Source organism: Nicotiana tomentosiformis, chromosome 2 (genome assembly GCF_000390325.3).
Source record: "Nicotiana tomentosiformis chromosome 2, ASM39032v3, whole genome shotgun sequence".
Lineage (NCBI taxonomy): Eukaryota > Viridiplantae > Streptophyta > Magnoliopsida > Solanales > Solanaceae > Nicotiana > Nicotiana tomentosiformis.
Window position 1 is genome coordinate 51497923 of NC_090813.1, and position 144179 is coordinate 51642101.

Sequence of the window (144179 nt, forward strand, 5' to 3'; positions counted from 1 at the left end):
TGCCGTGCCATATTGTGAGTGTTAATGCACGAATGGTGATGACGTGCCATATTGTGAGTGTTAATGCACGAAGGGTGATGTCGTGCCATATTGTGAGTCTTAATGCACGAAGGGTGATGTCGTGCCATATTGTGAGTGTTAATGCACGAAGGGTGATGTCGTACCATATTGTGAGTGTTAATGCACGAAGGGTGATGCCGTGCCATGATATGAGAGTTAATGCACGAAGGGTGATGCCGTGTCGTTTCTATTAATTTTATGGTGAGATTGAGAGTAAAAGCCCGAAGGGTGATGCCGTGCATTTTTTCTTACTGTATTCACTATTCCTGTTGATTCATAGTATATTGACTGCTCCGGTGATCATTCTGTTGTAGTCCTTTTCTTGTATTCCCCTCAGTATGTTCCCCTCTCGACATTTTCTGTTTAGTTCTTTATTTCTGTTATGTGTATATACACTGTTAAATTGTACAGGTTGATTTGTAAGTGTCTTTCCTTAGCCTTGTCACTACTTCGTCGAGGTTAGCTCGACACTTACCAGTACATGGGGTCGGTTGTACTGATACTGCACTCTGCACTTTCTGTGCAGATTTTGATACTGGCTCGGGTTGATTGAGATTTTGCTATTGGTCCGCAGTCCGGAGACTCAAGGTAGATCTGTCGGCGTACATAGACCTTGAAGTCCCCGTCTATCTTTTCTGTTCTATTGTTTCTTTCATTCAGACAGTTGTATTTCTTTCAGACTATTACTTCTAGTAAATTTTAGAATGCTCGTGAATTGTGACTCCAGATCCGGGTGGTAGTAATTAATACAGTTTTATAATATTTCGCACTTAATATATTTCATCTTAGTTAATTATTGTTAATTATTGAATGAGAATAAGGAATTGGTTAATGATTCTCTAACGTTGGCTTGCCTAGCAAGTGAAATGTTAGGCGCCATCACGGTCCCGTCGGTGGAAAATTTCGGGTCGTGACAAAAAAAATGTATGAACATAATTTTGATTAAAAACAATATATGGAAGAATCAATGATAATTCATATTTATGGTAAGGGGTAGGCAATATTTTAGACTTTGAAGAGCAATTAGGACGCTCTTTTTCCCTTGAACAATAAAAAGACCTAGAATTGGAAGTATACTCAAATCTTTTGTCCATTTTTATTTTTTGGTACAATGAAAGCAGTACAAGAACAAGCTCAATGAAAAACTACTAGAGTTGATTAAACTTCTAAATATAATTAATTTCATCATTTTGAAACTTCCAAATTTTTATATTATAACGCAAATACATTTTTTAAAATATTTTTATGTTGTTTTTAGAAATTTATTTTCATTAATACGAGGGACACGCGCAACGCGCGTCTGCTAAGACTGGTCAAATAAAATAGAAGCCAGCCCTTCTTAAAATGTGCAACAAGCTGTCACGACCCAAAATCCATAAAGGTCGTGATGACGTCGGACATCGCTGGCAGACAAGCCAACAATAAATACTAAATAAATTCTCATTTTAATATTTTTGAAGTCATAGTTGTTCCCCTCAATTGAATAGCAGAAGATGAAGTTTACAAAATACGTAATAATATCTTTAAAAATTTCCAATACAGTGCAACCCATAATCATCCCAAAACTCGGTGTCACAAGTGCATGAGCATTTACTAGGGAATTAAAAATAAAATACAGCATCTGTCCAGAATACAAATTAGACAGGAAAATATAATATCTCTGAAGGAGACTCTGTTGGCTGCGGATCGTAATACAGAATGCAACTCACCTATGTCCCCACAGTTATTAACCACACCTCTACGCCCACAAGGCCGCTAGACATATATGTACCTGCACAATAAAATGTGCAGTATGAGTACGAAAACAACGTGTACCCAGTAAGTATCAAGCCTAATCTCGAAGAGGTAGAGACGAGATGACTGACTTTGACACTCACTATGGGTCAATAATATTAAATAATCATGAAAATAGAAATATTTATATCAACATGATTCACAGAGTTAACAATAATTTTATTGAATCATCAGAAGTAATTAAATTCCTTTAATTCCAATAAATTTCTAATTAATCAATTAGCCTCATTTACAGGAGTAACAATAATTTCCTTAACAAGCAGAGATAAATAAATTCGTTAAATTCCAATAATTTTCAAATTTCAATTAGCTTCACAAGCTGCAATAAACTGTCAAACTATCTGTCACGACCCCAAATTATCCCTCCGTAAGGTGTCGTGATGACACCTAGTCTTTACGACTAGGTAAGCCTAATATTGCAAAACAAATAATAAAGAAACACAACATTTTAAAGATAAACAACATATTATAAATAGCCAAGAGTAGTACCACTCGGCATATGCAAAATAATTTTCCAAGACCCGAAATATCACTAAGTCACAAGCTTCTATAATCTATGTAGCTCTATACAAAAGTCTGAGGATAATAAAGAAAGTATCTAGGCGAGGGAGTAGAAGGGGACTCTGAAGATCTGCGGACGCAAGCAGAAGTACCTTGAAGTCTCCTAGAATCAGCAGCACATACTAACCCCGAGGCTGATATCTCGCACCTGGATCTGCACACGAAAACATGTGTAGGGAAGGGCATGAGTACACCTCAATGGTACCCAGTAAGTGCCAAGCCTAACATCGGTCGAGTAGTGACGAGATCAGGTCAAGGCCCTACCAGAGTAAATATATTAAATTAAACAGTAAAAGATATCAGTGAAATTTACGGTAACATAGTTAAAGGAATTCTCGAAAATTTAACAGTTAAGGGAGCCCTCGGCTCAAAACAAGGTAAACACAGTGGAAAAATTTCTCGGGATACCGTCCCGTAGTTTCAAATGAATATGCAGTACAGGGGGATCTCCTGGAATACGTCCGTCGTCCCAAAGTAAATATGCAGTACAGGGGGATCTCCCGGAATATGTCCGTAGTCCCAAAATAAATATGCAGTACAGGAGAATATCCCAAAATACGTCCGAAGTCCCAAAGTAAATATGCAGTGCTGGGGGATCTTCCGGAATACGTACGTAGTCCCAAAGTAAATATGCAGTACAGGGGGATCTCCCGAAATACGTCCGTAGTCTCAAAGTAAATATGCAGTGCTGGGGGATCTCCCGGAATACGTCCGTAGTCCCAAAGTAAATATGCAACGCAAAATGAAATGACAAGTATGACATCGAGTTATACGATTTATACTGGACACAGATAAGGCAAATGAGGACTTAGCTAAACATGACGCACAAAATGTCAATTAGGCAGTTAAAACACGTAAACATGCTTTTCTAGTCTAAACTACACAATTAAACATATTAGTACGACTTAATAAGAGAAACAATTTATGATTAAAAAAAAAGTTAAACAGGATTTTTGCAATAATAGCTCGTGTACGTACTCGTCACCTCACATACACGGCGCCCACACACCAAATAATATCAAGATATCCTAGGGGGGAAGTCCCCAACACAAGGTTAGGCAAGTCACTTACCTCGAACTGCTCAAATCACCCCGATAACACGTTCTTGCCACTAGTATCCGACTCCAAATGGCCCGAATCTATTCAAATAAATTGCATAATGTAAATATAACTATGAGTAACTAATTTAGCTAATTAATTCGAAGCTAAAGCGTGAAATTAGGAAAAACGCCCAAAAAGTCACCCCGGGCCCACGTCTCGGAATCGGGTAAAAGTCGCAAAATATGAACACCCATTCACTCACGAGTTTACTCGTACCAAAATTGCTCAAATCCAATACCAAAATCTCGATCAAAGCCCCAAAATTCGGCCTAAGAATCTTTCTCAATTTTTCACCCCAAATCCAAAATTAAATGATAAAATCAACCATAGATTAGTGGAATATAACCATAAAGGAGTTAGGAATCATTACCCAAAAACTTCCTCCGAAAATCTCTCCAAATATTGCCTTCTACCGAGCTCTCAATCAATTTTTGTGCTATGAACTCAACACTCGTTTTTGAACCTTAAATTCTGCCCAGGTGCGTTCTTCTTCGCGAATGCAACATCACGATCGCGAACGCGATGAACAATCTTCTACTGGCCCAAAATTCCTCCTTCGCGAACACGAGAACCTCTTCGCGAACGTGTAGGCTTAATGCCCGAAGCTTCCTCTGCCCCGTTCCTCTACGCGAACGCGAGGACCATATCGCGAACACGTAGGCTTAAGGTCCCACACCTTCGCGAACGTGGGAACAACTTCTCTGCCTTTCCCAGATGCACTACGTGATCGAGAGGCAACTCTCGCGAACGCGATGAAGGATTTTTCTGCAATAAAACACCAGAAATCTGCCACTTCTCTAAGTCCAAAGATGACTCATTGAGCATCCGAAATACACTCGAGGCCCCCGGGACCTCGACCAAACATACCAACCAATCCTAAAACACCATACGAACTTAGTCGAGCTCTCAAATCCCATCAAAAAACACTAAAATCACGAATCACCCTCCAATTCAAACTTAAAGAACTTGAAACTTCAAAATTCTATAACCGATGCCGAAACCTATCAAATCACATCCGATTGACCTCAAATTTTGCGCACAAATCATAATCAACATTATGGACCTACTCCAACTTCCAGAATCAGAAAACGACCCCGATATCAAAAACTCCACTACCGGCCCAAAACTCCAAAAATTCCACTTTCGCCATTTCAAGCCTAAATGAGCTACGAATCTCCAAAACACAATCAGGACACGCTCCTAAACCCAAAGTCATCTAACGGAGCTAATGGAACCGACGGAATTCCATTCCGGAGTCATTTTCACATAGTTCCAACTACGATCCAAATCCTAAGGCTTAAGCTCTCATTTAGGGACTAAGTGTCCCAAAACACTCCGAAACTCAAAACCAATCATCCCGGCAAGTCACAATAGCAGAAAACAATTTGGGGAAAGAAGTTAATAGGGGATCGGGGCTATTACTCTCAAAATGACCGGTCGAGTCGTTACATCCTCCCCATCTTAAAACAATCATTCGTCCTCGAACGAGTATAAAGACATACCTGAAACTGTGAAAAGATGAGGGTACTGGCTGCGCATATCCTGCTCGGTCTCCCAAGTCGCCTCCTCGACCGGCTGACCCCTCCACTGGACCTTTACTGAAGCAATATTCTTTGACCTGAGCTTTCTGACCTGCCTGTCCAAAATGGCTACTGGCTCCTCAACATAAGATAGATCTTTGTCCAACTGGACTGAGCTGAAATCCAATACATGAGTCGGATCACCGTGATACTTCCGGTGCATGGACACGTGGAATACCGGGTGAACTCCTGCTAGGCTGGGAGGCAAGGCAAGCTCATAAGCAACCTCCCCAACTTGCTGCAATATCTCAAAAGGACCAATGAACCTCGGGGCTCAGCTTGCCCTTCTTCCCGAACCTCATGACACCCTCCATAGGCGATACCCGAAGCAAGACCCGCTCACTAACCATAAATGCCAAATCATGAACCTTACGGTCTGCATAACTCTTCTGCCTGGACTGGGCTGTGCGAAGTCTCTCCTGAATAACCTTCACCTTATCTAGGGCATCCTGGACCAAATCTGTACCCAATAATTAGGCCTCGCCCGGCTCAAACCATCCCACTGGGGACCGGCACCGCCTACCATACAAAGCCTCATACGGTGCCATCTGAATGCTGGACTGGTAACTGTTGTTGTAAGCGAACTCTGCAAGTGGCAAGTATCAGTCCCATGACCCTCCAAACTCCATCACACAGGCATGGAGCATATCCTTAAGAATCTGAATCGTGCGCTCTGACTGCCCGTCCGTCTGAGGGTGAAAGGCTGTGCTCAACTCCACCCTAGTACCCAACTCCTACTGTATGGCTCTCCAAAATCGTGATGTGAACTGTGTACCTCTGTCTGGAATGATATATACTGGAATACCATGAAGGTGGACAATCTCTCTGATATAAATCTCAGCCAACCTCTCAGAAGAATAAGTGGTCAACACTGGAATAAAATGAGCTGACTTGGTCAGCCGATCCATGATCACCCAGATAGCATCGAACCTTCTCAAAGTCCGTGGAAGTCCAACTACAAAGTCCATGGTGATCCGCTCCCACTTCCACTCTGAGATCTCTAACCTATGAAGTAATCCACCGGCCTCTGGTGCTCATATTTAACTTGCTGACAATTCAGACACTTAGCCACAAACCCAACTATTTCTTTTTTCATTCTTCTCCACCAATAGTGCTGCCTCAAGTCCTGGTACATCTTCATGGCACCCGGATGAATGGAGTACCGCAAGCTATGGGCCTCCTCAAGAATCAACTCCCGAAGCCCATCTACATTGGGCACACAGATCCGGCCCTGTATCCTCATCACACCGTCATCACCAATAGTCACATCTCTAGAATCACCTCACCGAACCCTGTCCTGAAGAACTAGAAGATGAGGATCATCATACTGGTGCTCCCTGATACGGTCATAAAGAGTAAACCGAGAAACCACACAAGCTAATACCCGTCTAGGCTCTGAAATATCCAATCTCACGAACTGGTTGGCTAAGGCCTGAACATCCAAGGCTAAGGGCCTCTCAGCTGCCGAAAGATATGCCAAACTCCCCAAACTCTCTGCCCGGTGACTCAAGGCGTCGGCCACTATGTTGGCCTTCCCCGGGTGGTACAATATAGTGATATCACAGTCTTTAAGTAGCTCCAACCACCTCCGTTGACGCAAATTAAGTTCCTTCTGCCTGGACAAGTACTGCAAACTCCGGTGGTCAGTGTAAATCTCACAAGGAACACAGTACAAATAATGATGCCAGATCTTCAGGGCATGAACAATAGCTGCTAACTCGAGATCATGAACTGGATAATTCTTCTCAAGCACCTTCAACTTTCTAGACGCGTAGGCAATCACCCTACCGTCCTGCATCAATACTGCCCCAAGGCCAATCCTCGAGGCATCACAATAGACAGTGTAGGACCCTGAACCTGTAGGCAATACTAATTCTGGGGCTGTAGTCAGAGCTGTCTTCATCTTCTAAAAGCTCTGCTCACACTCCTCGGTCTACCTGAACGGAGCACCTTTCTGGGTCAGCCTGGTCATAGGTGCTGCAATAGATGAAAATCCCTCCACAAAGCGATAGTAATACCCCACCAAACCAAGGAAACTACGGATCTCCCTAGCTGATGACGGTCTAGGCCAACTCTGCACTGCCTCCACCTTCTTCGGATCTACCTTGATCCCATCACAAGACATTATGTGGCCCAAGAATGCCACTGAATCAAGACAGAATTAACACTTAGAAAATTTTGCATACAACCTCTTCTCCCTCAAAGTCTGAAGCACGGTCCTCAGGTGTTGCTTATGATCTTCCCGAGATCGGGAATATACCAAGATGTCGTCAATAAACACAATGGCGAAGGAATCAAGATAAGGCCAAAATACACTGTGCATCAAATGCATAAAGGCTGTTGGGGCATTGGTCAGCCCAAATGACATGACAAGAAACTCATAGTGACTATATCTAGTCTTGAAAGCGGACTTCAGGATATCCGGCTCCCGAATCTTCAACTGATAATAGCCAGAATGCAAGTCAATCTTGGAAAACACCCTGTCACCCTGTAACAGATCAAATAAATCATCAATGCAAGGCAAATGATACTTGTTCTTCACTGTAACCTTGTTCAGCTGCCGATAATCAATACACATATGCATAGAACCATCCTTATTCTTCACAAATAAGACCGGAGCACCCCAAGGTGATACACTGGGCCTGATGAAACCCTTATCAAGCAACTCCTGCAACTGCTCCTTCAACTCAAGAGGAGCCATCACAGGAGTAGATACATAAACAGGGGAACTCAAAGAATCACGAGATATCCCCAAATGTGGAGCAAAATAAGAAGACGCATATGAATACGTAGAGCCTGGGTCAAATAATACTGATGCATCCCTATGACAGACAGGGACGATACTTGTGATGATTAAATCTGAAGCAACAGCCTCTGAACGGGCTGGAAGGGCATAGTACCTGGCCTGGCCTCCCCCTCTAGGGCGACCTCGACCTCCCCGATCTCCACCTCGAGCTGGCTGAGGAGGTGGGGAAGCAACTGGTGCTGAAAGAATGGCTAGAGGACCCGGTGGAGCACGTGGAGGCTGATAAGTCTGTGGAGGTGCACCCCTCCTGGCTCTGGGGCAATCTTTAACCATGTGACAAGTGTCACCACACTCAAAACAACCTTTCGGAGGATGCGGTGGCTGAGACTAACTCGGACCTAGCCTGCTGGACTGGCCGGTAATAGCACCTTGAGTAGGAGGCATACTGGATACTGGCGGTGCATAATAGGGCTCCTGAGGTCTAGGAGGAGCTGGAACACTGCTGGCTGCTAGAAGAGCTGAATGTACAAGGCGACTCACAAAACCCCTACCATAGCGTGCTGCTGGTGCACGAGCTCCTGAATAATGACCAGTCTCTCGAGACCTCTTGGCCTCTCTCTCCTCTCTGTCCCGGGCAAACATGCCCTCCACTCTCCTGGCAATGCTCACTGCCTGCTGATAAGTGATGTCCATCTCCAACTCCCTGGCTATACTGGTCCGAATACTGGGGTGGAGTCCCTCAATGAAGTGACAAACCCTCTCTCTGATTGTAGCAACTAGAGCCGGCGCATGGCAAGCTAACTCACTGAAACGGACTGCATACTCCGACAAAGTCATAGCACCCTGACGCAACTGCTCAAACTCTGCGCGCCAAGCATCCCTGAGGCTCTGAGGAACAAACTCACGCAACAACATCTATGAAAACTGAGTTCAAGTGAGTGAGACTGCCTCATCCGGACTACTCAGCTCATAGGCACGCCACCACTGATATGCTGCTCCCCTCAGCTGGAAAGCGGTGATAGAAACCCCACTCGTCTCCACAATGCCCATAGTGCGGAGAATACGATGACACTCCTCAAGAAAACCAGATCATCATCTGAAGCTAGTCCGCTAAAATTAGGTGGGTGGTACTTCTTGTACCTCTCAAGTCTGAGCTGCTCTGCCTCAGAAGCAGCTACCCTGATCTCATGCTGAACCGAAGCCACTGTGGGCATAGGAATATACTTTGGGGCCTGATCAACCTGGACCCTCTGCTCAGGAGTGCGGGCTGCGGGAGTTTGTGCCCCTCCCCCGGCCTGAGATGTAGCGGGAGCTATCGGGAATAGTCCAGCCTGAGCCAGAGTGCTGAACATGCTCAAGAACTGAGCTAAAGTCTCCTGGAGGGCTGGAGTAGCAATAAGGATCTCAGGTGTTGGCCCTCCAGCTGGAGCTGCTGGGGACTCCTCTGACGCAGCTCTCGCAGGTGCTCGGGCTGCACCGCGTGGTCGTCCTCTACCCCGACCTCGGCCTCTGGCGGCTCTGGCAGGGAGCTCGGGTGCCTGATCTTCGGTCCTCCCAGTGTGGGTCCTCACCATCTGTGAGAAATAATAGAATAGAATCTTAGAATTTCTGGTGTCAATAACTCGCACGATAAGGAAATCAAGAAATATGATTGTTCTTAACAGTTACATAGCCTCCCGAAGATAAGTACGGACGTCTCCGCACCGATCCTTGACACTCTAATAAACCGGCTTGTGACTCGCGACTCCTATGAACCTAGTGCTCTGATACCAACTTGTCACAACCCCAAATTATCCCTCTGTAAGGTGTCGTGATGGCACCTAGTCTTTACGACTAGGTAAGCCTAATATTGCAAAAAACAATATAAAGAAACACAACATCTTAAAGATAAACAACATATTATAAATAGCCAAGAGTAGTACCAGAGTATAATCTATATAGTGCTATAATCTATGTAGCTCTATACAAAAGTCTAAGGACAATAAAGAAAGTATCTAGGCGAGGAAGTAGAAGGGGACTCCTAAGATCTGTGGACGCAAACAGAAGTACCTTGAAGTCTCCTAGAATCAGCAGCACGTACTAACCCCGAGGCTGATAGCTCGCACCTGGATCTGCACACGAAAACATGTGCAGGGAAGGGCATGAGTACACCACAATGGTACCCAGTAAGTGCCAAGCCTAACCTCGGTCGAGTAGTGACAAGGTCAGGTCAAGGCCCTACCGGAGTAAATATAATAAATTAAACAGTAAAAGATATAAGTGAAATTTACGGTAACATAGTTAAAGGAATTCTCGAAAATTTAACAGTTAAGGGAGCCCTCGGCTCAAAACAAGGTAAACACAGTGGGAAAATCTCTCGGGATACCGTCCCGTAGTTTCAAATGAATATGTAGCACAGGGGGATCTCCCGGAATACGTCCGTAGTCCCAAAGTAAATATGCAGTACAGGGGGATCTCCCGGAATATGTCCATAGTCCCAAAATAAATATGCAGTACAGGGGGATCTCCCGGAATACGTCCGTAGTCCCAAAGTAAATATGCTGTGCTGGGGGATCTCCCGAAATACGTACGTAGTCCCAAAGTAAATATGCAGTACAGGGGGATCTCCCGGAATACGTCTGTAGTCCCAAAGTAAATATGCAGTGCTGGGAGATCTCCTGAAATACGTCCGTAGTCCCAAAGTAAATATGCAACGCAAGATGAAATGACACGTATGACATCGAGTTATACGGTTTATACTGGACACAGATAAGGCAAATGAGGACTTAGCTAAACATGACGCACAAAATGTCAATTAGGCAGTTAAAACACGTAAACATGCTTTTCTAGTCTAAACTACACAATTAAATATATTAGTACGACTTAATAAGAGAAACAATTTATGATTAAAAAAAAATTTAAACAAGATTTTTGCAATAATAGCCCGTGTATGTACTCGTCACCTCACGTACACGGCGCCCACACACCAAATAATATCAAGATATCCTAAGGGGGAAGTCCCCAACACAAGGTTAGGCAAGTCACTTAATTCGAACTGCTCAAATCACCCCGATAACACGTTCTTGCCACGAGTATCCGACTCCAAATGGCCCGAATCTATTCAAATAAATTGCATAATGTAAATATAACTACGAGTAACTAATTAACTAATTAATTCGAAGCTAAAGCGTGAAATTAGGAAAAACGCCCAAAAGGTCTCCCCGGGCCCACGTCTCGGAATTGAGTAAATATTATAAATTATGAACACCCATTCACTCACGAGTTTACTCGTACCAAAATTGCTCAAATCCAATACCAAAATCTCGATCAAAGCCCCAAAATTTGGCCTAAGAATATTTCTCAAATTTTCACCCCAAATCCGAAATTAAATGATGAAATCAACTATAGATTAGTGGAATATAACCATAAAGGAGTTAGGAATCATTACCCAAAAACTTCCTCCGAAAATCTCTCCAAATTTTGCCTTCTACCGAGCTCTCAATCAAATTTTTGTGTTATGACCTCAACCCTCGTTTTTGAAACTCAAATTCTGCCCAGGTGCGTTCTTCTTCGCGAACGCGACATCACGATCGCGAATGCGATGAACAATCTTCGGCCCAAAATTCCTCCTTCACGAACGTGAGAACCTCTTCGCGAACGCGTAGGCTTAATGCCCGAAGCTTCCTCTGCCCCGTTCCTCTACGCGAACGCGAGGACCATATCGCGAACGCGAAGAACAACTTCGCTGCCTTTCCCAGATGCACTACGCGATCGCGAGGCACCTATCGCGGACGCGATGAAGGATTTTTCTGCAATAAAACACCAGGAATCTGCCACTTCTCTAAGTCCAAAGATGACTCGTTGAGCATCCGAAACACACCCGAGGCCCCCTGGACCTCGACCAAACATACCAACCAATCCTAAAACACCATACGAACTTAGTCGTGTTCTCAAATCCCATCAAACAATGCTAAAATCATGAATCACCCTCCAATTCAAACTTAAAGAACTTGAAACTTCAAAATTCTACAACCGATGCCGAAACATATCAAATCACATCTGATTGACCTCAAATTTTGCGCACAAGTCATAATCAACATTATGGACCTACTCTAATTTCCAGAATTGGAAAACGACCCCGATATCAAAAATTCCACTACCGGCCCAAAACTCCAAAAATTCGACTTTCGCCATTTCAAGCCTAAATGAGCTACGAACCTCCAAAACACAATCCGGACACACTCCTAAACCCAAAATCACTTAATGGAGCTAACAGAACCGACAGAATTCTATTCCGGATTCGTTTTCACATAGTTTTGACTAAGGTCCAAATCCTAATGCTTAACCTCTCATTTAGGGACTAAGTGTTCCAAAACACTCCGAAACTCAAAACCAATCATCCCGGCAAGTCACAATAGCAGAAAAAGATTTGGGGAAAGTAGTTAATAGGGGATCGGGGCTATTACTCTCAAAATAACCGGCCGAGTCGTTACAGTATCGTATAATTATTATTATTATTAGGCACGATTTCTGTCGAGGTCGTACGGCTCGATCCAGAGTATCGTGTACACTACCGAGGGACGTGCGGCAGGATCCATAAATACATCTATCTTGCCGAGGCATTCGGCCCGCTCCACAAGAAAGAGGGAAATTTTCTTATGTACCTCCGGAATGAGAGTATGTTTATTATAAGATAAATTCGAGAGGATGAATAATTTCTTTTAACAATTAATTAATTTAAACAGAAATAAGCATATGAGATTTCCATCGTTTACTATCTCTCACTAACAATTTACGATATATATCATATAATTTAATTAAATAACGGATAGAATTTACACAAGTAATTCATACTTTGAGTCCTAAACTACCCGGACTTTAGCATGAATAGTTGCTACACACGGACTCTCGTCACCTCGTGCGTACGTAGCCTCCACAATTAGCAATAATTATTAATTTAATTACCTATGGTGTAATTTTCCCCTCACAAGATTAGACAAGAGACTTACCTTGCTCCGAAGTTCCATCACCGGCTCCAAATCCTCCCTAACACCTCAAACCGATGTTCGCCGCTCCAAAACTAGTCAAATAAGTTGCAACCCAATCATAATATACTCTAATACTCATAATTAATAAATTTATAACAATTTCTAACTCCACTTGAAAAGTCGATAAAAATCACCCTCGGGCCCACGTGCCGGATTCCGAAAATTTTTGAAGATAAACTTTACCCATGACATCACGAACTCCAATATCATTTATTCCAAATTTCATGTCCAATTTCGTGGTAAAAAATCAAAAATATCAATTTCTAGGTTTTTCTTCAAAACCCTAAATTTCTACTAATTTTAAAGAATTTTCATGCCTAAATTCGTATATAAACCAAGTATTTAACTTGATATAGGTAAGAATCACTTACCTTGACATAAATGATGAAAATGAAGCTCCAAAATCGTTCCTAGGTCGGCTCCCATGGAGGAAATGAGATGAAATGAGCCAAACCCATTTTTTCAAACTTATACACTGCCCAGGCGACCCTTCATCACGTTCGCGAGACCCCCATCGCGTTCGCGATGAACAAAATTCTCAGAAGCCATTTTCAAACTCTTCTCAGACAACCTCTAGTATAATGGTCATAACTTTTTGTACAAAACTACAAATCACAAATGGTTTGACTTTCTCAAAACTAGACATCAAGGGCTATAACTTTCATATGTTGATAACCTCCCAATTCTTATAGATTTTGAGATATAAGCTGCCAAAATCAGCCCTGTGCAACACAAATTTCTTCATCTTCCCAGATAGCCTATAGTTTACTAGCCATAAATTTTTGTACACAAATCCAAATGCTACATAGTTTACCTTTATGAAGACTACATACAAAGGCCTACAACTTTCATTTGTGGATCATCTCCAAATTCCTTATAGATTGCGAGATATGAGCCTCCGAAGTCAGACCTGTGGAACAGAGATTTTCTTCTTCGCGAATGGGAGAATCTCTTCGCGAACGCAAACAACAAAATCCCAGTAGCCAAATCATTCTTCGCGAACGCGAGAGGATCCTCGCGAACGCGAAGAACAACACCAGACACCAACATCAGCTATTGCAAAACAACTCGAAATGATCCGAAACCACCCCGAAACATACTCGAGGCCCCCGGAACCCCGTCCAATCATACCAACCAGTCCTATAACATAACACAAATTTGCTCGAGGCCTCAAATCACATCAAACAACATCGAAATCATGAATCGCACCCCAATTCAAGCTAAATGAACTTTAGAACTTCAAACTTCTACATTCGATGCCGGAACCTATCGAATCACGTCCGATTGATCTCAAATTTTGCACACAAGTCACATTCGACATTACGGACCTACTCCAATTTTCGGAATCGGAATCCGACCCCAATATCAAAAAGTCCACTTCTGGTCAAACTTTTCAAAAACCTTCAACTTTCTAGCTTTAGCCAAATGAGTCCAAAATGACCTACGGACCTCCGAATCCACTTCCGGACGCGCTCCCAATTCCAGAATCATAATACGGAGCTATTCTCATACTCGGAATCCCAAATGGACATCGATAACCTTGAAATGCACTTCAGCCCAAATTTATGAAATTCTTCCAAAATGCTAACTTCCACAATAGGTGCCGAAACACTCCCGGCTTATCTAAAACCCGATACGGACATACGCCCAAGTTTGAAATTATCATACGAACATGTTAGAACCTTCAAATCCCAATTCCGAGATCGTTTACTCAAAAATCTAACTTTAGTCAATTCTTCCAACTTAAAGCTTCCGAAATGAGAATTTTCTTTCCAAATCAACTCTGAACTTCCAAAATTTCAATTCCGACCACGCGTGCAAGTCATAATACCTGAAGTGAAGCTACTCATGGTCTCAAACTGCTGAACGACGTGCTAGGTGTCACGACCCCAAATTCCCTCCGTAAGAGGTCGTGATGGCACCTAGCCTCTAAGACTAGGTAAGCCTATCAATGCGGAATAATCATAAATATCTAAAATAAATAAATTATAATTCAAATAATTACAACTCCCAAAACCCGGTAGAAATAAGTCACAAGCTTCTAAGAATTTATCCTCAATGTCTATATATATATTAAGGCCGAAAGAAAATAAGGAAGCAACACAATAATGATAGAAGGGGACTCTGGAGTCTGCGGACGCTGGCAGATATACCTCGAAGTCTCCGTGCGCAGGTAACTCACTGACGTCTAGGCTGGTAAGATGTACCTGGATCTGCACAAAAAGATGTGCAGAAGCGTAGTATGAGTACACCACAACGGTACCCAGTAAGTGCCGAGCCTAACCTCGGTAGAGTAGTGACGAGGTTAGGTCAGGCCCTACTGGAGAATAAATAATGACATGAAAAAATGTTTAAATAATTTAATAAGATAAAATGACAATGGAAATGAATCAAGTAGTATGTCACATTTAATTACACCAAGTAATGGAAAATGAGTACGGAAATCTTACAAAAATATTCAGGATCAAATAATTCAGGAAAATAATATTTTAAAATCTTTGATACGTTGCTTCAATATCAAATTAGAAATAATATCAAATATTTCATATTAATAATATTTAATTTAAAGAAAATCAACCTTCAAATAATGCACAGAATGAAAGAAACCAAGTTTCAACTAAACAGGTAAAACAATTAACATGAAAAGGTCAAGCTAATTTAAAGTATACAAATTAAATCAATGATAGAAAATATAACAAGATTTAATAATTTTATTAATATGCAACAGTGATTGACACGACCCAATTACACCTATAGGTCGTGATGGCGCCCAACACTACAGCTAGGCAAGCCAACTAATAAGTCAAACGTACATTGGTTAAACTTTTATTCCAAGAAAATAATAAAATACCAACTTCTACCAATGTGTGTGTGCCAAGACTCGGTGTCACAAGTGCATGAGCATCTAGTAGATTATACAAAACTCCAAATACTATCTGAAATGAAATAGACAGGATATAAACATAAGAAAAGACACTGGTAGCTGCAGAACGGCTCAAAAAGGTAGCTCACCACTATGCCTCGGGATGACGTGGGTATGTGATGATAGGTCCTCCACTAGTACCTGTCTCAGATCCTGCACAAAAAGTGTAGCAAGTGTAGTATGAGTACGTAAACAACGTGTACCCAGTAAGTATCAAGCCTAATCTCGAAGTGGTAGAGACGAGATGGCCGACTTTGACACTCACTATGGGTCAATAATAATAACTGAAATAAAACTAGGATATTTAAATCAGCATGATTTACAGAATTTACAATAATTTATTTAATCAGCAGAAATAATCAAATTCCTTCAAATGTAACAATTCTCAATATATTAATTAAATTCCTTCAATTCAAATAATTTCTAATTTATCAATTAAACCTCATTTACAGGAGTAACAATTAATTCCTTAACAAGCAAGAATAATAATTTATTAAATTCCAAGAATTTTTTAATTTATTAATTAGCTTCACAAGTTGAAATAAATTATTAAAGTATCGTATAATTATTATTATTATTAAGCACGATTTCTGCCGAGGACGTACGGCCCGATCCAGAGTGTCGTGTACACTGCCGAGGGACGTGCGGCACGATCCATAGATGCATCTATCCTACCGAGGCGTTCGGCCCGCTCCACAAGAAAGGAGGATATTTTCTTATGTGCCTCCGGAAGGAGAGTATATTTATTATAAGATGAATTTGGGAGGAGAACAATTTCTTTTAACAATTAATTGATTTAAACAAAAATTAAGCATATGAAAATCTCATATTTTTCTACTTTTCATAACAATTCACAATATATGCATCAATTATTTTAATTAATAAAGAATACAATTCACACAAGTAATTCATGCTTTGAGTCTTAAACTACCCGGACTTTAGCATTAATAGTAGCTACGCACGGACTCTCGTCACCTCGTGCGTACGTAGCCCCCGCAATTAGCAACAATTATTCAATTTAATCTCTATGGGGTAATTTCCCCCTCACAAGATTAGACAAGAGACTTACCTCGTCTTGCTCCAATTAATCCACTATAAGGCCTTTTTCACGATTATCCAACTCTGTCTGGCTCGAATCTATCCAAAATAATTCGATACAATCACTAAAAATTATAGGAATCAATTCTATAAGAAAATACTACATTTTTAATAAAAATCCCGAAATTAATTAAAAATTCGTCCGTGGGGCCCACATCTCGGAATTCGGCAAAAGTTATGAAATCCGATAACCCATTCAATTACGAGTCCAACCATACCAGTTTCACTCAAATCCGACTCCGAATCGATACCGAAATCTCAAAAATTCGTTTCTATGAGATTTCTAAAAATTTCCCAAATTTAAATCTCAAAACACTAATTTATGGTGAAAACAATGATATACTTATATATGTAGAAGAAATCCGAATTAGAATAACTTACCCCAATGTTTTTCCCTTGAAAATCTCACAAAAGTCGCCTCTGCTCAAGCTCAAGTTCGTCAAAAATGGCAAATGGGACGAATGTCCTCTGTTTTTATAACTTACAGCTCTGTCCAGTTTGATCAAGGAGCTCGATCATCAGGGGAGCTCGATCTCGGGAGCTCGATCTCGGGAGCTCGATCAAGGAGCTCGATCTCGGGAGCTCGATCAAGGAGCTCGATCTTGGGAGCTCGATCTTGGGAGTTGGTCATGGCCTCGATCAGGCCTCGTGCCTAGGACATGGTCATGGCCTCGATCAAGTTCGATCTTGGGTCTTGATCCTGGCCCTCGAGCCTTGCCTTCAATCATGGCCCTCGAGCCTTGCCCTCGATCGTGGCTTCGATACTGAGTCTCATCCCTGACTTCGACTCAGGCCTCGATCGTGGGCTCGATATCTGGGTTTGATCTGGGGCTCGATCATAGCCCAGAATATACAGCATAAGGGAAAATTGCAGCAGCTTTCTAAGTCCAATTATTTTGATCCGTTAACCATCCGAAACTCACCCGAGGCCCTCGGGACCTCAACCAAATATACCAACAAGTCCAAAAAATCATACGAACTTAAGTCGAACCTCTAAATCACATCAAACAAATGCTAAAACCATGAATCATACCCCAATTCAAGCTTAATGAAACTAAGAGTTTTCAACTTCTACATTCGATGTCGGAACCTATCAAATCAACTCCGATTGACCTCAAATTTTACACACAAGTCATAAATGACATAACGGAGCTATGAAAATTTTTGAACTGGATTCCGACTCCGGTATCAAAAAGTCAACTCATCGGTCAAACTTCCAAACTTAAATTCTTGTTTTTAGCCATTTCAAGCCTAATTTAACTACGGACTTCCAAATAAAATTCCGAACACGCTCCTAAGTACAAAATCACCATACGGAGCTGTTGAAATCATCAAAATTCTATTCCGGGGTCGTTTTCACATAATTAGACATCCGTTCACTATTCAAACTTAAACATTTTAATTATTTTTCAAAATTTCATATCTCGGGCTAGGGACCTCGGAATTTGATTCCGGGCATACGCCCAAGTCCCAAATCACTATACGGACCTACCGGAACTGTCAAAACACTGATCCGAGTCTGTTTGCTCAAAATGTTGACCAAAGTCAACCCAATTGAGTTTTAAAGTTCTAATTCACATTTTAAATCTATTTTTCACATAAAAACTTTCCATGAAATTTTACGGATTGCGCACGCAAGTCGAGGAATGATAAATAGTACTTTTGGAGGTCTTAGAATACATAATTAATTATTAAATTTAAAGATGACATTTTGGGTCATCACAGTGATTTTCATAATTTAAAAACATAATCCTTCACATTTTGTCCGTGTACAAACTCGTCACCTCGTGTACACGACTTTCATCACATTATAATTAATACCAATCCTAGGAAAAATTTCCCCCACACAAGGTTAGACAAGTCACTTACCTCGACTTGTTCCAATTTAACCAAGTAGTATGTTTTTTCCTCGATTTTCCGATTTCGGTCGAATCGTATCAGTCATAATTAATTCAATACAGTCAACAAAAATTATAGAATTAATTCTATAAGAAAATACTATATTTTTCAATAAAAATTCGAAATTTAACTCAAAAATGGCCCGTGGGACCCACATCTCGGAAAACCGGCAATGTTTACGAAATATGAACGCCCATTCAACCACGAGTCTAACCATACCAAAATAACTAAATTCCAATAACGATTCGACCCTCAAATCCTCAAATCTATCCAAGAGGGTTTTCAAATTTTTCCAACTTAAATCGCCAATTAAATGTTAAAAACAATGATGGATTCGGGTAATCTAACCAAGATTGAGTTAAGAACACTTACACCAATATTTTTCCTTGAAACTATATCAAAAATCGCCTTTGTTCGAGCTCCAAGTTGTTAAAAATGGCGAATGGGACGAAGCCCCCCTGTTTTATAACTTACAGATCTGTCTAGGGTGACCTCGATCATAGGGTCCGATCCTGGACCTCGATCATAGGAATCCGATTAAGGGGAGTCCGATCATGGTCCTCGATCATGGACCTCGGTCATGGCCTTTGATCATGGCCCTTGACCCTGGGGCTCGATCACAGCCATCGATCCTGGGCCTTCGATCAGTGGCCTTCGATCACTGGCCTTCGAGCTTGCCTTCGATCATGGCCCTCGAGCCTTGCCTTCGATCATGGATCTCGAGCCTGCCTTCGATCCTCGGCTCAATTTCTGGGCTTGATTTCTGGGCTTGATTTCTGGCCTTCGATTTTTTTGGGCTCGATTGCACAGCAAAAGAAAATTTGCATCAGCTTTTGCAGCAGCTGTTTAAGTACCATTTTTGATCTGTTAACCATCTGAAACTCACCCGAGGCCCTCGGGACCTCAACCAAATATACCACCAAGTACTAAAACATCATACGAACTTATTTGAAATCTCAGATCACATATAACGACGCTAAAACCACGAATTATGCTTCAATTCAAGCTTAATGAAACTTAAAATTTTCAACTTCTACATTCGATATCGAAACCTATCAAATCAAGTCTGATTGACCTCCAATTTTGCACCTAAGTCATAAATGATATAATAGAACTATGAAAATTTTCAGAACTGGATTCCGACCCCGATATCAAAATGTCAACTCCCCGGTCAAACTTCCAAACTTTAAATTCCTGTTTTAGCCATTTCAAGCCTAATTTCACTACGGACTTCCAAATAATATTTTGATCACGCTCCTAAGTACAAAATTACCATACTGAGCTGTTGGAATCATCAAAACTCTATTTCGGGGTCGTTTGTATATAATTAGAAATCTGGTCACTATTTGAACTTAAACTTTTAATTGTTTCATCAAAATTCCGTATCTCGGACTAGGGACCTCAGAATTTGATTCCGGGCATACGCCCGAGTCCCAAATCATGATACGGACCTACCAGAACTCTCAAAATACGGATCCGAGTCTGTTTGCTCAAAATGTTGACCAAAGTCAACTCAATTGAGTTTTAAAGCTCTAATTCACATTTTAATCTATTTTTCACATAAAGACTTTACAGAATATTTTTTACGGACTGCTCACATAAGTCGAAGAATGATAAATAGTACTTTTTGAGGTCTTAAAATACAGAATTAATTATTAAATTTAAAGATGGCATTTTGGGTCATCACACTAAGACTCAAAACTACCGATCAGATCGTTACACTAGCTATATATTCATTAGTTAATTCATTAATTATTTCTGAGCTGGCCGTTATCCATAAGATATCTATATCTATATTATTATAAAAATACGAATAATTTATGTTAAATGTTAGGTGACTAAAATATCCTCGAAACTTTGATAGACTTTTATACCCTTAATATTTTGAATTAAAGGTGGATATAATTGTAATATTCCAAATATATTACCCAAGAATAGAATTTTTTCCAGATTAAAACTTCACATATGACGACATCAAATTCCTACTCTACCAATACCTAGAACTTTAAAAACAACGACAACTCATAAAGTTGGAAATAATTATGAATTTGGATAAACTTACTATACTTGTAATGACCCAGCCAGTCATTTTGACTTTTAGAACTCCGTTGCCTAAAATAAACTTTCCGTATGTGCTTTTAATGATTTATGACTTGTGGGGATGGTTGGTTCGGGATTTGGAAGTGTTTGGGTTGAAATCGGAACACTTGGTTCCTTAAGTTGGCTTTAAAAGGCCAAGTTTGACTTCGGTCAACATTTTGAGAAAATGACCCCGGAATAGAATTTTGACGACTCCAATAGCTCCATATGGTATTTTGGACTTAGGAACGTGTTCAAAATTTTATTTGGAAGTCCGTAGTTAAATTAGGCTTGAAATGGCTAAAATAAGAATTTAAGTTTGAAAGTTTGACCGGGGAGTTGACTTTTTGATATCGGGGTCAGAATCCAGTTCCGAAAATTTTTATAGCTCCGTTATGTCATTTATGACTTGTGTACAAAATTTGAGGTCAATCGGACTTGATTTGATAGGTTTCGATATCGAATGTAGAAGTTGAAAATTTTAAGTTTCATTAAGCTTGAATTTGAGCATAATTCGTGGTTTTAGCGTCGTTTTATGTGATTTGAGGTTTTAATTAAGTTTGTATGATATTTTAGAACTTTTTGGTATATTTGGTTGAGGTCCCGAGGGCCTCTGGTGAGTTTCGAATGGTTAACGGATAAAAGTTGGACTTAAAACAGCTGCTTCAATTTTTCCTTTCTGCTGGAAATTCTGGGCCAAGATCGAGGCCATGATCGAGGTCATGATCGAACCACGATCGAGGCCGAGGATCGAGGCCATGATCGAAGCCACAATCGAGGCCATGATCGAGGCCGAGGATCGAGGCCATGATCGAACCACGATCCAGGCCTAGGATCGAGGTCATGATCGAGGGCTGCCTTGGCAGAATTATAAAAGAGGGCATTCATCCCATTCGTCATTTTTAACAAATTGGACCTTGAGCAGAGGCGATTTTCGATAGATTTTCAAGGAAACGACATTGGGATAAGTAATTCTAACTCGGATTTGGTCAATATACACGAATATATCATTATTTTCACCATTTAATTAGTGTTTTGAGATTTAAATTTGGGAAATTCTTAAAAATGTCAAAGAAATGAATTTTTGAGATTTCGGTATTGATTCGGAGTCGGATTTGAGTGAAACTGGTATGGTTGGACTCGTAATTGAATGGGTTGTCGGATTTCGTAACTTTCGCCAGATTTCGAGACGTGTGCCCCACAGACAAATATTTAATTAATTTCGGGATTTTTTTGAAAATGTAGTATTTTCTTATAGAATTGATTCCTATAATTTAGTAATTGTATCGAATTATTTTTTGTTAGATTCGAGCCAATTGAAATTGGATAATCGAGGAAAAGGCCTACTAGTGGATTAAATTGGAGCAAGACGAGGTAACTCTCTTGTCTAATCTTGTGAGGGGGACATTACCCCATAGGCAATTAAAGCAATAATTGTTGCTAATTGTGGGGGCTACGTACGCACGAGGTGACAAGAGTTCGTGCGTAGCTATTATAAATGCTAAAGTTCGGGTAGTTTAGGACTCAATAGCATGAATTACTTATGTAAATTATATTCTTTGTTTAATTAATATTATTTGAATATATATATATATATATATATATATATATATATACACACACACATATATATATATATATATACACACACATATATATTGTGAATTGTTAGATAAAAATATTAAAGGATGAAAATCTCATATGCTTAATTTTTTGTGTAAATTAATTAATTATTAAAAAAGAATTTGTTCATCCTCCCGAATTTATCTTATAATGAATATACTCTCTTTCCGCAGGTACATAAGAAAATGTCCTCTTTTCTTGTGGAGCGGGCCAAAGGCCTCGACAGGATAGATGCATCTATGGATAGTGCCGCACATCCCTTGGCAGTACACACGACACTCTGGATCGGGTCGTACGACCTAGGGAGAAATCGTGCTTAATAATAATAATTGCACGATACTTTGATAGTTTATTGTAGCTTGTGGAGCTAATTGATAAATTGGAAATCTTTGGAATTTAAAGAATTATTATTCGTGCTTGTTAAGGAATTATTGTTATTCCTGTAAATGAGACTAATTGATAAATTTGGAAATTTATTGGAATTGAAGGAATTTAATTAATATATTGAGAATTGTTGCATTTGAAGGAAATTTAATTATTTCCGGTTAAATAAATTATTGTTATATTCTGTGAATCATGCTGATATAGATATTCTAGTTTTATTTTAGTTATTATTATTGACCCATTGTTATTATTACACGTTGTTTACGTACTCATGCTACACTTGTTGCACTTTTATGCATGATCGGAGACAGATACTAGTGGAGGACCTATCATCGCACATCCTCGTTATCCAGGGACGTAGTGGTGAGTTGCCTTTCTAAGTCGTCCTGCAGCTACCGGTGCCTCTTCTTATATTTTTAATTCTGTCTATTTTCATTTCAGACAGTATTTGGAATTTTGTATAATCTACTAGATGCTCGTACACTTGTGACACCAGGTCTTGGCACACACATTGGTAGAATTTGATGTCTTATTATTTTTCTTGGATTTAAATTTTATCGATATATGTTTAATTTATTAGTTGGCTTGCCTAGCTGTAGTGTTGGGCGCCATCACGACCTATAGGTGAAATTGGATCATGACAACATGGTATCAGAGTACTAGATTCACGTAGGTCTCACAAGTTATGAGCAGACCTAATAGAGTCTTGCGGATCGATACGGAGACGTCTGTACTTATCTTCGAGAGGCTATAGGGTGTTAGGAAATTTCCTTTCTTCATATTCCATCGTGCGATTGATGTAGTTCTAAATATCCTTCTCTTATTCTCTCTCAAATGGTGAGAACATGCTCTAATGAGGTTCTACACCAGGGAAGAGCTACTCCCCCAGTTGCTAGAGGCTGAGGCTGAGGCAGAGGGAGGGCTCCAGCCCGTGGTCGAGGGAGAAGACATCCCAGAACTGTTCCAGTTATGCCGCCAGTGGGTCCAGCAGAGAATCCCATTATTGAGGAGCAGGGTGAGGTGCTTGTGGCAGAGCCAGCTCCGGTGGATTTCACATCTGCACCGGGATTTCAGGATGTCATGGGTCGTATGCTGCGATTCATGGACAATATGACTTAGGCTGGTTTATTTCCGGAAGACCCAGCCACATCCCAAGCGGGAGGGGGAGCACAGACCCCAACCGCGCAGGCTCAGGGACAAGCAACTGATGTATATCAGACCCAGGTTACACTACCTGTGGGTGGAGCCCAGCCAGTGGCAGCAGCTACAGCTGAGCCCAGGCCAACTACAACCGCTAATCCACAGAAACAATTAGACAGATGGACTAGACTACATCTTCCTGTCTTTAGGGATGAGCGACATGAGGATCCCCAGGATTTTATTGATCGGTGCAGGGACAAACTGCATAATATGAGGATATTGGAGTCTCATAGGGTAGATTCTGCTACTTTTCAGCTAGAGGGCAGAGCCCGTAGATGGTGGCAGTCTTATGTTCTTAGCAGACCAGTAGATTCTCCTCCCATAACCTGGGACAGGTTCACCCGTATCTTCCTGGACAGGTATATTCCACCCTCTCAGAGGGAAGAGTTGCAGTTTCAGTTTGAGCAGCTCCACTAGAGTTAGATGTCAGTGACCGATTATGAGGCTAGGTTCTCTGAGTTATCTCGCCATGCACTTATAATACTCTCTACTGAGGCGGAGAGAGTACGGAGGTTTGTAGCTGGTTTACATACTGGTATTCAGGCCATTATGGCTCGAGAGGTTGAGATGGGTACTTCTTATGAGCTAGTCGTGCAGATAGCCCGGAGGATTGAGGGTGTATGTCAGCGTAGCCGAGAGCAGGTTACTAGAGATAAGCGATTTAGGTATTCTAGAGAGTTCAGAGGTGCTCCTTCTGGGGGTAGAGGTCAGTTCGTGAGAGGGCAGTCCAGCAGGCCCCCATATCCAGAACCACCGCCTCCTCGAGGTGCTCCAGTGCGGCCCTATCTCAGTGCTATACCAGAGAGTTCTTATCGCCCACCAGCTATTTAGGGTTCTTCTAGTGCGTATTCATGTCACCAGGGCCAGACTTCTAGTCAGCAACTTATCGCACCGAAAGTTGTTACGAGTGCGGGGATCCCAGTCACATATGGAGATTCTGCGAGGTAGACCTGTGCAGCAGGGTCAGCAGCCTATGATTACCACACCAGTTGCTCCACCAGTAGTCCGACCACCAAGAGGTGGAGGACAGGTGGGTAGGGGTCATCCTAGAGGTGGAGTTCAGCGAGGCGGAGGCCAGCCAGTTGGCGCTCCAGCTCGGTTCTATGCTTTTCCGGCCAGACCAGATGCATAGGCCTCAGATGTTGTGATTACAGGTATTATTTCTATTTGCGGCAAAGATGCCTCGGTATTATTTGATCCAGGATCTACGTATTCATATATGTCATCTCTATTTGCTCCATTCCTGGGTATTTCTCGTGAGTCCTTGTGTACTCATGTTTATGTGTCCACTCCTGTGGGCGATTCTGTTATTGTGAACCGTATAGACCGGTCTTGTATTATTACATTCTGTGATTATGAAACTAGAGCAGATCTCCTATTGCTTGTGATGACCGATTTTAAAATTATTCTGGGCATGGACTGGTTATCTCCATATCATGCTATTCTAGATTGTCATGCCAAGACTATTGCCTTGGCTATTCCAGCATTGCCTAAGCTGGAGTGGAAGGGTTCGTCTGTTAGTTCATTTAATCGAGTTATTTCTTGTATAAAGGCTCAACACATGGTTGAGAAAGGTTGTTTGGCTTATCTAGCCTATGTTCGGGATACTACTGCAGAGACTCCGACTATTGATTCAGTGCCTGTAGTTCGGGAGTTATTTGATGTATTTCCTTTAGATCTTCCAGGTATACCACCTGATCGTGATATTGATTTCTGTATTGACTTGGCTCCAGATACCCAGCCTATATCTATCCCACCGTATCGCATGGTTCCGAAAGAATTGAAAGAATTGAAAGAACAACTTAAGGAGTTACTAGCCAAAAGGTTCATCAGACCGAGTGTATCGCCGTGGGGTGCACCAGTATTATTTGTGAAGAAGAAGGATGGAACAATGCGGATGTGTATTGATTATCGTCAACTGAACAAAGTCACTATTAAGAATAAGTACCCTTTTCCATGTATTGATAATCTATTTAACCAGTTGCAGGGTGCTAGGGTGTTCTCTAAGATCGACTTGAGGTCGGGGTACCATCAGTTGAAGATTCGAGATTCGGATATTTCAGAGACTGCTTTTCGGACTAGATATGGTCATTATGAGTTTCTGGTGATGTCCTTCGGTTTAACTAACGCCCCGACAGCGTTTATGGATTTGATGAAGAGGGTATTCAGGCCATATATTGATTTGTTTGTCATTGTCTTCATTGATGACATCTTGATCTACTCGCGCGGTAAGGAGGAACACGAGCATCATATGAGAGTAGTGCTTCAGATGTTGCGGGAACAAAAGCTATATGCTAAGTTCTCCAAATGTGAATTCTGGCTAGAGTCGGTAGCATTTTTGGGGCATATTGTATCGGATAAAGGTATTAAGTTTGATCCCAAAAAGAGTGAGGCAATTCAGAATTGGCATCGTCCCACTTCGGCGACTGAGATCATGAGTTTTCTGGGTTTAGCAGGTTATTATCATCGGTTCGTGGAAGGTTTTTCATCTATTGCAGCACCTTTGACAAAATTAACCCAGAAGGGTGCTCCGTTCCGATGGTCCGATGATTGTGAGGTGAGCTTTCATAAGCTCAAGACAGCATTGACTACAACACCAGTGTTAGTGTTGCCTTCCGGTTCGGGGATGTATACAGTGTATTATGACACTTCATGCGTTGGCTTGGGTTGTGTACTGATGCAGGAAGGGCGAGTTATTGCATATGCTTCACGCTAGCTGAAGCCCCACGAGAAGAATTTTCCGGTACATGATTTGGTGTTAGCTGCGATTGTTCATGCTCTAAAGATTTGGAGGCATTATCTTTATAGGGTGTCTTGTGAAGTTTACACTGATCATCGCAGCTTGCAGCAATTGTTCAAGCAGAGGACCTAAATCTGAGCCAGCGCAGATGGATTGAGTTACTAAAAGATTATGATATTACTATCTTTTATCATCTGGGCAAAGCAAATGTGGTTGCACATGCCTTGAGTAGAAAGGCGGAGAGTATAGGTAGTTTGGCTTTCATTTCAGCAGAATAGAGGCCATTAGCTTTAGATATTCAGTCCTTGGCCAACAGACTTGTGCGGCTGGATATTTCAGAGCCCAGCCGAGTCCTTGCATCTGTTATAGCTCAGTCCTTATTATTTGAGCAGATCAAGGCTTGCCAGTATGATGATCCACACTTAATGGTTCTTCGAGAGACGGTACTACGGGGTGGTGCCAAGGAAGTTACTATTGGAGCGGATGGTGTTCTGCGACTTCAGGATCATCTATGTGTTCCAAATGTGGATGGAATGAGGAAAACGATCCTAGAGGAAGCACACAGTTCTCGGTATTCTATTCATCTAGGTGTTACGAAGATGTATAGTGACCTGAGGCAACATTATTGGTGGCGACGAATGAAAAAGAACATAGTTGAGTATGTAGCTAGGTGTCTGAATTGCCAGCAAGTTAAATACGAACACCAGAGGCTAGGTGGACTACTTCAGCAGATGACTATACCATAGTGGGAATGGGAACACATCACTAGGGACTTTGTAGTTGGGTTGCCGCGGACCTTGCGGAAGTTTGATGCAGTTTGGGTCATTGTTGACAGGTTGACCAAGTTGGCACACTTTATTCCTATTGTGACAACATATACTTCAGATAGGTTGGCCCAGATATATATATGCAGGAGATAGTTTGGTTGCACGGTGTGCCAATTTCTATAATATCAGATAGAGGCCCTCAGTTTACTTCACATTTCTGGAGAGCAGTACACAGTGAATTGGGGACCCGGGTAGAGCTCAGTACAGCCTTTCATCCGTAGACCGACGGACAGTCAGAGCGGACAATTCAAATTTTGGAGGATATGCTCAGGGCATGTGTGATTGACTTTGGAGGTCAGTAGGATCGTTTCTTGCCTTTGGCCGAGTTTGCTTATAATAACAGTTACCAATCCAGCATCGAGATGGCTCCATTTGAGGCTTTATATGGTCGGCGTTGTCGTTCGCCCATCGGGTAGTTTGAGCCCGGTGAGGCTAAGTTATATGGTACTGATTTGGTGAAGGATGCCTTAGAAAAGGTAAAGTTGATTCAGAAGCGACTTCGTACAGAGCAGTCCAGACATAAGAGTTACACAGATCAGAAAGCGCGTGATTTATCCTTTATGATGGGTGAAAAAGTTCTCTTGAAGGTTTCGCCGATGAAAGGGAATCATGAGATTTGGGAAGAAGGGCAAGTTGTGCCCAAGGTTTATAGGCCCATTTGAGGTGTTGAAACGAGCAGGGGAGGTTGCTTATGAGCTTGCGTTGCCACCCAATCTGTCAGGAGTTCATCCGATTTTCCATGTATCTATGCTCCGGAAGTATCATGCCGACCTGTCACATGTGTTAGACTTCAGCACAGTTCAGCTAGATAATAGCTTGGGTTATGAAGAGGAGCCAGTTGCCATTGTTGATAGACAGGTTCGCCAGTTGAGGTCCAAGAGGATTTCTGCAGTAAAAGTCCAGTGGAGGGGCCAACCAATCGAGGAAGCGACTTGGGAGGCCGAGGAAAACATGCGGAGCAGATATCCACACTTATTCAGCACTCCAGGTACAATTCTAAACTCGTTCGAGGACGAACATTTGTTTAAGAGGTGGAGAATGTAATGACCCAACCGGTCATTTTGACCTTTAGAATCTCATTCCCTAAAATAAAACTTCCCGTATGTACTTTTAATGATTTATGACTTGTGGGGATGGTTGGTTCGGGATTTAGAAATTTTTGGGTTGAAATCGGAACACTTGGTTCCTTAAGTTGGCTTTAAAAGGCCAAGTTTGACTTCGGTCAACATTTTGAGAAAACGACCTCGAAATAGAATTTTGATAATTCCAACAGCTCCGTATGGTGATTTTGGACTTAGGAGCGTGTTCGGAATTTTATTTGGAAGTCCGTAGTTAAATTAGACTTGAAATGGCTAAAATAAGAATTTAAGTTTGAAAGTTTGACCGGGGAGTTGACTTTTTGATATCGGGGTCGGAATCCAGTTCCGAAAATTTTCATGGCTCCGTTATGTCATTTATTACTTGTGTGTAAAATTTGAGGTCAATCGGACTTAATTTGATAGGTTTCGACATCGAATGTAGAAGTTGGAAATTTTAAGTTTCATTAAGCTTGAATTGAAGCATAATTCGTGGTTTTAGCGTCGTTTTATGTGATTTGAGATTTCAATTAAATTCGTATGATGTTTTAGGACTTGTTGGTATATGTGGTTGAGGTCCCGAGGGCCTCGGGTGAGTTTCGGATGGTTAACAGATCAAAAGTTGGACTTAAAACAGCTGCTACATTTTTTTCTTTCTGCTAGAAATTCTAGGCTAAGATCGAGGCCATGAACGAGGCCGAGGATCGAGGCCATGATCGAGGTCATGATCGAACCACGATTGAGGCCGAGGATCGAGGCCATGATCGAGGTCATGATCGAACCACGATTGAGGCCGAGGATCGAGGCCATGATCGAAGCCACGATCGAGGCCGAGGATCGAGGCCCTGATCGAACCACGATCGAGGCCGAGGATCGAGGTCATGATCGAGGGCTGCCCGGGCAGAATTATAAAAGAGGGCATTCGTCCCATTCGCCATTTTTAACAAATTGGAGCTTGAGCAGAGGCGATTTTTGATAGATTTTTAAGGAAACGACATTGGGGTAAGTGATTCTAACTCGGATTTGGTCAATATATACGAATATATCATTGTTTTCACCATTTAATTAGTGTTTTGAGATTTAAATTTGGGAAATTTTTAGAAATCTCAAAGAAACGAATTTTTGAGATTTCGGTATTGATTCGGAGTCGGATTTGAGTGAAACTGGTATGGTTGGACTTGTAATTTAATGGGCTATCGAATTTCATAACTTTCGCCGGATTCCGAGACGTGGGCCCCACAGATGAATTTTTAATTAATTTCAAGATTTTTTTGAAAATGTAGTATTTTCTTGTAGAATTGATTCCTATAATTTTTAGTAATTGTATCGAATTATTTTTAGTTAGATTCGAGCCAATCGAAGTTGGATAATCGAGGAAAAGGCCTACTAGTGGATTAAATTTGAGCAAGACGAGTTAAGTCTCTTGTCTAATCTTGTGAAGGGGACATTACCCCATAGGCAATTAAAGCAATAATTGTTGCTAATTGTGGGGGCTACGTACGCAAGAGGTGACAAGAGTTCGTACGTAGCTATTATAAATGCTAAAATCCGGGTAGTTTAGGACTCAATAGCATGAATTACTTGTGTAAATTATATTCTTTATTTAATTAATATATATATATATATATATATATATATATATATATATATATATATATATATATATATATATATATATATATATATATTGTGAATTGTTAGATAAAAATATTAAAGGATGGAAATCTCATATGCTTAATTTTCTGTGTAAATTAATTAATTGTTAAAAAAGAATTTGTTCATCCTCCCGAATTTATCTTATAATGAATATACTCTCTTTCCGGAGATACATAAGAAAATGTCCTCTTTTCTTGTGGAGCGGGCCGAACGCCTCGATAGGATAAATGCATATATGGATCGTGCCGCACGTCCCTCGGCAGTGTACACGACACTCTGGATCGGGTCGTACGACCTCGGCAGAAATCGTGCTTATTAATAATAATTACACGATACTTTGATAGTTTATTGTAGCTTGTGGGGCTGATTGATAAATTAAAAATCTTTGAAATTTAAAGAATTATTATTCTTGCTTGTTAAAGAATTATTGTTATTCTTGTAAATGAGACTAATTGATAAATTTAGAAATTTATTGGAATTGAAGGAATTTAATTAATATATTAAGAATTGTTGCATTTGAAGGAAATTTAATTATTTCTGTTGGTTAAATAAATTATTGTTATACTATGTGAATCATGTTGATTTAGATATTCTACTTTTATTTTAATTATTATTATTGACCCATAGTGAGTGTCAAAGTCAGTCATCTCGTCTCTACCACTTCGAGATTAGGCTTGATACTTACTGGGTACACGTTGTTTACGTACTCATGTTATACTTGCTGCACTTTTTGTACAGGATCTGAGACAGATACTAGTGGAGGACCTATCATCGCACATCCTCGTTATCCAGGGGCGTAGTGGTGAGCTTCCTTTCTGAGCCGTCCTGCAGCTACCAGTGCCTCTTCTTGTATTTTTAATTCTGTCTATTTTCATTTCAGACAGTATTTAAAATTTTGTATAATCTACTAGATGCTCATACACTTGTGACACCAGGTCTTGGCACACACATTGGTAGAATTTGGTGTTTTATTATTTTTCTTGAATTTAAATTTTATCGATATATGTTTAATTTATTAGTTGGCTTGCCTAGCTGTAGTGTTGAGCGCCATCACGACCTATAGGTGAAAGTGGGTCGTGACATTACTTGTCACGATAAGCCACTTGAATAAAAACTAATATTAAATATTATTGCATTCTTTAACTGACTTATAAATTTATTCGTATCATTTTGTAATTTTAAACTATTTAGTTCCAATTTATTATTTGATTATCAAAACATTATTATGATTTGGTTTGCATTACATATATATAACTTCTATTTTAAGTAACTCATTATCTAACTTTAACAATTACTTATGGTACGTATTTGTAATATTTGATATTTAGGTATACAAAATCAACTAAATTTTATATATTACATTCTTCCTTATTTGGATTACGTAGAAAAATTTAATATTTAAAACTTCAAAAATATTAACATTTTACTGTATATAAAGTTTTACACTTAAATTATATATAAATGGCAAGAAAATGAAAGAATTAAAAATACTAACCAAATAGGACGTAATCACTTGATATTTCGAAGTTTATACCTTTGGACAGATACCAAGAATTCAATCCAAAAAAAAAGACGTACGACGTTCTTGGAAGATGACAGAGTAACTTTTTTTGTGTTTTGATTTAGGTGAAACCCTTTTATATACTAAAATACCTTAAAACATACAAAACTATTTCCCACCCATTTGATTTTCTTACAATTTGACAAAAGAATTTTTATTTAATAAAATATAATTATAATCGAATATTTAAAATTGGGTATGAGCTAATATTAAAAATTTAAATCAATAAAATATAATTTATATCTTTTATTGCTGAAAAAAATAATTAAGTATTTGGAATAGCTAATTAGCAAAAAAACTTAATTTTATTATTTTTCAAATTCATCCTACAAGTAAAACTATCTTCGGGTTGACAAAAATCTTGGCTTAAATAGATATATTTCAATAAAAAAAGACCACCGATGATGAAAGAAATTAAAAAATAAAGGAGAATCAATTATAATATAGTATTAAAAATTAACTTGGTTAAAATTCAAAATAGAAGAAATAAGAATGAAATAATAAATATTCAAAATAAGTTGACATTTATTATTATTTTTATTTTTCATCTATTCCAGTAAATGGACCTCTATAGTTTTTTGTATACTTAATAAGTTATTGGTTGTAAAATACACAATGTTGGTCAGTTTTAGACCTTACATTGTTACTTAATTATTCATGTTTTCCCTAGAAACTATATGACCTAGCCGTTCATTCCAATAGCTCTAAAAGAAAGATACAATTTTTTTAATTAGTGTTAATTTGATGATTGTTTGAAGATTTATAATAAATATATATATAACAATTTCGATCATGTTAGATTTAATATTATATCACAAAAATGACTACCATTTTTGTAAGCTTACCCCAAAGGATATGCCCTTCAAATTAATATAAAATATATGTGCTCAAATATTTTACGTGTAAACCAGTTTCTTCTATAAACTATATGACGGCCCTCTTTATTCCAAAACTCTAAAAAATCTATAATTATTTTTATTGATGGCCTTTTGAAGAATCATAATAAAAATATATAATAAATATCGAAATTTAATTACCAAAAAAATATATATATCAATCATTTTAGATTCAATATTGTCACGACCCAATTTCACCTATAGGTCGTGATGGCGCCCAACACTACAGCTAAGGCAAGCCAACCAGTAATTTAAAATAACCAAGAAAATAATAAGACACCAAATTCTACCAATGTGTGTGGTAAGACCTGGTGTCACAAGTGTATGAGCATCTAGTAGATTATACAAAACCTCAAATATTGTCTGAAATAAAAATAGACAGAATGTAAATATAAGAAGAGACACTAGTAGCTGCAGAACGGCTCAGAAAGGCATCTCACCACTATGCCTCTAGATAACATGGATGTAAGGCGATAGGTCCCCCACTAGTACTTGCCTCAGGTCCTGCACAAAAAGTGCAGCAAGTGTAGTATGAGTACGTAAACAACGTGTACCCAGTAAGTATCAAGCCTAATCTCGAAGTGGTAGAGACGATATGGCCGACTTTGACACTCGCTATGGGTCAATAATAATAATTGAAATAAAACTAGGATATCTAGATCAGCATGATTCACAGAATATAACAATAATTTATTTAACCAGCAGAAATAATTAAATTCCTTCAAATGCAACAATTCTCAATATATTAATTAAATTCCTTCAATTCCAATAAATTTCCAAATTTATCAATTAGTCTCATTTACAAGAATAACAATAATTCCTTAACAAGCAGGAATAATAATTCATTAAATTTCTAAGATTTTCAATTTATCAATTAGCTTTACAAGCTGCAATAAACTATCAAAGTATCGTGTAATTATTATTATTAAGCATTGTCACGCCTCCTTTTTCCCTAGGGATAAGAGGTTTTTCCAATTTAAGTGACATTAATCAAAATGGGATTATTTATTAGATTCAGAGTTGCCACTTGGGATAATTTATAGTGTCCCAAGTCACCGATTTATTTTAAATTTCAAATCGAGAAAATTTGACTCTGATTTATGGTCCGCGAATACAGAAGACTGGGTAAGGAATTCTGTTAATCCGAGAGAAGGTGTGAGACACTCTCGGATTCCGTAGTTTTAGCACAGTCGCTTTAATCATACCTAGCTTAATTAAAGTATTTAATTACTCATTTTAGAACCAATGTACATTTATCTTTTTACCGCTTTTAATTGCTTGATTATTCATGATTATAAAATTATCTTGAAACGAATCATGCGTACGTGTATTCGTTTTGTTTGGTGTGTCAAGAATCATATCACGCGTACGTATACACAATTAATAACACTTTATTATTTTTAAGATTGTTTTGTCAAAATTGCGCGAACGCATACTTTGCCTTTAGTTTGGCAAATCATAACTATCTCACTCGGATGTGTACATAATCACGATAAGTAATTGATTAACACGTGCCTAAAGCATACTATCGATTTGTAAATTGTTTGAGATTGCTGTAAGACCCAAGAACTTACGGAGTTCATCAATGATATATCTAAATTATTGGAAGTGTTCATAGCTTAGTAAAAGTTTTAAAGTTCTTTAAAAAATGCACTAGCTAATCCATGCACATTTTGTAGTCCAAAGTATATACGTTTTTTCAAAATGATCAAAGATGAACTTCTTTACCATTATACCATCTAACTTTCCAACTCGGATGAACATCAGCTACATACTATATATGATTGAGATCTAAAAGGAAAAAAAGTACAATAAATAAGCTAAGCACTCTAGTTGTCAAGAAACCAAAATTAGTACATAATTTTGCCAATAAAGATGATAACAGAAATGAATTGAAAAGCTTCATGGGTCAAGAACAGAATATTTTGCAGGAAAGCAGAACTTCAGTTGACATAAGGGGGTATCAACAATTAATACAGTATAACATTGAGAAGGTACATTAATTTTATCAAAATGAAATCAAATCCATATCTAGACAGAGACCACAAACACAAGCAAATAACAAAGATTTAATCTAAAAGGTTGGACCTTTAGTAACAAAAATCTTTCTTCTATTAACAAGCACCTCAGGTGGAATTACAACAGCTGAATCGACGCCAAATGATCCCCAACGGTGAAAATCCACCTGAACCCGAACAGAAAACGCGGCAGCATTGGAACCTCGCCGACAACTCGAACGAAACTAATGACCAACGAGGAACTAGCGACCTACGAACTTTTTGGAATTGGGTGCCGCTGGTGGTTCCTAAGTAAGGGAGATGGGTTTATTGGGGTGAGAGTGACAGAGGGAGTTCTTTGAGAGGGTGGGGTAACTTTTTTTTTTTTTTGCAAATCAGATTTTTTGGGAAGAAAAACGACTACCCTTTTTTCTGAATGTGTTTTTTCTTTCTTTTTATACATTACTTCATGTGTTTTTAATGGTGAGATGGATAACTGAATGGAAAATTATGGAGTCGTGCACTGTGTGTGCATATGACGTGAGGGAGTGAAGGTAAATTGTGAGAGAGTCAGTTTTTACAAAGTGACGTGATGGAAAGGGAGTTGTTAGGGGATAATGGCTGATAGTTTAACACATATTTTTATTTTAATATTATTTTATTACTTTTTATTTATTTATTTAAAGAAAGGTAAAGTAAAATACATAAATAAAAATGTTAACATGCTTCTTTTAGACAAAGAAAAAATATAAATAAACTAAATTAAATATATATACACTATAATTTGAATGATACTAAGAAAAATATATAAAGTCACTAGCTTACTAGTAAAATTGTAAATTAAAAGAAAACCAAATATATATATTTTTTTATTTTAAATTTTCTTTTTCTCCTTAAAAATAAAAAATAAAATATTTACTATAAGTATATGAACATTTTTTTTTGTAATTTTAATTTTTCTTTCAAAAATAAAACCTATTAAAAGTAAGATAAAAGTTTAAAATATGATCATTAGCCCTAAAAGAAATATTTACGCTAAAATAATATAAAATATGGATGTGGTCAAAAATTAGTTATTCACAGCATGCTCCTCTTTGCTTGGAAACATGAAGAGTTTTCACGCAAAGAAAAATGAACAAGGTGACTAATTTTTGACCTCACTATTATTTGAAAAGGAAAAGAAGATAACAGAAAAAGATGCGATCGGGCATTGGTTTTAGGCAGCCTACATATCCCAGGTTATAAGAGAATCAGGTCACGTGTAGTTCAAGTGGAAGAAGAGTGATGGAGTATGCTTAGATGGAGAATCCACTGAAGTTCCGTCGAGGTTCTGATCCGCGGTTCCTACTATTACGTCAAAATGAAAAGAAAATTACATATTCTTGAAATTTAAGAGTTACAAAATTCATATCTAAATGCCATATGGAATCTTGTCTTGATTCTCGATCTGCTTTCCCATTGACTTTAGACTGAAACTTGATGCTCTCGATGTAACAGACTATGAAATATTCTCACAGGCCTGCTTCTTGATCAGGTGATAAGAAGATGGATCTTGAAATCCTATGTCTCTGCGTGTATTATGTCAAAGCTAGTTCGTCTGGTATTGAGATCAAACGTTCCACTTTCTCTGGCGAGATCTGGAATCTTATTTTTACACATCCAATCCGTGCTTTGCAGAAAAACCTACAAGCCATCACAAAGAAACAAAACGAACAAAAATTTTCTGCCCCAGTTTGCACTAGAAATTTTTTGCGAGTTATTAAAAACACGAAAAACTATCTTTGCTATTGCAGAATGAAGAATTGAAAGAGAAATGTGCTTTTTTTTCTTTTTTTGATAATAAGGGATGTCGTACCCTATGTTAACAAGATGGAAGGCAACTGGGGGATGTAGTACCCTGTGTTGGTAATAAGATGAGGCTCGTGGCACTCTGGGATGCTGCTAGGGAATGGCGTACCCTATGTTGGTAATAAAATGCAACTAGGGGATGTAGTACCCTGCATTGACAATAATATGAGGTTCGTGGCACTCTGAGATGCTACTAGGGAGTGTCGTACCCTATGTTGGCAATAAAATAAGGCTTTTGGCACTCTGAGAGGCTACTAGGGAATGTCGTACCCTATGATAGCAATGAGAAATGCAACCAGGGGATGTAGTACCCTGTGTTGGCAATAACATGAGGCTCGTGGTACTCTAAGATGCTACTAGGGAATGTCGTACTCTATGTTGGCAATAAAATGAGGCTCGTGGCACTCTGAGATGCTACTAGGGAATGTCGTACCCTATGATAGCAATGAGAAATGCAACCAGGGGATGTAGTACCCTGTGTTGGCAATAAGATGAGGCTCGTGGCACTCTGAGATACTACTAGAGAATGTCGTACACTATGTTGGCAATACAATGAGGCTCGTGGCACTCTGAGATGCTACTAGGGAATGTCGTACCCAATGATAACAATGAGAAATGCAATTAGGGGATGCAGTACCCTGTGTTGAAGATAAGGTATTGATTCCCTATAATAAAACTAAGAATAACATGATTACATGTATAATGGAAGAAAACTAAGGATTTGAGAACTTCACTTGGTGGTGTTCGTCTTTTCACGAACTGTTTCCTAAAATTGTTTTGTTCATGTTCTGAACAAACAAAGAATCGTTAGTTTTAAAATGGAGGTCGGTTTGTGGCCTTGATTATTTCGATCTCTTGATCTCGGCTCATCTTCTTCTCAACTGCAACTAATTATTTCCTGAATACCAACTCCATTTCTGACCCCGGAGAACCTTTGGCATTTCCAAACTTTGCCATGACGGTTAGTCGTGTGGGACTTAACCGTTTTCAACTTTATTTTGCCTTTGTGGGCATTTTGGCTTTTGGCTTATTTCAAAGTTTTCCATTTCAAAGCATCGTCCAATCATGGTCAGTCGGGGTCGATTTGATGCCCTTGCCGAGGTTGGGCGCCTTTTGAATATATCAGCTCGCTTCAAACGAGAACCCTATAAATCGGTCTTGCCGTCTTTTCTTGACCTTATTTTTTAAACAAAGTTATACCAAAAGGGATTAAAAGAAATATAAAACAATGGAATAGAGAATGAGTTTAAAACAAAAGGTGTCCCTTTCGGGGAACAGAAAGACAAATTTATCTGGGAGTACATGCGGACTTCAATGAATATGATATGCCTTTTGGACTGGATGCCTGATCTGTATAAATTGTCCGACTCTTAGAAACTCATCAAAACTTTTGACTTGAAACCGAAAAATCTTGCTCAGGACTATGTTGATGTCATGGTTGTGTGGTTCCTCTTTTCGATCAACAATGCCCTTTGCGGGTTTTCATTAGCTGATCTCTCTTATTTCTCTTCTTGTCATCGCCTTATAGTGCCCTTTGCGGGTTTTCACTAATAAGACTCTCTCATTTTTATTTTCTCTACTCATCATCGCCCTACAGTGCCTATAAGGGTTTTCACCAATAGGATTCTCTCATTTTATTTCTCTAATTTGGTTGCATCCCATTGTAGTAATCGTATCCTCCAACTCTTTAACATTCTTGCCAATTGATCGGAAGGACTTGAAAGGATTTGGGTAAAAAGAATTTGGACTGAATTACAATTTTGGAACATTTCAGACGAAATCATCACCGAACTATTGTGACATCTGCCCTAGTTTTCACTTTTGGGGGAAATGTAGATTTTTATTTTGGTGTGACCGAACCCCAGAGTGAGGCTGCCTATATATCCTTTCGGAATCAGGTCGAACTTAGTTCAATTAACATGAATTTGTTTTGGACTTTTTTTTTCTTTTCTTTTTTTTATATATCATTTTTCATTTTTTTAATCACTTTATTTTCTTTTTCTTTCTCATTACATACAAGGTTCCAAAGAGAGTAGCCAAGGAAAAAATATTTGGCTCAAAGGGTTAGCAAAAGGTTAATAGTATTTGGATAGTGAAAATAAAAGATTTCATCATCCCAATCAGAGAGCATTAAAGTTGCGCTGTGTTTGATCGCGTCTGCATTGACAGTTGTATCGGGAAAATTTCCTTCGATGTCTCCCAAATACAGTACTTCCTTTGGAAGCACTCTTGTTACAATGTATGAATCTTCCAATTCGGGGCAAATTTTCCTTTAGCTTCCTCGTGATGCAGAAGAATACTCCTCAGAATGAGTTGCCATACTTTAAATTTCTTGGGCCGCACTTTCTTGTTATAGGCACGAGGCATTCTTTGTTGGTACAACTTCATGTGGCAAACTGTAGCCAATCACTTTTAATCAACCAAAGTCATTTTCTTCAATCGGGTCTTGACCCAAACTTCATCCTCGAACTCGATTTCAACAATGATCCGAAGAGAGGGAATTTCAACTTCTACTGATATCACGACATTAGTGCCATAAACCAATTAAGTAAGGACGATTTTTGTTTGGACTTGGTTTAGGCTTGTTGTCCATTCTCTGTTTATTTTCTTACAAACTTTATCTTCGGCACATTCTACTTCTTGATTCATTATTTCAAGTTCTGAAAACGTTTTAGGATCTGGGCATGAAGTCCGCAAGCATATCATGTTATTAAAATCTGCATTTAACAGAACTAAAAAAAAAAGTAAGAAAAGTGACAAGAGAAAGAAAAGAAACATTCATGGATGATGAAATATTAATTTCATTTATTTGAATATTTGTTTAAAAAAAATAGAAGAGTTTACATTAGAAAGTAATACAATAGAGTAAAATATTCGGATTACACCCTGAAATAACCCAAAATGCAGAAAAGACAGCAAGACATGCTACCGAGACTCCCGTCTGATAGGTAATTTTTCAAGTTTGGCGAACCATTTTAGGTTTTTCTTTTGTCATGGCCATGGCTACAATGGTTTTTAGTGCTGGATCAAATTCCTCATCACCACAAATCATTCTAACGACTGGCCCTTTGTTGTGAGTAGGCAAAAGATTGATCGTCACATTAGGGGCCCCTTCTTCCCTAAGGACTATTGCCTTGACCTTATTGAGGTCCTCCACTGCTCTTTTGAGAGTCCAACAGTGCTTAGTATCATGTCCCACTGCTCGAGAGTGATATTCACATCTAGTATCAGCTCGGTGCGAGGGGGATTTATAGTTTGGCCGGTTCGGGGCCACTGGCTGCATCAGACCTAGCTTGGTTAGCTTTTGGAACAAACTTGAATATGATTCACCAATAAGGGTGAACTGATTCCTTCTGGGAGGCTCTCTTGGCTGAGGATTGCATTGGAAAAATATTTTGTCGGGGACTATATGGAGCTTGGTGGGGACATGCATTTCTGATAAGTGGAGCTCAATTTTGTGGGTAGTTTTGTGACCAGGTGTATGATTGTGCATTCATCACATATAGTGTGCCAGTGCCATGGCATATGCAGTATCATGGTGCGTGTAATAATGTTTGTGGGCTTCTGGGTGGCATATATGATTGGTTGAATGACATGCGTGCCCCCTCGAGCACGAAGCCATCATAGCTCCCTCTTCTCTCATTTCTGTTCAACAAACCCCCTGAACCATTTTGAACGGCCTGTGATGTGGCCTTAAAGGAAGCCTGACTCAAGATTCGGCCCGTTTTCAAACCATTTTCGACCATTTCTTCAATATTTATGGCCTCAACGAACATCTTTCCCATGGTAGACATCATATTTTGAAGTAGTGTGCCTCTTGAGCCTATAGAAAGACTGTAATCATCTCCACTTTATCCATTGGAAGCTTTACCCTGCCGGCCTGCTCCCGCCACCTGATTACATACTCACAGAAACTTTTCGTGGGTTTCCTTTTCAAATTGGACACCGAATTTCTATCAGGAGAAATATCCACGTTGTACTGGAACTGGCAGACAAAGTTTCGAGCTAGGTTATCCCAGACATGCCAATGGGCGATCTCTTGATCCATGTACCACTCGGTAGCAATTCCTGTCAAACTTTCCCAAAATAGGCCATGAGCAATTCTTCTTTGCCTCCCGCTCCCCTCAATTGGTTAGTATACCTCTTCCGATGGGCCACACGATCACTATGCCCAGCATACTTATCAAACTTGGGGGTCTTGTAAGGGTGAGTCGCCAGTTTAAACCACAAACCAACCACCTTTGTTTAACTTTATCTTTTATGACAAACAACAAACGTGTTAGAGTTGGGCATTTTACCTATATTAACCCACATTTTATGTGATGCACCTAATGCCATTTTTATTTCTAAAATGAGCTTCAAAGGCTTCATGCTTTATCCCGACTTATTGCTTTATTTTATCTTGACTTTAACACTCTCTTTTTTTATTCTTTTTTTTTCAATCATTTTCCTAATTTCATTCTTTTACTCTTTAATGGCTTTAAAAGAATTTTGATCGAACCCGTTGGAGGTTGCCTATGTATCATGTTGAACATGAATCAGATCATTACGTAGTTCAGGAAGATCAGGAATAAAGTAAATAAACTAACTCTTTTTTTGTGGGAATTTTCTAAAGAAAGAAAATATTTTTTGGATTTTGTTGTTTGTTTGTTTGAAATTTTGGAATGAAAGACTTCTAAAGAATAAAGAACATACTTTTGGATTTTGAACTTTTATTTTGAATTTATGAAAGAAAAAACTCTAGAGAAAAAAGAAAATATTTTTGAATTTTCTTTTAATTTTCGAAAGAAAACTTCTGAAGAAGAACGAAAATATTGTTGAATTTTGAGAAGAAATTAAAAGAAACTATTTTTGGATTTTCAAAAATTGGGGCCGGACCCGATGAAGGTTGCCTACGTATCTCACATCCGGTGAGAATCAGACTCGCGTAGTTCGTAAATGTTTCAAGATTAGGATGACACTTTTTGAAATATTCAAGCTTATTTTGTAATAATCTTTTGGGGTAAATACTGAGATTTTCGAAAATCGGGTAAATTTTCTCTTTCATATTTTCTTCCTTCTGGTTTTTCCCTCAATATTTTTATATTTTTATTTTTATTTTTAGAAACCGGTCAACATGCACAAACCAAATCAAACATAATGCACAAGTAGCATCAGGATGGTCATGTAATTCTCGGGTACACCCGTCCTAGACGGACCCAACCCATGTGTTGAGTCCCCAAAGTCAAATGCACATGATACAAACAAACGTTCCTACTAGGGATCCGGCATGAGGCTATGTTATTCCAGGTTTAAATCCTAGGGGGAGTATTTTAGACCTGGCTTACCCAAGCGGACAGCTCGAGCCGAGGTGGGGGCAACGTACCGGGAGCACGAAAGTTCACCCGGCCTAGTTACTGACCCAACTTCCTTCTAATTGGTATGACTTCTAACAAAAAATTGGGCCACGCGCACGTGTGCACCATAAATTCAGAAGACTCAGAAGGGAGGCGTAAGAAAACAGTTTAATACAATTCAAATAATATCAAAGCGGTAAATAAGTGACAATTAGCACATTAAGCCCAAAAATACAGTAATAACATCAAATCACTAAAGCCAAGTATAGATCACATTACAAGCTCGAATTTTGAACCTTAAACCAAAAGTTCTGGGTTCTTGGTCCCCAGCAGAGTCGCCAGCACTGTCACGCCTCCTTTTTCCCTGGGGATAAGGAGTTTTTCCAATTTAAGTGACATTAATTAAAATGAGATTATTTATTAGATTCAGAGTCGTCACTTGGGATAATTTCTGGTGTCCCAAGTCACCGGTTTATTTTAAATCCCAAATCGAGGAAATTTGACTCTGTTTTACGGTCCGCAAACACAAAAGACCGGGTAAGAAATTCTGTTAACCCGAGAGAAGGTGTGAGGCACTCTCGGATTCCGTGGTTTTAGCACGGTCGCTTTAATTATAACTGGCTTAATTAAATTTTTTAATTACTCATTTTAGAACCAATGTACATTTACCTTTTAACCGCTTTTAATTGCTTGATTATTCGTGATTATGAAATTATCTTGAAACGAATCACGCGTACGTGTATTCGTTTTGTTTGGTGTGTCAAGAATCATGTCACGCGTACGTATACATAATTAATAACACTTTATTATTTTTAAGATTATTTTGTCAAAGTTGCGCGAACGCATACTTTGCCTTTAGTTTGGTAAATCATAACTATGTCACTCGGACGTGTACATAATCACGATAAGTAATTGATTAACACGTGCCTAAAGCATACTATCGATTTGTAAATTGTTTGAGATTGTTGTAAGACCCAAGAACTTACGGAGTTCATGAATGATATATCTAAATTATTGAAAGTGTTCATAGCTTAGTAAAAGTGTTAAAGTTCTTTAAAAAAATGAACTAGCTAATCCATGCATATTTTGTAGTCCAAAGTATATACGTTTTTTTCAAAATGATCAAAGATGAACTTCTTTACCATTATACCATCTAACTTTCCAACTCGGATGAACATCAGCTACGTACTATATATGATTGAGATCTAAAACGAACAGAAGTACAATAAATAAGCTAAGCACTTTAGTTGTCAAGAAACCAAAATTAGTACATAATTTTGCCAATAAAGATGATAACAGAAATGAATTGAAAAGCTTGATGGGTCAAGAACAGAATATTTTGCAGGAAAGCAGAACTTCAGTTGACATAAGGGGGCATCAACAATTAATACAGTATAACATTGAGAAGGTACATTAATTTTATCAAAATGAAATCAAATCCATATCTAGACAGAGACCACAAACACACGCAAATAACAAAGATTTAAGGTAAAAGGTTGGACCTTTAGTAACAAAAATCTTTCTTCTATTAACAAGCACCTCAGGTGGAATTACAACAGGTGAATCGACGCCAAATGATCCCCAACGGTGAAAATCCGCCTGAACCCGAACAGAAAATGCGGCAGCATTGGAACCTCGCCGACAACTCGAACGGAACTAATGACCAACGAACGGAGCTAGCGACCTACGAACTTTTTGGAATTGGGTGTCGCTGGTGGTTCCTAAGTAAGGGAGAAGAGTTTATTGGGGTGAGAGTGGCAGAGGGGGTTCTTTGAGAGGGTGGGGTAACTTTTTTTGTTTTTTTGCAAATCAGATTTTTTGGGAAGGGAAACGACTACCCTTTTTTTCTGAATGTGTTTTTTCTTTCTTTTTATACATTACTTTATGTGTTTTAAACGGTGAGATGGATAATTGAATGGGAAATTATGGAGTCATGCACTGTGTGTGCATATGACGTGAGGGAGTGGAGGTAAATTATGAGAGAGTCAGTTTTTACAAAGTGACGCGATGGAAAGGGAGTTGTTACGGGATAATGGTTGATAGTTTAACACATATTTTTATTTTAATATTATTTTATTACTTTTTATTTATTTATTTAAAGAAAGATAAAGTAAAATACATAAATAAAAATGTTAACCCGCTTCTTTTAGACAAAGAAAAAATAAAAATAAACTAAATTAAATATATATATATATATACACACTATAATTTGAATGATACTAAGAAAAATATATAAAGTCACTAGCTTACTAGTAAAATTATAAATTAAAAGGAAACCAAATATATATTTTTTTTATTGTAAATTTTCTTTTTCTCCTTAAAAATAAAAAATAAAATATTTACTATAAGTATATGAACATTTTTTTTTGTAATTTTAATTTTTCTTTCAAAAATAAAACCTATTAAAAATAAGATAAAAGTTTAAAATATGATCATTAGCCCTAAAAGAAATATTTACGCTAAAATAGTATAAAATATGAATGTGGTCAAAAATTAGTTGTTCACAAGTATGATTTCTGTCGAGATCGTACGGCCCGATCCAGAATTTCGTGTACACTGCCGAGGGACGTGCGGCACGATCCATAGATGCATCTATCCTGCCAAGGCGTTCGGCCCGCTCCATAAGAAAGGAGGACATTTTTTTATGTACCTCCGGAAGGAGAGTATATTTATTATAAGATAAATTCGGGAGAAAGAACAATTTCTCTTAATAATTAATTAATTTAAACAGAAAATCAAGCATATGAGATTTTTATCCTTTAATATTTTTATCTAACAATTCACAATATATATATATATACACACACACACACACACACACAAAAGTAATTCATGCTTTGAGTGCTAAACTACCCGAACTTTAGCATTAATAGTAGCTACGCACGGACTCTCGTCAACTCGTGCGTACGTAGCCCCCCACAATTAGCAATAATTATTTAATTTAATCACCTATGGGGTAATTTCCCCCTCACAAGATTAGACAAGAGACTTACCTCAATTTGCTCTAATTTAATCCAGTAGAAGGCCCTTTCCTCGATTATCCAACTTTGATTAGCTCGAATCTAACCAAAAATAATTTGATACAATCACTAAAATTTATAGGAATCAATTCTATAAGAAAATACTACATTTTCAATAAAAATCCCGAAATTAATTAAAACTTCGTCAGTGGGGCCCACATCTCGGAATCCGGTGAAAGTTACAAAATCCGATAACTCATTCAATTACAAGTCCAACCATACCAGCTTCACTCAAATCCGACTCTGAATCGATACCGAAATCTCAAAACTTGAGATTTCTAAAAAATTTCCCAAATTTCAATCTCAAAACACTAATTAAATGGTGAACACAATGATATATTTGTGTATATTGACCAAATCCGAGTTAGAATCACTTACCCCCAATGTTTTTTCTTGAAAATATATCAAAATCGCCTCTCCTCAAGCTCCAATTCGGCAAAAATGGCAAATGGGGCGAAGCCCCCCCCGTTTTTATAACTTACAGATCTGTCCAGGTTGACCTCGATCATGGAGTCCGATCCTGGACCTCGATCATGGAGTCCGATCATGGAGTCCGATCATGGGAGTCCGATCATGGGAGTCTAATCATAGAGTTTGATCATGGACCTCGATCATGGGCCTCGATCTTGGGATCGATCACAGCCCAGAATTTCCAGCAAAAGAGAAAAAATTGCAGCTGCTGTTTTAAATCTAACTTTTGATCCGTTAACCATTCGAAACTCACCCGAGGCCCTCGGGACCTCAACCAAATATACCAACAAGTCCTAAAACATCATACGAACTTATTTGAAACCTAAAATCACATCCAACGACGCTAAAATCATGAATTATGCTCCAATTCAAGCTTAATGAAATTTAAAATTTCCAACTTCTACATTCGATGTCGAAACCTATCAAATCAACTCCGATTGACCTCAAATTTTGCACACAAGTCATAAATGATATAACGGATCTATAAAAATTTTCAAAACTGTATTCCGACTCCGGTATCAAAAAGTCAACTCCCCGGTCAAACTTCCAAACTTAAATTCTCGTTTTAGCCATTTCAAACCTAATTTCACTACGGACTTCCAAACACGCTCCTAAGTCCAAAATCACCATACGGAGTTGTTGGAATCATCAAAATTTTATTCCGGGGTGGTTTGCACATAATTCGATATCAGGTCACTATTTGAACTCAAACTTTTAATTTTTTATGAAAATTCCATATCTCAGGCTAGGGACCTCGGAATTTGATTCCGGGCATATGCCCAAGTCCCAAATTATGATACGGACCTACCGGAACTGTCAAAATACTGATCCGAGTCTGTTTGCTCAAAATGTTGACCAAAGTCAACTCAATTAAGTTTTAAAGCTCTAATTCACATTTTAATCCAGTTTTTCACATAAAAACTTTCTGATAAATTTTACGGACTACGCACGCAAGTCGAGTAATGATAAATAGTACTTTTTGAGGTCTTAGAATACAGAATTAATTACTAAATTTAAAGATGACATTTTGGGTCATCACATTCTCTATCTCTAAAACAAAGGTTCGTCCTCGAACGGGTTTAGAATTATACCTGAAGTGTTGAATAAGTGTGGATATCTGCACTGCATGTTTTCCTTGGCCTCCCAAGTTGCTTGCTCGGCTGGTTGGCCCCTCCACTGGACTTTAACTGTAGAAATCCTCTTGGACCTCCCCTGGCGAACCTATTTATCAACAATGGCAACTGACACCTCTTCATAACCCAAGCTATTATCTAGCTGAACTGCTCTGAAGTCTAACACATGTGATAGGTCGGCATGATACTTCCGGAGTATAGATACATGAAAAACCGAATGAACTCCCGATAGGCTGGGAGGCAGTGCAAGCTCATAAGCAACCTCCCCAACTCGTCTCAACACCTCAAATGGGACTATAAACCTTGGGCTCAATTTTCCCTTTTTCCCAAATCTCATGATTCCCTTCATCGGCAAAACCTTCAAAAGAACTTTTTCACCTACCATAAATGATAAATCACGTGCTTTCTGATCCGCGTAACTCTTCTGTCTGGACTGCGCTGTACGGAGTCTCTCCTGAATCAACTTATCTTTTCCAAGGCATCCTTCACCAAATCAGTACCATATAACTTAGCCTCACCGGGCTCAAACCACCCGATGAGCGAATGACATCGCCGACCATATAAAGCCTCAAATTGAGCCATCTCGATGCTGGATTGGTAACTGTTATTATAAGCAAACTCGGCCAAAGGCAAGAAACCATCCCACTAACCTCCAGAGTCAATCACACATGCCCTGAGCATATCCTCCAAAATCTGAATTATCCGCTCTGACTGCCCGTCGGTCTGCGGATGAAAGGCAGTGCTGAGTTGAACCCGGGTCCCCAATTCACTCTGTACTTCTCTCCAGAAATGTGAAGTAAACTGAGGGCCTCTATCTGATATTATAGAAATTGGCACACCGTGCAACCGAACTATCTCATGAATATATATCTGGGCCAACCTCTCTGAAGTATACGTAGTCACAACAGGAATAAAGTATGCTAACATGGTCAACCTATCAACAATGACCCAAACTGTATCAAACTTCTGCAAGGTCCGCGGCAACCCAACTACAAAGTCCATAGTGATGAGTTCCCATTTCCACTCTGGTATAGTCATCTGCTGAAGTAGGCCACCTGGCCTCTAGTGCTCATATTTAACTTGCTGACAATTTAGACACCTAGCCACATACTCAATTATGTACTTTTTCATTCGTCTCCACCAATAATGTTGCCTCAAATCACGATACATCTTCGTAGCACCTGGATGAATAGAATACCGAGAACTGTGTTCTTCCTCTAGGATCTTTTTCCTCAGTCCATCCACTTTGGGAACACATAGATGATTCTGGAGTTGCAGAACATCATCCGCTCCAATAGTAACTTCCTTGGCACCACCCCGTAGTATCGTTTCTCGAAGAACCATTAAGTGTGGATCATCATACTGGTGAGCCTTGATCTGCTCAAATAGTGAATACTGAGCTACAACATATGCAAGAACTCGGCTGGGCTCTGAAATATCCAGCCGCACAAGTTTGTTGGCCAAGGACTGAATATCTAAAGCCAATGGCCTCTCCTCTGCTGAAATGAAAGCTAAACTACCCATACTCTCCGCCTTTCTACTCAAGGCGTATGTAACCACATTTGCTTTGCCATGATGATACATGATAGTAATATCATAATCTTTTAGTAACTCAAGCCATCTGCGTTGTCTCAGATTTAGGTCCCTCTGCTTGAACAAATGCTGCAAACTGCGATGATCAATGTAAACTTCACAAGACACCCCATAAAGATAATGCCTCCAAATCTTAAGAGCATGAACAATCGAAGCTAACTCCAAATCATGTACTGGACAATTCTTCTGTGGGAATTCAGCTGACGTGAAGCATATACAATAACTTGCCCTTCCTGTATCAGTACACAACCCAAGACAATACGTGAAGCGTCACAATACACTTTATACATCCCCGAACTGGAAGGCAACACTAACACTGGTGTTGTAGTCAATGCTGTCTTGAGCTTCTGAAAGCTCACCTCACAATCATCGAACTATCAGAACGGAGCACCCTTCTGGTTTAATTTGGTCAAAGGTGCTGCAATAGATGAAAAACCTTCCACGAACCGACGATAATAACCTTCTAAACCCAGAAAACTCCTGATCTCAGTCGTCGAAGTGGGACGATGCCAATTCTGAACTACCTCAATCTTTTTGGGATCAACCTTAATACCTTCGTCCGATACAATATGCCCCAAAAATGCTATAGACTCTAGCCAGAATTCACATTTGGAGAACTCAGCATATAGCTTTTGTTCCCGCAACGTCTGAAGCACTACTCTCATATGTTGCTCATGCTCCTCCTTACTCAAGATGTCATCAATGAAGACAATGACAAATGAATCAATATATGGCCTGAATACCATGTTCATCAAATCCATAAACGATGTCGGGTCGTTAGTTAAACCGAAGGACATCACCAGAAACTCATAATGACCATATCTAGTCCGAAAAGCAGTCTTCGAAACATCTGAATCCTGAATCTTCAACTGATGGTACCTCGACCTCAAGTCAAACTTAGAGAATACCCTAGCACCCTGCAACTGGTCAAATAGATCATCAATACGCGGCAACGGGTACTTGTTCTTAATAGTGACTTTATTTAGTTGACGATAATCAATACACATCCGCATTGTTCCATCCTTCTTCTTCACAAATAATACCGGTGCACCCCAAGGTGATACACTCGGTCTGACGAACCCTTTGGTTAGTAACTCCTCAAGCTGTTCTTTCAATTTTTTCAATTCTTTTAGAGCCATGCGATACGGTGGGATAGATATAGGCTGGGTATCTGGAGCCAAGTCAATACAAAAATCAATATCACGATCAGGTGGCATACCTGGAAGATCTGAAGGAAATACATCTGAGAACTCCCGAACTACAGGCACTGAATCAATAGTCGGAGTCTCTGTAGTAGTATCCCGAACATAGGCTAGATAAGCCAAACAACCCTTCTCAACCATGTGTTGAGCCTTTATAAAAGAAATAACTCGATTAAATGAACTAACAGACGAACCCTTCCACTCCAGATTAGGCAATGCTGGAATAGCCAAGGTAACAGTCTTGGCATGACAATCTAGAATAACATGATATGGAGATAACCAGTACATGCCCAGAATAATTTCAAAATCGGTCATCTCAAGCAATAAGAGATCTGATCTAGTTTCATAACCACAGAATGTAATAATACATGGCCGGTAGATCCGGTTCACAATAATAGAATCGCCCACAATAGTGGACACGTAAACATGAGTACTCAAGGACTCACGAGAAATACCCAGGAATGGAGAAAATAGAGATGACACATATGAATACGTGGATCCTGGATCAAATAATACTGAGGCATCTTTGCCACAAACAGAAATAATACATGTAATCACATCATCTGAGGCCTCTGCATCTGGTCTAGCCGGAAAAGCATAGAATCGAGCTGGAGCGCCAATTGGTTGGCCTCCGCCTGGCTGACCTCCACCTCTAAGATGGCCCCTACCTACCTGTCCTCCACCTCTTGGTGGTCGGACAACTGGTGGAGAAACTGGTCCAGTAATCATAGGTTGCTAACCCTGTTGCACTAGCTTACCCCGAAGCCTGGGGCAAAATCTCCGTATGTGACTGGGATCCCCGCACTCATAACAACTCTTCGGTACGATGGGCTACTAACTAAAAGTCTGGCCCTGGGGAACTGAATACCCACTAGGAGGACCCTGAATAGCTGGTGAGCGATAAGAGCTTTCTGGTATAGCACTGAGATAGGGTCGCACTGGAGCACCTCGAGGAGGCGGTGGTGCTGGATACGGGGGCCTGCTGGACTACCCTCTCATGAACTAACCTTTGCCCCCAGACGGAGCACCTCTGACGTGCACCCTCAATCCTGCGGGCTATCTCTACGACTAGCTCATAAAAAGTTCCCATCTCAACCTCTCAAGCCATAGTGGCCTGAATGTCGGTATGTAAACCCGCAACAAACCTCCGCACTCTCTCTGCCTCAGTAGGGAGTATCATAAGTGCATGGCGAGATAACTCAGAAAACCTCGCCTCATAATCGGTCACTGACATCTGACCTTGCTGGAGCTGCTCAAACTGAAACCTCAACTCTTCCCTCTGAGAGGGTGGAATATACCTGTCCAGGAAGATACGAGTGAACTTGTCCCAAGTTATGGGAGGAGAATCTGCTGGTCTGCCAAGAACATAAGACTGCCACCATCTACGGGCTCTGCCCTCTAGCTGAAAAGTAGCAAAGTCTACCCCATGAGACTCCAATATTCTCATGTTATACAATCTATCCTTGCACCGATCAATGAAATCCTGGGGATCCTCATGTCTCTCATCCCCAAAGACAGGAAGATATAGTCTAGTCCATCTGTCCAAAAGTTTATGAGGATCAGCGGCTGCAACTGGCCTGGGCTCAAGTGTAGTTGCCGCCACTGGCAGGGCTCCACCCACGGGTAGTGCACCCTAGGTTTGATATACAATAGCTGCCTGTCCATGAGCCTGTGCGGTAGGGGTCCGTGCCACCCCGCCCGCCTGAGATGTGGCTGGGTCTGCCGGAAATAAACCAGCCCGAGTCATATTGTCCATGAATCGCAACATACGACCCATGACATCATGAAATCCCAGTGCAGATGTGAAATCCACCGGAGCTGGCTCTGCCACAAGCACCTCACCCTATTCCTCAACAATGGGGTTCTCTGCTGGACCCACTGGCGTCATAACTGGAACAGTCCTGAGACGTCCTCGCCCTCTAACACGGGTTGGAGCCCTCCCTCGGCCTCTAGCAACTGGGGGAATAGCTCTTCCCTGGTCTGAAACCTCATTAGAGCGTGTTTTCACCATCTGTGAGAGAATAAGAGAAAGATATTTAGTACTACATTAATTGCACGATGGAATATGAAAAAAAACGTAGTTTCCTAACACCCTATAGCCTCTCGAAGATAAGTATAGACGTCTCTATACCGATTCCCGCGACTCTATTAGGTCTGCTCATAACTTGTGAGACCTATGTGAACCTAGTGCTCTGATACCATGTTGTCACGACCCAATTTCACCTATAGGTCGTGATGGCGCCCAACACTACAGCTAGGCAAGCCAACCAGTAATTTAAAATAACCAAGAAAATAATAAGACACCAAATTCTACCAATGTGTGTGCCAAGACCTGGTGTCACAAATGTATGAGCATCTAGTAGATTATACAAAAACTCAAATATTGTCAAAAATAAAAATAGACAGAATATAAATATAAGAAGAGACATTGGTAGCTGCAGAACGGTTCAGAAAGGCAGCTCACCACTATGCCTCTGGATAATGTGGGTGTAAGGCGATAGGTCCCCCACTAGTACTTGCCTCAGGTACTGCACAAAAAGTGCAGTAAGTGTAGTATGAGTACGTAAACAACGTGTACCCAGTTAGTATCAAGCCTAATCTCGAAGTGGTAGAGACGAGATGGTCGACTTTGACACTCACTATGGGTCAATAATAATAATTGAAATAAAACTAGAATATCTAGATCAGCATGATTCACAGAATATAACAATAATTTATTTAACCAGCAGAAATAATTAAATTCCTTCAAATGTAACAATTCTCAATATATTAATTAAATTCCTTCAATTCCAATAAATTTCCAAATTTATCAATTAGTCTCATTTACAGGAATAACAATAATTCCTTAACAAGCAGGAATAATAATTCATTAAATTCCAAAGATTTTCAATTTATCAATTAGCTTCACAAGCTAAAATAAACTATCAAAGTATCGTGTAATTATTATTATTAAGTACGATTTCTGCCGAGGTCGTACGGCCCGATCCAGAGTGTCGTGTATACTGCCGAGGAACGTGCGGCACGATCCATAGATGTATCTATCCTTCCGAGTCATTCGGCCCGCTCCACAAGAAAGGAAGACATTTTCTTATGCACCTCCGGAAGGAGAGTATATTTATTATAAGATAAATTCAGGAGGAAGAACAATTTCTCTTAATAATTAATTAATTTAAATAGAAAATCAAGCATATGAGATTTTCATTTTTATCTAACAATTCACAATATATATATATATATATATATATATATAATATTAATTAAACAAAGAATATAATTTACACAAGTAATTCATGCTTTGAGTGCTAAACTACCCGGACTTTAGCATTAATAGTAGCTACGCACGAACTCTCGTCACCTCGTACGTACGTAGCCCCCCACAATTAGCAATAATTATTTAATTTAATCATCTATGGGGTAATTTCCCCCTCACAAGATTAGACAAGAGACTTACCTCAATTTGCTCCAATTTAATCCACTAGAAGGCCCTTTCCTCGATTATCCAACTTTGATTGGCTCAAATTTAACCAAAAATAATTCGATACAATCACTAAAATTTATAGGAATCAATTCTATAAGAAAATATTACATTTTCAATAAAAATCCCGAAATTAATTAAAAATTCGTCCGTGGGGCTCACATCTCGGAATCCAGCGAAAGTTACGAAATCCGATAACCCATTTAATTACGAGTCCAACCATACCAGTTTCACTCAAATACGACTCTGAATCGATACCGAAATCTCAAAATTTCGTTTCTATGAGATTTCTAAAAATTTTCCAAATTTCAATCTCAAAACACTAATTAAATGGTGAAAATAATGATATATTTGTATATAATGACCAAATCCGAGTTAGAATCACTTATCCCAATATTTTTCCTTGAAAGTATATCAAAATCGCCTCTCCTCAAGCTCCAATTCGTCAAAAATGGCAAATGGGGCGAAGCCCCCCTGTTTTTATAACTTACAAATTTGTCTAGGCTGACCTCGATCATGGAGTCCGATCCTGGACCTCGATCATGGAGTCTGATCATGGAGTCCGATCATGGGAGTCTGATCATAAGAGTCCGATCATAGAGTCCGATCATGGACCTCGATCATGGGCCTCGATCTTGGGTTCGATCTTGGGCTCGATCACAGCCCAGAATTTCTAGCAGAAGAGAAAAAATTGCACCAGCTGTTTTAAGTCCAATTTTTGATCCGTTAACCATCCGAAACTCATCCGAGGCCCTCGGGACCTCAACCAAATATACCAATAAGTCTTAAAACATCATACGAACTTATTCGAAACCTCAAATCACATCAAACGGCAGTAAAATCACGAATTATGCTCCAATTCAAGCTTAATGAAACTTAAAATTTTTAACTTCTACATTCGATGTCGAAACCTATCAAATCAACTCCGATTGACCTCAAATTTTGCATACAAGTCATAAATGACATAACGGAGTTATGAAAATTTTTGAAACTGTATTCCAACTCCGGTATCAAAAAGTCAACTCACCGATCAAACTTCCAAACTTAAATTCTTGTTTTAGCCATTTCAAGCCTAATTTCACTACGGACTTTCAAATAAAATTTTGGTCACGCTCATAAGTCCAAAATCACCATACAGAGCTATTGCAATCATTAAAATTCTATTCCGGGGTTGTTTGCACATAATTCGACATCCGGTCACTATTTGAACTTAACCTTTTAATTTTTCATCAAAATTTTATATCTCGGGTTAGGGACCACGGAATTTGATTGCGGGCATACACCCAAGTCCCAAATCACGATACGGACCTACCGGAACTATCAAAATACTAGTCCAAGTCCGTTTGCTCAAAATATTGACCAAAGTTAACTCAATTGAGTTTTAAAGCTCTAATTCACATTTTAATCCACTTTTTCACATAAAAACTTTTCGAAATATTTTGCGGATTGCGCACGCAAGTCGAGTAATGATAAATAGTGCTTTTCGAGGTCTTAGAACACATAATTAATTATTAAATTTAAAGATGATATTTTGGGTCATCACAAATATCATGTTACAGGAATTACTATAATTTTCGTAAGATTTGTTTCCAAAGATATGCCCTTCAAATTAAGAAGAAATACGTGTTCTCCAATGGAAATGTGTATCGATCATTTTACCTTTTAAAAATAAATTTTAGAATTATTATAAAATTAATTATTTTCAAATATAATGACAAATGAAGTTAATCAATATTAGAATTATTTAAATACGAATTCCACTTGAATAATGATATATCGAAACTAAATATACTCTTTCAAATATAATTCTGAGTCATTCTCCATACTAGCTTACTTTAGTATTCTTTTTGAATGTCTTTTCTCATTTTCAGGACACTTTGATTTTGTGTTCATCTAAAATTCATGGATTATTAGTTGTTTGCTATATGTATGAAGTTCTATCCATTATTTATGTTTTCAATGATTATGTGTACTACTGAAACTAAAAAGGAAGCATGCTAACTTTATTTATTAAAAAAGTGGTATAAATTTTAAGTTGAATTATTAACTGATGATTGAGGATTTCTATGAGATATTTTTTTCTTAATTGAGTTAGTTATACGTACAATGTCAATATTAATGACTATCATCAGGAACTTATACTTTTATTTCATAACTCAAATACTCATTGAGAGAGGATACACGCGCGCGTACCTTGAACGATTTTTTAATTATATTGAACGTATAGTTCTTATTGGATAAAAATTATAATTATAATTAAATATTTAAAACTTGGGATGAGCTATTATTAAGATTTGAATCAACATAAAAAATTACTTTAACGTTAAGAACAATCCTAATTAACCAAAAAAAGTCTTTGATTTAACTAATTTGCGAAAAATTCAAGTCATTCTTTTCAAAATTTATAATAAAATAGATTATAATATAGTAGTAAGAGTCAAACTGTTAAAAATGCAAACGTTAAAAATAATAAGAATGAAACATTAGAAGGCAAAATATATTCTAAGTTAGTTGCCATTAATTAATTTTCTTTCTGGTATTCGTTCAAATAAATGACAACTCTTTATATTTTTCTTTGTACAAAATTACTTATTTTAAAATATTAACTTAATGTAGACATTTTTAAAACTTAGCATTTGATAACTTGATTTACATATTCTTCATATACACATATTATACTGATTGACGCTAACCACATGTGCAACGTACGTATACTAAAGTTAGTAACTATAAAAACATACTAGCAGAATAATGCATTCCCTGAATTTCCATGTATACTACGTATTGATTAAGTAAGTCGAGTATACGGTTGCGTCTTTACATTCTAAAGATGATTTTTTTTGTCGTCGAATCCTTTCTTTCTACTTTTTTGACTCTGGACCATTCCTACTCTCTAAGATTGGGTCGTGTTGCACGGCATAAAATGGATATTTGAAAATCGAATGTACCGTATCGCACCGAATCGATTTTTAAGTTTTTATTAATAAAATCGTAGATTTTTATATAAATCTATAACCGTACCAATAATTAGAATAGGTTTTTTATTTTATGAAAATAAACCGAAAAAATATCGAACTGTACCAAATAAATTTACATGTGAAAAATATATATGTTAAGTTTAAAAATAATAATTAAATTTTTCCTTGGGCCTAGGAATTATGAAAAATGTTACAAGCCAACAAGTAATTAAAATCAAAATCCTAATTCTCAAACCTAACATGCTAGTCTTAATGGAACGAAATTATTTCTAACATATTCACTAGCAAGACACAAAGTATTCTAGCGGTTATGAGTAGCCATCTATAATGTATTGAATATGTTTCCTTTCGTATAATTTAGATTTTTCTTTTTGAATATTTAATTTTCTATAGACTTTATTCATGAGTCCCAACTTAGTTAATATTTTTCTACTCGTGTGATTTATCTTTTCTTTGTCTTTGCTTAGTTTCTTTTACATTGCTATAGATTAGTTGATGGATCTATACTCTGGACATCTTTCATGTTTTCTTAATTCATCACCATTTAAACAGTAAAATTGTCTAGAGCGTTTTGCTAAGTTCTATAAAAATATATATGTTATGACATTCTACTTTTACTAATGATTTTTACATGATATTTTTAAAAATACCGAAAATCAACCGAACCGTACCGTTACCGGAGAGAAACCGACATGATTGGGACGGTTTCGAAAAGTCTAATTTTGGTTATGCATAATAGAATAATCGAAAAATTGATATGGTACAAATTTTATAAAATAACCGGCCGAACCGAACCATTACACCCTTATCTCGCACATGGCCGTAATGTGATACTTACTATCCTTCTCCTCTACTCTTTTGGGCGTCCTCTTTCCGACCCACTGCGCACCGACACATACTACTACTGCTACATTGTGCTTTTCTTTTAATCACCATTCTTTATAACAAATTAGAATTATTATTTTTGCAAACCTTTTGCTAAAAGAAAATCAAGCATGGTAAGTGATAAGCATAGTATTATTATAATATTCTTACCACGAAGAGTTTATTTTTATATTGACATATGCTTTCTTTTTGAGAGTGTGCTATTTGACCCATATGTTCATATCTAAGAATATGAATAAAGTTGCATACACATTATCCTACTCAGATCCCACTATGTATGATTACAAGTCGGATTTTTTTGCTGTTGTATTCATATCTAAGGACCTACCTAGAATGTTGCAATTCTTTGATATCTTTTCATGTTACGGATTTAATAGAACTATTGAGTCAACCGCATACATTTCTTGAACATTTATCTCACATGAGAAAATACTTACCGAATAGCTCCTGATGCTTTGTTAACTCTAACATAGAAAGTAAAAAACTCCTACATTCTGTAAGAGTAGGACGAAAAAATTAAAAGCCAATCATACTAAAATTATTTGTTTGATGTCGTTCTCTTTCAGTCAAAACCTCAAACGATATACTTCTACATTTTCCAAAGAAACAAGAGATGTTGAATACACATGACAAGTTAGATTCCTTAGCAAGAACCAATACAATAATTAGATTTTAAAAAATAAAAAAAAAAAAGTGGAAACGATTTACAAAATTTCAAAATCTTGTATGCAGAATTTTATGATCTTTCGTCATAGGACCTCAACATGAGTTAGAAATCCTCTGCCGGATTTTAGGCCACTAACGTCCATTAGAAAATCTCAAGGCTAATAAAAGATCAAGGATTCCACCTGCTCCTTCCAATGTTAAATATACAAAAGCAACCCCTTTTATTCACATACTTCTTCAGAGTGCCTCAATAAAGCAAACTTTCTCAGGCAGCTAAAGTCTCGTGCCTGGGCAGATAATGCTGAGTTCTAATGCTGCCATATAGTCATTATGGAGCTTGCTTTGTTTCCCCAGGGCCCTTAAAAGAACACGGGCAACTGCTTTTTCAAAAGGGAATGAAGGAATCATTTCTTCAGTGACTGTCAATTTCACTAAAACAACCACGTGAAGCTTCAGCTCGGAATATTTAGGAGAGAGGTCAATTTCTACTTCAGATGTCATTTCCCCGTCATGATCATTCAAAACTACTAATACACAGCTAATAAATGAATCAAATCTAATTCAAAATTAAAACAATCCAAAAATTAAATCACAAGCGACACTGGTACAGGCTGGAGAGTGGGACATATGGCTGCACAGCAATGAGAAGACCATCGATCCCTACATCACTTACCCACCTTAATCTGTAGCTTGCTCATTCCGACATTAACCTTTTCCAGACCTGATTCACTCTTCACCTCTGTTTTCTTAAGATTTTTAAAGTTGAGCCACGGGTGTTGCAAGCACTGCTCAGCAGTTGGTCGTTTCTCTGGCTCAAAATCAAGAAGAGGACCAAGAAATTCGGCGAACTCGTGGGCATCAATTTCAGAAAACCTAAACTTGTCAACAAGCAATTTATCTAGAGAACCATATTTCAGCCTACGGATCCTCTTCAGATCTCCGTGCCTGTCAAAGTAATCTTTGGATCTAGCCCCACCAATGGCTAACTGCTCCACCAGAAGTTAGTAAAAGAAAATTTCAGCAGCTATTTTCAGAAATAGTTCTTAAAGGCCCACAAAAGCAATATAATGTGCTAACCTTCCGAGGGATCTTCCCTAGAAGCTCCATCATCATAGCTAGATGATCCTGCAACCCACCAAATAATAACAAATATAGTCAAATAAAGTTTTAAAATAATTTCTCTTCAGGAGGTAAAATTGATTAGACATAATTCTTTCTAAGGCTAGGTCGACTCCGCCTTACACCCAAAAAAACAGACCTCAAATCAGAAAGTCGCAATACTTATTCCAAAAAAAAAAGAGAGAAATAGCTGCATTATGCAGTGAAAGAACAGTTAATCAAGGAAACATAAATGAAATCGTCTTACCTCATCCTCATTGAAACCTTGTCCACCTTTGGGAGTGAACATCATCTCACCAGTAGCAAGCTCAAATGCAATACAAGCAAAAGACCACATGTCAGCAGAGAATGAATATCCAGATTGAAGTATAACTTCAGGGGATCTGTACTGCCTTGTTTGAATTTCTTGCGCAAACTGCTTATCAGCCCAGCATGCATTTCCAAAATCCACAACCTTGCACCTCAAGTCAATCCCATCAAGGGATCTATTTGATTTTGGAGTCCCTCCTACCCCACCCATTGAAGACCGTCTTCCAGATATCCTAGCTGCTGCTCTCCTTGCCCTTTGCTTTAGCTTTTTCTCAATGATATTCATTGTTACTCCTCCATTAGGGTTCCCCTCAGGCCTTTCAAGGATGGGAGTCATTCCGGATCTAATGGGATCTTTTGTGGCATTAATTGTAGAAAGTAAAAGAATATTTTCAAGTTTCAAGTCTGTATGAATAATTCCAAGTCCCCTATGCAAATAATCTAAACCAGTCAAAACACATTTGCATATTTCCCTAACTTTGTTCATTTCAAGGCCCTTATAGCGATTATATTTGACCAGCCTCAATAAGCTATCGCCAAGGAATTCAAGAACCATGCATAAGTGCTGCCCGTTAGGGCCAGTGTGCCTAAAATGGTCAATAAGTCGTACAACATATTTACTATTCGATGGATCACCATTGGCAATCGCAGAAAGGACTTCAATTTCATGAAGAGCTGCTTGAGCAAATTGTGGTGCACTTTTCTGGATCTTCAAAGCAACATATTCCTAGGAGAAAACAAATATAGCAATGGCGTCAGCTGCTTGAGACATTTTAGTGCGAACTAAATGGCTATTTATCACTAGAAAAGGCGAAGAAAAGAATCCATGAAGAAGAGAAACTGCACGTGCTTACTCTAAATAGAATGCTCTCATAAAAGGTTGTTCTTGAACACACACACAGGGCTGCTGCTCATAGATTGATAATCAATCTTAAAAACTCACTCTACCATCCACTCAACTGACTCCAAATCAGGTCAAAGTTGCTCCCCGAGACAAATGCTTTTGACCACAAACAAAGTAACCTCAACTTTATATACAAATAGGCATCTTGACATCTTAAAGTGCATTATAGGCCAGCAGAGCATCACCTATTTCCACAATTCCATTTGTGGATAAGCTCCGTGTTAATGTCATGTTAACTTCTTTGAGTTTTCAGGATTAAAGGGGAAGAAAAAGCCCATCAAAACTCTTGACATGTTAAGTTCTTTATTGCAGAAAGAACGGACTTGGTCAAATTTTGAAAAAAGAAAGTCCAGGCTAAAAATTCAATTTTATTATTTATCTTCCCCTGATAGCCATATAACCATCACAATAACTCCTTCATTTGAATCCAATCACCAAGTAAAAAGCAAGTCAAGTAAAAAGCAAAGTATCAACACATTGTAGCAAGTAGTCACTAATCAAAAAATCAAAAGGCAATGATACTTGAGCAAGACGATATCCAATTAAATTAATCATCTGGAAAAAAAAATTTGAAACCGGGTGCAAATGATAAATCATATTGGTGTTCACCAACCTTTTCTCGGATCATTGATCATGAAAGAAATGAATATAAAAGATAAAACTAAAAACGAATGATAATGATAATTATTTAACAAAAATTGTAAGTAATAATGATAATTACAGCAACAAAACTACTAATACACCTCAATCCTAAGCTAGTTGAGGTCGGCCAAAATATTGATCAAAAAATGAATAAAAATAAGCATACATTCTGACGAATTCACAGAAAAACACCGACAGGAAAAATCAAAAGAAATAATGAAGATGATAAAAACTCACGGATGATCGAGTATCATAAGCGAGCCAAACAGTGGAGAACTCTCCCCAGCCGAGTTTTCGCTGAGCGATATATCGGCCACCGGAGAATGAATCGCCGACTCTCACCGCATGGTATCCTCCTTTCCTGTAAGAATCGAATCCCTCATCTTCATCCTCCGATGCCGACGACGATGATGAGCAAGACATTATGCTTTATGACTAAATCAAACAATCCTGATCTGAAAATTATAATAGACTGTTCTCTTCTTTTATGAAATTTGATTATTTCCCGATTTAATTTCGAGTAATATCAAATCAATAGTATAGCTCTATGGATTTGGAGGAAAAGAAAAGGTTGATAGAGAAGCAACAGAAGACGAGACAGTGCGTTAATGGGGGAACATATGTGGCCTTCAATACAAGTCTCTCTCCACTTTTTCCTCTTTTTCGCTTTTGTTTTCCCTGCTTTTAATTTTTGTAGCCTTTTTTTAATTCCTTTCTTTTATTCAGAGATATATGACTTTTTAAAACTGTTGAGTTAGATCATCCTTTGCTTTACTAATTTACCCAATTATACTTCAATATTCATCTTGTTGGGTAATGTTAGGTGACATTTGGATTTGATTTTGATCTATAAATAATTAACCAATATATATTCATTAGATTAATGAACTCTCAAACTAAGCTCACCCATTTTTAGCATGTAAGAACCAAATCAAATAATTAACCATTTCTCAAGCAAATAAGGATGAGACAAATAAGCTATCTAGTTTTTCGTGTGTGTTTAGATTACCTATTAAGGAAAATGTCTTTAAATAATTGTTGTGTCAATTTTTATAAAAAACTACGTTGGACTTTTTCTTTGTTGAAGAGTATTTTGGTTTGCTTTATGAATGAAAAATAATTTTGTAAAACTAATAAAAATATTGGTTAGTATGTAGAATCTTATGCGTTTAATCTTCTTGGTACGTTTTCTACCTTCTATATAAAAAAATATAATAAAAAATTAGGGCTTGAGTTACAAGATTTCAAATCATAATTTGCAAGTAAACTGCAAAATCAAATTTTAAAAAATTGTATATTGTTTATCTTTAATTCACCGTTTGACGAACGTATAATAGATTTATCGAGAATTAGCATGTTTTTTAATATAACATTGATACATATATCTTGAGTTTACCTAATATCAAATTTTACTTTAATTTTAAAATTATACTCGTTATCAACGATTTTTTGATTATATATTTATTTTAGGCATGCAGCATGCTTTAGCTTCACATTGAGGTACTATCACTTGAATGTTTGTCACGTAAAGGTAAACCAATATCAAGGGATATTGTTTATATTAACATAAATAAATGTATCAAAACGTCCAAGCAATTAAATAAGAAGAGTCACTTATGACCATTGGGGCAATAATCTAATGTGAAAGAAATGATGTTGCAATTCCAATAATGAGAGGATCCCGTGTGTAATATCCAAAAGGCTAAAACATTATATTACTATATTACGTTTATGACATTAATTTAGTCTAGTAATATATTACATAATTTTCTCTAAAAACAATAATAATGTTACGTTTATGATGTATTGAATTAACCAACGTCGAAGCACATATTGAGTTCTTAATATCTAGCATCTCATGATACCCACACAAAAATTACCAGAGCCCTCTTTATATTGAGAAAAATCGGTTAAGAGAACCAAAACAAATTTGATGAAATCAATAAAAATAGAAAATATAGGAAGATAAACACAAAGAGATTAATGAGAAATTGCGACTTATAAAACGCATTCTCTAATAACGACCTATAAAATACATTCATGAACATCGACTAATAAATAGTATTAGAGAAATGCAGACTTACAAGTGGCATTCAATAATTACTACTTACAAATCGCATTCTATAACTGCGACTTAAAAAATTGTACATTGTTCGTCCTCGATTCACCGTTTGATGAACGTACAATAGATTTACCGAGAATTAGCATGTAGTTTATTATAATATTAATACACAAATCGTGAGCTTACCTTCAAATTTTACTTGTATCTTTAAAATCATACTCATTATCAATATTTTTTTATATTTAATATATAATATTGATTACATATTTATTTTAGGCATGCAACATGCTCTAACTTCACATTGAGGTACTATCACTTAAATATTTGTCGGTGTAAAAGGTAAATCAATATCAAGGGATATTTTTCATATTAAAATAAATAAATATATCGATGTTGTTACAATGTTAAAACGTCTAGGCAATTAAATGAAAATTTTTCTTTGGTGCATTGTGGACCATTGACATTAAAATTTTGATATTCCTATATGAGAAGGGTCGCCTATGGGATTGGGAATAATTTAATGTGAAATAAATGATTATGCCATTCCAATAATGAGAGGATCCATTCGTGTAATATCCAAAAGGCTAAAACGCTATACTACTATATTACGTTTATGATATTAATTTAGTTTAGTAATATATTACATCGTTTTTTTCTCAAAACAATAAAAATGTAGTGTTTATGATGTATTGAATTAACCAATGCCGAAGCATATATATTGGGCTTTTAATGTCTTGTATCTCACGACACTCACACAATGATTACTAGATCCCTCTTTATGTTCAGAAAAATCGGTTCAGAGCACATAGTTAATAAATCGATGTTTGAGAGTGAAGACCCGCCCCACCCCGCCCCGCAACCTGCTTGAATATTTTTTAAAAAAATTAAAAAATTAAACTGTTCCTGCCTCGCATAGGTTCAAACTCGCCCCGCGCCACCTCATTGTCATCCCTGAGAGCACCAAAGCAAATTTGATGAAACCAATAAAAAAGAGAAAATACCGGAAGATAAACACAAAGGGATTTATAAACGGGAGCAATTGCGACTTATAATTTGCATTATCTATTTGAGACTTATAAAGCGCATTCTCTAACAGTGACTTATAAAAGGCATCCTATAAATCGAATTCATTAAATGCGACTTATAAAATTGTACATTGTTCATCTTTAATTCATCGTTTTGATGAAGGTACAACAGATTTATCGAGAATTACCATGTTGTTTAATATGACACTACTGCACGGATCGTGAGCTTACCTAATATCAAATTTCACTTGAATTTTTAAAACCATACTCATTATCAACAGGTTTTTGTTATTTAATGTATAATATTGATTATATATCTATTTTGGGCATGGAACATATTATAACTTCACATTGAGGTACTATCACTCGAATGTTTATCAGCGTAAAGGTAGACCAATATCAAGGGATATTGTTCATATTAAACTTAAAAAAATAAAATATATTGATGTCTTTGCAATGTTAAAATGTATAGGCAATTAAATGGAACTTTCTCACTGGTGCATTGTGGACCATTGACCATTAAAAATTTGATACTCCTATATGAGAAGAGTCGCCTATGGGGATTGTAGAAATAATCTAATGTGAAAGAAATGGTGCTGCCATTCCAATATTGAGAGGATCCCTTCGTGTAATATCCAAAAGACTAAAACGGTATACTACTATACCACGTTTGTGATATTAATTCAGTCTAGTAATATATTGCATTATTTTTTTTTTAAAATAATTATTATTATATTGAATTAACCAATGTCGAAGTATATATTGAATTTTTAATGTCTAGCATCTCAATAATCTCATAATAGCCAGAAAAAGATTACCAAAACCCTCTTTATGTTTAGAGAAACCGGTTGAGAGCACCAAAGCAACATTTGATGAAACCAACGAAAACCAAAAAATTGCGACATATAAATTGCATTGCCTGGATGGCGACTTATAAATTGATAGTAATTAGTAATTATGAACCGTTAAGAAATGAGAGCACAATAGAACAATATACTAATGGAGATAAAATATATATGAGGGGGAGTGATTTTGTTACTTCTTTTCTTGGTGTGTTATTCATAGGGTCAAAAGTTCCCTATTTATAAAGGCACAAATATATTCAAAGGTTATAAGTTAGTGTACTTCTTAATTGAGTACATGAATACAAAGTATGTTAAATGGACAGACAATGCATTCCTCTCACTCACATGCATTTATCTCATTTATAACACTCCCCCTTGGATGTCCATTTAAAAGATAATGTGTCTCGTTAAAACCTTACTAGGAAAACCCAGTGGGAAAAAGCCTAGTGAAGGAAAAAGAGTACACATATCTTGTAATACGCATTGAGTGCTTCCTCATTAAAAACCTTACCATGAAAACTCAAATGGGACAAAATCTTGGTTAAGGGAAAAAGAGTACATCGCGTATTATACTCCCCCTGATGAAAACTTTATTTGATATCTCGGAGACGACGCATTCCAATCTTATGTCTCAGCTTCTCAAATGTTGATGTTGGCAATGCCTTAGTGAATAAATCTGCTAGATTGTCACTTTAACGGATTTGTTGAACATCTATCTCACCATTTTGCTGAAGATCGTGTGTGAAAAAGAACTTTGGTGAAATGTGCTTTGTTCTGTCTCCTTTGATATATCCTCCTTTAAGTTGAACTATGCAAGCAGCATTGTCTTCATATAATATAGTTGGAATCTTCGTTTTTAAAGAAAGACCACACAATTGTTGAATATGTTGAGTCACTAATTTCAATCATATACATTCTCGACTAGCTTCATGAATATCTGTTATCTCTGCATGATTGGAAGATGTAGCAGCTAAAGTTTGTTTTGTTGAACGCCATGAAATAATTGTACCCCCACAAATAAATAGATAGCATATTTGAGATCGGCTTTATGTGGGTCAAACAAATAACCTACATCTTCGTAACCAATCGACTGTGAATCGGATTCATAAGAATAAAATAATCTTATATCAATAGTCCATCGGAGGTATCTAAAAATATGCTTAATACCATTCCAGTGTCATGTTGTTGGAAAGAAACTAAATCTTGCTAATAAACTTACTGTAAAAGTTATATCTGGTTGAGTATTATTTGCAAGATACATTAGTGCCCCGATTGCACTAAGATATGGAGTTTCATCACCAAGAATCTCTCCATCATTTTCATGAGGTGGAAATAGATCTTTATTTATATCAAGTGGTCTCATAACCATCGGGGTACTCAATGGATGTGCTTTATCCATATAAAAACGCTTTAGGATCTTTTCGGTATAAGTTGATTGATGGACAAAAATTTCATCTTTCATATGCTCAATTTGTAACCAAGACAAAATTTTGTATTTTCAAGATCTTTCATTTCAAGCTCTTTTTTCAAATAGTCTACTGCTTTTGGAAGTTTCCTAGGAGTTCCAATAATATTTAGATCATCAACATACACAGCGATTATAACAAATTCAGATCCAGACCTTCTTATAAATACACGACCTTCTTATAAATACACAAGGACAAATTAGATCATTCTTATACCCTTCTTTCAGCAAATACTCACTCAGGCGATTATACCACATTCGCCCTGATTGTTTCAATCCATATAAGGATTTTTGAAGCTTTATTGAATAAGTTTCCCGAAAACTTTTATTAGTTTCAGGAACTTTGAGCCCTCCAGGGATTTTCATATAAATTTCGTTGTCTAATGTGCCATACAAATAGGTTGTGACAACATCCATTAGACGCATATCAAGTTTTTCATGGACTGCCAAATTTATAAGATACCTGAAAGTGATTGCATCCACCACAGAAGAATATGTCTCCATATAATCAATGACAGGTCTTTGCGAAAATCTTTGTGCCACAAGTCGTGCTTTATATCTAACGACTTCATTTTTATCATTTCGTTTTCGCACAAAAATCCATTTGTATCCCACTAGCTTTATTCCTTCAGGTGTTCGAATTATACATCTGAATACTTCACGTTTTTCAAGTGACACTAATTCTGCCTGGATATCGTCTTTTCATTTTTGCCAATTATTTCTCTGTCTACATTCATTGACACATCTTGGTTCAAGATCCTCATCTTGTTGCATTATTTCAACAACAATATTATAAGCAAAATTGTTGTCGACAATAATATTATTTCGGTTCCACCTTTTTGCCGTAGAGACATAAGTTATTAAGATCTCTTCATTCTTATTATTTTTAGGTACATGGACCTCTTCTGAGATCTTATCATTTGTTATGTCACATGGCTCTTTTGAGCAATTACCTCCATATTATGATCTCCTAGATCATTTGCTCCTTTTCGCTTTCGAGGATTTTTATCTTTGGAACCAATTGGTCTACCACGTTTCAAGTGTGTCTTAGACTCATTTGCATTTATAGATTGTCCAACCGGGACATCAATTCGAATATGAGCATTAGCAGCTGGAACATGTGACTTAGTCACCCTTGGTAGATTAGTGAATGCATCAGGTAGTTGATTTACAATATTTTACAAATAAATTATCTTTTGAACCTCGTGTTCACATTGAATTGTTCGAGGATCTAAATGAGATAGTGATAGTCCATTCCAATCTATCTCCTTTTGCAACTGCTTATTTTCTCCCCCCTAATATTGGGTATACTGATCCATCAAAATGACAATCAACAAATCTTGCTGTAAATAAATCTCTAGTTATAGGTTCCAAATATTTTATAATAGAAGGAGATTCATACCCAACATATATCATCAATCTTCTTTGGGGTCCCATCTTTGTGCGTTGTGGTGGAGCAATTGGAACATATACTGCACATCCAAATATTCTAAGATGGAAAATATTTGGCTCCTGACCAAAAGCCAATTGTATTGAGGAGACTTTATGATAATTTGTGGGTTTGATCCGCACAAGAGCTGCTGCATGCAAAATAGCATGGCCCCATGCAGAAATGGGAAGTTTTATTCTCATAAGCATTGGTCTAGCAATTAATTGGAGGCGTTTGATCAATGAGTCCCCTAGACCATTTTGAGTATGAACATGAGCAACTGGATGCTTAATTGTTATCCCAGTTGATATGCAATAATCATTAAAGGCTTGTGACGTAAATTCACTAGCATTATCAAGACGAAATGTCTTAATTGCATAATCTGGAAACTGTGCTCTTAATCTTATTAATTGAGCTAGTAACCTTGCAAAGGCCAAATTGCGGGTTGATAACAAGCACACATGTGACTATCTTATAAATACATCTATCAAAACCATATAATATCTGAATGGTCCACATGGAGGGTGTATTGGCCCACAAATATCACCCTATATACGTTCCAAAAATGCAGGAGATTCAACTCCAACTTTAATTACTGATGGTCTAATAATCAGTTTTCCCTGAGAACATGTAGCACAAGAGAATTCTTTAGTTTGAAGAATCTTCTGGTTCTTCAATGAATGATCATGTGAATTCTCAATTATTTTGCGCATCATATTATAACCGGGATGGCCCAACCGGTCATGCCAAATAATAAAATCATTAGTAAACTCCTTGTTTACTGTTGCATGTGATTCAACTATACTAATATTAGTGTGATATAATCCGGAGGAAAATGCGAGAAGTTTTTCAAGCACATACTTCTTTTCGCTTTTATTGTGGTAATATAAAGGTATTCAACCTTTTCTTCATTAGTGGTCTCAATATGATAGCCATTTTGGCGAATATCTTTGAAACTCAACAAGTTTCTTTGAGACCTACTACAATATAATGCATCATTAACAGCCAATATAGTTCCTCCTGATAGTAATACAGTCGCTCTTCCAGAGCCCTCAATTAATTTTGTACTATCAGATATTGTTATGATATTGGCTTCTTTCATAATTAAATAAGAGAAATATCTCTTATCGTTTAATATGGTGTGCGTCGTAGCACTATCTAGAAGACATATTTTTTCTTTATTATTCATACGGCCAACTGGAGACTGTGAAGTTTTCATATTCTTCAAGAATAAGAAAAAAAATACATCATAAATAATATTGAAAAATTTAAGAACAAAAGAAACTACATTTATGAAATTAAATACTGACAACATAAAAAGTTTTATTCAAAATATGAACTTCATAAAAAGATATACATTTATTCTTATAATTTTTTTCTAATAATAAGTCTTCAGTTATGATGCTCAAAGAAGTCTCTAGCTTCTAAGTGAGTAATATGTGCAAGACCTTCAAAAATATCATCTTTATAGGCAAGATTTGCTTCAACTTTATCATGATTATTCATAGGGCCCGCCTCAACATCATTTTGAAAAGTCAAGTGAATCTCAACTTTATTTTGTTTCCCTTTTATAGATGCCTGATAAAGTTTGATAAAATGTTCAGGTGTACGACAAATTCGTACCCAATAATTTTTCATACCACATCGGTGGCAAACATTACCTTTGCCTTTTGAAGGATTATTCTGAGAACCCTTATTGTTCTCTTGTTTATAACGACCACCACCATGGCGATTATTATTTCGCCCTTTGTCATGCCCACGTATATTTATACGACCACGATAATTATTTTGCTTTTTCAGACTTTGGATCTATCGTTCCCAGATTCGCTTCTGGAAATGGAGATGATCTTGTGGGTGGGGAGGGGGGGGGGGAGCTTCATGATTTTTCATTAAAAGGGCATTATGTTGTTCAGCCAACAAAAGGCATAAAATTAACTCAGAATATTTCTTAAAGCTCGTTTCACGGTATTGCTGTTTTAACACCATGTTTGAGGCATGAAAAGTGGAAAAAGTCTTTTCCAGCATGTCCTCGTCATTCATAGGTTCCCCACATAATTTTAGTTGGGAAATTATTTTATATACAGCAGAATTATATTCACTTATGGTCTTATAATCTTGTAGCCGTAAGTGCATCCACTCACGACGAGTTCTTGGCAATACCGTGGCCTTTAGGCGGTCATATCATTCCTTCAAACTAGTCCATAATTGAAATGGATCTTTCAAGGTTAAATATTCACTTTTTAACCCTTCATCGAGATGATGGCGAAGGAAAATCATGACTTTCGCCTTATCCTGACTTGATACTTCATTTCCTTCTTTAATAGTGTCACCAAGACCTTTAGCGTCAAGGTGAATTTTAACATCAAGTACCCATGGTAAATAGTTATTCCTAGAGATGTCAAGTGCCATAAATTCAAGCTTTGACAAATTCGACATAGTGAAAACTATCATAGAAATAAGTGAATTAGAATGACAAGAATTATTATCAATTCAGTATAGTACATAATCGTGTATTAATATTCTATATGTAAAATTATCAAACAAATAATTACGTACAGTGCGATGATAAATTAGTATTTAATATTACCCACAAAACTTTAGACATGTAAGTATATTTCCATAGAATAAATAAGTCGAATTAATATGTACTAGTATAATTCTACTCTACTTAGAATGCGTTTCAATAAGCTAAGTAGGCATAAAACTAGATGATATCAATTCCGACAAGTTTCAACATTCAATACGATTCATCTAATAGTTAAGTCGTTAATCTTAAATTCATTAATTAGTTTGTACACTTAGGTGATAAATTTATTGAAGACACATTTAAACCTTTTGTAAATTTTGCAAGAATTCCTTCTAAATGCATATTCTGTTAGAATATTTGGATGTGGGCTTAGTTAGTCTAATTATTGTAATTCAATTTTAATACTTATTTATTTATGTGTAGGATTAAACTTCTTCGTAGTTTATATAATGAAATAACAATTTAACCGAAACTTATTATTTTCATACAAATGCAATTATTATAATCATATTCAATACAAGTTATGCATATGGTAATTAAATTGTAGGTTAAAGAAGATCCTAATAGGAACGTTATAAACATAGGAATGTATACCTGAATCGGAAAAGAAACTGACTACCTCTTTTAGGAAGAAGATAAAATTCGGATGAAGTAGATAGCCTCAGTTGGTTAGAACCTCGTGCTGATAACGTGTTAAGAAATGAGAGCACAATAGAACAATATACTAATGAAGACAAAATATATATGAGAGAGAATGATTTTGTTATTTATTTTCTTGGTGTGTTATTATAGGGTCAAAAATTCCCTATTTATAAAGATACAAATACATTCAAATGTTATAAGTTAATGTACTTTTTAATTGAGTACATGAATACAAAGTAGGTACAAATGCATTCCTCTCACTCACATGCATTCATCTCATTTATAACATTAATTTATAAATTTCACCCATCAATTGTTATTTATAAAACGCATTCCACAATTGCAAAGTGATAGTAATTAGTAATTATGAACATATAATCAATTGTTATTTATAAACCGCATTCCACAATTGCAACTTATAATGGCATTACGGAAGAGAGATTACCACGGTAAAGGCTACTTTTTGTCGGGAAAAAAAAATGCTACTATGTGCTTTGTGCTGTACGAAGCACAAAACCCATCAAAACTTGTGACATCACCTTTCTCGAATTGTCACTACCAAATCATCCTCAATCCTCCGCCTGTCGATCCCACCACTGCCCACTACCTCCCCCCCTCCCCCCGCACTTCCGGGCGGCGAATCACGTTGGATCTTCTTAAATCTCTCAAATTCTCTGCCCTAATTCACTATCACAATTCCAAATGATTCCGTAACGAGTCGCTTACTCACAGATCTAATTCAAATTTGTTAAAACCAATTGAATTAATTTGGATCAAAGTCCGAATATGGATCAGTTCGAGGCTTATTTTCGAAGAGCAGATTTGGATCAGGATGGTCGGATCAGTGGCGCTGAGGCTGTTGCCTTTTTTCAAGCCTCCAATTTGCCCAAACCGCTCCTTGCTCAGGTTCCCCCCATTTCTCTACTCCCCTCTTCTTTTGTATATCCACTACTTCTAGGGACAAGAAAGGAAATTGATCCTAGTTTTTGATGGATTACTAATTTATCACAATTCTGCTAGCTGGTCCTATGATATGAGTCGTTTTTCTGTGATTTGAATTGTTGTAAGTCCAGTTGCTATTATTACTTGTTAAACCATGTTTGCTTCGAATCCGGCTACAACATTCAGTGGGAGCATAATTAATCGAGATGCAAGCTAGCTGGTTTAGGCACAAGTGTTAATTTAAAGAAAAAAGATTGTTAATCCAAATCTGCTTTAGTTTCTAGAATTCCTTGTTAAGTATTGATTGGGTTAGGAATTTAACTATATGGCTAAGAAGGAAGATTCGGAGTGTTTGTCACAGTCGATATCAGCTTGAGGCTGTTTTTTCTGCTGCTTTTCCAATTTACAAGTGAAGGATTCAACATCTATTAGCTTCAATTTACCCTTATTTCTTTGCACACCATTTCTTCCTCTGACACAGTAGTTCTAGAAACTGCATACTTAGTTTCTACCTTCATTCATGGCGATGTTCTTTATCATAGCACAACATTTCACTTACGTGATGAGACATGTTCTTCACATGCCTAATCTGCCTACATATGGATCTTGTCATGCATCACTTGTCATTGCAATGACATGCCTTTCTACCTCTTCTTCTGTCACTTCATTTATTGTCTATGATTACCTGTTCGATGTGCTAGCTGCTGTGGAGTGGTCTCGAAGCATTTCGGTCAGTTGAGCTTGCAAACTCGTTGCAATGCAGCAGAAAAAGGGTGGAAAGACATGGTTCGGTTCAGCAAAAAAGAGAGAGGAGAAACTTGCAATTGTTGCATTAGATGAATATTTAGCAACTCAACATAAACAACCTTAAAATGAGTAGCAGATATGAGATGCCTGTAAAGTTTATTTAACGAGTATTAGTGAAATGGCTATGCGGATTATAATTTTAGAAACCTCCACCTTATGTCTTGTAATACAACAAGGTGAATAACTGTCTGGTAACTTAGAAAAGAAGATAGTCTGTTGTAGAGTTGAAATTTAAAACTATAATTACCACTAAAATGTGTTAGAGCCACTGGAGAATGTAAAAGAAGTTGCAGCTTTATCAAAAATATGTAAAGAACTTGCAGATAGCTTTGTGGTTCAGGCTGTGAGAGTGGTAAGGCCCAGACATTACTGTTGTTGATATTTGATTAAGTAGTGCAACAACAATTATGATGCTTGCCAGAAGACAGCTCTAAAAACAGATTTCAAGATAATCGAGATATGGAAGAAGCTTTTAGTTCGTAAATAGTCCGTCTGCAACTCCTGTTGGATGTCTGGATCTATCAATTAACTCGTGTCTTCTCACTTGTTCTTGTAAAATGTCTGGATCTATCAATTTCCTAGTGTTTCTCAGTACAGTTCACATTCTCTTTCGCTTTTATGCAGATATGGACATATGTTGATCAAAGTCATACTGGTTTTCTTAGCCGCCAAGAATTTTTCAACTATCTTAAGCTTGTTACAGTGGCGCAAAAACGAGAGTTGACCCCTGAAATAGTGAAAGCTGCACTATTTACCCCAGCTTCAGCTAAAATTCCTCCCCCCCAGATAAACCTTGCAGCTATACCAGGTCCTCGTCCAGCGAATAATGTTGGTTCTGCAGTCCCTCCAGTCAGTGGTGCTCCAGTGCCTCCAGTTAGTGGCGCTGCTCCATTAACAGCACCAAGTTTTGGCATTAGGGGTCAACAGGGCTTACCAGCTCAGCAAAGCCAGTACGTGAGGCCTCCTCGACCACCCATTCCGAGCTCCACTTTTCAGTCTCAACCAGGTGTTTCCGGTCAAGGAATGCCAGGTGCAGGTACCATGGCAGGTTTTAGTCCTGCCAATTCCTCTGGTTGGCTTGCTGGTAATGGTGGTTCCCAAGCAGCTGTTACTTCCCAAGCTCCTAATGTAGGTATCAGTTCTAGAAGTCAAGATGAATTTGATCATGCTTCTCCACAGCAGAACCAACAAAAGACCACTTATTCGGCACTACCAGGTTCATCTAAAGCTGTTCCAGTCTCAGGAAATGGATTTGCATCTGACTCGCCTTTTGGAGATGCCTTTTCAGTTGCATCAATTCAACCAAAACAAAACTCTGCACCAAGTATATCTTCTGCTAGCAGCTTACCAGTCTCACCATCCATCATCACTGCATCTGCAGGGCTCCAACATCCAGTAAAGGCCCACTCAGTTGATTCACGAGTTGCACTTCCACAGCAACCAGTAAACCAGCATCAGCAAGCTCAGTTGACCGGGAGACCAAACCAACAGGTCTTAGTGCCAAGCTCTGCTGCAAATCCTAATGCAGCTGGAAATTCTGTGTCTGGTCAGTCTCAGCTTCCTTGGCCAAGAATGTCTCGGTCTGATTATCAGAAGTACAGCAAAGTATTTATGGCTGTGGACACAGACAGGGATGGAAAAATTACTGGCCAGGAGGCAAGGAACCTGTTTCTAAGTTGGAAGTTGCCTCGAGGTGTGATTTGTTTAATGCAATACTGCCTTGATCTAGTTATGAAATACCATGTTCCTTCTGGTTGTTTTCATTCTGAGATAGATCATAGATATTATATTTGGCATGTCAAATATCTATCGCTCATTTCGTAACCATCAACTGAATGTGTTATATATTCTTTAGTCATTAAGTGACTTGGGACATCAAATAATTGTTGCTGTTCTTGCAGTTAGAAGCCTTAGATTTTGATGATTAGGACTCTGGGACATGGAATGACTCTGCGGTAGCTTGTAAATTTCAGAAAGTTGCTCTATGAGTTATGTTATGTTTGTTTCTTCTTTTTGGAAAGCGCAAGCCCTTAAAGCCCCCTTAATCGTCTAGAACATGCTATTTTCCCTTCCACTTTGGCAGCTGTGTTATTCCACCATTCCATAGCTTCATGTTTAGTCTCTTCGTACAGCTCTAAAAGTTGAGGTTGAAGTAGGAGGCAGTTGGGTAGCCTTGGAGCTCTTGGTTTATTAACTAGAAATAGACATTGTCTATGTAAGTGTTGCTTGATACCCATATTTTACTTAAATTTTAATTAGCTAGACACTTGAGAGCTCAGTGGGTATGTTAGGTTCCAATTAAAAACTGTGCAGATGTCAAATGAAGCAGCTTCCAGTTATGACTTAATAAGTAAATGATTGATATCATCTACTTTGGTGTACATTTACAGGCTTTTATAAAATTGGTTACTTCTTTTGAACTCTAATTCCTTGTTTTGAAGAGCTTAAACCATATAAATTATCTAGTTAATCATGATTTCTCCCTGTGAAATTGGGTATTTGAAGTACTTCTAATTGATACACCATATTAATCAAATAGTGCAACTTGATTAGATATCACTAAATCTAGACAGTAATCACCCAATTTAGAAGCCAATACGTTTTTATGGCTATGAGACAGAAAGTAGTTCACTATTTTAATTATGATATGATTGTTACTTCACTTGGCAAGTTCTTGCATTTAAAGGGTTGCAAAAAAATATTCTGCCAATATTAGTTAGTTTTAGGAGTTTTCTTTTGCTTTATTGATTTTCAACATCAATAGTTAGCTGTATACTGCTCCTACCGTCCAATTTTATGTTGTGTTGTACTTTGGCTTATTAGTCTACTTGTAGAGATAAACCAGAATAATGTTGTACTTTGTCTATGAAGTGGGTTGTGTACATACTCCATCTTAGTTGTGTAAGATTGAACCATTCAAATATTTGAGCTGCTGATACTTGTCAGTTGTTGACTTATATATTTTCTTTTCTTGGGATAGAAGAAAACAATGTTGTGCTTTGTCAACGAAGTAGATTGTGTTGGAGTGTTAAAAATTTAAGTTGTTGGTTGGTCGTGTATACACTCCATCAGCATTTTCTAAAGTTGAACTGTTGAGCAATTTAAGTTGCTGATACTTTAGAATTGTTGACTTGTATATAATTTTTTCTAGAGATAGACAAAAACAGTGTTGTGCTTTGTGAACGAAGTGGGCTGTGTCGGAGCATTGAAAATTTTGAGTTGTTGATGATTATCAGTGGTTTATATTACAGACAACTTGATGTAATACTCAATGCTGAACTCGCAACAGCAAAAGACGTTGGGATTTTCTTTTATCATAGGATGATTAGGGGGCTTGATGTAACACTCAATGTCGGAGCATGTTCTTTTAAAAACAAAGTTATGAAATTCTTGGTAAGGTAGTATTGCAGCAGATTAGTTGAGTAAGAAGATGGATTTCATCACCGAGCACACTTCTTGCCGGCCCTAATATTTTCTTGCTTATAAGGGCTTTGCCTCTTTGATTCTTAGGCTTCTGGAGACTTTAGTTTTTATTCAAACATCTAGTAGCTTTGCTAAAATTTGGAATATGTGGGGACACTTTACTTCTTAATAGTTCTGGTAGAACGCATCGGCACTCTTTACCTCTTAATAGTTCTGGTAGAATGCATCGTGTTATGTTTCGCCGGGGTTATGCACTTCATGCATTCATGAGGCAACAATTTTCTTACAGGCGTTTTATTCGCCATGAAGTCATGTGAGCTTTGGTCATTCGTCCTTTAAGACATTGTTGGTGCAGTGTATTATTATGACCTGTGGGTCTGTGGCATTGCATCTTTCTTGCTCATGAGATCTCATGTAGAATTTTCTTTCTGTTGCCAAGCTGTTGGTCTTTTGGTCCTTTGAGACAATAATATGGTATGCTTTTGTTTGTCAGAGGTGCTTAAACAGGTGTGGGATTTATCTGATCAAGACAATGACAGCATGCTGTCTTTAAGGGAATTCTGCATTGCTCTCTACCTGATGGAGAGACACAGGGAAGGTCGACCTCTTCCTTCAGTCCTTCCGACCAATCTTATTTTTGACGAGTCATTATTGCCTGCTTCTGGTCAGCCTACCCCATCACATGGTGCTGTTGCTTGGAGACACACACCAGGTAAATTTATTTCCTCCCATTTATAATATTTACCAGTCTCTCTGAACGTGCAACGCACGTTTATCTCATATCATTATTGTAAAATTTGTATTGTAGAATACTGAATTTTTCTCATATGCATACTTTACAATTTTTTCTTAGTTATAAGGGCATTTGGACACACATTATTTGCAATTCAATTTTTATTTTATAATTTTATCTATTATTTTATAAGGGTGAGGAAGAGGGTGTCTATTTTCGAGAACCAGTTTGGGTTTATGCCGGGGCGTTCGACTACAGAAGCCATCCACCTTGTTTGGAGATTGACGAAGCAGTATAGGGAGAGAAAGAATGACTTGCATATGGTGTTCATCGACTTAGAAAAGGCGTACGATAAAGTTCCGAGGGAGGTTTTGTGGAGATGTTTGGAGGCTAGAGGTGTACCTGTTGCCTATGTTAGGCTGATTAAGGACATGTATGACGGAGTAAAGACCCGAGTAAGGACAATAGGTGGGGACTCAGACCATTTTCCGGTTATGATGGGTTTGCATCAGGGTTCGGCACTCGGTCCTTTTTTGTTTGCTCTGGTGATGGACGTACTGACGCGCCACATCCAAGGGGAGGTGCCGTGATGCATGCTATTTGCAGATGATATTGTATTGATTGACGAGACGCGACACAGTGTGAACGCGCAATTAGAGGTATGGAGGCAGACCCTGGAATCTAAAGGTTTTTAGTTGAGCAGGACCAAGACAGAATACTTGGAGTGTAAGTTCACTGACGAGACTCAATGGGGGGAAGGGGAGGTGAGGCTGGACTCGCAGGTCATTCCTAGGAGAGGGAGTTTTAAGTACCTTGGGTTTATTATTCAGGGGGATGGAGAGATTGAAGAAGATGTCACACATCGTATTGGGGCGAGATAGATGAAATGGAGACTCGCTTCCGGTGTTTTATGTGACAAGAAGGTGCCACCGAAACTTAAGGGTAAGTTCTACAGAGTGGTGGTCAGACCAACGTTGTTGTATGGGGCTGAGTGTTGGCCAGTCAAGATCGCTCATGTCCAGAAGATGAAGGTAGCAGAGATGAGGATGTTGAGATGGATGTGCGGGCACATCAGGTTAGATAGGATCATAAATGAGTTTATTCGCGGCAAGGTGGGTGTGGCTCCTATTGAGGACAAGATGCGGGAAGCGCGACTTAGGTGGTTTGGTCATGTGAGGAGGAGGAACACAGACGCCCCAGTGAGGAGGTGTGAGAGGTTGACATTGGAGGGCCTACAGAGAGATAGAGGTAGGCCAACGAAAAGGTGGGGAGAGGTGATTAGGCAAGACATGGCGCAACTTCAGCTGATCGAGGACATGACCCTTGATAGGAAGGTATGGAGGTCGAGGATTAGAGTAGTAGAGTAGGTAGTCTAGAGTGTTCATAACTGTAGTATTGGCACACAGTCTCGCTTTCTGTGGGCAGTAGGTTTTTATGACTAACCGTTGTTTTCTTTCATTGTGGATTACCTTATTACCTTGTTATTTTTATTCTGCTTTTATATGGCTTTTTGGTATTGTCCCTTCTCGTCTATATTTTCATTAATGTGGTGCTTATGCTTTCCTGAGCCGAGGGTCTATTGGAAATAACCTCTCTATCCTCACAAGGTAGGGGTAAGGTATGCGTACACAGTACCCTTCCCAGACCCCACAGTGTGGGATAATACTGGGTATGTTGTTGTTGTTGTTATTGTAATTTTATCTATTATTTCAATTTCAATTTTAAATAAAAAAAATTTGAACCTAAACGTTTTGTTTGAGAATCTCAAAGGAAGTAATGTTTCACTCACAAAAGTTCTAACATCTTCTCTTAGTGAAATTCTTGTCAAACACAATTTCAACTTCAAATTTAACTCAAAATACTAATTTTTCTAACGTCAACCAAATATTGTCCAAATAGAATCATTTAAAATGAATAAGTAATCAATATCTGCAGTTAACAATCGTAAAATGAATTTCATTTTTGTTGGTTAACATTATTTTTTCTTCCAAATATTAAAAGATACTTCCAAAACTTTAATATACGTATTGTCAAAATATATCTATATGTATTGTTAAACTATTAGGAGTATTATTGTTTATGAAAGAAAAGGCTAAATGCGAAAAATGGGGAACTGACTCAATGATGACACAGGAACTGACTCAATGATGACACAATCGGTATAGGTCCAAATTTTCCTTCACTTCGCAATTGCATCTTTTTTCTTTTTTCTCAAGCTTCCTTTCTTTTCTTTGCTTTTTGAATTTTGATAGCTATGAGCAAAATATTACTCCCTGTCAATCCTCCAGTGCTGGGGAAAAAAAGAAGAAAGAACTTTAGTTTATAGTATGAAGTTTTCAGTGTCATACAATAACCAAAAAATAAATAAATCAGAACTCATAAAATTATGCATAAAAATTGTCAAGAAATGAATCGCAATTCAAAGAAAGACTAAAGTTTTTTCCTGAAACGACATAAATATTGTCATTTCAAAATCAAAACTACCACATTCTCCCCTCAAATTGGAACAAATACTTTTCTAACTCTTCAATAGACCTAGTTAGTATCAAGTCGATAAATGTATCTTACCTCAAGAAAGCAAATATAGATCGAATGGTTCTTCCTTGAGCTGTAATGCCTCTTTCTAACCAAAATAGTAGTGACTCAGTGGCAGAATATTATCAATATGTTTCTATTAAACGACATCTACGTTTCCACCACCGCTTGCATAAATATTGTCGCTAAATATGTCGTAGAAAATTTAAAAAATAATCTAAAATAGTAAAATTGTGCAAGAGAATTTCAATGAAAAATATGGCAAGAATGTAGATGATGCTTTTCAAGAAAACTATCTTGAGGATAGTAATTTTCCACTCTATGGAAATGGTTTATTGAAAAATCGATACCCAGGATACAAAGCCTACTAAAGAAATTAAAGTTGCACTCTTTAAATTTTTTCTATCACAAAAACCCAACCAAAAAAAAAAAAGAATTTTAGAATCGGAATATAAGATTTCAGAAACTCAATCAATGAAAGATGCTTATGAATGCCGAAGTTTTTGCGGAGTTGATAAAGCCATCAACAAAGTCTGGAGGATGATCCCAGCTACTATTTTTGGTGGTTATGGAATGAAAGGAACCACAGGATGTTTTGATGGAATTTCAACTCCAACACACACTTTGAAGGCTATCTGATTAACCAACCTATACAGCTGGTGTACTCTTCCCCCTGTATTTTGTTAGCTCCTTAAACTTAGCTTAGCAACCATTGTACTGGAGCTAACAGCCTAACATTATCTAATCTGCATCTACTTGATGCCTTTCAATGATATCTCTCTTGCTTCATAAAAAAAAATGATTTCAGAAAGAAAAATGAAAATATTCTTCAACATTAGTAGAAGGAAAATTACACAGAATGTGTTTAAGTAGAAATACTATTGCCTATTGTTGAAACCAATAAGCCGTTACACTTGAATTATATTCAAATCAGTAAGAAGTACTATTACCTACTGTTGAAATTAGTTTACGTTGGATAAGTTTGCCCAAGGAGTAATGAAATCATTCAGATTCTTTTCTCATAGTATATTTTATTTACTTCAAATGGGAGCCTTTAAATAGATAAGGCTTTGGTTTTTAAAAGTTATTTTGGTAATCTGAAGGAACACAACCCTTCAAATCAAGGCATTAAACTTTTTATAGTAGTTCTTTTGTAACGGCCATAATAATTTGTTACTAATGAAAGAACACAACTATTTAGAAAAGACACAATATAAATTAATATTTTCCTGGTATTTCTTTAATTATTATTATTAAATATAAATATATATTATTAAGGGCATTTTAGTAATTCAATTTTTTAGTTTTGGGCTTCCCACTTTTAATATAGTATAAGATAGATTATGCAGGACTCATGACCAGTTGTGCACATATTTTTTGATTTTGCACCGGGTGTCCGAGTCTCTTTGAGCCCCGACTAATCCCGGGGGTGCACAGGCCCTCGGCAAGGAGACCAGTTGTGCACATATATGTGTGGGTAACATATTTATTAGCAAATAGAACAGCTGATTCTTTGATTTGAATTATATTTAAGTATATAATATTCCACATGCAGTATATACATGCATCTAATGGGGTCTTGAGTAACTCCATCCATAACCTTAGGTTTTGGACCGGATACTTAGACTCTTTCACATGATATCATAGTCAAACCTTTGGTAAACCCATTCTCATACTTGTTAGTCCGCATTAAAGTCCTTATAAAAAGTCTGCATTCAAGTCATGGTGTGAAGCCCAAAAATCAAGTCACAATTACCGAGGGTGCTGAGTTGTGTATAATATCCCACATCTTATATATGGGCATCCGAAGTGGTTTATAGAGGTCTTGTGCCAATCAGCCATAACTTTAAGGTTTTGAGTTGGATGCTTCTCTGCATAAGCATTATAAGCATTTCATCTAATGATAACTTTGTATATGGAATGTGTCCAATTCATGATTTACAAAAACTCGAATTACAAAATACGAGTAGCTATATTTTGGTCAGTAATAGTATTATTTGGTTGTGGAAAAACTATTTTGAGGCTAACATTTACTCGAGAGCATGTCAAAAAATATCTCCGTGTAGTGGTAGTTATGTTGGAATGAGAGGAGAGATTAAGAGCTGTCATTTTTTTTCTTCACATATCTGGGACTTCATTGTATGGCCAGTTACAGTCTGTTGTCATCTTTGCCGCTTTCAGTAATATATTAGCCACCAGTGTGTACTTATGTGGAAGTTCTGGTCCTCGTGATCAGAATCTGGGTTGCTATAACGTTCGTATTGAACTACATGATTAGGTTGGCTAGTTGAAGCAATATTTTGATTTTATATTCATATCGAGCATCTCTTAGCTAGTTAATTAACCATTTTAGCTCCAACCTCTCTTTCTCGGGTCCCTTATCAATAAGCTTCTTTCTGGAGTCTTAAATGGACCACATCATCCAAAATGATGTAGTTATGTTACTTATAATCATTATGGATTAAAACATATAAAAACATCCATACTACAGTTGGTTATATCATAATTTTGGTTTAAATTTGTCTGGGCAATACTCCCTTGTAAACTTCCTCTATCAAATTAAGTTAATCCTTGTTCCTTTTTGGTCTTTCTTGAAAAGTAAGTGCTTTTACTCCTATTGTTTGGAACCTCATATGGCATCTTTTCAGCTAACTACGCTGTTGTTTTACATTCCAGATTGTTTTTGTAGATTCAATTACACCTTATTCAAAGATTTTACGTTTTAGCTCTTTGTAGGTTAAAATGGTTCTATCTCGTTTAAAGTCAGGAGAATCATCAAGAATATTATGTGTAGAATATTCTGAATGACTATAATATATCACAAAATATTCTTAATAATTAGTACTCCCTTCGTCCCAATTTATGTGTCATTGACTTGGCATGATATTTAAGAAAAGAAGAAACTTGTGGTTTGAAATGAGCCACACACATTTGTATGGCTATAAATCATCTCACTAAGGGTAAAATGAGAAATTTAAAGTTAACTTTTTTCTAAATAAAGGTGACATTCTATTTGGGACATACTAGAAAAGAAAATGTCCCACATTGGCGGAGGGAGTATATGCTATTCTTGAAAAGTTAACAGAATCATTAAGAATATCATTTAGTATATTTTTAAATGATTGTTTCATAATACCAAGAATCTCAACTTTTTATATTTTTGTAATAAGAAGAGTGTTGTCCCTCTTTTTCTTCTCCCTTTTGGTACAATTAATTGGGACTAAGGTTTTATATTCCATTGAACAAGTACAAATATTAAAGAACTTCTAATTTCTGTTATATTTCATTGTCTTTTCTACTGATTGATGTACAAACGTCTGTCTATGTGTGTGTACATATACATTTATGTAGTTGCTGTTGCTGTACTGTAGCACATAATACAAACAAACCATAAAGCTAGCTATGCTGAGAATATAGTTTGACCTGAAGCAGAAAGTTTTGGCTTTATCACATCTTTTTGAAGAGAATGCAGCAAATGGTAGAAAGAGAAATTATAGTTTGAACTTTGAACTGAAGCAGAAAGTTTTGGCTTTCCCTCCTGTTTCTTACCTTTTCAGTTAGTCTCATGATTCCTTTTTTTTTCCAGCTTCCCAGCAAACACAGGGGCCAAGGGGTGCAGGACAGGTGGCTTCTGGTGCTCCAGGGAAGCCTCCACGCCCAGTTCCCATTCCCCAGCCCAATGAAGTTGTGCAGCCTAGTCAACAGAAGCCTAAAGTTCCTGCACTGGAGAAGCATCTTGTCGACCAACTTAGCCAAGAGGAACAGGATGCATTGAACTCTAAGTTCCAGGAAGCAACCGATGCAGAAAAGAAGGTGAAATTAAATTGTTCTTTCAGCTGCTATTTTCTGTCCTCCTGACTCTTTATCAGTTCTTCCATTACTTTCGTCATTTTCCACGATTATCCAAATTTAAGTTTCATGAATTGGGTCTTTAACTAAACCATGAGAAAAGGAATGGTAACTTGACAATGGTCTTGAACAGTATGTGTCTACTAGTGAAGTGTGTGAATACGACCAAAGTTGCAAGACTTGCAACAGAATGCAGTTCTCACTGCAGGAAACTTAATATGATTTCCTGGTCTGTTCTGTGTTCTTTTATTTCTACACCAGATCTGATACTCTGGAAGACAAATGAATACTTTTCTTTATGAACCAATTGACAAATGGTTTGTATGATGTGTTAAACAACAATGCTACCATTTTTGCTTCAGAATGTGAATTATATGCACGGTCTGGATAGTGTTTTGTCTGGCCTGTCATAATTTCCGTGGTTGATGGTCATCAAAGTTATAGCACTAACTTTTTGTTATTTCCCAGTGTTTAGAGAACCATTTCCAAAGCATATTTGGCAGTTACTGAATTTCCTTAATTGTAATTTGATGCTATGGAGAATCAAATGCCGATCTGCATGTTTGCATTTAACTTAATTCTAGTGAAGCCTCTTCTTTTGTCAGTTGATTCTTGCTTACTTCCAAGTGCTTGTAACTGCCAAAAATTATTAATTCAGTTTTTCTTTACCTCTATGCTATAATGTTGCAGGTCATGGAATTGGAAAAGGAAATTTTGGACGCGAAAGAAAAGATTCAGTTTTACCATGCAAAAATGCAAGAACTAGTGAGTGTCTATTCTTTATGCACCTCAAGTTCAATCAATTATATTTAGAGATCTATATATCTATGTGTCTTTCGTAATGCTTTAAGCTGAGGGTTAAATCTTACAAAGTCCTTCACTCTCCTTTTGGTCTGTTCTCTTTGAAGCAGTGAATGTTGAGTATTTGAGTGGTGGCGTGTCTTGTAAGAGCGGTATATGATTTTGAATTACGATACTAAAATGGTCTGCCTTCCGCTTTTGTTTTTTTTTACCAGATTCTATACAAAAGCCGATGTGATAATAGACTAAATGAGATCACTCAAAGAACTTCTGCTGACAAAAGAGAGGTAAAAACTTATCTGAATATAGGAAACCACATATCTCCAATTATATGTTGTTTAACTTAAAATGGAGAATTTGATAGGTTGAGTTATTGGCTAAAAAGTATGAAGAGAAATACAAGCAGACAGGAGATGTTGCTTCTAAATTGACAATTGAAGAGGCAACTTTTCGGGATATTCAGGTATTTGTGGATTTTTTCGTCAAATGTATTGGTGTAAAGTTAACTTTCCTCTTCTCTTATTCTTTTTGTAAATCGTGTGAAATTGGCTGAGCTTGCAATTAAACGTTGTTATGTTGCTGAACCTGTTATAGGAGAAAAAAATGGAGCTATACAAGGAAATTGTTAAAATGGATCAAGATGGCAAGACTGATGGTATCCAGGTTGGTATATTGTTTCACTAATGGATTTGATAGAGATATTAGAACTTTTCTGAATCAGAAGTTTTTCTTTTATAGGATCGTGCTAGCCATATCCAGATGAACCTTGAGGAGCTAGTAAAAGCACTGAATGAACGATGCAAAACTTATGGTTTACGAGCTAAACCAACTACACTGCTTGAGCTTCCATTTGGTAATTGTACAAGTCTTTGTGTATTTTGTTTAATGATATAAGTTTTCATTGGGTTGTCAGTAAAATCTAATAAAGAAGATTGCTTCGAAATATAACTCCAATCCCTTGTTATCTTTTTGCGCTGAGTTGTGACTGACTAAGTTATTGTTCGTGAGAGGAATTTTGATAATAAAGAACTGTTTCCTGGAAGAAATTGTGGATCTAGCGGAGATCGTTTTGTTCTTGAAAGTGCCATTTGAGTTTCACTTTTCTTGGCTAATAATATAATGAGCTGGACCGGTGGGCGAAAAGTATTTGCCATGAGGCACTTTAGCTGGTAATTCTCCTTTAACAGAAATTTAAACGTCACTAGTCAATCTCAAGCTGAAGCCTTCATTTTTTCAGCCAATTTGAGTGTGCTAGTTATTGGGACATTAGAAATAACTTGTTGCCGACCGTTTATGATTGGCTCTTTCGGCCAGTAATTCTCTAAAGAAACCTCCAGTTTAAGATACAAGGTCTTCCCTCTTTATACTTATGTCATGTCCATTTAGTTCATGATATGATGCTGATTTTTTCTTCGAGGATCCATGTGTGTTCTCAGTTGGTCAGTGATTTGTAGTGTCAAGTAGGTGGTGCGTGATGTATGACTGGCCATTGTCAGAAGTGTCAAATTTTGTGTTACCTAAGCTCAACGTGTTTCTGGTTTATAATTTTCATTGGTGTGGTTTCTTTCAAATGCTTTCTCATATTAATTCTATTTTCTGAAGGTTGGCAACCGGGCATCCAAGAGGGTGCAGCAGATTGGGATGAAGAGTGGGATAAGTTTGAAGATGAAGGTATGTTTTCGGAATTCAGCTTTATTTCTTCTTTGGGTCGCTTTTGGACGTGAGGGCTGTATACAACAACAACAACAACATACCCAGTGTTATCCCACGGTTGGGTCTAGTCGGGTCTGGGGAGGGTAGTGTGTACGCAGACCTTACCCTTACCTTGTGAGGATAGAGAGGTTGTTTCCAATAGACCCTCGGCTCAAGATATTATAAGTACCACATTAATGAAAATATAGGCAAAAAGGGACAATATCAAAAAGCCATATAAAAGCAGAATAAAACAACAAGACAGTAAAGTGATCAACAATGAAAGAAAACAACGGTTAGTCATAAAACTCCTACTACCAACAGAAAACGAAATTGCGTGCCAATACTAATGTTATGAACGCTCTACACTACCTACTCTACTACCCTAATTCTCGATCTCCAACCTTCCTATCAAGGGTCATGTCCTCGGTCAGCTGAAGCTGTGCCATGTCTTGCCTAATCACCTCTCCCCACCTTTTCTTTGGCCTACCTCTACCTCTTCGTAGGCCCTCCAATGTCAACCTCCTCTGCACCGGGGCGTCTGTGCTCTTCCTCCTCACATGACCAAACCACCTAAGTCGCGCTTCCCGCATCTTGTCCTCAATAGGGGCCACACCCACCTTATCGCGAATAACCTCATTTCTAATCCTATCTAACATGAGCTATCTTGACTGGCCAACACTCAGCCCCATACAACAATGTCGGTCTAACCACCACTCTGTAGAACTGACCTTTAAGTTTTGGTGGCACCTTATTGTCACACAACACACCGGAAACGAGTCTCCATTTCATCCATCCCGCCCCAATACGATGTGCGACATCTTCATCAATCTCCCCATCCCCTGAATAATATACCCGAGGTACTTAAAACTCCCTCTCCTAGGGATGACCTGCGAGTCCAGCCTCACCTCTCCTTCCCCAGCCACACACAGTCCTCTCTCGAGTCTTTACTCCATCATACATGTCCTTAATCAACCTAACGTAGAGAACGGGTACACCTCTAGCCTCCAAACATCTCCACAAAATCTCCCTCGGAACTTTATCGTACGCTTTTTCTAAGTCGATGAACACCATATGCACTTCTTTCTCTCCCTATACTGCTCCATCAATCTCCTAACAAGGTGGATGGCTTCTATAGTCGAACGCCCCGGCATAAACCCAAATTGGTTGTCGGAAATAGTCACACTCCTTCTCACCCTTAGCTCTACCATTATCTCCCAGACTTTCATAGTATGGCTAAGCAACTTGATACCCCGATAATTATTGCAATTTTGGATATCACCCTTGTTCTTGTATACAGGAACCATCGTGCTCCACCTCCACTTTTCGGGCATCTTCTTCGTTCTAAAAATGACATTAAATAACCTAGTGAGCCACTCCAAGCCCGCCTTGCCCACACTCTTCCAAAACTCTACCGGGATTTCATCCGACCCGGTCGCTTTGCCCCTGCTCATCTTACACATAGCACCCTCAACTTCATCAACTCTAATCCGCCTACAATACCCAAAGTCACAACGACTCCCGAAGAGTTCCAAATCACCTAGTACAATGCTCCTGTCCCCCTCCTCGTTCAAGAGACTATGGAAGTAGGTCTGCCATCTCCGATGGATAAGCCCCTCATCCAACAAAACTCTACCTTCTTCGTCCTTGATGCACATCACTTGGTCCAAGTCACGCGCCTTCCTTTCTCGCGCCTTGGCTAACCTGAACAACCTCTTATCCCCACTTCGGCCCTCGAGTTCCTTATACAGACGACCAAAAGTTGCACTCTTGGCCGCCGTAACTGCTAGCTTAGCCTCTTTCTTAGCCAACTTATAATGCTCCCTATTCGCCCTTTTCTCCTCCTCGTCTACACTTTCCACTAGCTTCAGATACGCTGCTTTCTTGGTATCCACTTTTCCTTGCACCTCTCCATTCCACCACCAGTCTCCCTTGTGACCACCAGAGTAATCCTTTGAGACCCCTAATACCTTTCTCGCGGCTTCCCTAATGCACTGCGCAGTCATGGTCCGCATAGCGCTTGCGTCCCTACTACTCCTCCAAGCCCCCATAGTCACCAGCTTGGGCTGTATAAATTTATTAAATTCTTCTCACTTTATTTTTGGATCTTTGTCCTTTCCAGGATTCACCTCTGTGAAAGAGCTCACGCTTGACGTGAAAAACGTCATTGCCCCTCCTAAACCAAAGTCTTCATTGGTTCGTGAGAAAGCATCTCCTTTAGATGAGGATGCTGGAAAATCATCTGCTGATGCTGGCACTGATGCGAAGATAGATAAGGTGCCAAACCATGGACAAGCTAGAGAAGTTAGTGACACAGAATCTGCGCATGGACATCAACAAACAGCAAGAAGTCCAACTGATAGTCCGTCAAGAAGTAATGCAGTTGAGAGCCCGTCCAAAGAATTCCAAGAGTCTATGTATGGGAAGGATGTCAATTTTGATGGTTCACCCCATGCTGGCCCAAGGTAATGTGGTCCTCTGCTTTTGGCGATTTGGTCTATTATGCTCTCATGTTCTCCAAGTAAAGAATTCTAAGAATTTTCTGTACAGGAAGGACATTGGTTTTGATGGTTCACCCCATGCTGCCCAAAGGTAATGTGGTGGTTTTCTTCTTCTTTTGGGTGATTCAGTATACCATGTTCCTCTGTTTTCCAATGATGACAACTGTCTAGAATACTCAATTGTGAGGGGTTCCACCTTCTACAAACTATTGTACAGTTTCCTAGAAATCTGAATTTCTTCGTTTAAATTTATGAGTGCAGTGAACGCTGGGGTACTGAATCTGTGTTCTCGGACAAAGGTTTTGATGAATCTGGCTGGGGTACGTTTGATACCAACTTTGACACTGATGCCGCATGGGACCTCAATTCTGTTGCAAAGGTAAATGGATGCATTTTGCATTTTCTTTTTAACTTTTGCAACTGCCAGGTTAGATCAAGACTTTTGCATGTTGTAGCACTTCACTGTCTAGGCAACCTTTTACTCGTTTGCAGAATTACCATTTCGAAGAATACCTTTGACATTATTTTAAAGCTGAAACTCCACATCATATTGCTTAACTTTTTTGTTTATGCAGGACGCGGATCGTGACAATCATAAGGAAGCTTCTCTTTTTGGAGCTGATGACTGGGGTCTAAGCCCTATTAAAATGGGGTCCAAACAGTCTATCGACACGCTTCCGAAGCAAAGTCCATTCCTTGATTCTGTTCCTAGCACCCCAAGTTACAATGCTGGGTTAGACAACACTTTCCCGAAGCAAAGCCCGTTCTTTGATTCTGTTCCTAGCACCCCAAGTTACAATGCTGGGTTCAGTTATTCAGACAACACGTTCCCAAAGCAAAGCCCTTTCTTTGATTCTGTTCCAAGCACCCCAAATTACAACTCCGGATTCTCTCAGACTGATATGTTCTCGAGGCAAAGTCCCTTCTTTGATTCTGTTCCTAGCACACCAGCTTATAATTCAGGCGGCTCCCCAAATGCAGATAATATGTTCCAGAAAAAGAGTCCATTTGCCTTTGGGGACTCAGTTCCGAGCACACCTATGTACAGTTCTACAAACTCGCCTCGAAGATCTAGTGAAGGATTTGAAGAACACTCCAACAGCTTCTCCAGATTTGATTCCTTCAACATGCAGGATAGTGGCCCCTTTGGCACTCATGACTCTCTTTCAAGATTTGATTCAATGCGCAGCACCAGAGACTCTGACTACGATCAAGGTTCATTCCAGCAGCGGGACTCGTTTGCTAGGTTCGATTCATTTCGCAGCACCGCAGACTCTGACTATAATTTTGGGCAATTTCCTCCCCGTGCGTCACTAACTAGGTTTGATTCCATCAGTAGCACCAGGGACACAGATCATGGTCATGGCTTCCCATCTTTTGATGATGGAGATCCATTTGGGTCAAATGATCCATTTAAGACATCAGTGGAGAGTCAGGCATCAAGGAGAGATTCTGATAGTTGGAAAGCGTTTTAATGGGGTAATGGAGTACTAGTACGAAGTCATTTTATATTCTATTTCATTTTATCTTTGGCCAGTTTGTTGTTTGTAGGTATTGTGGCTAGATAAAAATTGTGTGCGGCATGAGTTGGCATCGCGATAAGCTGTATTTCCTTGTATTATGTTATTAGCTTGATTTTTTTATTTTTTTCCTTATGAATTTTGACCTAGTCTACCACATTATTTTATCAGACTTCATGGTGGACAGAACTTTTGCTGATTCACCCATATTGAATGTATAAAACGTGTATAACGAACATTTTTTGTTAGTTGGTTTTGGAGAGTTCGTTTGGTTGAGAGTGGATTTGTTACCCAGGAGCTGAGTAATTTTTTTTTTGTGGGTATTTCCAAGTTCGTGGGATAATACTGGGTATGTTGTTGTTGTTCCAAGTTCGTATTCATTCTTTGGCTTTCTAAGCCGTGCACTTTGTGCTCAGTTGTGCTGCATTGCTGAAGTAAATGGAATTATGGTTGTGTAGACTGGTAGTAAAAGAATGAAGTGAATCTATTTTATTCTTTTTTATTTTGTTGGTTTGGTTTTGTGTGTGTGGGGGGGGGGGGGGGTGGGGGTGGGGGCCCTAGTCTATAGCTTTCCAACGTAGAATATTGCATTATACACCTGGCCAGTTTAATATGTTAACATTGCATATTAAATGTGACTTCTTGATTGTGATTGAAAAAGTTTATACATATAGTATAAGTTTACTTTCTAACTTTTGGGGAAGATAAAGTTTATGCATATATAAGTTAGGATATGTAATTTGCTTTTCGCTGTCTAGTGTTTTCGTGCCTCTTTTATTTATTTGTTCATTTTCTGTATAAGTAAACACCCTCAGATTTCCTTATTGAGGAGAAGCAGTGGGTTTGTTTCCACTTCGTTTCATTGACAATTGAATCCTCAACCTCATGGCTGAAATAGAGGGCATTTTTCCAGTAAGCCATTCTCCCCTTGTTCTTCATTCATTCGCAACTTCCTAAGTTGAGCATTATTATAAGTTAGTGAAACATTTTGTCGTTTTGGTAAACGGGCAATGCAAGGTTAGAGTCCATGTTGCTTTTAGAAGTGCAAAATCAAATTAACGTTATTACTAGTAAAGAAAGAACAAAAGTGAAACTTTTTTGCCATTAAGAATTGATTCAAGAGCAATTTCACTCAATATATTAACCAGTGTGCATAATATGCATTTTATGAAATTCTATTCACAGAAAAGAAAAAGCTAAGCCATTTTTGCAAAGATCTTTATCAGTGTAGAAGAGGTTCCATAGACTGCAAAAACTGTGCCCATGACAATAAATGCAGCATCAAGAAACAAACTACACCAGCCCAATTCATTCTTGAATGCAATCAGATGAAACAAAGAAGGCAACACAAACCCCAGAACAACACACACACTGCTCCCAACAAGTGACATGAAATCAGCAAAATTGGGTACCATCAACGCCACAAAAGACACTGCTAAAACCACAAGCCATCTCAGCCACAAGCAGTAGCTGCCTTCACAGAATCTCCTTTCCATCACTTCATAAACTGGATTCATCATCAGTGGGAAAGCAAAGAACAGGTCTATGCACAGGCCAAGTTGCACCAGGCTGCTTAGCAATCCCTGCCCAAAATTAGTAGTGATTATATCTTTGGTCTCTTCCCCAAATGCAAAGTAACCCAATGCTCCAAAAGTACCATATACCAATGCTACAAAGGCCACTGACAAACCCAAGATTTTCCCAAATTTTTCCTTGTCTCTTATCTCTGATTCCAAAGGCAAAATCATTGACATTCCTTCAAAAGCATACACAGCCACACCAACACCATAGAACAACACACTGAACCCACCAAACATCTCCGAATTAGGCCTGTTCTTGATGCAAATCATCACATCCTCAACCATCACTACACCTAAAGCTCCTAAATCAACAATTTCAGCAAAAATACTCAAAGGGGCTAAAAGGGTCAATGTAGGAATTGAATTCAACCCCAACTGAAAAGGCAAACAGCTCCAAATATACACTGATTTGGGTGAAAATCCAAATATCTTGGACTCTGGTTGTGTGATAGAATAATTAAACAAGTAAGCTAAAGTATTAGCAATAAAAATCATGTACCCTACTGAAAAACATGCTTGTGAGAGAACAATCATAGAATCAACAGCAAAACGACCTATTGGTCCACACACAGCAAAACCCAAGTCACCAAAAGATGAGATTTTGGGAGCTTCACATTGGGATTCAAGCTTACGCCTTGAATAAACAAGAAGCATCATACAGTAATAGGTAAGAACAGCTACTGAAATAATCAAGAGAAAACCCATTACCCATCCAGTTCTTTTGAAAGTGTACGGAAGTCCAAGAATTCCAGCTCCAACTAAAGACATGAAAATATTAGCAAAAGTCTTTGAAGGAGAAGACAGTTTTTGAGTCTTGCCCATAAGTGGTGTATCCTCTCTTGGGATTTTCAAAATATGGGATGAAGAACTTGCTTCGTTTGTCTTAAACCCCATTGTGTAATCCTCAAATCAAGAATTCAATCCAATAAACTGCGAGTTTTTAACAAACCCAGAAAAAGATTTTTAAAAAATTCTCGATTTGATTGAGATTGTGGGAGAAGCACTAACAGCAATAAGATTAAGATTGATAAAAATGAAATCTTTTTTCCCCTTTTTGCTGTTTGTGGGAATTTCTTCTTTGAGGTATGTTGATGGATTTTCCTATGCTAAATTTTAGTGTTTAAACGTGGATAGGATTTTAGGACTGTGTCGTAATGTGGTGGGGTCCTGCATATGTAAGCTACAACTGATTTGACCGGATAAAGTCAAAAATATATTCTTAAAAAAACAAATTGAAAGTGACATTTCACCTAAGACTTCTCTGTAACAAGTAACAACCATAGTCCGTCATTATAAACGTATAATATTATATTATAATATATATTCTTTATAACATTACTTTAACAACAAAAAAAAATATCGAAATAAACGAGACTGTTATGGAAAGGTTGGTTGTATATCTTAATTTTACTTGTACTTATGCTTGTCCCATTTGAATTTTGGGGTATTACCTATAATTGGAATGATAAAGAAAGTAATTATAACTAATACACACATCCCTTCACCTTTGTCTAAGTATCAACTTACCTTCCCAATTTGTGTGTTAGATTACATAAGCTTTCCAATTTGCAAGATTTTGTATAATAATACCATTAAAATACCTAAAAGGAGGCAAATAGCTATTGAATATAGGAATTTACCATGTAAGATAATTGCTTAAATAACATCACGTCTATTTTCTACAAATATTTGGATGAAGTATTATATTGGATGAAATAGATACGTGTATTGATGCTTTACCGTGGCTAATTACTTCAACTTTTCAGATTCTATTTCTGCATATATAGTATGGTTTAATGTGTGCTTTTGGTTCATGAACTTATTCATATCTCATTCCATATAACTATAATGCTTCAATCCCCTACCAGTCAAGGTAGATGTCACGATCCAAAATCTCACATGTCGTGATGACGCCTATTTCAATACCAGGCAAGCCAACAATCTAAATAAATCACCATATTTTTTAAATTAGAAAATAAAATAATTAAATTCAGCGGAAGAAATCTCACAAATACGAATATAACACTCCCAAAATTTGGTGTCACTGAGTACATGAGCATCTAATATGAATACAGTGTCTGACTGATAAAAATCACTGTCTGAAAGTATAGAACAGTACAATAACTGAAGGAAAGAGAAACAAGGTTAGCGGACGCCAAACATCTACCCTGATAATCTCCAACTGGTAACATCCTGAGGCCTAACAGTCGCCGTGTCCGGAAGCACCTGGATCTGCACACAAGGTGCAGAGTGTAGTATGAGTACAACCAACTCAATAAGTAACAAGACTAACCTCTGGGCTGAAAGTAGTGACGAGCTCCGCAGGTACAGTCCAATATAAATAATGGTACAAAATGTAGTCATGCTTTCAAGTTCAACAGTTAAACTCAGTACACGTGAAATAGATCAATACTGTATGATATGAGGAATATGACATCCTAGTAGAAAGACCTCATGTAAATACTGGTCACAAATTATTCGGTCACTCGATACAGTTTATGGCCAATCCAGCCCAGGGGTGTTCCAACCCGTATATATATACATATCGACTGGCAGTCAGTCACTCAGTACCGTATAAGGCCAATCCAGCCCTGGGGTAATTTATCCCCAAATGGAAATGATATGGACAAGATCCATGTCCAGGTAAATTCATTACAATATAAATAAGTAAGGCAAGTCCATGCCCTTAAAAAATTCATCACGAATATATATATGATCATCGTAAGTAAGGCAAGTCCATGCCCTGGGAAGTCCATCCCGAATATATATAATTATCTACACTCACTGGAGGTGTGTGCAGACTCCGGAGTGGCTCATTCAGCCCAAGCGTGATATAAAGCCGATATGGCCAACTGCACGCGGGCAGTCCCTATTCGTATACTAATAAAGCCAATAAGGCCTGCTACAAGCGGGTAGCCCCGATCCATTATATAATAAAGCCAATAAGGCGTGCTGTAGGCGAGCAGTACCGATCCATTATATAATAAAGCCAATAAGGCCTGCTGCAGGCGGGCAACCCCGATCCATAAAATAGTAAAGCCTATAAGGCATGCTGCAGGCGGGCAGTCCCCATCCATAAAATAATAAAGCCTATAAGGCCGCTGCAGGCGGGCAACCCCATCCATAAAATAGTAATGTATAAAGCCTATAAGGATGCTGCAGGCGGGCAACCCCATCCATAAAATAGTAATGTATAAAGCTATTATGGCCTGCTGCGTCGCGCAGCTCAATCCCATAAATATTCTCACAATGGACAAATATTACTGAATGTGAAATGTATATTTTGGAATAATTAATTCAACAGCAACACGACCCCATGGGTCCCAAAATATTGGCACGTAGCCTAAACATGATCTTTATTAGGAGTCTCAACTCAATTTCTCTAACACGTGGAGAATGTTCAGATAATAACATGATTCATTAATCTTACAACTGCACAGGATTTATTTAAGACACAATTTATATGGTGCACGTCCACATGCTCGTCACCTATCGTATGTGTCATCTTCAAACAATTTATATCATACCAAATTCGGGGATTCATACCCTCAGAATCAAGTTTAGAAGTGTTACTTACCTAAAACCGTGTAATTCTTTACTCCGCTATGCCTTTACCTTGTGAATTGGCCTCCAAACACCTCGAATCTAGCCACAATTAATTTGATTCAGTTAATAAAATTTATTGGAATTAATTCCATAAGAAAATGCTAATTTTCCATAAAAATATGAAATTTAGCTCAAAAATTGTCCATGGGGCCCACGTCTCGGAATCCGGTGAAAGTTACGAAATATGAACGCCCATTCAACCACGAGTCTAACCATACCAAAATTACTAAATTCCGATAACAATTCGGCCCTCAAATCCTCAAATTTATCCAAGAGGGTTTTCAAACTTTTCCAACTTAATTCACCAATTAAATGATAAAAACTGTGATGGATTTGGGTAATCTAACCAAAATTGAGTTAAGAACACTTATCCCGATATTTTCTCTGAAAATCTTTCAAAACTCGCCTCAATCCGAGCTCCAAATCGGTAAAAATAGAAAATGGGACAAAGTCCCATTTTCAGATCTTAAACATTCTGTCCAGGTTCACATTTGCGGACAAAAACTTCGCATTTGCGAATGAACAGTATTTTCGCAATTGCCATAAATTGTTCGCAATTGCGAATGAACAGTGTTTTCGCAATTGCCATAAATGGTTCGCAATTGCGAATGAACAATGTTTTCGCAATTGCCATAAATGGTTCGCAATTGCCATAAATTGTTCGCAATTGCGAATGAACATTACCTCACCAGAAACCAGCAAACACAAACTTCTCTCAAATGATCCGAAACCACCCTAAAACTCATCCGGAACCTCCCTGACACAAACCATATATGAATTTCAATCATAAAACATGCTACGGACCTGCTCGCGCACTTAAAACGCTGAAAAGAGATCGTCTTAACCCGATATTGACCATGGTCAAACTCTCAAATTTCTTAACTTTACTAGTCTCTCAACCAATGATCCAAACAAATACAACCAAGCCCATCGGGACCCGTCAAATCATATCAACAAGTCCTAAAATATCATACGGACTTAGTTGAAATCTCAAATCACATCAAATAACGCTAAAATCATAAATCACACCCCAATTCAATCTTAATGAAACTTAAGAATTTCCAACTTCTACATTCGATGTTGAAATCTATCAAATCAAGTCTGATTGACCTCAAAATTTGCACACAAGTCATAAATGACATAACAGAGCTATAAAAATTTTCGAAATCGGATTCCGATATCAAAAAGTCAAACCCCCGGTCAAACTTTCCAAAAATTCAACTTTCGTTATTTCAAGACTAATTTCTCTACCGATCTCCAAATAATTTTTCGGACACGTTCCTAAGTCCAAAATCACCATACAGAACTATTGAAATCATCAAAATTCAAATCTGAGGTCGTTTTCACATAAGTCCACCTCCGGTCAACTTTTCTAACTTAGGTTTTCAAATATGAGACTAAGTGTCTCATTTCACTCTGAATTTTCTCCGGATCCGAACTAACTAACTCAATAAGTCATACAACAGCTATAAAGCATAAATTGAGTAGTGAACGGAGGAACGAGGCTGTAATACTCAAAACGACCGGACGGGTCGTTACAGTAGATTATATGAATTCTTATCATATTTTTCTATTTAATTCCATCTCATGCTAATATTATATAAATAAAATAAAAATGAAAAGTACTAGAATTTTTTCACATTTTCTACTCTTTCGTACGTATATTGTTGCATACCGGACAATATTTCGGGATCCATTACCATACTCCATCAGACGCGGATTTATAGTCCAATATATAAGGCACGTGAACCCATGGTCTCTCCGCCAAAAAGTATAGGCTAAATGGTGCACTTGGTTGAATGCTGAGTTATTTACCTAGAGAAATAAGGATCAATTTCCACTTAATACTTCCTTTTTTATCCTTTCTTTAGTGGTGTACCCATGTTATAAAAATTGTAGATCTGCCTCTATACTTCATTAGTTGCCAATATCACTTTAATTCGCATCAACATGCCTCGTATTAATAATTAATTAAATAAAAAGTTGAAAATAAGGAAGATTTTCTATAATAATGGCCACATAAAAGAGGCAAGTGTGATATATGAAAGCATTTTTATAAGGAAGATTTCTTCTCTTTTTTTTTTTTAATAGAATTTCCCAGGTTTCATGGGGTGTTGTATTTATTTCCAAAAGATAGGAGGGGGATGTGAGCCTTACCTCCAAGGATTACAACACACTATATACATCAAACAGAGGTTGTTACATTAGTTTGCGCCTCTGTTAAATTACAAGACATTTACTACTTAGCTAACAAAAAATTTGCTTTGTCATACTTAAGCCTAACAGTAGGCATCCGGTGTTTGTCAAGCACAAAAGAATCTTTAGTTCCTTTTGGGAGTTGTTGGAAAGAAATGTATACTTTGGCTTCAGAGTTAGTAGTCGCCAATTTTGCTAGAGAATCTGCTACTTCATTTGCCTCCCTGAAGCAATGCACAAGGCTAATATTGGCCTGGTTCATCATATGTGAAGTATCCTTTATGATCTTCTTCAACCTATAGTTGTTGGTATCATCCTTATAAGGAAGATTTCCACTCTCTTTTTAAAAGCATTTGTAATTGTCAAGTTTATCTTTCAATGAATTAAAATAACTAAAAAGCTAAAAAAGTTTATGGTTGGAACAAGAAAAGTAACATCTGCGTCACTGCACCAGAGAAAGATTTTGTCACAAACCTTGATAGAGAAGTTCAGTAGAGTGATATTGTAGTTGGAACAAAATCTGATGGCAGTGTCTAATGCAGCCTCAAACAGTGTTAGTTTATTTGTTATAAACTTGTAAGTGAAATTGGGTGTAGGACCATGTTGATTTTAAAGCATTATTTCATGCCTTCACTTGATATTTACTTTGTCATAAGTAGATCTCACCTTACCAACACGGATTGTAGTGGAGTGGTAGGTACTCCTTCTTCCTTAAGCAGAAGTCTCGGGTTTGAACCCTCAGTATGGAGTCGCCTTTGCTAGGAAGTACTTCACCTCCAAGGTGGGACTTCCCGATGCGAATTGAGATTTAGTCGGGTTCCAATGTGGGTACCGGACACCGCTTCTCACCTTGTTCAGTATAAGAATAAACTCATGTACTCATGAACATTTATCAACTCATCAACTCCACATGATAACTTTCAACAAGCTAATGTGTTCTGCTTTGCTTATTTCTCTGCTGCTATATTTTCAAACTCATAAGAGCTTGAAATGATCTTGTATTTCTATCATAATCATTCCTAAGCAAAGATGGAGAGGAAACACAAAGAAGCTTCAACCTTAAACTTCAAAAGGGAACCAATAATTAATCAAAACTTCATTTCTAGAAAATAGAGATTATCAAATGTGGTCAATTCCCATAGCATATTATATATGCATAACATAACAAGTACCAAGTATTAAGAAGAGAAAACCAAATTGGCCAATTAAGCAATATAATGTCTTGCAATAAATAACCACATGAATATGAATCTCAGACCCCTCACACCAATCCTTTATATCATTTGTGAAAGGATAGCTTAACAAACTTATTACTAATAAGAACAAAGAGTGAGCTTACTCTTTGCTTAGGAATGAAAATAATCTCTTAAAAAAGTAATCTGAACTCAATCTAAACCAAGAGTTCATAATATACATCTTCTGAAATGCTATGGGAAAAACTAAGCCTTTTTTGCTAAGATCTCCATTAGGGAAGAAGAAGTGCCATAGACTGCAAAAACAGTGCCCATAACAATAAGAGCAGAATCAAAAGCCAAACCATGCCAGCTCAGCTCATCCTTAAACACAATCAGGTGAAACAAAGCAGGCAAAACAAACCCCAAAATAATACACACACTGCTCCCAACAAGTGACAAGAAATCAGCAAAATTAGGCACTACTAATGCCACAAAAGTAACTGCCAAAACCACAAGCCATCTAATCCACAAGCAGTAACTGCCTTCACAAAATCTCCTTTCCATTACTTCATAAACTGGATTCATCATCAATGGGAAAGTTAAAAATAAGTTTATGCAAAGGCCAATTTGAACCAAACTGCTGAGCAAACCTTGCCCAAGATTTGTAGTGATTATATCCTTAGTATCTTCTCCAAAAGCAAAATAACCTAATATTCCAAAAGCACCAAACATCAATGATATGAAAGCCATTGCTAAACCCAAGATTTTCCCAAATTTGTCCTTGTCTCTTGTCTCTGATTCCAGAGGCAAAACCATTCCAATCCCTTCAAAAGCATAGACAGCTACACCAAGACCATAGAAAAACACATTGAACCCACCAAACATTTCAAGAACTGGTCTGTTTGTAAGGTAAATCATCACATCCTCAACCATTACTACACCCATAGCTCCTAAATCAACAATATCAGCAAATATGCTCAAAGGGGCTAAAAGGGTCAGTGTTGGAATTGAGTTCAACCCCAACTGGAATGGGAAACAGCTCCAAATATACACTGATTTGGGTGAAAATCCCAAGATTGTAGGATCTGGTTTTGTGATAGAGTAATTAAACAAATATGCTAAAGTATTAGCTACAAAAATCAAGTAGCTGATACAAAAACCAGCTTGGGATAGAACAATCATAGCATCAACAGCAAATCTCCCAACAGGTCCACACACAGCAAATCCCAAGTCACCAAAAGATGAAACTTTTGCAGCTTTGAGTTGGGATTCAATCCTACGCCTTGAATAAACCAAAAGCATCATACAGTAGTAGGTAAGAAAAGCAACTGAGAAGAGCATAATTGAACCTAAAACCCATCCAGTTCTCTTAAAAGTGTAAGGAAGACCAAGAACTCCAGCTCCAACTATTGCTATGAAAACATTAGCAAAAGTTTTTGAAGGAGAAGAGAGGTGTTGAGTCTTGCCTAAAAGTGGTGTATCTTCTTTTGGGATGCTCAATACATGGGAAGATGAACTTGCTTCATCTTTCTCAAACCCCATAGTCTTATCTCCAAATCAAGAATCCAAACCAATCTAATGCAAATTTTACACAAACTCAGAAAAAAGATCAAAAGTTTAGATTTGATATACAAGAACAAAGGTCAAGATTGAATCTTTTTCCTCTTTTCTTGCTCTTTGTGAATCTTCTAGAGAGATAGAAAACAGAGAGATAGAAAACTTGGAGTGTGGAATGGTTTTTTCCTGAGCTATATTATAGTCTTAAGGCAGCCGACGGCTGTGGGAGCGTGTTGAATATGTGGGGGGACCTGCGGAGCTGTAAGATTTCCAAATTGATCAGAGCAAGTTTAAATTATTCAAACACGGACAAAAATGAACAGTGACGACAATCGGATATAAATAAAATACATATTCAAATAGTACATAAATTTCTCTTATTTTAATTTTGGTCTGACGAGACCATTAAAATACCTAAAAGATGGGAACTTTAATTTATTGAATTTAGCCCTCAAGAATATTGTTTATATCAGACCAAGTATCCAAGTGAATTATCTCTCATTTTTTTCAAAGTTTTGTTTTAGCAATAAATATTCTAGGATAAGATGATCCTTCATTTAAATGTCTCTCAAATATTAAAAATATGCTCATATTTTTAGGGTGTTAGTTGATCACTAATACTAATTCTTCTCCTGATTGTACATGTTATGACTTATGACTTGACGCTTACTTTATTCGTTTTAGATTTATTTATCTTTTACTTATACATGCTAAATGAAAGTCAGATTTGAAAGTCGAAAGGTTCAAGATTTTGATAATATGCTTCATATATAACAGACAATTTGCCAATGATTAGGGTAGAGTTGGTATACCCTTAGAAAACATGGCCTTAATTTAGACAAATTTAAATAAATAATAGAGATTTCTGTAATATAGGAAACATCAGAAAGGTAAGTGTTACATAACCAAAAATTGCAGGAGGATTGCTTTCACTTTTTTCTTCTTTTTTCGTTCTCTCTCTTAGGTTTGTGGTTGAACTAAAAAGATGATAAGAACGTTGCTTTCACTCTATCATGATTCATGAAAACTGGTAAAATGGTCTATAAAGGCTTCGCTAACAGTGACTTGTCTACCAACAATTATAATTAAAATAAGTAAAATGCTAAAAAAATTGTGGTAGGAACAAGAAAGCAACACCAGCATCACTGTGGAGTGTGGATACGTTGCACCGTAGGATAAAAAAATGGTTTTATTATAAAGACCTAATACAATAGGATTTTTAGCAAGGAGAATCTAAATATAAGAAAGTAAATATACGAAGAAGAAAAAAAGAATTCAGCATATAGTACATGTATATAAAATATATATTTTTCACCTATCTATAATATAATTTTGAAAAATGTATATTTTTAGTTGTTCCCAAAAATAATACGCAGACAAAAATGTATATTGTTTATATATATGTGTTTTGTATACAAATTTTATATACTTTTTGGCTAGCAAATACAATTTATTTTAGCGGATTGACCAATTTTGTATTTTGCCCTATATTTTTCGGGCGAAAGAATATTAATCGTATATGTATCACTAGAAATTCACTTTTATTATAATCTTCCATGAAGTTCTTCTGCCTAATACCCATATAAACGAATCTAACTATGTATTTATGCTTTTTTATTGATAAGGTAAACACTAATTATGTATTTATGTTTAACCTTCTCATTTGTGTGCTCAAAAGTTTGCAGGATATATTCTACAGATGTGTTAAGCCATTAGTACTCTCCAATTCACGATAGCATTGGCAGGTAACATAATAATCCTAGAGTCCTACTTTACAGGACTTGTCGGGAAAAATATCTGGAGTTTTGATGGTAAAAACAAAAAAGTAGATTCAGTGATATTTTCCAAAAAGAAAAAAAGCATTCAAGAAAACTCACAGCAACTCATTGAATATCCAAAAGCATATTGAGAATTGATTTATTTTTCTCTTCTTTAGTGGAGTACTATTTTTTATTTAAATAATCAAGTAAGATTGCCTTTTTCTAGGTCATCGTTCGTTTTTTCAATGTCTTATCGTCAAATCAGCACCTCAAATTTTTTTTGGCTGATCACTTATCTTCCCCTTTTGGATAAGGGATTCTGTCCTTTCAGACTTTTGCTCTTTTAAACTCTTTTTTGGGACGATGGGGCGACTTGCCCTGGCTAAATCCTAAATATTGTCCTTTCCCATTAAGATACAAGAAAAAGATTGAGAAAGCAACTTGAGACCTTGGGGATAATGCCACTGTTCCTTTGCAATGATCTGGACACAACCCTTTTTTATGTAAACGTCGCTTAATTTTGCAACCACAAATTAGACTTGAATATTTAACACTGATGTTATATTGCACCCAATTTGTTAGTTTTGCAACCACAAAGGTAGCTTTTAGAGTCTGGAATATTTGACCCTGGTATCATATTGAACCAAGATGATCCCTGAAGTTTTTTTTTTATTTAAAAAAACCCTTTATAGCGTCAAAATGTATTACTAATATTCACCTTTGAACAGTTTGTGTATTCTTAGTTGAACTAATTTGCTTCATAAAATATAAGAGCATCGCAAAGATATGCGCCATTCAATCCATACCTAGTCAAAGTCATGTCTCTAGAAAGGACTGGATTTGGCTTATTGCTTTCTAGCCAACTCCATTTTTTAATTTTTTTTTTTTGTTAACATGACAGAAATTAACAATGAACGGTAATCAGGAAAAGTACCATTTTTACGAAATACATAAACAACCCCTTTAAGATTTCTCCAATAAACATCAAGCCTTTTATAATGCACATCAACTAAACATCCTACTTAGTCAGCCCACCTCGCGCGTGAATTACAAGTAGCACTTTGTTGTATACATTTGGACCATAAATGCAACTCACTCAACAATTTCTTTTCTTAAATTTTCCATATGACATAAAAAAATAACGAGATAGGAAACATCAGCAAAAATTATAAGTCTAAACAACCAGCTTTCAAGATTTCAGAGAAACTGAGATGCACTTCTTTAGGGAACAGCTATCTAGATTACAAGTCTGAGAAACAGCTTTCAAGATTTCAGTGGAATTAATACACCTCGGATTATTAACCTCAAGCAGGGTATATCATTCCTAAAAAGACAGAAACCTCATTCGCACAAACATGAATATGGACTAGCAACAACCACCGCTGCCAATAACTACTATCGGAAACATGCTACTTTTGCAAGCACAAAGGTAGTGTGTGTTTAGAGTCCTTTTTCCCTTCTTCATACCAGAAGGAAAAGTACTGACAAAAGTGGGTTGTTCTAGCCCCCCACTTCCAACCAAGAGGTTTTGAATTCGAGTCACCCCAAGAGCAAGGTGGGGAGTTCTTGGAGTGAGGTAGCCGAGGGTCTATCGGAAACTGCTTCTCTACACCAGAAGGAAAAGTGAATTTTACCATCTAACACCAGTGTTCATGATACAACAATACATTCTCCTGCTACCCAAAGTAAGATTTGCAAAATGCAAATCTTTCCAGGACTCTCTAGGTTAACAAAAACTAGTACCACATAAAACAGTAACTTCAAATAAAGCCATAAAACTCAAACTCAACCCACCACGTCTTGCTATCATAGCATGAAGAATCATTCCTTCATGCCCTATACTAGAAGGAAAATGCAAGACACATAAACATCAAAAGTCAAGATCAGAATTCTTCGTACCCAATTAAATACTTATGCTGACAAGGTCGGTCAATTAAAACCATCAGAGTTCTCTCAGTTAGTCTGCCTATCCTCTTCATATTGTTAAACAGAAGCCATACTTTCAGCTAAGGTGCTTAAATTTGTATCTGATACTATAAAAGAACTAGCAAAGTTCTGGCTTCAGCTAGTTTGGTTTTTTGTTTGCCTCTTACTATGATGCAAGTATACATAGTTAACGAACAACACTAATGGAAAATGGCAATCAATGAGCAAACCTGACAACTGGCTTACAATCTCCTGCCATGAAACTTAGACGTATAAAATGAGGAAAAGAATAGAATATGGCAAAGAAAATACACAGGCAGCTAAGAGGGACTGATAATTAAACATAAGACAGACATCAAGCTCCCAACTCGATGCAAGAGCTGGCTATGGAATCTATACTTACATTAGGGCATTAAAGATATGGTCTATTTTAGAAGACTAAGATTAGAGACTACCTCCAATGGAAGAGTAAAAAAAATTGTGAAAACGCAAATGTAGAAATGGAAGACTTGGCCAAAAAATTGCACGGAGTGCTTTCTAGATGAATGACAAAACTAACAGCAGAGAACTCATCAAACTTATCAAATAAACGAGCTAACAAGGAAAAGAACCCGTGAGAAAACACTACAGACCCTGTCTTATTCTGTGATAAACACAGGCAGTTACTGTTGAACCTTTTGCCCTTTTTGTAGGTGTCATCATTGAGCGGGAGTCATGCTAATCTTCTCTGTATATTCCAATTCTGGCAGGCGTACCCAAAGCAACAGCCGAACACAGCCAGTTACTTGAACATACAGTTCAAAAATCCAAAATAAGTTGTGACAACATGCACCAAGTATGAATCAGTATGTCTTAACACCACTCTAGTAACCACTATTCCTCAGCTACATCCTTCTTACTGCACTAACCTAACAAGGAACATTTCCCTAAACCAAACTGCACATATGAGGAATATTATCATGGTATCAGGCCTTGTATCAATAGCAAAATGAAAGGCCTAATTTTCCATTATCGGCTCTATCTACGAGAACTAACGCTTACACACACAAATAGAAAAAGGAGAGACAGTAGAACTGACATAGGTTATCCCATTCTTCTCGATTCACTATAACAGTATGATCAAAAAAGCATTAGGCTTGCTCAAACAACTCTAATGAACTTCAAAAAAAGCTATCTTTATTGCTAAGAAAACATCCATAATCCATATCATGCTTCCTTAAACAGCAAAATCATTACTTCAACCAACTTTACTACTCTTAATTTCCAAATCTTAGTACAAAAGCTACAGTAATAGCAAAAAGACAGTTCAATAGTTTCATTTAATCCAGCTCTTTCTGAACTTTAATCCCCATAGAATTCGCCGTCCCAATAATAGACTTACAAATCGACTCCAAAGGCATGTACTGGCAAAACGGATCACTCTGTTTGATTTTAGCAATTTCATAAACGTGCTTTAGGGTTAGAGTTGATGCCGTTACATGACCAGGGCGGCCACTTCCCAGCTCAATTCCAGCAGCCTGCTTTAGGTACCAAGTAACTGACGGAGACTTAACGGTGAACTCGAAAGTCCCGTCCTTGAACGCCGATATGGTGACGGCCATAGGTGTACCGGGCTTGAACTTCTGGGTCCGAGCATTGAAGTCCTTGCAGAAAGCCATGGAGTTGAGCTTGTATTGACCCAGGGCCGGTCCTACTGGTGGGCCGGGCTTAGCTGCACCTGCATCGACGGTGAGACGGATCGTGGCTGATAGGGGGCGGCGCGTTAAGATCTCTTTTAGTGTCGCCATTCTGCAAAATGAGGCGGCGTAAGAGTGGGGTTTCGCTACTGCTTTAGCTGCGCCGGTGATTGGAGGCATTTTGTTCATTTGTGGTGCTTTTTTAAGTTATGGGCTTATGGCCCATAATGTTATGGGCTGCCTCATTTTGGTCAATAAGAAGTAAAAAAAACGGGGCTTTTGCATTTATACCCGATTTTGGGGTCACAATTGAACCTATACCCACTTTGCAAAAAAGTTTGCAAGCGTACCCACTTTACGATCAACTTCAGACTTATCGGGTCTGAAGTTAAAAAAAAATTAGTCTGAAGTAAAAAAATTGCACTTCAAATACACTTAAGGCCAAATAGGTCTGAAGTGCAACCAATGGTTTCAGGCACTTAAGGCTAATAAGTCTAAAGTAAAAAATTCTACTTCATATGCACTTAAGGCCAATAAGTCTGAAGTGAAAAATTGCACTTCAGATGCACTTAAGGCCAAAAAGTCTAAAGTGCAACAAACATTTTCAGTCACTTAAAGCCAATAAGTGTGAAGTGAAAATTTGCACTTCAGGTGCATTTAAGGCCAAATAGGTCTAAAGTGTACCCAATGGTTTCATGCACTTAATGCCAATAAGTCTGAAGTGAAAATTTGTACTTCAGATGTACTTAAGGCCAAAAGGTCTGAAGTGCAGCAAACGTTTTTCTACACTTAAGGCCAATAAGTCTGAAGCGAAAAATTGCACTCTAGATGCACTTAAGGCCAAAAGGCCTGAAGTGCAACAAACGTTCGGCTACACTTAAGGCCAATAGATCTGAAGTGAAAAATTGCACTTCAGATGCACTTAAGGCCAAAAGGTCTGAAGTGCAACCAACGATTTTATGCACTTAAGGCCAAATAGGCCTAAAGTGCAAATTGCCCAGAAACAGAAATTTGTTCGTCGAATTATAACAATCCAATATACGACTTAATACCTAAATCTACTCCAAAAGAGCTCAAATTTGAAACATAACCTCCAAATATCATCATGAACAAACCCAATCATCAATTTGTCAAAATCTAATGAACCCATTTAGCAATTAAGAAAAAGAAGAAGAAGAAATCCTAAGCAATAGTAAAAAATAAAGCGTCATAACAATTCACCATTATAAAACATCATAAACTACATTAAAATATGTTCACAATCACCATATAAAATCATTGAAGAAGAAGAAGGAGGAGGAGGAGGTTGAGGAGGAGAAGAAGAAAACGAACGAGGAGAAAGAGGCCTGAAGTTGTTTAAAAAGTGGGTATAGGTTAAATAGGGGCGACCAAATAGGACGTCCTGCGTAATTTTTACAAAAAAAACAGTTTGAAGCTTTGAGTTGCCTCTTTCATTTAGAAAATTTTACACCCTATAGCTAAATAACACACCTTATTTATTATAAGCCAAAACACTTTAAAAATATTATTATTTATAGCCACTTTTTATATTTTATAGAAAAGTACAAATATATACAACTGATCCCTCAATTTTTCCCTCAACCCTCTCTCTTTTCCCTCAACCCTCTCTCTTTTCCCTCAAATCTCTCTCCTTTTTCCATCTCTCTTCGGCAAGGTCGCCGTCTTCTCCGACGACTCACCGCAATGGCCAGATCTGTTCATATTTCCGGCGACTCTACTTCAGATTTTCTTCTTCTCTGGCGACTCTGCTTCAGACTTCCAAAAGCTCAATCAGTAGCCATAGCCAGATCCGTTCTCCTACTCCCTCTTCGCTTCAAATCTATTCTCTTTGCTTCAGATCTATCCATGGCGCGATGGAAGAATTGATACACTGTATTCAATTTACTCAAAACTAAAAGTTTCAGATCTATGTATCATTTCAAAAGTCAAAAGCGCTATGGAAGATAGATGAATTGAATATAGTGTATACAACTGAATTGAATAGAGTGGTATACACCCTATTTTCTTAATTTTTTGTTGTTTGAATACAATTGAATTCAATATAGTGAAATTGAATATAATTTAATATTGTGCTTTCCGTTATTAAACATCTGCAACCCCTATTTTTTAGGCGGATTACCTCACTGTATTTATAAATACAGTCGCATTAATACATGGAATATAGAATTAAACAGATATAATCCCTATTTTTAGGCGGATTATCTCACTGTATTTATAAGTACAGTCGTGCGAATAAATGGAATACAAAATTAAACAGTTGTTATCCCTATTTTTAGGCGGATTACCTCACTGTATTTATAAATACAGTCGCGCGAATACATGGAATACAACATAGTAGCAACGAAACTGTAGCTACGACTAGTAAATATGGATATTGTAGCTATAATACGTTAATAGCCACTTAACTATAGTGGTTTCTAAAAATTTCTCTTTCATTTATAGCCTGTTTGGCCAAGCTTCAAAAATTAGCTTATTTCGAGAAGTGTTTTTCTCAAAAGTACTTTTGGTGAGAAATAATTTGTGTTGGCTAATTAATTTGAAAAGCCCTTATGAGCAACAATTTAATATTTAGCCAAGCTTTTAAAAAGCACTTCTAACTGTATTTTTCTCAAAAGTGCTTTTCAAAAAAGTGTTTTGGGGGAGAAACTATTTTTTCTGCTTCTCCAAAACTGCTTCTGCTTCTGCTCAAAACTTTTTTCTTCTAAAAGTTTGGCCAAACACTTCAACTTTGGGAAAAAAAAGAGCACTTTATTGAAGAAGAAAAAAATGCTTTTGAATTTGGAGAAGCTTGGCCAAACCGGCTATTAGCCCGTTGGAATTTAGTCTCTTATAAAAGATGATTTAAGTTTCATGTTAGAGATCTTACCAGTTTCTGATTTATTCTGTAACTATTGAGTTCTGTTATATCTTAATTCAGGTTAAAAAGTTGTGACAGCTTGTTTTATCTTAATAAGAGTGGTGCATTCTAAAGTGTGAAGTGGGAGAGAAGGGTGTCATGTTCCTTATAGTTCAATTTGAACTAAAAAGAATTTTTTTTTATAGTTTTATACAAGAACTATTCATTTTAAGATTGAAAATGAATTTGATAAAATTCAACATAATCTAAGAATTGTCCAACATAGAAATGATTTATGAATTGTGCTTTATACAGAACTGTTCATTTCAAAACTACTACTAGCTATTTGAGGCTTCATTACTCAAGTGTGCATTTAGAGAAGTTCCACTTGTACAAGTGAGTAGATTTGTTATGCATGTGCAGCACATGATGTGCTATTGAGCTTGTGTGGAGGATGAAAAGCACATAAATCGAGTAGCCTACAGTTCATGCTAAGGCTAAATTCTTGAAGACCAAAGGGTCTGTTCCCTTTTTGGCAAGTTATCCAAAACACAGAAGCTATGTAACAAAAGTGACATACCAAGAGCATCCATCTTGTTTGCATGCTCAGCTTTACAATCATTTTGTAGAGAAAGGAAAAGGAAACCTTTTACTTTTGAGTTCTGGAGGGGAGGAAAACACAATCCATTCATTTAATAGATTATGGTCAGTCCCTTCACAAGACCAGACTGAACCCCTTTGGCTATGAATGGATCTTGCATCTTATAATGATAATAATCAGCACATAACATTCAAAGAATAGTAAGAGAAAAAGGACAAACATCGAGTTCCTTGAGGCTCCAAGGTTACAGGAGCTCTGTGTTTTTCAGCAAGGATCAATATGAACCATGGACAGCAGAAACTCAGAAAAATTGCTGACCTATGGTGTATGCTAAGTTATCTCTATAAACAGTTACCAAAGTCTCCTTTTCATATGTCACTCAACACCCCCTTTAAAAGATCCAGTCCTTCAGCTGATATACTTCTCCTCCTTGTAGTTCTTGGTATTTCAATTCGAGGTGGCGGATCATGAGAGAAGCAAATTACAAGAGCGGTTAGATTATCACAACTGTTACGCTTTAGTGCCTCCTTGACAAGAAATTTTGAGCATTTCTCGGGATCATTATGCAGCATGAGCTCCTTTCTTACGATTGTTACTGCGTATTGGCTACTCATGACATCCCATAAGCCATCACAGCCAATTATTAAGAACTCATCCTCTTCTGACAGGACCACCTCTTCGAACTCCGGCTCTGAGCTTAAGGGGCCCTTTGAACCTTTGGTGCCCTTTATGTGCCAGTCACCCAGTGCTCGGGCAACTGACAGCTGTCCGTTGAGGTAGCCATCAAAAATCGTTCCTCCTAGTTTTTCAATTCTCAATTTCTCGGAAGTAGCATTTGGCTTGTGATCTTTTGACAATTCAATTGCTCTTCCGCGCTTCCCTAGTACAGCTCGAGAGTCCCCAGCATTAGCTATCAGCATGGTCCTGTGTATTACAAAAGAAAATATAACAAATAAATGAGTGCAAGTTACAATTTGAGACAACTAAGTGGGATACGCAGGAAAGATAAATGTAATAAATTCATGGATGTAAGTCCAAATGTGTCATTGTAAATGAAAATCATAACTAAAACGTGAAAGGTTTGCCCCTGCATGGTATGTAATTTGAAGGCCGAAATCAATAGGAAGATCACTTTTGCACGATGGACTTACACATTTCAAAGCAGTAATGCCATTTACTCGGCCATGAACTTCAAATATATAAGGGCCTATCGCATGTTCAAACTACTCTCATCTCGAATCAAATAAAAGCCTTGTCAGCTGTAAACTAAAAAGAAATTTGGAGAATCCCTAGAAAAAGTTGCAAAACCGATATGCCAAAAGAAAAGTCGACTAATATGTGGCCATTCCTTACGAAGCTAAGGAAAAACAAGTATTGCGATATGATTTTCGGCTACACTAATTTTATCATCATTTTATCTTCCAATTTTTCAACTTGCCTCTATTTCATTATCGACATTCCCCAACCTGATAAACTTTGTGTTTAGGTTTCGGTGATGCCTTTCCTTTCAGTAGAAAGGTATTCTACCATATGATCAGAACACAGACAATAGTCCAAAACTATCCTAGAACTCCCCTAAACTATCACGTTATTGTCAGTTTCCTGCTTAAACTATCCGGTGTCCCCAAAAACCTCCTAAACTATATTTTCCTTCATATTGAGACACCCTCGTTATATTTCTAATAGTGTGTGTGTTACACGCTCCAAATTATCAAAAATATTTGCCATGTGGCAATCCATGTGTGGGGTTAATTAGCTTAATCTAAAAATTGACTTAATTAGTTATTTTAAATAATAATTAAGTATTATTAGAGGGATATTATCTGGTTAGAAACAAAAAAAAGAGGGGTAGGATAAAATTATTTCCGTCAATTCCCCTTTTCTCTCCTCTCTTCCGATGATGGATACTATACCTCTCAGTAGCGATTTGCTCTATTAAGCTTGGTTGTAACCTTGATTTCCTCCCAATAACCCTCCATTGCTCAGTCTTATTTTGTTTTTGTTTCGATATTGGGGATTAAAAACTAGGGTTTGCTTAAAAATCTAGGGTTCATTGGAGTTCTGACTGAGTGAAGATTATTGGTAAAACTTCGAGCTGCTTTGAAGAAGATAGCTATGCACAGGTACTAATTCTTTAAAAATTAATAGATATGCACATGTACTACTTCTTTAAAAACTAACTTCTTTGTTGCAAAATTATTGTATAAATTTGCTGGGTAACTTCAAGTCAATTTTATCAACAAAAAAAAAAGAGATCTTTTTTGTGAGTTGTTGAATGAGTGTTTCTTCTTTCAAATAAATTCGGGTAATAAATGAAAGAAGAATAAAATGAGAAAGATAAAAAATAGATCCAGTAATAACAAGAGAGGGAGAATTTTAGATGGAACCAGATGGAGAAAAGAAGAAGAAAGGTGAAAAAATGGGGAAGAATGGTGAAAAAAAGGAGGAAGAATAGTGAATAAATGAGGAAGAAAGGTTTAATTAGTTGTTACATGCTGTCAGGTGGGGCCCTTTTGATAGCTTTGTCAGCCATCACGCGCGCAATAGCAAGTTATTACACACGGTTTGCCAGAAATATAACGAGGGTGTTTCAATATGAAGGAGAATATAGTTTAGGGGGGTTTGGGGGATACCGGATATTTTAAGCAGGAAACTGACAAAAACGTGATAGTTTAGGGAGGTTTTAGGGTATTAACTCCCAAAATATTCATAATATTGCATAAACAATGTTTAGGGACAGTAATGGATTCACTACCTGTTGCTCCCTTCCGACATGAGGAATTAGAACATAGGACTGAACTACACAGAAGCAGATCAATGTCTTACCTTCCTAAAATAAGTGCGACCAGAGCAGTTGTTCCAGAGGTACTATCAAGAGACTTCGTATCAGCTAGCGCATTATCAGCTTTTGCAAAAGCATTCCTGACAGCTTTTTTTACCATCGATGGAAAATGGGAATCATCTACAATAAATTTAAGGAGATTCTTCTGAGTGAATGATGCAGCATCAACGCCACCATGGCCATCAAACACCTGAAAGTACAAAAACAACAATCAGACAAGTAATATCCAAGGAGTTGATTTTTCAAGTTAGCACATTTCTTGTTGATATCATATAACTACCAAAAACTAGATAGAAATCTTTGAACCCAATAATATATGTTTTTATTAAAAACACCAGTGCTCATTATATTCAGCTTTCTAATTTTAATCCTGAATTTTTAAATTTATGACTAGTACTAGAATTCAATACAAGACAGTCAAAGAACCTAGTGACATCAGGCCGTATCAGTCAAGAATCATCTTTTGACATTACATACAGAATGTAACTTTCAACAAATTATGTGGCATTTTAGCTCTTCCTCAAAAACTGACAATTTGGATCAAATAAGAAACAACATACACCATAAAATGCTCCTTGTGAAAGAAGACCTTTGGAGTCATCAGCATGTTCCCGAAGATTATCAACACGGATATGTTCATCTTCCATGTACGTTTTGGGTCCCATATCAGAACAGCTTCCTGAGCGAAAGATGGGGACATAAGCACAATTGTCACTTGATGGTGATCTCAGACCGATCATTACTGTATTTGGTTCCTAGAGATTTGATAACACAAAGACAACTTTCAATCAGCAAGCAGCATAAACACACACTGACAGATGAAAAGCCTCTCCAGCTAAACAACCTACAAGGTGATATGCTTGCAAAACAGTCATCGTGCACAAATTCATATAGGCAAGGCTAACTGTTGTAATGCAAATAAATGACAGTTCATCAACAGCTTATAATTCATGACGCGACCTACAAAGTCATTGTTGGCATAATCATGGTATTAAAATCTTGAAAGTTGAAAACGGTTGCCAGAAGTTAGAAAATCTTTTAACAGTTCACTTAGAGCAAATCAAGCTACTCAATAATGAAGAACAATGTCTGTACTGGGATCTCCTTTTCACTGCTATTAGCACCAAGATACTTCTCCTTGGAAGAAAGATTTAAAACCAGAGATTACTGATAGTTGTTAGCAAGTAATTAGGATTGCCACTAGTGAACAATGACCAGGAACCACCGCGCAATAGACACAATTTTAACAAGTAATTATCCGATCCAATTTTCCTTTTTTGTTTTTGAAATAGTTCATTTCCACAAAAGGAATACCATACAAGTTTTCACTGATCACCTCAAGCAATTGATACAAAGTCCTGCTAAAGGATATAACTTTAGTACATAACATGCATCACAGAGACTATGGAAAACAAAGGACTTGGTCACTTATACATAACTGAATTACTTGAAAACCTACAACATAAGAATCTCAGTTTTAAGTAAACCAAGCAAAGATCAAACTATGATGTTTCGGCAAAATGAGTCTTTTGAAATTGGATCCACTTACCAATGCAGCAGAAGTACCTGCCAAGCTAGCTTGGCTAATACAATGCCTCATCCCTGCATTGTTTCTTGGTGGCTTCCCTGCATTTGGCTGATTCAAATCATCAGATATTTCTTTATTCTCTTCAATTGCTGACATATTTCCTTTACAGAATCCATTCTCTACTTCCCCATTACAGGGTAACATACTGGTGCCTGGTGCCATCATTTCTTCCATTCACTCCATCAAACATACAACAGATCCCTTATTTTGTAACCTTTAAACCAGAAATAGCAAGTTCAAAAATGTACATTCACTTTCCTTATTTTCATGATTTCCCTTGATTATTTTTTCTTGGTTTTGAGGCTTCACATGGACAGCTGTGTAACTGTTCCTTGATCACAGCTCAGAAACACCACAAGAACCCACATTTTTAGGCAAAAATTGAGTATGACAGATCCTTCTTCTGATTTCAGAAACAAGCAAAGTCACCCACATGCCAAGATGCAAACTTTACCAAAATTTCAGATTGCCCATGGAAACAAGAACTGAGAAAGATTATGATAGAAGATCTGGTTAAGGATAAGATAAGAATGTTAAGAGTGATTAAACCAAAAAAAGAACCTAAGTGAAAAAAATCAAAGCATTGTAAAATGTGTAGTAAGAAAAAGGAAGGGAGTTAACATAGATGAATGTATAGAGAGGGGGAGTGGCGATCCCAGCTTTGAGCTTTTTCATGGCCGGCATTGTAGGTTTGTGGGGATTGGGAGATTGGGTTTGTTACACGTGGGACAGTTATTTGGATGGCAGGTATTTTAGTTGACCGCACATCCTTGTATATTTTGTCATACATATGGGTTAATCAAGAACAACCCCTAAGTAGCCATGATTTTGAAATTTGCTGATCTTAATACTAATTATTTTCTTTTATGGACGAACTAGTTTAATGTGTCTTTAATTATATACGGTTGAAGAACATGCATTGATTTGTGATAATAGTGAGGGCTTCATTGTGCTTATACCTTATATATATTCTCAACTCTATTATATTTGTGTCTTAATATTAGTCAGACATCTAAAGATTAACAGCATAACTATTACTTTGCCAATCATAAATTTGTTATGAAAATAATTATATTATGGATATTCATTTATTACTCCGCTATATATAATCTTCCTGAAGAATATTATCCATTAAGTACTCTGTTGAAGTTTATCTACAAGCAGCTGATGCAGGCAGGTTGCAAGCAGTTCAATGAAATGATTTGCAACAGCTTCTTATTAAACATGCAGGTTGCAAACAGCTCATGTAGACAACTTACAAGCAACTAAAGAAAAGTCTTGCAGCTGCTTCCTTTCTTCTATAAATAGAGGAGTTTTCAGTTCATTATGTACATAAGTTTGAAGTTTGAATAATATATCAGTTTCTCTCTTTACTTGTCTTTACTTTACAGTTTTTATTTTATAACACGTTATCAGCACGAGACTCTGCCATCTCGAGAAAATACTTTGAAAGTATCAGAGGTACGAACTTTCTTTTTCTAAATAATGTCAAATCTTTCTAAACTTGAGTTTGTAGCCCTGGATATATCGGGCAAAAGCTACATGTCTTGGGTGCTTGATGCCGAAATTCATCTTGATGCGATGGGTCTGGCAGACACCATCAAAGATAAAAATCAGGCATCAAACCAAGACCGTACCAAAGCAATGATATTCCTACGCCATCACCTTGATGAGGGCCTGAAAATGAAATATCTTACTGTTAAAGATCCAGTCATACTGTGGAATGATTTGAAAGATAGATTTGACCACCTGAAGATGGTCGTTCTTCCACAGGCACGTTATGATTGGACTCATCTAAGGCTGCAAGATTTTAAATCTATCAGTGAGTATAATTCTGCTATGTTTAGAATTATTTTCCAATTGAAACTATGTGGCAATAATATTACTGATCATGATATGTTGGAGAAAACTTTCACCACTTTTCATGCCTCGAATATGCTCCTGCAGCAGCAATATCGAGAGATGGGATTAAAAAGTATTCTGAACTTATCTCACATCTTCTTGTAGCCGAGCAACATAATGGGCTATTAATGAAAAACCATGAAAGCCGACCTACTGGTTCTTGTCCATTCCCTAAAGTGAATGAGACGAACTTCCACCAAGCTAAGCGTGGAAGAGGACATGGCCCCAGTCGTGGTCATGGCCGTGGTCGGGGAGGAAACTCTAATCGTGGTAATAACAATGCACCAAAAAACCCTCATCACCACCAGCAGTGGAAAAGGAAGGAACAAAAGCATGAAGTGGTACAAGAAGCAAAGCCAGAAAATGCATGTATGCTATAGATGTGGAGGAAAAAGGCACTGGTCAAAGCACCTGGTTGAGCTGTATCAAGCCTCCCTGAAGAAGACAGAGAAAAATGCTGAAGCAAAGTTTATTTCTGAAGATAATTTAGACTTCATGCATTTGGATGTAGCTGATTATTTTGCACTCCCAGAAGGAGAAACAAGTCGTGTGATCGGTAGTGAATCTGTAGAAATGTAAATATTTTAATTTTTATTGTTTGTAGTAGATAATATGGTTATGTAATTGTTGTACATAAATAAAAGTTATGCTTTGATAATAATATTTACTATCATATTTATTTTGTTTATGTCATTTTGAAAAATATGGATAATCCTCAAATTATGTTTGGATCAAAGACCAATCATGAAGATATTTGTGTAATTGATAGTGGAACAACTCATGCCATATTCAAAGACCAGAAATACTTTTCTTATTTGCATAAGGAAAAAGCAAATATTTCTACAATTTCTGGTAATATAAGTTTGATTGAAGGCTCCGGAAGAGCTATTGTATTTCTGTCTAATGGAACAAAACTCATTATAGATAATGCATTATTCTCCTCCAAGTCCCGAAGAAACTTGTTGAGTTTTATAGATATCCGCCGAAATGGGTATCATGTTGAGACAATAGATGAAATGAACGTGGAATATCTTTGTATTACAAAGAATATTTCTGGTCAGAAATGCATTGTAGAAAAGTTACCAACTTTATCTTATGGCTTATAATATTCAAAGATTAGTACAGTTGAAGCACACTCTATCGTAAATCAGAATTTTACTGATTCAAATACTTTTGTGCTTTGGCATGACCGTTTGGGCCATCCTGGATCAATAATGATGAGACGAATTACTGAAAATTCGAGTGGGCATCAATTAAAGAACCTGAAGATTCTTACAAATGATGAATTTTCTTGTGATGCTTGTTATCAAGGCAAAATGATCATTAGACCATCACTAATGAAGGTTGGCATTGAGTCCCCTACCTTTTTAGAACGTATACATGGGGATATATGTGGACCTATTCATCCACCAAGTGGGCTGTTTAGATATTTTATGGTCCTAATAGATGCATCTTCAAGATGGTCTCATGTTTGCCTACTATCATCTCACAACCTGGCGTTTGTAAAGTTATTAGCCCAAATAATTCGATTAAGGGCACAATTCCCAGATTATCCTATAAAGGCTATTCGCCTTGATAATGCTGGAGAATTCTCATCTCAAGCTTGTGATAATTACTGTCTATCAGTTGGAATAAAAGTTGAACATCCTGTAGCTTATGTTCATACTCAAAATGGCCTTGCAGAGTCATTTATTAAACGACTACAATTGATAGCAAAACCACTACTTATGAAAACAAAATTGCCCACTACTGTTTGGGGTCATGCTATCTTGCACGCAACATCACTTATCCGTCTCAGACCAATACATTATAATAAATATTCTCCGTCACAATTAGTTTTTGGTCATGAACCAAATATTGCCCATCTACAAATTTTTGGATGTGCTGTATATGTGCCAGTAGCACCACCACAACGCAGTAAGATGGGCCTCCAAAGAAGGTTAGGAATATATATTGGGTTTGAAACACCCTCTATTATTCGCTATCTTGAACCTTTGACAGGAGATTTATTTACTACTTGATTTGCAGATTGTCGATTTGATGAAACAAATTTTTCACAATTAGGGGGAGAGAAAAAGGAAATCAAAAGAGAAATTATGTGGAAAGTTTCATCATTATCTCATTTTGATCCATGTACCCCTATATGTAATCAGGAGGTCCAGAAGATCATCCATTTACAAAATATAGCAAATCAAATGCCAGACGCGTTTACTGATTTGAAAAGGATAACTAAGTCACATATCCCTGCAGAGAATGTGCCTATACGAATTGATGTCCCAACAAGACCATCTACTAGCATAAGAACTAGTGAACCTAAAGCACGCCTGAAGCGTGGTAGGCCTTTGGGTTCTAAGGATCGAAATTCTAGAAAAAGAAAATCGACAAATGATCAAAATGATATTATGAAGGGATCTCCTAAAGAGACCCAAGATCTGATTAGTTCTGAGATTCCTGAAGAAATCAATGAACCCGAGACTCAAGTGAGTGAGTAACTTTTAATAAGTTCTACTGGTGATGGGATTAATTTAAATCGATCTAAAATAGTGGTGGATAATATTTTTGCATATAATGTTGCACTTAACATTATGCAAGATAGTGAGGATTGTGAACCTCGATCTGTCGAAGAATGTCAACAAAGATCTGATTGGCCAAAATGACAAGAGGCAATTCAATCAGAATTGAACGCACTTGCTAAAAGAGAGGTCTTTGGACCAGTAGTCCAAACACCTGTTGGTGTAAAACCAATTGGTCATAAATGGATTTTTGTGCGAAAAAGGAATGACCAAAATGAATTTTAAAGATACAAGGCTCGCCTTGTCGCACAAGGATTCTCATAACGACCTGGAGTCGATTATGAAGAAACATATTTACCAGTTATGGATGTCATAACATTCCGATATCTCATCAGTTTAGCCTTACATGAAAGACTTGAAATACATATGATAGATGTGGTTACAGCTTATCTGTACGGGTCACTTGATAATGAGATTTACATGAAAATCCCTAAAGGATTTAAAATGCCTGAAGCATATTCGAAATCTCGGAAAATGTATTCAATCAGATTACAAAGATCTTTGTACGGTTTAAAGCAATCTGGGCGCATGTGGTATAATCGCCTTAGTGAATATTTACAGAAAAAGGGTTACATAAATGATGTTATTTGTCCATGTATTTTTATAAAGAAAATGATATCAGAATTTGTTATACTTGCTGTTTATGTTGATGACATAAATCTTGTTGGAATTCTAGAAGAGCTCCAAAAGGCAATTGAATATCTTAAGAAAGAATTTGAGATGAAAGATCTTGGAAAAACACAACTTTGTCTTGGATTGCAAATTGAACATTTAGCAAACGGGATCTTTATGTATCAATCTGCCTATACAAAAAGGGTCTTAAAACGCTTTTACATGGACAAAGTGCACCTATTGAGTACACCAATGGTTGTTCGATCACTTGAAGTGAATAAGGACCTGTTCTGACCTCCAGAAGAGGATGAGGAACTCCTTGGTCCTGAAACACCTTATCTCAGTGCAATTGGTGCACTTATGTATCTTGCTAATGCTACAAGGCCTGACATAGCATTTTATGTTAATTTACTAGCAAGATATAACTCTTCTCCTACTCGGAGACATTGGAATGGGATTAAGTATATTTTGCGATATTTAAAGGGAACTCTTGATATGGGTTTGTTTTATGCTAACAAAGGTAGTGTAGATCTTGTTGGTTATGCAGATGCAAGTTATTTATCTGATCCCCATAAAGCTCGATCTCAAATCGGGTACGTGTTTACATGTGGAGGTACTATCATATCATGGCGCTCCACAAAGCAGTCAATTGTTGCTACTTCTTCAAATCATGCTGAGATAATAGCTATTCATGAAGCAAGTAGGGAATGCGTATGGTTGAGATCAGTGATTCATTTTATTCAAGAAAAATATGGTTTGGAGTGTGATAAAAGATCCACAATTTTATACGAAGACAATGTTGTATGCATAGCCCAATTGAAGGGAGGATTTATAAAAGGAGATAGAACGAAGCACATTTCACCAAAATTATTCTACACACACGATCTTCAGAAAAATGGTGACATTGATGTGCAGCAAATCCGTTCAAGTGACAATCCGGCAGATTTATTCACTAAATCTTTGCCAACTTCAACTTTTGAGAAGATGGTATACAAGATTGGAATGCGGAGACTCAAATATTTGAAACAAGGTTTTCATCAGGGGGAGTAAAATATGCGATGTACTCTTTTTTCCTTACTAAGATTTTTTCTGACAGGGTTTTCCTTATAAGGTTTTTAATGAGGCAGCTAGAAAAGCGTATTACTAAATATGTGTACTCTTTTTCCTTCACTAGGATTTTTTCCACTGGGTTTTTCCTAGTAAGGTTTTAACGAGGCACAATACCTTTTAATGAACATCCAAGGGGGAGTGTTATGAAAATAATTATATTGTGGATGTTCATTTATTACTCCGCTATAGATAATCTTCCTGAAGAAGATTATCCATTTAGTACTCTATTGAAGTTTATCTACAAGCAGCTGATGCATGCAGGTTGCAAGAAGCTCAATGAAATGATTTGCAGCAGCTTCTTATTAAACATGTAGGTTGCAAGCAGCTCATGCAGACAGCTTACAAGCAGCTAAAGAAAAGCCTTGCAGTTGCTTCCTTTCTTCTATAAATAGAGGAGTTTTCAGTTCATTATGTACATAAGTTTGAAGTTTGAATAATATGTCAGTTTCTCTCTATACTTGTCTTTACTTTATAGTTTTTATTTTATAACACGTTATCAACTTATTCTTGAATAAAGTTTTTTCAATTGTATATATTATCAATCAGTTAGCGTGTATTATGGGCGATAGTATATCTTAATTTAAGTGTGGTTTGAAATTTGATACAAATGATATTGGAAAAATATCACCCATGTCCATTTATAATCAGCTTATTATAAAATTGGCTATTTCATAAAATATTACCAATATTAGCCAATTAGATATTTGTAGTCAAAAAAATCAAATTTTTGCCTTTTTTTTATGAGTGAGTGTTATTAGAATACACTGGATACATCTTAACGAGCTTGAATCTTAGTTTTGGGATGATTTGGTGGAGTTTTGAGGTGGTTTGAATTCAAAATTCGAAGTAGAAGATGAACATAAAAAAAATGATACGTGTATCACATATGTATCATATTTGTATCAAATATGTATCGCATGTATATTCATGTATACCTGTGCGTGAGATACATGCGTGATACATGTGTCGCAGAAGAATATTTTGAACTCGATTTTAACTATGAATTTTGATACCAAATCAGTCCAAATCACCTCCAATCTTCCTCAAATTTTGTATATTTTCAATGAATCTCAACCATACCCATTGAAAAAGGTCCATTTTCGCTTATTTTTTTGGAATCTTGTATATATATATATTTTTGCATTTCATCACCTTATTTTCTAGCTCATCCATGAAATTTTCTTTACGTCTTGCATTTCATATTGCTAATCACGCTTGAAAATATGAAAGGAGATCTTTGAGTGTGATTCGTGGAGAGAAAGAACCTTATTTATTTGGGTTTTTAATTTTTATATGTGCTTGACTAGTTTTGGTAAGTGTATGATTAATGGCTAGAAGTTGGTAAGTTGAGACTTATTTGGCACATTTATGTAAGATTCCCAATTGTTTCCTAACCGTACGGGTAGGGGTGACAATTTGAGCCCAAACCCATTTAACTCGTTCAATCCACCCTCAGGGTTGAGCTGGTCATTGACCCGCTTATTTGTTGAACTCAGCTCATCTTAAGTCAGCTCATATCAGCCTATCTAAAGTTGAGCTGAATTTTAATCCAAATTGATCCATGGGTAACTTTGTTAAAATATATTTAAAATAATTCTTTTTTATTTGATATGTCTTATATGACCAAAACAAAAGGAAAAAGTCTTATTTGATAATTAAACAATTCATAAGAAAATATCATACATTAATTAAAGCTCGATAACAATTGGGCGGATTAAGCTATGACCCAAATTTTAGCTAATCTTAATCCAGTCTATCTCAGTCCAAGTAACTCGATTCGCTCATTTATTGACTCAGCCCATCTTAACTCAACTCATATCAGCTTATCTAAAGTTGAGCTGATTTTTAACCCAAATTGATCCATGAGTAACTTTGTTAAAATATCTTTAAAATAATTTTTTTTATTTGATATATTATATATGACCACAACAAAAGAAAAAAAGTCTTTTTTGATAATTAAATAATTCATAAGAAAACAACGCACATTAATTAAAGCTCGGTAAGAATTGGGTGATTAGGCTATGACCCAAATTTTAGCTAATCTTAATCCAATTCATCTCACTCCAAGTAACATGACCCGCACATTTATTGACTCATCCCATTTTGACCTGCCCAAAATCAGCCCACCATAGGTCATGACCCAAAATTCACTATAGGCTGTGGTGGCGCCTAACATCGCCGTCAGGCAAGCCAATAGTGATTTATCAATTTGATTACTCCTTCTAGTATTTTGAAATCATAATTTTCCTTAATTGAACAGTATAAAACAGGATTTACAGAGTAAATAAAAATATTTATACAAACCACAGTAATGAATAACCTGAAGGAACCCCCAAAATCCGGTGTCACAAGTGCATGGGCATTAACTAGGAAATATAATAAAATACATCATTTGTCTGGAATACAAATTAGACATGAGAATATAAATAACTATGATGGAGACTCTGCAGGTTGCGTATCGTAACATGAAATGCAGCTCAAGGTAAAGTCCTTGCATTAGCCGCACCTCTGCGCCCAAAAGACCATAATACATATATGTACCTGCACAAAAAGTACAACAAGTGTAGCATGGGTACGAAAATCAACGTGTACCCAGTAAGTATCTAGACTAACCTAGAGAATTAGTAACGAAGGGTCGACATCAACACATAATAGTAGTCCAATAAGACAGATACAGTAGAAGTAAACATGTGCGAGTCAGAGTAAATAAGCGAAAAACAAGTATAATACATGGTACAATCCTCCTCTCAGCAATAACTCAACTCTCAGCTAGTAGCTACCTCCTCAATCGGAATATATATATAATGGACCTTACCAGGTAGGTCGTCATAGTTCAATCAGGAAAAGCTCGTCAGATATGTTGGCTTCTTGCCAATTATTACTTACGACTTCATAAGAGTATTTTATAAAATGCTGAGGCATACGACCCGATCCATCATAACATTGTGGAACCATAAATACATCTATTTTATTATCGAGGCGACCAGCCCGCTCCCATGAGAGTGTGTTACATAAATCCTGTTGAGGCGTATGACCCGATCCATTATAGTGTGCATCACTGCCGAGGGTCGAACGGCACAAACCATAAATGTATTTATCCTGCCGAGGCGAACGGCCCGATCCCACTAGAATAAGAAGCTTTGACGGGTCCTTGACCCTACTCACGAATAGAGATGTGAGTTATAAATTTTTAAGGGAACTTTTCGATGAAAACGCATAATGTGGGAGAAATTCGTAAGAGGAGTACAATTATCTCGTGGCTAATCATGAAGCCCGTCGAATCTCTACAATAGCAAGTCTATCACTCTACACAAGTCTAAGTCTCAAGTCACAACGTAATATGAAGGAATTTAATAAGCAAGAGACAACTCAAATAGTACAGTTATAGCATGGCGGAAACCTAAGTCTACCCGAACATAACATGAATCTAGCTACGCATGGACTCTCGTCACCTAGTGCGTACGTAGCCCCTACAACAAGTAACACATAACAATACATCACCTAGGGGTAGTTTTCCCCTCACTGAGTTAGACAAGAGACTTACCTCGCTCCGAAGTTCCATAACCAGCTCCAACGCCCCCCAAACATCTCAAACCAAAGCCTGTCGATCCAAAACTATTCAAACAATGTGCAAACCAATCAAAAGATACTCTAATACCCATAATTAATCAATTTAAACAAATTCCCAACTCCGCTCGAAAAGTCTATAAAAATCAACCGTCTGGCCCACATGTCCGGATTCCAATTTTTTTTAAAGATAAACCTTACCCATAATACCACGAACTCAAATATATAATTTATTCCTAATTCCATGTCCAGTTTCGTGGTTAAAATCCAAAATTACCAAATTCTAGGTTTTCTACCAAACCCCCCACAATTTCTACTAATTTTCATGTTTAAATCATTATACAAACCATGTATATAACTTTTAATAGGTGGGAATCACTTACCTTGTGTTGCTAAGTGAAAATATCCCCTTGAAACTCTCCAAAATTGCCCCAACCAAGTGAGAAAATGAGGGAAATGAGCAAAACCCCAATTTTAAAACAATCTGCCCAGCCGACTTTCTGCACCTGCGGAACACCAGCCGCACCAGCGGCTCTGCACCTGCGAAAATCCATCGCATGTGTGATTCCATCGAAGCCAGGAGAAATTCGCTTTTGACAATTTTACGCTTCTGCGCAACCGCTTCTGCGGTTTACTACGCGCTTCTGCGCTCCCGCATGTGCGGATACCCCTCCGCTTCTGCGACCTAGCCGCCCCTCTCATTTTTCGCTTCTGCGGAGTTCCTTTCGCATCTGCGGGCTCACAGATGCAGAAATATACTCGCATCTGCGACCACCCAGATTTGTCCAAAGGTCGCTTCTGCGTCCAAAGTGCCGTTTCTGCGGCCAAAAACTCGCAGGTGCGGTTACACTAGATATGCTGCCACCAACATTTTCATAGGGCCAAATTCAATCCGTTAACCATACGAAATCTGTCCGAGGCCCCCGGGACTTCGACCAAATGTACCAACCAGTCCTAAATATCATACAAACTTAGTCGAGCCTTTAAATCACATCAAACAAAGCTAAAACCATAAATCGCGCATCGATTCAAGCCTAATGAACTTTAAAACTTCATACTTCTACATCTGACGCTGAACCCTATCAAATCAAGTCTGATTGACCTCACATTTTTCTCACAAGTCCTAATTGACACTATGGACCTACTCCAACTTCTGAAATCAGAAATCCAACCCCGATGTCAAAAAGTCCACTCCCGGTCAAACTTTCCAAAATCATCCAATTTCCAACTTCTGCCAATTGGCGCCGAAATAACCTACAGACCTCCAAATCAACATCCGTACATGTTCCTAAGACCAAAATCATCATAAGAACCCGTTGGAACCTTCAAATCTCGATTCCGAGGTCGTTTACTCACAAGTCAAATCTTAGTCAATTCTTCCAACTTAAAGCTTCCGAAATTAGAATTTTCTTTCCAAATCAATCCCGAACTTTCCAAAATTCAATTCCGACTACACGTACAAGTCATAATACCTGAAGTGAAGCTACTTAAGGCCTCAAACCGCTGAACGAAGCGCTAGATCTCAAAACGACCGATCAGGTAGTTACATTCGCCCCCACTTAAACATACGTTCATCCTCGAATGTGCTAAGAACTGTTCCGGAGTTGTCCAAAATCATTGTTTAACACCTCGTGCACCTACCCGTGCCATCACATTTTAGTTGAACGTATTATCTCGAGCTAGACTAAAAATCCTCCCTATAACCTTAGTTAGCAAGCTTTAAAACCAAGTTCCAACTTCCGAATTTCTTTATAATGCCTGATTCTAACACACGAACATCGTACCAATCACTACGCACAATACCAAAATATGATCATGCATCTATGCTAAAATCGCACCATGCACCACATAAGTCGGTTGCCCATAATAACATCCTCCGACCACAATAACTGAATCACTAGTATGGTGCCCGCAATACATCTCATGACGCATATAAATCCCGTTCTAAATATTTCAATACTGCCACAACGAAAAAGATGTGTAGAAACTCCTAACAACCTGCCAAATTAATAATTTGTGGAGTCTCTCCTCCTGACAAGAACCATTACCTCATTCTGAACTGAATAGCGATATTTTCCTTTTAACGCACCTTATATAAATCTGATTGCACAATTTCAGGACCAATAATCTCGTCTCACCTATTACAATCTGCTTAGGCAATAATCTGCCTCAAACACTGACTCATATCTCATATGACGCCATCAATGCATCGATAAGCTACAACTCTAATATGACACATAAGGAGAAACGAACTTTGGAAAAGAATTTTCCAGTCCGCGTAACGAATAAAACGACTGAATAGATGTTATGAATCCTTCTCAGAGGATGAGCAAGAAAATATGCAGGAATAGATATAGGGAATCGTACTACATATAACATTGTTGTGGCGTGCAACTAGATCCGAACATGATACCGTTGCGGCGTGCAACCCGATCCAATTAACTTACCCATGGCGGCGTGCCACCCGATCCACTCACAACACTAAATAAGGACATACCCCTCAAGACATAATGCTTCTACCTACGGAATACTGAATATCGGCCACAAGCACGCCAAGTGCAAAAATACAACTCCGGGAGACGGGTAGCGCAATACGCCACAAAACCCATACACGACTAAGGTGCGATAAATGGCCTGCATCTCGAGAGGCATCCTGCTCATATGACACCACAAGATACACGGGAACTCAACACACGTGCGAGTAATCAAATTGCCTCAATCCGGCACAACCCCCACAGTTCACAACCAAAGGAATAGAGTGCCTTCTAGGCATAAACCCTCACATTAACGATTGTACCAAAATCTCCGTATCTCCGTACTTGGTTTCGATCTTTAACCATCAAGTGACTAGCAAGTCACACTCATACAATTTCCCCGTGGGGTACGCTCCCACGACCTCCGGCCCAGGTAGCCAAGTCCGCATATCCATACCACCAACTATACTAATTATGTAAAGTAAATCACAATCCGCAAATCAATACACAATGCCTCTTCCACAGAACACCATTCTCAGGCGATACTAAGATAACGCCAGCTCACTCTAAACATCAGAATACTTCCCTGCTCATCCGAGCTTGTGATATTCTTATCAATCGCTGAACTGCAACCTTGATCCTCGACTTTGAATTTCACATGCCGCTCACTGCACCTATCAATGCCTCTACGCGAGAATACATAAATTCATCATAACCCCTGAACTACCAATAGAATAACACTTTATTGGCTAGAAACCTTTCACTTAGCTCATTTTTGAAGAGCCCATACAACACGCAATTGAATTCCCAAGCCGCAGAAAATACAACCTCAAGCCGTGATCTAAACCGTCATAACTCTTCCGGAATCCATTTACATAATAAAACCATTTGAACCAAATACCTCCCAAATCAATCAGGTCACAGTGGCTATCAAGCCCGCACGTACAAACACAAACAACATGTATAACTTCACACAATGAAGGATTGATCCTTGCCACAATCAGGCTGATTCAGCCATTACTAACCGACCCAACTTCTTTCAATTTACCCTTGAACTGACTTAAAAATATTATAGCTCCATTCACAACATAACGAACTCAATCCGCACTTATCCCGAGTGACCCGAATCCACATGGAGCTATATATTAGAGTTAGGAGTATATATTGTAGTATGTGAGTTTGACTATCTTAAATTACACTTCAACAAATTTGGGTTGTTTCTATATCTAATTTAAAACTAAGATTGCAAAGTTAAGAAATAAAACTAAGAGAATTCTTTTTGTTGTTTTTTAAGTTTTGTAAAAATCCTAGGGATATGACCATCACGTAGGGGTTTGCCTAATGGGATATAAACCTTAATGTTTATTTTATTGATCGGGACGTATTATAGCTATCAACTCTCAATTACCCACTCAATACCTCTCGGTCAGAGAGTTATTTTGCCCAATTTGATTTTCTCAATTCCAAATGGGTATTACACGAAACGGTTGATAAAAGCTTAAGTCGGGTTATTACTATCTCTAGGTTGAACCCTTTAATTGGGATTATCATTCTCCCGATTGACCCAATTTCTTGTTAGCCATATTTTTCTAGACTAAGTCTCTCTTTCTCAAGTAGAGACTAAGTCAAATAGGCATGAACTAATGTTTGCAACAATTGATTCCACAAATTAAAGCATGAACAAGGCTAAATTTCATAAGGTTTATACACTGGGGTTGGGTCACAACCCTAGTAAAAAGCTAGCTACTTATGCTTGAAATTGAAGAAATAGAAAAAGAAATGCTAATTAAACTCATATTGTATAATTAAAATGATAAAATCTATGTTAAATTATCCCAAAATATGAAAAATACTAAAAGAAGCAAAAAGAAACAACTACGGTAGCTTCTGATGTTAAACGTTAACCTAAATTTGTGAAACTTGTCTATTTATACAAGGCTAGAAATTTCGGATAAAAATGCCCTTCGGGAGGTTCTGCGGCCGCACAATTCCATGTGCGGTCCGCATATTTCTTCAACTTGACAGGAATTGGAGGTCTGCGATCGCATAATTGTGATCTGTGGCCGCGAGGCATTCTTTCTGCGGTCGCAACTTGGTTCTGCGGTCCGCACTTTTACTTCTGTGGCCGCACAATTCTTGTGCGGTCTGCGCTTCTGAGGGACTTGGAACTTGGAAAATTGCACATTCTTTGAACTTTGTTCCTAGCCTAGCTTTTGCGGCCGCATAATTCATGTGCGGTCCGCACTTTGTACAAAAGTCTACTGGACTTTCCTTCATCATCTGCGACCGCAGATGAAATTCTGCGGCCTCCACATTGAGAGCTCTGTGCCTTTTATTGCCTCGAGTTTAGATTACTCCTTTTTGAGTTGAATTTCTTCTCGGGAGTCCAACTTCCAATATTCCTGCAATTTTGCATATTTCATCAGTTTTGGGAACATAATTAAATGCTTTTAGACTAAAACAAATGCTAAAATGCGCTAATTAGTAGTCAAAATTCTCACTAATCAACTTTTCCAAACTTAAGTTTTTGCTTGTCCTTAAGCAAATAAGTTAGTTCCCACATCCACAAGTTAATGGCCATTCCGGCTAATCAAAGGTGAGTCATTCACACATCAATTGGGATCAATAATTACCCACACCATTTATGAATTATCTACAAGGCAACAAGTTAAACTTTTATGCGCATATAGTTCTAATGTGACACTTGAGCATCAAGAGTTGACTTAATTCATCAAGGAAGGTCGCTCTTTCATATAGGTCATTATGGATTCCAAACTCCTCCTACTCTACTCTCTGTTTGCCTATCTCGTTTAAAATTTTTAGCACTCAATCCAAAGATTTGCGAAAAGTTCACTTATCTCTCTCAAGAGAATGTCGCAAGTACGACTTTAAGTACCATAGGCTTCCCCCTCATGTAGATCGCCACTAATGTGAGCTCAGTCGGCTTGAAATCACGTAGGGATTTTTCAGAATGTAATGAAGGCTTTCGGACTAAGGTTGGTTATACTATGGTAGAGCAGGTTCATCTTTCCTTAGCACTCCATTGTTTTTTGTTCTTGGCTCATGCTTTGCCAATTCTTTAAGGCACTTTATTTTTTCTTTACCTTGGGAAATTAGAGAGACTTAATATCACGCTTTCTTGATCATGACATTCATTTTCTCCCTTTTTGATTTCTTCATGCTTTGCATCATTACTTTTCTTTGAATCCCTTCAACTCTTCCACTTATTCACTTTCTTTTGCATTTTTTTCTTGTCTTTCCTTCTCATTATTTATTTTCTCTTTTCGTGCCTTGATACCTCTTTTAAGCTCCTCGTCTCTCCCCCAAATTTACGTTTTTAGCCAATTGTTTCACAAGAGTGTTAAGGAAAGCTCGGGTGCAAAGATAGGGTCACGACAAAACGGGTACATGCTTGTAACATGGTTATCAAATGAGAAAGGCTTGAGGCTAAAATGGGTTGACTAGGGATAACAATATTTATAGGTAATGGAGAATTCAAGCGGGTCAAGAAAAGCCTACAATCACTTCTCAAGCCAAGCAAAACTTATGATTTCGCCTTGAAACACATTCGGGGCAAGTTCTAGACCATTCGCACGGGTACTTGGACTTGCAACAAAAATATCTCACCTCTCTTATGCAACTGGATTGTTAAAGAGGATAGAGTCGAGGGCCCACAATGGCCACATTCAAGATTGAAAATCACTAGGTTCGATTAAACCACTCGATGATTGCCTAAGTCAATACAAGAGTCACACGGTCACTAACTAGAGCTATTTCTTTCCAAAAGACTTGTTTTTAACCATAAGCACGTAGTTAAGTGTGTTGGTACCAAGTGAAGCATGTTTGACTCTTCGAGCTTAACTTAATTAGGTCTTTTTATTCATTACTACTATTATTATTACCTAAACACCAAAACGGACCCAGTCCCTTAAGAAGGTTGTCATGCCATCCATCATTGGGATGAATTATCCGGTTCACACAAAAAATACCTTAGGAAAGAACCGTGACATTAAGAAAACTAAAGGCTTATTATCTACTGTAACACAAAAAGAAGCTATTAAATCAGAAAGAAGCGATTAATTCAAAAAGAACCTATTTATTTAAACACTAACTAATAAGAGAACACATGTAAAGAAGCTACAAAGTAAAAACTATCGAAAACATAACAAATATATATAATGAAAGAAGATATATACATAATGAGGGAGGAAAAGAGAGAATATATACATAATAAGGAAAAAGAAGAAAATACGGTCCCCAATGCTTAATAAAATAAGTGTAAAGGAAGGGTAAGAGTGAAGAAAACTCCATATGGCTCCTTGGTTATCTCTATGTCCACGACAGCATCACCGACCTCAGTCACATCCAGCTGGATCTCATCATCATCAACTTTAGGAGTGGCTGGGTTGGTGAACATCCGACGTATTGCCTCGATAGTGTCAGCATCAAGGTGTGGCTCCTCAGACTGGCCAGCTGGTGCTGCAGGATTTGGTCCTGGGCAGTGCGGGTCAATCAACATGTCAAATAGAATGTCTCCTGCTGCCGCAAAGTAACTTGTCTCTGGATCTTGTCCACTAACTTCTTGGAGGCCTAGTACTTCGCATCTTCTTCACTTCCTTGCCCAACTCTTCTATTAGTGACCCATGCTGCACCAAAGTGGCCATGATTGTGTTCTGATTCTCTTAGAGCTTCTTCAAAGTTTCTTCAACTGGGGGGGGGATCTGGGGTGCCAGAATAGAGGACTGTGCTGCAACATTACTAGATATGTCAAACAGCTTTGCAGTAGCTGTATGCATCCATTTGTTGAGGTGGAACGTGTAATGGGGGCTGCTGGAGGCATTGAGGTTGAAGGTGGGGTCATAGCTGTTGCACTAGTTGAAGGCTCTGCTGAAGTGGAAGGCATGTCGAGTGAATCTGTAGCTACCACCGATGGCTCATCAGACTGGCCTATGGTGGTAGTCGGCTGACCTTTTTTCTTAGGGTTGTGTGCATCCATCAATGAATACCATGAGAAGGGCTTCTTCGCCCTCATCTTCGTATCAAAATCTTTCGGCTCCACCCGTGCATCCGTAAGATACTCAGTAATGGTGTTGGGATACAGGTAGGAGGTATCATCTTGCCTGGAGACCACAAATATGTTGGCCAACATCATGTCACCCACATTGATCGGGTACCCAGCCATGATGGAGGCGACTAGAACTACTCGGTGGATAGGAAAATTTGTCTCATTCTGTCACGGGTCGAGTCAGCTACAAACAAAGGTCTTCCACCCCTTCGCCTTAAAACTCGGGGTGTTTCTGTGAATAGACACCCCTACGGTAATCCATGGTGGTGGTGGCCCAGGAGCTGCCAGAATCTCAACTAGCCATGGGCGAGATGCATCTCCCATTGCCAACTTCTCCAAATACTGTGCGGGCTTAACATCATCAAAACCCAAGTAGGTGTTCAATGTGTGCTAGTCAAAGCACACCTTCAGGTTCCTCAGTTTAGTTATCTTTGTCTCTTTCTTGATGTGCGCCACATTGGCATAGAACTCCCGGCCAAGATATTCCTTTGCATCCACTATGCTCTGGGTGAACCACGTCTACCCTTTTAGCTCTCGGAACTGCCTCAAGACTGCTGGGTTATACCTCACCGGCCATGATCCACGGAAACTAGTGAAGGCACCCATACTGACGAACCGATCCTCCCAAACCTCTTTATTCTTCGACTACTCAAGGCCGATAACTGTAGTCGTTGGTGCCTCATGGATAGGTGTAGAGGAGTGCTCGAAAGCCTGACTAGCACTTTACGAACCCTCGGAGGTGCTATGTGATGTGGAAGGCTCGTCTCGGAGTTTATACCTTCTTAATGGCTTTGATTGGACAATCGGGAGCTCTTGAGCCGAGTTGCCCTCCGATGCTTCCCTAGACGGGGCATAAGAACTGGATTCGGAGGGTTCTACATTTCTCCATCGGCCGACTGTAGCCTTCTTTGTGATTATCTTTTGGAGGGCGAGGGGTAAAACACTCTTGCCTCAACCCCTAGAAGGTTCACCCCTCCCCTTTGAAGTATCACCTCTGCCTCGAGATCTAACCATTTTCTGTACCAAGCAACAACAGGTGTTAGTTGTAATTCAAGTGCAAACATACAAGAACACACCAAAGAGACAGTGAACACTACAGTGTAAAACATGCTTGTAGGGTAGGGGAGTGAGGTCCGCAGAATTATCACTGTGTCGGCAGACTGGGCATTGCAGACCGCATAATTTAATCTTGCGGCTGCAGAATTGGATTTGCGGTCCGCACAATTGTCAGTGCGACTGCAGAATTGGATTGCGGTCCGTAAAATTGTCATTGCGGCCGCAGCTCAGCTACCACCAATATGCCAACTCTATGATAATAGAGAATGTGCTATTTTGCGGCCACAATCCTTTTCTGCAGTTCGCACATTTTCCATTGCGGACGCATATGTGAGTCATCAAATTGACAACTCTTTGATAATAGAGAACTAGTTGTTCTGCAGCCACGATGGGATTTCTGCGGTCCACACGTTTTTCATTGCAGCCGCAGGATCATGCTTGAATAAAGTAACCTGATTTTAACTTCTGCGGACTGCACAATTTCTTGTGCGGTCGCAGATTTCAACACAATTACGATCAGAGTTCTAGGGTTTGAAATTTTTGTATAAATTTGACATGGTGGTAGTGTATAATCATGAAAACCTATTTACCCATTCCCCATAGAGAAAGTACTAGTTGACCCACTACAGTTTTAAACCTACACAGTTGTATAATTGAATTCTAGTGACAATTGGCCTAAAACTACTTAATAAGTTGTAAATTAAACTAAAAATTGAAAAATTCTACAAGTAATTGAGGCATACCGGAGTTAAAGTAGTGCAAATGAGTGATCACAGATGTTGAGTGCGTGTGGAAAAAAGTAACAGTAGTCCTAGGCCTTCTATTTATACTGGATGATTTCGACTAAGAGAAAGAGAGTTGAGTGCGGCCGCAGAATTTTCTGTGCGGCTGCAGAATTTGTTGCGGACCGCAGATTTTATCTTGAGACCGCAATTTGGCCATTTCATTAACAAACCAATGTCAGAGAGTTGTCATTTTTCTATTTCAAATTGTGTGGTACTCAATGTAATTGTGCGACCGCAGATTACCTTTGCTGTAGCAACCAAAAGTTTGCGGTCCGCACAATAAATTTTCGGTCCTCAATTCTTTCCACACTTAGCCAATTTTCTGGGCATAATTCCTATAAAGTACACTTATTCCTGCAACATACTTCAAAACTAATTAGCACCAAAATAACACCTAACTACGAAAGACGAAAAGAAAAGAAAAAGGAACATGGGTTACCTCCCAAGAAGCGCCTGATTTAACATCGCGGCACGACGTAGATTACGATCATTTGAAATGAATCACTGCCACCACGTGGCCATCATCAACCTTTCCCAAATATTGCTTCACCCAGTGACCATTGACTTGGAAAACCTCATTATTTTTATTCTTCAAGTCCAATGCACCAAAAGGCGTTACACCCACAATTTCATAGGGACCACTCCATTTAGATTTCATCTTTCCGAGAAGCATAAACAACAAAAAAAGATCTCCCACCTTTAACTCCATGTTCCGAATGTATTTGTCATGGAGGTATTTTATCTTCTCTTTGTACAAGGAAGAACTTGCATAGGCATGGTACCGGAACTCATCCAATTCATTCATATGTGCAACCCGCAAGTTGGCAATTGCATCCCAATCAAGATTCAATTTCTTTAAAGCCCACATAACTCTGTACTCAAGTTCCACAGGAAGATGACAAGCTTTTCCAAACACCAGCCGGTATGGAGACATCCCGATGGGAGTTTTGAAAGTAGTCCGATAAGCCTATAGTGTATCATCAAGCTTCTTTAACCTATCTGTCCGGTTAGCATTCACTGTTATGGACAAGATACTCTTTATCTCCCGTTTGGAGACTTCTACTTGACCGCTTGTGGATGATAGGGAGTCGTAACTTTATGAGTGACACCATACTTGCTAAGCAAAGTGTCAAAAGCCTTGTTGCAAAAATGCGACCCCCATCGCTTATTATAGCCCGCGGAGTACTAAATCTTGTGAAAATATTCTTTTTCAAGAACGCCACCACACTTATTGCTTCATTGTTAGGTATAGCATTGGCTGTAACCCATTTAGACACATAGTCAACCGCGATCAAGATGTAGGTTTTTCTACAAGAACTCACAAAAGGATCCATGAAGTCAATACCCCACACATCAAAGATATCAATCTCCAAAATGGTAGTGAGAGGCATTTCATTCCTCTTCGAAATTCCATCGGCCCGTTGACATTCATCACATCTTTTCACCATATCACTTACATCTTTGTAAAGAGTGGGCCAATAGAAATCGTAACTTAGCACTTTGGCCGCCATTCTTGATCCGCCATGGTGACCACCATAAGGTGAAGAATGGCAAGCCTCAAGAATAATATTTTTCTTTTCGTACGGTACTCGTCTTCTAATTACCTCATCCATGCAAATCCGAAAAAGGTATGGCTCGTCCCAATAATAATCTTGACAATCCAGTTTGAGCTTCTTCATTTGATTTGGAGAGAACTCATCCGGGATGATTCCACACACAAGGAAGTTTGCTAGATCCGTGAACCATGGCACCTCTTTTATTGAAATAGCCAAGAGTTACTCATCGGGGAAGTAGTCATTGATTTGAAGTCCATCATGCGGCCTCCCCCCTCCTCCAAATGAGACAAGTGGTCCACCACTTGATTTTCACTCCCTTTTCGATATTGGATGTCAATATCAAACTCTTGCAACAATAGCACCCATCTCATCAACCGATCTTTGGAATATTTCTTGATTATAAGATAGCTAAGTGCCGCATGATCCGTGTGAACAATAACCTTTGCACCCATCAAGTACGGGCGAAACTTCTCAATTGCAAACACAATGGCAAGAAGCTCTTTCTCCGTAAAGGTGTAGATGACTTGGGTATCATTCATGGTCTTACTATCATAGTAGACCGGATGAAAAGTCTTGTTGATGTGTTGCCCCAAAACTGACCCAACCGCTATATCACTAGAATCGCACATGAGCTCAAAAGGAATACTCTAATTAGGAGCAGTGATAATGGGAGTGGTTTTCAACTTGAACTTTAGCAATTCAAAGGCTCTCATGCAATTATCATTGAAGTGAAACTTAGCATCTTTCTCTAATAGCTTGAACAACGGGTTCACAACTTTAGAAAAATCTTTGATGAAACGTCGGTAGAACCCCGTGTGACCTAAGAAACTTTGCACGCCTTTCACCAAAGTTAGAGGTGTAAGTTTAGAAATCACCTCAACCTTTGCCTTGTCGACTTCTATGCAATTCTTTGAAATTTTGTGGCCAAGTACAATGCCCTCCTCGACCATGAAATGACATTTCTCCCAATTTAGCACCAAGTTCGTTTCTTCACACCTTGCTAATACTTTATACAAATTTGCCAAGCAATCATCAAAGGAATCCCCGACCACCAAGAAGTCATCCATGAAGACTTCAAGGTAGTCCTCGACCATATCCGTAAAGATCGCCATCATACACCTTTGAAAAGTCACCGGTGCATTACATAAGCCAAATGACATCCGCTTGAAAGCAAAAGTACCGTAGAGACATGTGAAGGTTGTTTTCTCTTGATCTTTCGGAGAAATAAGGATTTTGTTGTAGCCCGAATATCCATCTATAAAGCAATAGAAATCACGACCAAACAACCTATCAAGCATTTGGTCAAGGAAGGGAAGTGGAAAATGATCTTTCCTTGTGACTTTGTTTAGCTTGCGATAGTCCATACACACTCTCCACTCGATCATCGTTCTTGTAGGAATCAACTCATTCTTGTCATTGGTGACCACCTTCATGCCCCCCTTCTTTAGGACACATTGCACCAGAGAATTCCACGAACTATTGGAAATGGGGTAGACAACCCGGCATCCAACCATTTGATAATCTTCTTTTTTACCACGTCTTGCATAGCTTCATTGAGTCTCCTTTGATGTTCAATGATGGTTTGGCATCCTCCTCCAAGTTAATCTTGTGCATGCAAAATGTGGGGCTTATTCCCTGAATATCCACCAAAGTTGACCCAATAGCCTTCTTCCTTTTATGGAGCACCGCCAATGTAGAGTCAACTTGGACGTTAGTCAAACAAGAGGAAAGAATAGCCGGTAAAGTATAGCAAGGACCAAGAAATTCATACAGAAGATGTGGAGGCAATGGCTTCAAGTCCAAGGTAGGAGGCTCTTCAATTGAAGGCTTTGTAGGGGGAATTTTCCTATTTTCAAGATCCAAGGAAAGTCTCCGGGGTGCATAGTTGTACGACCTCATTCCTTGCAAAGAATTCACACATTTCATGAAGCCATCCATCTCGTCATCATCAAAGTTGAGCAAGACGGCCTCCAACATATCACCCACATTAATCGTGGCACTTGTATCATTAATAATCATATCGGTCACCAAGTCCACAAAAGAACACACTTTATTGCTATTTGGTTGCCGCATAGATTTGCACATATGGAACACCGCCTTTTCATCACCCACCCGAAAACTGAGTTCTCCAGCTTCCACATCAACAAGATCCTTACTCGTAGTAAGGAAAGGTCTTCTAAGAATAATCGGCACCTCATAGTCCACTTCACAATCAAGAATAACAAAATCCACCTGAAGAATGAACTTATCAACCCGAACTAATACATCTTCAATCACTCCCAACGTTCTCTTCATTGTACGATCGACCATTTGTAATCTCATAGATGTGGGTCTTGGTTGCCCAATTCCCAAGGTCTTGAAAACCAAATAAGGCATCAAATTGATACTTGCCCCAAGATCTCAAAGAGCTTTAGCAAACTCGATACTTCCAATGGTACAAGGGATTGTGAAAGCACCGGGATCTTCTAATTTAGGAACCAACAAATGCACAATTTCACTCACTTGATGAGTGACTTTGATAGTTTCAAAATTCATCGATCGCTTCTTTGTCACCAAATCCTTCATAAACTTTGCATAACTAGGCATTTTCTCCAAGGCTTCCACTAATGACACATTTATCGAGAGACTCTTCATCATGTCAATGAATTTTTTGAATTGATTCTCGCCATTTTGCTTGGCGAGCCTTTGAGGATATGGAGGAGGTGGCTTAGGCAATGGTGCCTTAGTCTTTTGCACTACCAGTTTTGGTATGTCAATAACATAATCCCTAGACGGGTTCACTTCCTCCTGAGTCTCTTCCACAGTGTCATCAATATCAATCTGCATTTTATCATTTGCTTGCACCACATTGTTCGAGATCTCTTGTTCTTCTTCGTCTACCACTTGTTCATCATCCACAAGTTGCCTTTGACTTGAGGTGGGTGCATTACCACATCTTTCACTTCTTATAGTAACGGCCATGACCCGTATTGTTCCCACCCTTTGGGTTCACCACCGTGTCACTTGGTAGTGCCCCCTTAGGATGAGAATTTAAAGCTTGAGAGATTTGCCCTATTTGCACTTCTAAGTTGCGAATCGATGTGTTATGTGAATCAAGTTGGGCATCGGAAGTGGCATTCTTGTCCATCATTTGCTGTAAGATGTTCTCAATATGGCCTATTTCATTGTTGGAAGAACTAAGGCCATGGGAAGAATAAGGGGGTGGGTAGCTCGGTTGTTGATACATCGGGGGCCTTTGAAAACCTGACCCCCGATTTCCTTGATTGTTATTATACCTGCCTTGATTGTTGCCTCCCTAATTGCCTTGGTTATTGTTGTTATGCCAATTCCCTTGATTATTGCCTCCACTCTAATTGCCTTAATTGTTGTTGTTATTCCAATTGCTTTGATTGTGAGAATTCCAATTTCCTTGATTGTTTTGAGGTCTCCATTGTTGTTGGCTTGGGACTTGGAAGTTGTTTCTTTGGCCTTGAAAGTTGTTCACATATTGGACCTCTTCTTTTTGGTCATTGTAGAAATCCTCTTGCTAAAACCCACTATCTTCTTGCACAAAAGTTTTCACTATTTGTTGCACTTGTAGACCCTTTGATCTCCATTTTTTCACCATCATGTTTACTCCCTCCATTGCATTGAATTGCCTCGGGTTTTGAACTTGTTAAAGTTGAGCCTTTGCCAATTGGTTCATGGTGGTGGTCAATTCGGCTATGGCTTGCCCATGGTCATGCAATTCTTTGTGAAGGTGAATCATATTGGGATCCCTTTGTGGAACATTTGCCCGGGATTGCCATGCCAATGAAGTATATACCATCTCATCCAAAATATCACACGCCTCCGCAGTTCCCACCGGCAAGTTGGTTCACTACATATTTGTAACACCCCGGAAAATTTCTAAGTATTTAAGTGTAAAGCCCCGTAAAATTTCGCAAATGAATTCAAGGTTTCATGGTATCGGAGTAGGCATACATGTTTGAGGATGCGGTTCGGACTTTTTGGATTGAACAGTGCGCTGGGAAGTGGAAGAAAATGTTGGGTAGAAGTAGGCATTTTTGCGGCCTATTTTGCGACCGCAGAATGGTCACAGAGTGGGTCAGTTTTTAGGGTCATTTTGATGTCAAATTTTGCGGCCATTATGCGATCGCATAACCACTTCGTGGGCCGCACCCTTCTCGCATATCCTGCTTTGGTATTTTTCGGAGAGAGGTTCTGCGGTGCACTATGCAACCGTATAACCGTTTTGCGGTGCATTATGCGACCGCAGAACAGGTCTGCGGGCCGCATAGTGACTGCAGACCGGGTCAGTCATGCCCATTTTTGGAGGCCAAATTATGCGGCCGATATGCAAACTGCATATCAATTATGCGATCGCAGACCTTGTTCCGGAACTTTATTTTTGGATTTTTAAAACTCTACCCTACTTCGTTAAAATAGATGTAAGGTGCCATTTTTTAGTAAATTCTGATATTTTAGAGTGAGAGAGTTCCCTAGAGTAAGAAGGTGTTCCTCAATAATTGTTCTTCAATTCTTGCTCAAATTTTGGACGATTAAGAAGGGAAACTCACTAGGCCTTCATCCTAAGAGGTAAGATTCTATACCCTAACCCTTAATTTCGAATTTTGTCTAGAAATGGGTAATTAGCAAGGTAATTTTGGGCATGAGAGTTGTTTATTTTACATGCATGTGTTATCAAAGGGTGTAAGAAGATTGTTGAGCTAAAAATGGTAAAGATTGGGTTGTGGGATGATGAAATCCTCCATAAAAGGACCTTGAAACCTTAATGCACACCTAGTGTTTGATAAAATGCTCAAATGAGCTAGAACCATTAGCATCTTCCTAATTTTGGTTCAATTTGATATATTTTGTAAAATAGATTGAAGTTGCTAAGAATTCTAGAACATTTTAGAGTTTAAGGAAGCTCCATTGAGGTATGTTAGCTAAACTCCTCTCCTATAACTAAATCCCACGGTATTCATGCAATTTATGTAAAGTCCCGAATTGTTCATTATGAAAGTGGCTATTCCAAATAAGCTTATAATGAAAGATATATGTACAATATGTATCCCAAGATGATTTTACTATGTTATGTTATCATTTGAAAATATGTTCAAAGTATGGGTTGTGCGTTAATAATATTGTGACTTCAAGTCGAGTTCAAACGAAGGATATTATGCCAAATTTTGTGAAAAAAAAACTCTATGTGCCTAAGACTCTTAATTGCTCACATGTGTACTAAAAACATTGATTTATAATGCCTTGTTGTTGTTGATGATGATGATGTTTGAAAGTGAAAAGGGTGAGTATGGAATACTAAATGTGGTCATCGTGCCCAGAATGAGAATTATATATGTTGCCAATAGTGCCAATGAAATGAAAGAATGTGTAAACATTATGTGATGAGTTTTAGCTCCTTTATAAAATAATGTCATTAATGTCCTATGATCACCTGTGGCTATTACAAGTAATCAATAGTATGAACATGAATTGTGGCCGTTTACCAAAACATGAATAATGTTATGAAATCCCGTGGACGGTCTATGAAACACATAGGTATATTGTATTATGAAATCCTGTGGACGGTCTATGAAACGCATTGGTATAATGTGTTATGAAATCCTGTGGACGGTCTATGAAACGCATAGGTATATTGTGTTATGAAATCCTGTGGACGGTCTATGAAATGCATAGGTATATTATGTTATGAAATCCTGTGGATGGTCTATGAAACACATAGGTATATTGTGTTATGAAATCCTGTGGACGGTCTATGAAACGCATAGGTATAATATGTTATGAAATCCTGTGGACGGTCTATGAAATGTATAGGTATATTATGTTATGAAACCCTGTGGACGGTCTATGAAACACATAGGTATATTGTGTTATGAAATCCTGTGGACGGTCTATGAAACGCAAAGGTATATTGTGTTATGAAATCCTGTGGACGATCTATGAAACGCATAGATGCATTGTGTATGAGATGTATAGGTATACGGTATGAATAAACACTATGGACGGTCTATCAAAACGCATAAGTGTATAATATGATATGTGAACACAAAGGACGATGCAGACAATAGGTGCCACTTTCGTTGTCCTCGTTTGTACATGTTGTTTCAATTACATTATATTATGTGTTCCATGTATAGATCTGTAACGACCCGACTTATCATTTTAAGAATTTACGCCTTGTTCAGTGACTTAAAGTCTCGAATAGCTTCGTAATATATATTATGACCCGCGAGTGTGGTCGAGTTTGATTTTCGGAAGATTCAGAATTTAATTAAAAGAACAATTCTCATTTTTGAAGCTTAAATGAAAAAAATAATTGACCAGAGATTTGACTTATGTGTAAACGACCTCGGATTCGAATTTTGATGATGTCAATAGCTAAGTATGGTAATTTTGGACTTAGGAGTGTGTCTGAAAAATTATTTGGAGGTCCATAGTGGAATTAAGCTTGAAATGTTAAAAGTTGAATTTTTGGGAAGTTTGACCGGGGGGTTTGACTTTTTCATATCGAGGTCGGAATTCGATTCTGGAAATTGGAATAGCTTCGTTATGTCATTTATGACTTGTGTGAAAAATTTGAAGTCATTCCGAATTGATTTGAGGTATTTCGGCACAAGATATAGAATTTGAAAGTTTAAAGTTTATTAGGCTTGAATTGAGGTGTGATTCGTGGTTTTAGCGTTGTTTGATGTAATTCAAGGCTTCTACTAAGTTTGTATGATGTTTTAGGACTTGTTGGTATATTTGGTTGAGGTCTCGAGGGGCTCGGGTGAGTTTCGGGGTGTTTTCGGACCATTTCTAGGCCATTTTTAATTGTTGGTTTCTACCTAGAGAGGTGTGCATCGCGATCGCAAACTTTTGGTCGCGTTCGCGAAGAGCAAACAGCAGTTTGGGGCCTTGTGAATCGTGATCGCAGAAGCTCTTTCGCGATCGCGTAGAACAAATCTCTGTTGCACTGACTCGACTTTGAAAGCTTATATCTCGCAATCTATAAGAAATTTGGAGATGATCCAAAAACAAAGTTGTAGCCCTTGATGTCTAGTTTTCGGAAAAGTAAACCATTTGTTATTTGGAGTTGTGTACAAAACGTTATGGTGGATACACTTAAGAATAAGTGTTAATATAATTATCTAAATTTGCATTAATGAAGGTTTTGCTTTATGCTGAGTAATTTCTATCTCTATTGATTGTTTTTTGGTGTTATATACATTGTGTGGGGCCTTGGACTATTTGTTGTGAAATTAATTGATTTTTGTTATATCTTTAGAATTTGGTTGTGGCCATTGGGCAAATTGTGATATGAATTGATTTTATTATGTTGCCGTGTTAATTTCCCGTGTAAATTGTTGTATTGTGTGAGTTATTATTTTGGGGAGATAAGGGTGGCATTTCACCGTTGATATTATGTGGGTATAAGGGTGGCATTTCACTATTGTTGTGTTTGTTAGAATATTGTCTGGGCGGAGCAATAATGGTGGCTATAGGAGCGATAAGGGTGGCAATAGGAGCGATAAGGGTGGCTATTGATATTGTCTGGGCGGAGTGATAAGGGTGGCTGTAAGAGTGCTAAGGGTGGCAATATGAACGATAAGGGTGGCTATTGTCAGGGACGATATGTGATGATGTGGGGTTGTGGTGTTGATAATTTTCATGTGATATTGTGATTTTCTTGTTTTACTTTTATACCTTGTGCAATTTGTCTTGTTATTGGTTAATTGATAACAATCTGATTTATGTTGAAATTGAGAGCTTGTGGCTATTGTCAGGCAGATTATAAATTGAAATGTGGGCATGAGTAAATAATGAGGATATTTGGCACGTGAATTGTCCGTGCAATTATGATATGAAATGTGGGCACGAGGTGCTATGATGAAATGATGATGATAATTGGCACGTGAATTGTCAGTGCAGTTGTGATATGATTTAAATTATGGGCACGAGGTGTCGTGAAAATATGAAAATGGGCTGAGACCCGTGTTTACGAAAAATATGAAAATGGGCTGAGACCCGTATTTTTTTAATTATGAAATGAGGTGTCACATGGTGACTTTTTAATTGAAAGAATTATATTCAAAATATTTATTTGGAAGGATTTTTATTCAAAAAGAATTATATAAAAGAATTGTATTTGAAAGATAATTATTTGAGAAAATTATATTTGAAAAGATTTATTGAAAGAATTATATTTGAAAAATAATTATTTGAGAAAACTACATTTGAAAGAGAGTTATTTGTAAGAATCTTATGTGAAGGATATTTATTTGAAAAACTTGAATTAATTGAGCGTACATGTATTATTAATTGTTGAGTGATGTTTATGGTATTCTTGTTGTCGTGTTGCGCATACCACTGGTTGTTTTATCCTGTCCTTATTGCTATTTGTTTCCTAGTATTTGTATATTATATTGCACAGGTTATTAGACTAGTGAGTGTCTTGACTGTACCTCGTCTCTACTCTATTGAGGTTAGTCTTGATACTTACTGGGTACCGACCGTGGCGTACTCATACTACACTTCTGCACATTTTTGTGCAGAGCTAAGTATTGAAGATAACGAACTTGAGCAGAGTTTAAGAGGGATCGTAAGGATTCAAGGTAGAGCTGCTTGGTCGTTGCAGTCCCTTGGAGTCTTTTCATTTTATTGTACTGTTAACTTGTAATCAAACAATATTGTATATTCGGTCCTTGTGATCATTCTATGTATTCAGTTAGAGTTCGTGACTCAATACTACCAGTCTTGGGAGGTTGTGTACTGTAATTATTTCCGTTGTTAGTTTAAAAAAAATGGCTTCAAAAATGTAATGGAAATCGGCTTACGTAGTCTTAGAGACTAGGTGCCATCACGACTCCTGTGGTGGGATTTTGGGTTGTGACAAGTTGGTATCAGAGCTCTAGGTTCATAGGTTCTACGAGTCACGAATGAGTATGGAGACGTCTGCACTTATCTTCGAGAGGCTACAGAACTGTTAGGAAATTTCCATTTCTTTCATTCTTGTCATGCATAATTTGTTGAATTTGGAATTTGAACCTTTGTATCTCCATTCTCTCCAGATGATGAGGACACGTGCTACTGGGTTAGCTGAGCAGGCATCCACACATACTGCTAGGGTTGCAAAAGGTCGGGGCCGAGGTAGAGGCTGAAGTAGAGGTCGAGGAAGGGCACGTGCTGCGACTAGAGCACCTGTTGTTACCCCCGGACTTCAAGAGACTTTAGCACAGTTCCTGAGTATCTTTGGTATATTAACTCAGGCGGGATTGATCTCTATTGTACCAAACATTCCGCAGATTGGGGGAGTAGCTCAGATTTCTATCTTAACTCCAGAGCAGCAGGTTCACTTTGGTCAGGTTCCGGGTGTAGTACCGGTACAATCTGTTATTCCGGTTCGACCTGAGGTCAGGCCCGAGGCATCAGAAGAAGAACAAAAGAGACATGAAAGGTTTAAGAGGTATAGTCCACCTACTTTTAGTGGCACAACTACAGAGGATGCCCAAGAATTTCTAGAAACTTGTCACCGTATTATCCGCACCATGGGTATTGTGGAGGTGAGCGGAGTTGCCTTTACTACATTTCAACTGTCAGGCGCAGCGTATCGGTGGTGGAAAATCTATGAAGAAGGTAGACCAGCCGATGCCACACCACCAACGTGGGCTCAATTTTAAGAAATGTTCTTGAAAGAGTTTGTTCCCCAGACTCTCAGAGATGCGTGGGGTGCAGAGTTTGAATGGTTACGTCAGGGCACTATGACAGTGTCAGAATATGCTATCAGGTTTAGTGAGTTAGACCGTCATGTACCTATCTTGGTTCCTACAATTAGAGAGCGAGTCCGCAGATTCATTGAGGGGCTCGAATATGATATTAAAATATGCATGGCTCGAGAATTGCAAACTGATACTCCATTTCAACAAGTAGTAGAGATTGCAAGGAAGATTGAAGGTGTTTTAGGCGAGGACATGGAGTCTAAGGAGGCCAAAAGGTCTCGAAGATCTGGAGGGTTCAGTGGATTTTACTCTTCAACTAGAACCCATTATAGAGGAGGCTCGAGCAGTCGGTCAGCTCAGTCCGCACATCAGATTACTCGGAGTGCTCCAGTTTATAGTGCACCACCGATACGAGATTCTTACAGTGTTTATTCCAGTTATCCGGCACAGACTCAGTACGAGCAGTCGCGACCTCAGAGGGGTTGTTATGAGTGTGGTGATACTAGGCATATCATGAGAGATTGTCCCAGACTTGGGAGGGGTGGATTTCATCAGAACACTCCAGCTACAAGCTTTATTCCAGTTGATACTCCACCTGCACAGTCTGCTAGAGGTGGAGGACAGGCGAGTAGTGGGCGCCTAAGAGGTGGAGGCCCGACCCTTTGATTTAATCACTATGATTTGGCTGAGGCCAATACACCAGATGGTGTCGTAATAGGTACAATCCCGATTTTTATTATAAAAGGATATTTTCCTTAATCTGATTCGGTTCTGAATATTGAGGTGAGTCCTCCTATTATGCTCCACTTATGGGTGAGTTTCGTAAATTTGTGACCCACTTATATGTTTATCCCTGTTGGGAGATTTGATGGTGTGAGCCAGTGTCTGTCATTTACTTTTGTACACCATTGAGGGCTATAAGTCCAAAAGTAATTTTTATTATTCATTATAGTGGGTTTAATGTGTTTCGGAATACTTGATTCCAATTTTTATGAATTATACGCCCTACCGGTATGAGGGTTCATTATGTGTTATGAAAACAGTTTATGAAATATATTGAAAAAGAAGAAAGAAAGGAAAATTGAAATTTCAGTTGGCACAATGTGCAAAATACTTGTGATTCAGAGTTGAGGACGAGATCCTCACATTTTATATATGATGTGAAATATTTAAACCGGGCTACAAGTCGCGGTGGAAGTTATAA

The 144179-nt window shown here is 37.9% G+C and overlaps 9 protein-coding genes and 1 pseudogene across 9 annotated transcripts; 1 reads left to right on the forward strand and 9 right to left on the reverse strand.

Annotated features, from left to right (window-relative positions):
* Nucleotides 1–7579: 7579 nt before the first annotated feature.
* Nucleotides 7580–8175, reverse strand: LOC138904791 (uncharacterized). Its single transcript, XM_070193295.1, has 2 exons — nt 7719–8175; nt 7580–7584 (listed from the first exon to the last, which is right to left on the reverse strand). The coding sequence occupies exons 1-2, from the start codon at nt 8173–8175 to the stop codon at nt 7580–7582; spliced, it is 462 nt and encodes a 153-aa protein (XP_070049396.1).
* Nucleotides 8176–57383: 49208 nt separating this feature from the next.
* On the reverse strand, nt 57384–61033 carry LOC104086317 (uncharacterized). The gene is made up of 4 exons (XM_009590556.4): nt 60647–61033; nt 58802–59590; nt 58513–58560; nt 57384–58421 (listed from the first exon to the last, which is right to left on the reverse strand). The coding sequence occupies exons 1-4, from the start codon at nt 60830–60832 to the stop codon at nt 58101–58103; spliced, it is 1344 nt and encodes a 447-aa protein (XP_009588851.1). The 5' UTR covers nt 60833–61033; the 3' UTR covers nt 57384–58100.
* Nucleotides 61034–65799: 4766 nt separating this feature from the next.
* On the reverse strand, nt 65800–68337 carry LOC138904792 (uncharacterized). Its single transcript, XM_070193296.1, has 6 exons — nt 68137–68337; nt 67792–67855; nt 67324–67617; nt 66760–66917; nt 66046–66493; nt 65800–65981 (listed from the first exon to the last, which is right to left on the reverse strand). The coding sequence occupies exons 1-6, from the start codon at nt 68335–68337 to the stop codon at nt 65800–65802; spliced, it is 1347 nt and encodes a 448-aa protein (XP_070049397.1).
* Nucleotides 68338–70855: 2518 nt separating this feature from the next.
* Nucleotides 70856–89455, forward strand: LOC104086316 (actin cytoskeleton-regulatory complex protein PAN1-like). The gene is made up of 14 exons (XM_009590554.4): nt 70856–71310; nt 72778–73846; nt 76070–76288; nt 82431–82657; nt 83384–83458; nt 83710–83781; nt 83859–83957; nt 84089–84157; nt 84233–84347; nt 85097–85165; nt 87309–87651; nt 87737–87778; nt 87949–88066; nt 88263–89455. Exons 1-14 carry the CDS (start codon nt 71191–71193, stop codon nt 89160–89162), a joined length of 3537 nt encoding a protein of 1178 aa, XP_009588849.1. The 5' UTR covers nt 70856–71190; the 3' UTR covers nt 89163–89455.
* Nucleotides 89456–90291: 836 nt separating this feature from the next.
* On the reverse strand, nt 90292–91914 carry LOC104086314 (amino acid transporter AVT3C-like). Its single transcript, XM_009590553.4, has one exon. The coding sequence runs from the start codon at nt 91679–91681 to the stop codon at nt 90404–90406; it is 1278 nt and encodes a 425-aa protein (XP_009588848.1). The 5' UTR covers nt 91682–91914; the 3' UTR covers nt 90292–90403.
* A 5921-nt stretch (nt 91915–97835) lies between these two features.
* On the reverse strand, nt 97836–99563 carry LOC104086313 (amino acid transporter AVT3B-like). The gene has a single exon (XM_009590552.4). The coding sequence runs from the start codon at nt 99304–99306 to the stop codon at nt 98029–98031; it is 1278 nt and encodes a 425-aa protein (XP_009588847.1). The 5' UTR covers nt 99307–99563; the 3' UTR covers nt 97836–98028.
* A 4112-nt stretch (nt 99564–103675) lies between these two features.
* LOC117274214 (U6 spliceosomal RNA) lies at nt 103676–103772 on the reverse strand (annotated as a pseudogene).
* A 389-nt stretch (nt 103773–104161) lies between these two features.
* LOC104086312 (large ribosomal subunit protein uL11m) lies at nt 104162–104878 on the reverse strand. Its single transcript, XM_009590551.2, has one exon. It carries the CDS (start codon nt 104870–104872, stop codon nt 104327–104329), a length of 546 nt encoding a protein of 181 aa, XP_009588846.2. The 5' UTR covers nt 104873–104878; the 3' UTR covers nt 104162–104326.
* A 3399-nt stretch (nt 104879–108277) lies between these two features.
* LOC104086311 (probable protein phosphatase 2C 47) lies at nt 108278–113212 on the reverse strand. Its single transcript, XM_009590550.4, has 4 exons — nt 112533–113212; nt 111544–111738; nt 110968–111173; nt 108278–109065 (listed from the first exon to the last, which is right to left on the reverse strand). Exons 1-4 carry the CDS (start codon nt 112743–112745, stop codon nt 108510–108512), a joined length of 1170 nt encoding a protein of 389 aa, XP_009588845.1. The 5' UTR covers nt 112746–113212; the 3' UTR covers nt 108278–108509.
* Nucleotides 113213–135671: 22459 nt separating this feature from the next.
* Nucleotides 135672–136232, reverse strand: LOC138904793 (uncharacterized). Its single transcript, XM_070193298.1, has one exon. It carries the CDS (start codon nt 136230–136232, stop codon nt 135672–135674), a length of 561 nt encoding a protein of 186 aa, XP_070049399.1.
* Between the last annotated feature and the right edge of the window lie 7947 nt (nt 136233–144179).

Excerpts from the sequence above, each read along its gene's own strand:
- LOC104086311 (XM_009590550.4), bottom strand. The coding sequence starts at position 112,745 with ATGGAAGAAATGATGGCACCAGGCACCAGTATGTTACCCTGTAATGGG. Across the intron at positions 111,739-112,532 it reads CAGGTACTTCTGCTGCATTG|GAACCAAATACAGTAATGAT; the intron begins GTAAGTGGATCC and ends TCAAATCTCTAG. Across the intron at positions 109,066-110,967 it reads GTCGCACTTATTTTAGGAAG|GACCATGCTGATAGCTAATG; the intron begins GTAAGACATTGA and ends TGTAATACACAG.
- LOC104086312 (XM_009590551.2), bottom strand. The coding sequence starts at position 104,872 with ATGAACAAAATGCCTCCAATCACCGGCGCAGCTAAAGCAGTAGCGAAA.
- LOC138904791 (XM_070193295.1), bottom strand. The coding sequence starts at position 8,175 with ATGGTTAAAGATTGCCCCAGAGCCAGGAGGGGTGCACCTCCACAGACT.
- LOC104086317 (XM_009590556.4), bottom strand. The coding sequence starts at position 60,832 with ATGTCTTGCTCATCATCGTCGTCGGCATCGGAGGATGAAGATGAGGGA. Across the intron at positions 59,591-60,646 it reads CTTATGATACTCGATCATCC|GAATATGTTGCTTTGAAGAT; the intron begins GTGAGTTTTTAT and ends GTTTTCTCCTAG. Across the intron at positions 58,561-58,801 it reads AAGGTTTCAATGAGGATGAG|GATCATCTAGCTATGATGAT; the intron begins GTAAGACGATTT and ends GGTGGGTTGCAG.
- LOC104086314 (XM_009590553.4), bottom strand. The coding sequence starts at position 91,681 with ATGGGGTTTAAGACAAACGAAGCAAGTTCTTCATCCCATATTTTGAAA.
- LOC138904792 (XM_070193296.1), bottom strand. The coding sequence starts at position 68,337 with ATGAAAGAAGCCAATATCATAACAATATCTGATAGTACAAAATTAATT. Across the intron at positions 67,618-67,791 it reads ATCTCCTGCATTTTTGGAAC|ATTATGCAATTAAGACATTT; the intron begins GTATATAGGGTG and ends CACAGTTTCCAG. Across the intron at positions 66,494-66,759 it reads TAGGAGATCATAATATGGAG|GCAGAATTAGTGTCACTTGA; the intron begins GTAATTGCTCAA and ends GACGATATCCAG.
- LOC138904793 (XM_070193298.1), bottom strand. The coding sequence starts at position 136,232 with ATGGCCGTTACTATAAGAAGTGAAAGATGTGGTAATGCACCCACCTCA.
- LOC104086313 (XM_009590552.4), bottom strand. The coding sequence starts at position 99,306 with ATGGGGTTTGAGAAAGATGAAGCAAGTTCATCTTCCCATGTATTGAGC.
- LOC104086316 (XM_009590554.4), top strand. The coding sequence starts at position 71,191 with ATGGATCAGTTCGAGGCTTATTTTCGAAGAGCAGATTTGGATCAGGAT. Across the intron at positions 83,459-83,709 it reads ATGCAAAAATGCAAGAACTA|ATTCTATACAAAAGCCGATG; the intron begins GTGAGTGTCTAT and ends TTTTTTTACCAG. Across the intron at positions 87,779-87,948 it reads TCACCCCATGCTGCCCAAAG|TGAACGCTGGGGTACTGAAT; the intron begins GTAATGTGGTGG and ends TTATGAGTGCAG.